General features: G+C 41.0%; 3 protein-coding genes across 7 annotated transcripts in view; all 3 read right to left on the bottom strand.

The window, feature by feature from the left end:
- Window positions 1–16663, bottom strand: part of ANXA2 (annexin A2) — a 23918-nt gene extending 7255 nt beyond the window's left edge. Inside the window, exons 1-5 of the mRNA XM_034066040.1 lie at window positions 16536–16663; window positions 11719–11778; window positions 8882–8981; window positions 4190–4284; window positions 1360–1473 (exon numbers count right to left, since the gene is read on the bottom strand). Of these exons, the coding sequence (XP_033921931.1) occupies window positions 1360–1473; window positions 4190–4284; window positions 8882–8981; window positions 11719–11766 (357 nt within the window). The 5' untranslated portion in view covers window positions 11767–11778; window positions 16536–16663. The remainder of the gene's footprint in view (window positions 1–1359; window positions 1474–4189; window positions 4285–8881; window positions 8982–11718; window positions 11779–16535) is intronic.
- Window positions 16664–28993: 12330 nt separating this feature from the next.
- On the bottom strand, window positions 28994–56683 carry ICE2 (interactor of little elongation complex ELL subunit 2). 4 transcript variants are annotated; one of them, XM_005145750.3, is made up of 15 exons: window positions 56591–56683; window positions 55538–55642; window positions 52714–52981; window positions 51441–51560; window positions 49145–49279; window positions 48352–48468; window positions 46711–46870; window positions 44116–44300; window positions 42712–43591; window positions 40537–40715; window positions 39010–39139; window positions 33621–33705; window positions 33479–33529; window positions 32197–32455; window positions 28994–31533 (listed from the first exon to the last, which is right to left on the bottom strand). In XM_005145750.3, exons 1-15 carry the CDS (start codon window positions 56617–56619, stop codon window positions 31342–31344), a joined length of 2895 nt encoding a protein of 964 aa, XP_005145807.2. In that variant the 5' UTR covers window positions 56620–56683; the 3' UTR covers window positions 28994–31341. The 4 variants fall into 4 exon arrangements, with proteins under 4 accessions (XP_005145807.2, XP_030901788.2, XP_030901790.2 ...); XM_031045928.2 differs by lacking the exon at window positions 49145–49279; XM_031045929.2 differs by lacking the exons at window positions 28994–31533; window positions 33621–33705 and having other exon boundaries at window positions 32317–32455.
- Window positions 56684–59810: 3127 nt separating this feature from the next.
- On the bottom strand, window positions 59811–131193 carry RORA (RAR related orphan receptor A). Of its 2 annotated transcripts, none has more exons than XM_031045931.2 (10): window positions 131046–131193; window positions 88076–88161; window positions 80059–80200; window positions 78039–78434; window positions 75097–75218; window positions 73805–73937; window positions 72945–73052; window positions 71562–71672; window positions 70150–70262; window positions 59811–68904 (listed from the first exon to the last, which is right to left on the bottom strand). In XM_031045931.2, the coding sequence occupies exons 1-10, from the start codon at window positions 131074–131076 to the stop codon at window positions 68740–68742; spliced, it is 1407 nt and encodes a 468-aa protein (XP_030901791.1). In that variant the 5' UTR covers window positions 131077–131193; the 3' UTR covers window positions 59811–68739. The 2 variants fall into 2 exon arrangements, with proteins under 2 accessions (XP_030901791.1, XP_030901792.1); XM_031045932.2 differs by having other exon boundaries at window positions 68606–68904; window positions 78228–78434.
- Between the last annotated feature and the right edge of the window lie 12986 nt (window positions 131194–144179).

Raw genomic sequence — 144179 nt, 5'->3', positions numbered from 1 at the left:
TGAATTAACATCTTTGGAAAACTTCCAATGCTGCTGTCCTTCACATGCGGAAAACTGAGACAATTATGTGAAAAACCATCCTCTTGGAAAGTATTTGGAATCTTTTTAAAGGTTTTCCAAATACTTAAGTATTTCTTGAGAATGTGTACCAGAAACATAATTAACTCCTTAGTGTCAACCTTCCTTTACCCAACTTTGATTCCCATATAACTTATGTTGCTCTATGTATCAAGTATCTATGATCATCCCAAATAGAACGCGTCAGATGTAAGACATTAAAACAACAAAAAAAAAATACCCAAATCCCCAAAATAAGGCAGCAAATGACAGATATCGTCTACTTAAACCACAAGAGGGCAGCATCTGATTACTCAAAGAAGGGATTTGGCCCAGAATTGAGTTACCAGCTCCATACTGGGCTAAATTTTTGGATTTGGGGATTTAAGTTTTGTTGGGGTGTTGTTTTTTGGTTTGCTGTCTTTTGGGGGGTGGATTTCATTCCTTGTTTGTTTTTTTTCCTTAGTCTGGAGAAATCAGTTCATTGGGTTTTTTGTGGTGGTCTGGATTTCAGGCATATTTTAATAGTTGGTTTTTAATTATTAAAAACCAAACCAAAACAAACCCCAAAACTGAACAAAAAATCTCACCCAGAACTGATCAAGAACATTCAGAATTTAAGTGATGACTGTCAATTCAAATTCCCAAACTTTAGTTTGCCAAGAAAGGCAAATGCCCTGGCATGAGCACCTCTCGAAGTTGTCTTTCAGTGGCTCGCAGAGTAGATATTTCTAAACTCAACACAATCTCTTTCACACTTACTTGTGGTTGTAGGAGACGGAACACAGCGAGTCACTGCTGCGCCATTTCTCTAAAATCTGCTTCTGTTGCCCCATCCTCCTCCTCCTGTTCTACACAGAGGCAGGTCTGGTACAGGATGTTCTTTCAAGATCAGTGATATGACCCAGTAACTAGAAACTAGTGTTTAAGCTTAAAAACGCTATCAGAGGATTTAATGGCTCTAGCTAACAGCTGCTCTCTTAATGACCTTTTTGTGCTCTGAACCTGTATTTACAGTTTTTAAGAGCAGTCAGCAAAGCAGCAACCAGCCAGAACAGTCAGTCAGTTATTCCTGACCTGATGAATTTTGTTTTTTTCCTTAGGGAGAGGATTTAATTAACAGTTAAAAAAATCACACGGCTTCAGAATTTGTCTCATTTTGGATGCCTTGCGGCTGGACACTTAAGCTATAGCTCTTATAAAAAACTTAAACAATGGATATGTTAGAAAACTGTGGTCTTGGCTATGCAGTCCCTATTCATTCTCGAATTAACACATACTTAAATTTCAAAGCTCATTTACCTTCATGGAAGCTTTCAATTCAGAGGCATCATACTGAGCTGGTGTTTTCAGCAAGCCCAAGATCACTGCTTCCAAATGACCTGACAGAGCAGACTTGAGTGCTGCAGAAAGTTCCTGTAAAAAAGGAGGGATGATGGAAGAAAAAAAATTAAAGCTCAGTTCTGATCTCCAGAGAATTGAGCCTACAGTGCTTGAAGTCTCCAAGCCTGCAACACTGTTTCTTACCCAACTGACAAGGAAAAAGAACATAAAGAGCTTTTCTTTTGTGAAAGCCTAAGAAAGAAATTAGGGCAAAGGAATTTTTTCTCATCCTTTGTAAAAAAGACAAAATCCACTGGTGGCTGACAAAGTGCTGGGAAGCATGGTGCAGACACAGCCGAACAGCTCTGCTCCAGTCCTGAAGCACTGACACTTTGTTGGAGCTAACAAGCACAGATGGATCCCAGTCTGATTCCCTGTGGTCAATGTTTCTCCATCACACTCCCATAGTTCTTCCCAGTAGCACTGTATCATTTGTGTTTTTCCAATTATCCCACCCCTTTACCAGCTGAGACATCGGAAAACTGACCGCACAGTTATTCCACTGTACAGGCCCAGTTCCCAAACAGCTGAAGAGAAAAAATTGTCCATAAGCACAGAAAAATTATCTCTGTCTTCAAAGAAACTACCAGAAGAACATAATCAAAGTCTCTGTTGTTAATTGACAATCAATCCTAGAGAATAAAACAGGCAGGTATGTTCACCTCACAGGACGCATGCAGATTTGTAGCAAATGAAGTCAGAGGCATGCCCTCTTTTATGGGTTTCAGATGCAACTTCAATAAAGCTAATTATCAGCTTCGTTGTGGTTTAGTTACAAAGTAGAAACCCCTGGGATCAAGTCTGGGGTTCACACCCATGAATGTATTCCCTAAACTGAATTTAAATCTACAGAAGGGAATTGCTACATTTCAATGTGTGAACTTGATGTGCAGCTGAAAAGGGGGTACAGAAATTGACCTCAGAGAAGTTGGCACCAGAGCAATAAGGAGCCAAGGCACTTAGTTCCCTTTCCAGTCACCTATTTTAATCCAGGACACTAATTAATATATGCTAATACTGTATGCACCTAGTGTATGGATTGACAAGGATAATAAATGGGGGTTTGGGGCATCCAGCTGTTTTAGTCAAAGAAACATCTTAGTACAATAACTCAGTTTTGCAGACATAATTTATCTGCATGAAAACAGGTTCTTCAGTCACCAGCTGAAACATCACACACCCTATGCTTCTAATAAATTTCAGGACAATGCCATAAATTCCAGTTAGCTGAGAGAAGTTTTTGCAGCACCAGTATTCACTGGTAGCTCCATTAACGCTGGTGATGGGGAACAACTGCATAGATCAAACACCCTTCCTCAAGACAGTTTCCATTATGCACAGCTCAGCTCAGCTCAAAGCCATGAACACAGAGCTAGATCTGTGACTTTTAAAGAACTGTAATGATCCACTAAGAAATCCTGTAAGACACAAACTGAGCAGCCTTGTACAATACAACACATCACCAAAGAAACCTGCACAACCTGCTGCCAAAGGAAACTATGAAGTTATACCTACATATCTTCTCATCTCACTTCCTCCTCTCCTGCTGTTTAGTTGTTTTTCACTAGGTGGTTTCTACTGCAAATTCCATTGTTTCTACATACTGTTTTATTCTTTGGCACTTGATAAACTCTATAAATTCAGTTTGCTCTTGGGCTGCAGCAAGTAAAAGGGTGAGAGAGAAACAGATGAAAAAAGCTGCAGATTTTGTTGACTGTGCATTTGTGTGGTCATGCAAAACCTTTAGCAAAGCTTTAAGTGATACATGACACTACCAGGGAACACTCCTGTGCACAACATACCCAGTGATGGCAGGCTGTGACCACCGGGTGCAGACGTGTGCACACATGCATGTGTCCAACCTGTGCGTGCTTCTGCATGTGCCTCTATCAGCAATGCATAAAAGTTAGTGAAATTCCCAAATTTAACTCTATATTTACATTTGTGTTCAGATGAGCACTCTGGGCTGCTATTGAAGGACTACCATTTGGGGTCTGGAAAACCTGAAAGAGATACATTCATCACAATCCTAACTCTACACGAATTTCCTCTTTTTCATGGGCACAAAACTTCAAGTTTCCCAACACTTCAGAAGTCAAGAGAACAGTTTTTGCCTTCCAGATAGCTAGACTCATTCAGAACTCTACATGTTTTACAGATTTCTCTCCATCTCTCTCAGTACCCGAGGTATTTCAGACAGAAGAGTACCTAGTGATGCTTCAACTCACTTTGTTCCACATCTGCAGTTTGTAGTACAGCTAACTGCAGTTTTTCCTTATTTAAGCTACTCTGTGAATAGAAACAGAGTAACTCCTTATGCTGAGTTGTCTTAACAGCAACAAAGCAATCAAAAAATTCAATCCCCTAAGTCATCCCCCTTTCATCTTTTCCTTCAAACTGAGGCTTTTCATGTCAATGGCTTTTTGCTGCTGTTTAACATATTTCACTAGGGAATCCTGTGGCTGGCTGTGTCACCCATCCTGACTTCTGGCGGTGGTATTTCAGTCAGACTTCAGTCCCAGTTGTGCACACTCAACAAATTTGGAAGTCCCACCAGTCCTAAACTGTGGCAGCATGGACAAAGTATATGATTCCTTATTATCCCTTAATTTCAGCAAAAAGAAATATACCAAATAATACTTATCTCCAGTTTGCACCTAGTTAATGGTGAAACATGCAAGCCCTGAAAAAAAACTAGCTGCCCTCAAGAAGAATATGGAACATTTGGTATTTCTTCATATTTTGTTACCTTTTTGGTTCTCCTCTGATAGGCAAAAGCAATATCCTGCCTCTGCTCATTGCTGCGGTTTGTCAGAATGTTGATGATGGTGACCTCATCCACACCTACAAAGACAGATGACAGAGTTAAAGAAGCTGTCTTGTTACTGTGCTCTTTATAGTAGTATGTTCTCGGAAACCCTCTTCAAGTTTTTTCACCATGCAATATTGTACTTGAAAGCCTCCTGCCCTTAGCTCATGCTGAGGCAGACCTAAATCACTGCTCTGCATTCACATTCTTCTGGCCTGCAGAAGTCAAAAGCACCATATGTCTTAGTTACAAATTTGGGGTTGAAAACAGGCTGACTGCACATTTTGGCCATAACCTACTCCTGCACATTTTAAAGTGTTCCCATTTCATAAAAGAAAATGAATTCTCCAGTTCAGAAACAGACACACACACTGGGCCTTTCAGCCACTGCAGAGCCACAGCATAAGCCAATGTCTTCAGCTTTTTAAGAAATTCTGAATTAAACCAGTCTTGGTATTCAAAAAAGGCAAATTACATTTTCAAGTTTTATCACAATTGTGAAAAGATAGAAGCCCACAAATTACTGTCCCAAAGTTTCTTATTCATATGCTTTGTGGATGGAAATATGAAGTTAACTCACTGCTCTGGCATTTAATGGAAAATGTGTACTTGCACTTCACACTTGGGAATCACCCTGCATGGACAGGATGCTGACTCACATCTGCTGAGTTGGGGTGGAGCAGGAGAGCAGCTCATACAGTTTTCTTTGCTTTCACTAAGATCTCTGGAAGTTTCAGGGTAGTGAAACAAAAGTTCATTTCTAAATTGATTCTAGCTGGGCAGATTTTATCAGTGCCTTTCTATCAACGGGCAAAGAGAAATTAGATGTTGTGGCTCTCTCTCTTTTTTTTTTTTTTCTTCTAAATACAGGAGAATTCTAAAAGAGTCAATCTACTGCCCTGGTAAGATCACAGTTCTGTGATTCAGTCAGCAAAAAAAGAGGAAATGAACATGGCCAAAGTGATCAGTTAGAGTTGCCACTTGTTTTGGTTTAAAGACACTGTACTTGAATCTCCATAGGCCAAAACAACAGCACCAGCATTGTTCTGAACAAAGCATCCAATATTGACAGTCACTTTGCTTTAAGGTGGGAGCAGAGCTAACATAATTTCATTTTGCAAGAGCTGGCATGCATTCATTCAGCTGATCTATTAGAAGTCTCTTCTCTTGAACTTCATCTTCAAAGACAGAATACCAAAAGCTATCTCTGTCCTAACCACATCTAGGTACTTGAGAGATCAATAATCTACATGTGTGTATAAAATGGAATTGTAGCTAACCTCAAATTATTAGTGGGAGATGTATGCAATTAGCCCTTGTGAGACCTCAATACCACTGTGCATCTGGTGCCAACACAGTTCTAGGACTATCTGACTGAGCTCATGATCTGCAGTGTCTTATTTTCCTTGGATAAACCCCAGATCCCAGTGGAGTCAAAGGGAAAAAATTAGATAAAATAAAAACGGTTTCAGCTGTGTTTTGCTCAGTGAGATTTCACCAAACCCAGCCCATGTCGCAATGAGGTATTTCTTTACTAATACTATTAATACCCTGAATATGTGGCTGATGCAGTTTGGTGGGTTTCAGGCACTACCCTCCCCTAGCATCATGCCAAAAGATTTCCTCTGAACTTCCACTTAATAACAGTAAAAACTCTTTTAAAAGGTACAGGCATGTTGGATACACTATATAAACAATGAAATCAATCTTTATACCTTGTCATTGTTTTACCAGTTTCCGGGTATAATGAATTTATTATAGATGTATTTCTAAGTACTTCCCTACAACAAACCTGTGTTTGAATTTTGCCAGTCATGGAATAAAATGGTATACCAGGAGATCTCAGTAAAAGGTTGCAGTTTAGGTTGCAAGTAATGAACTATTCATAACCTAGTCTGACAATAGAATTAACTTAACAAATTGTGACATACAAGGTCTCAATGCTAGGGAATAACTCTGAAACAGGAGAGACACTTCAGCAGTCTTCTTTCCTACAAAGAATTAAAAGAAAACCTAACAAATGCTCTGCTACTACTCTTCTAGTTAATTTCTTCTATTTAGGCTCCTATACTTGAGCTAATCTACACACAGGGCACAATGGAGCATTATACAGAAATAAAGCAGCCTCTTGTCCTATACAGCAAAAAGCCAACATTTACAAGGACACACTAAGGCACTAGATGAAGTCACCACAGAGCCACTAAATAGCATAAAAATGAGACAGGCATAGCAATGATATTTATTACAAAAGGAACAAACCAGAACTGCAACAAGTTATCTGTGTTAGGTAAACTCTAGTTTGAACTACTGTTAACTACAAACCCATTTTGTATCATCTAGAGCCACTTTTGCACATCTGTGTGAACAGCCTGTCTAGACTGTTGAATATATATATACATATATATATGTATATATACCCACTGCATTTAACTCAGCTCCACACAAAGCCCAGTGAAGGGCTGGGCAATGTATTTGTGCAGTACAGTTTCTGCAAACAGACCTAAGTCCCAGTAAATACATCACAGTATTTCCCACAGATCCCACAGTACATAAAAGATGCCTGACCTCTAAGGAATCAATCTGCAGAATGTGAATAAATATTAGACTATTTAGATTTTACATACAGCAGGTCAGACACTATACTCCAGATCTTTGCCCCGAAACAAATATGCAGCTGTTGTTTGGCCAGTAAAAAGTTTCACCCATTTCATATGCCATCACCAAAACAGATTCTGGACTCTACCTCAGGGAGTTTGCATTACTGAGAAACAACTGGAGAATTCATTAGATGGGAACTTTTCAAAACCCACATGTACTTTAGAGAGTTCACATTTTAATAGATTTTCTGTATTATCAGATCAAAATATCCTGTAATGAAGCATCTGAAGTCCAAGGAAACAGCACCTGGAAGAAGGATCCTAACACTCTGGTTCTTTTTTTCCCCTAGGAATACTTGCTTTGATTAAGTCTTTATGGTAAGGACTCAGTATTAAAACCATAAAGAGATTGTCCCTTCTAAAGCCACCTTCCCAAAAAAGCTCCCATAGAATAAGCTAATAAGAGAGAAGCTCAATCCCACAGACATGAAGGTCCATTAAAAGTTTTCCCTATTATTTGTTCAGAGAGTTGGGAATCATCTAACAAAATGTTTCCATGTCTCTTAAAACCAAACTCAGCAAACTCTTATCTTTGCTGGAAGAAAGGAAAAACCCAACATGACCTTGACTTTCCTGACTGGAAAAGCTTTTCTACTGCCTACGAGACTGCAACTTCCTTTTGCATTAATTAACTTGAGTGTTCAAATGTGTAAGTTTGTACATGCCCTGAAAGTCTGAAGGTCTATTTGACACATCTGGATTTGTCCTAGACTCAGAGCTGTAAAAGATTATTAAGCCTAGACAAAACTTTACATACACCCAAAGCATCTTCTGCCAAACATGATGACATTTACCTCTCTCTTGCAAGAGGATTTTTGACAATAAAAGCAAACCATATGATGATTCAAAATCAGAACTGAACCTACTGTGATGAGCAAAGGGTATCTACTGTTAAACTAAGAAATCTTGTGAAAGGAAGAGTTCAGGAGGGGCAATATTTTACATTTTATAGCAAGTCAAACATGTGCTTTGTTGGCACTGATGGAAGACTGCATTTCTTCCTCATGAGAAACCATTTGGCTGTTAAATTTCTCCCTCTCCTGACATGCAGGCAAAAGACTTGGCAGTTCCAGCTATACCCAGCCTTGCTTCTCTGGCCTGGAGGAAGTCTGGGAAGCGTGGCACACCCTTTATTTGTTCCAGAGCAGGACTAGGACAGAGGATCATTGCCCTGGGAATACCACTGAGGAATTACTTTGGAGTTGTCATTCATGCTCCATGTACCCCTAATTCTTTCAGTACTCCAGGTTTTAATGTGCAGCTGCATCTCTGCCCTGCTCCATTACAGTTCCCTGCCAGTCAGTGGAAATGACAGATCCTGGCACTGATATAAGGAGATAGAAGCCTGAGAGCCTAGTTCAGAGAAGCAGAGAGCTTTCACATTGCCCTGCCCCTGAAATACGGCAAAATCATTTCAGAAACTAGATACCGTTGTTTCTAGGACTTTCTCTGACCCAAATTAACAAAAGATATATAAGTATTTAGTTCAAAAACTGGGAGAAAAATGTTCAAACCACCCCTATACAGCTGTCTGGAGAGCTGAAAGGAAGAAAAAATGCCCAATCCAATAATCCAGTAGAGATCCATTATTCAGAGCTTGGTCCCAAATCTGCCACAGAAGCTGACACTTCATTCTCAGTGGTAGAAAAGTAGTAGAATTTGAAGCATCGATGAGTCAAGAGAAGAAAGTGGATGCTTTCATCAGTGATATCCTCAACAACTCTTGGCTATAAACTTCAAAAGTATGCTTAAAGCATGTGTTTACAGAGTTCAAAATCTAACTCGGTCAAGACTTCATCTGTGAGGTCTGAAAAATCCAACAGCTCCAAAAATAGGTACCCTCCAGTAAGGATATTGAAACGTTGCTCAGGAGACATAGCACCTTTTTCTTTTCTTTTCTAATTTAATTTTCCCCCTCCCCAAGCCAGCATTCTACCTTACAAGCAGAATCAAAGCCACAGCCCGCATTTCTCACCTTTAGTCTTGATGGCCGTTTCCAAGGCTGCAGCATCCCGGTCAGCATCAAAATTTGAGTAGGCCTTAACTGTGGCATAGGCACTTGGTGGGAGAGAATGCTGGAAGAAGAAGAACCACCTCAAAGTTAAATCATGTAACCCTCACTGCAGGTAATGAAATATGTGCTATTTAGACACATTTTTAAGTTCAAGAACTACCACTGGGTTACATCAAAATGGAATTCTCCCGGGATCCACTGAACTCTGTTCTGCTGATGTGTACTGTCCTGAAATACACTCACAGCCATGCTTACAACAAAGAAAATATACATATAGATATATTATTGCAGCAAGAACCTAACACATTCCAAGTTTATTCACTAAACCTCAAGCTTCTAAGATGTGGAGTTTTCTGACTAGATCTAAAGGAAATGGACTACAGAAAGCTAATTCAAAGACAGTTTAAGTCTGAAGTATTCCAGATTTTAAGCCAACACTTAACTTTGGATTATAGGGTAGAATTTAAAAATAGTAGAGGGAGACAGAAAATTAGCAATGAGTAAGTCAGAACTTACTGGAGACCTAAACTGTGGCAGGAAGGCATTAGTGACCGACACTGAAATTGCCAGAGCTGTTTCCTAAGTGCACTAAGTTAAGCTTTCCTGTTAGAGATCCCTGGAAACTTTTGTTTCAGTTCTTAACTCCAACACAAAGTCAGGTTCATAAAAGGACTAAGCTATCTTAATATCCCTGGAGGATCTTTTTACATGCAGATTGTTATAAAGAGGACAAATTTTAACTAAAAAATCGTGTTTTTTTAACTATGTTTGACTCTATGCTATTGAGGTCCCACTGTCCCAAACAGATTCCTCCAACAGCAACCACTGTCTTCTCTTGAGACAGTGTGTGTTATGCTGTGGAGACGATAAGTCGAAAAAGCACCAATAAACTGAATCATTCCTTCTTTTGCCTCTCACCATGGGCTCAATCTAGAAAAATGGTTCCAGTATCGCCCTCAGCTATACCACAAAACACAGCCTTCCCTGTTAGCAGATCAAAGCTCTAACAGCAACAGGAACTGGAGATGTGCAGTGTAGCCTAGGAGAAATCTGTGTGCCTGGAAGACTCCTAAACTAAAGCCCATTAGCAGACAAAATCATGTGGCACATTATCTAATTAACTAGCACTCTCGATTAGCTGAAGCAAGTCACCTGGTGAGCTAAGCAGAGTTGGGTACCTCTCCTCCCACCAATCCAAAGCTCCGTGTATTTTCTGAGCCAGCTGGACAGAGAGTTTTATAGTAAGATGATCCTGCACTCTTGATAAAACACACAGCATATTTGCAATTTGAGAGCCAGCTTTCCCTCTGTCCTGTGGCAGAGGAAATGTACACTACTGGTACCATGTTTTCAGAAAAGAGTTTTTCCAACTGATTTTCCAGTTTCTTCATCTTGAAACAAATCAATCACTACACCACTGATGCAGAACACAAGAATTCCTTATTGCACAAGAAAGGGCTTAGGTTCAGCTGCAACCGTTCTGTAAATGTGTGGTTAAAGTACTGTGTTTAACACCACTGAACCTGCTGAATCACTGCTTGGGGGAACTGAGCATATCCTTTATGCAGAATAGCTACTATGTGATTCTGGCTTCCAACTTAGGATCTACAGAACAAACCAGCCCCCTGATATTTCTTACATTGTATGGCAGGATTTCTGATGACAATGGAGCAGTATTCCAATTTGACTTGTGCAACTACTCACAGGCACAATGGAAGAAAAATTTCTGCCCTTGAGAACAGATACCTCAAATAATATTCCAGTAATTCTCCATTGAAACAAATGTGGCCAAGAAATCTGAAGGGCTGATTGCTTTTGCAGTACAAAATCAGCTTTGCTACTTACCTATAGTGCATTAGCCACTTGTTTGCAAGAGCTCTTGCACAAACATCAACTGGCATAATTTATTTCGCAACAAGTTCAAAAACAGGCAAAAAGTTGCTTGTACTGACCTCAGATCTGGAGTTCCTGGCTATAGAATCTAAGAGTATAGCAAGCTTATAAGCGACATGATGAAATAACATGTGAATAGGATTCACTTCCTCTTCAATGATAAATCACAGAATAACAAATTCATTATATGATATCCTGACACTACACTGGGAATCCCATCATCTAATGTTGCAACAGAAGAAATCAGAGTGTGGCTTTCTGATATTTCAATAAAACTATGAAGCAAGTTCTGATGTGGTGGAAAACGCACCATCAAAAGCAGGAGTCTTCACACTTTTCAAAACAAAAATTGAGACAAGTAGTTTGAGAAAGTAAGTTTTTTCAAGAGGCAGTTTGGTTTTGGTGACAACTGTAAGATGCCAAACATTTCCATTCTATTATGTAGTGTTCTCCATGTTTTTCATGGGGAGGTGAGACAGGATGGAAGAGGGATGAAAACTCAAAAGATGTCAGCAAACCCAAACGCATTCCCATCTCATAATCCTTAACTCACTTATTCCTTTGGAAGAAAGAGAGACCATCAATGTGAACTAGCCATTCAGTCTGTCCTGTGATTTCTCTCATATGGCCCAGCACATGAACAATGCTCATGCTGCTGGCCAGTTTGAAGACCTGTCATTTGCTAGTCACCTCAAATAATTGTCCTATGGCTTATGGCTGCTTTGTGGCTGAAAACTGATCACTGCTGACTAGGTTTTGGATTAAGGCCAGTTTAAGCAGAAGAGGTGTGTAGAATCTTGTAAACTGTACAGCTCAGTACATCTGTTGGTAGAGAGTCTTTCAAAGCAAACAAGATGTGCTAGTTAGGTAAAACAAACTTTTCTTGCTTAGATAATAATACTTACATCTCCTTCAAGGCTGAGCTTGCTTAAGATTTCATGGACAGTAGACATCTTGAAAGAATGCTGGAGAAAAAAGAAATAAAACAAATAGACTTGTAAATGTATTTACAACTCCATCAACGTGTGTTACACAGTCCTGAAAGGCTGCAGCACTGAAAGTGACACCGTCCAATGACCCTGCTAATCCCAAGCAAGAAAGCAGATTTAAGAGTTTCCAAGCCACACCACCAGTAATAATTCAAAAGTGACAGGTCATAATTCCATTGTAGAATAAAAAGCTACCTTTAAGCCTTAAAAATGCATTTCTTCTGCATTTTAAATACTTAAACTTAGGAAGTGGAGAATCTCTAACTTAGAAACAAAATCAACTAAGCTTAGAACTCACCACCAGGAAAACTGTGCAGAAACATTATATCCTGGTCAATCTGAAAGCCAAAATGCAGCCAAAAGTAGTAGCATTTAAATCAGGTGCTTGATTCCTCAAGTACTCACAGAATACATTGGAACTATTTATATTAATGCAGACACTGTATAAAGTCATAACGCTGTTTAATCCTGGACACAGGCGACAAATGCCTTTAATAGCATATGGTTTTGTAGTGGCTCCCCATTAGTTAAGGATAACAAGACAAGCTACAAACACCAGTTAGTAACAATGCTGTCAGATACTAGGTAACAAGGACTCTCTTAAAATGATAGCTTCAAAAGTAAGGAGCAAGATAATCAACATCACCCATCATCAATAAACCAGGTTGGACAGGGCTTTGAGCAACCTGGTCTAGTGGGAGGTGTCCCTACCTGTGGCAGGGGGTTGAAACTGGATCTTTAGGTCCTTTCCAAACCAAACCATTCTGTGATTCTATGATCATTGCTCCATTGCCAGAACCTGCATAACAACATCTTGCTAACATATAGAAAGAAAAGTAGGGAAAACCCCAATGCTGAGACAGACTATTTGCACTGCAGAAATGAACACTGATGTGATATGCTTATGTTAGTTACAAGGCACTGCCTTTTTTCAGCTCTGGTTTCTGGCCAGGGAAGTTTGGCAGAGCTGTGTTACTCTTTATTGGAAGGGTCTCTTAACAAAGTAGGATTTTTTTTCCAAATGTTATTAAGCCAGAGGCAATATTTAAGAGGCTGATATATTCCCAAAACTCTGCTCTCAAATTCCTGTACTGAAAGGGCAGACATTGCCACTTACATTCCCTTCTAGTCAGCCATGTTGGTACCTGGAGCAAGTATTTATTTTGCCTGTTTGAAGTTAACTCTTGTTTCTCAGGAACTCCACGATCAAGCTGTGGAGAGCATTATCCAAAAGTGAAGTGTTGAGTTGATGAGAGGTAGGAAAGGAAAGAGAAACACTTCAAGGCCACTGACATTGCACCGATTGGTAACTGAGCCTGGAACCAAAACTGCACTGGTTTCACTGCTGTCACCGGTTCCGCAAGCTCAGCTCCCGCACCCTGCAAGCCAACTCCCAGCAACTGCGCAGCCAGGCCTCTGCAGGACCTTGCAACTGGTTGTCAGATTCTTCTTTTATTCTCCATCAGTCTCTGTTCTGCTGGTGCTGGGGCTCTCCCAGGCAAGCAGTACAAGCCACTGAGGCACATTTCCCAAGCAAACCAAACTCCTCTCCACCCCATGATCAGTCTGAAACCAACAGCTCAGAGAACCAACACAAAATTTGAAACAGTTTCTTAATCATGGGGATCTGGTTAAAACTATAGAACAAGTGTTTATTTTTTGTTTTGGCTCACATAAATGTACTGTACCTGTAGACAGAAAGCAGAGAAATCCTTACTTTTAGCAGGTATAGCAAGTGTTATAAGATGTAGAAACACAATTAGATGGCTTTTGTAGTCTAACTGCTGTAATCACACCTTTCCTCACTTAGGATACAGAAAGAAAACCTTTCATCTTCTGAAGCAACCTGGGTATAAGTATCAAAAGTAACTTTACTTCAAGGGAAAATTAAGATCCCAGGGAATCAGAAGAATAAGACAGAATGAAAATCAGTCATGCATCAATTTATTTGAGATTAATCTTTTTTGGAGCAAAAATCCAACCCAGCCTTTTAAATTCTGGCTACAGAATTATAACAGGCTGATACCTGTTACTGGCACTATTAACCATGCTGGTTAGAGGAGGAGGATGATGTATTACTGAGTCATGAAACCTTTAATATTTACTCTTAGTGAAATGAAGTACCTAACAATTAAACCTTTGTACTCTGACAGCATTACAACCAGTACAAAGATGAGCAACTCAAGTCCTTTAGTCTTGCTTGTCAGAAAGAACTGTAAAACTCCAATGAAAACTGAAGCAAAGCAACTGCAGCATAATCTTTCACAAAACAACAATGGAACAGCTTTTTGCAACACTGCTGCTTCTAAATCAATTAAAAACAACATTGAATCAGGCTTGTTGGAACAAAAAACTTGGACAGAGTCCAGGAACAGAACTATCACACCCTCACTTGAGCTGGAACTGGGAGGTTCATACCATCAGCACACAACAACGCTCACAGCAACCAACCAGCCATCAGCAGCAAGCTGGCAAAAGTAAAAAATGGGAGGTTTTGCAAGAAGCTTTGCAGAGAAAGATCTTTCCTGGGAGAACAAATGCATCTCTTGTCACACCCTGCTTTGTAAGGCACTCATGCCTGAGAACAGACTCTCGCTGTTCTTTGAGGGACTGATTTTATCTGATGTAGTTTTGACAAGTTCTGGGAAGGTCTGAACATGTAAACAGAAAATACTTGCACTAACTTGTTCTTCCTTAAACTGGAAAGGAATCAATCTCTACCTTCCAGGTGTAAACTAACACTTCAATACCCTAAGGCAAATTTCTACAACCAGTTTTCCTCCTAAATCCACATGATGTAAACCTGAATCATAATGGTGCTCTAAAAGAAACAGCATCTGTTTTGAACTTGACTCCCACAGTAATTAATTACTGATTTGCAAACCTGTTATTACACTTGGCCTAGTCTATATTCAGTACCTTATTTCCATAACTGTTTGGTGACAGAAAAGCCTGTGTTTAAAACTAGTCCTGTATCTCGGTTCTCAGAGGCAGCTCCCACACATTAGAACAGAAAACACCCATGTGAGCCATCCAGAAAGTGTCAGGTATGCACAAGCAATCGCAGTGCTCAATAAGCAGTTAGCATTTTAAACAGCACTCATTATATGTTAATAGACAGAGATTGAGCAATGGGTGTTCCCAGACATCTGAGCCAAGGAAACAGCATCCCCGGAATGAGAGGATGGAAACTCTTTCACTCGGAGGCCGTCTATGTCAGGTCACCAATAACTAGGGCATGGTCCAACAGAGAAGAGGAGGGAAAGTAAGGAAGATGTGCAGTATCTGCTATATATGAAATAAGGACTCAGAATCATTCATTTATATGCAGTGCTAACCAACTGTGTGTACCATATCTCCCCAGATCACCTCGGACAAGGTTCAGCAGAACACTGAAAGCCACCACTTGGAGAAAACATCAATTCTAAAAGAAAGGATTTCAAACCCCTTTGTACCACAAACATACTTTAACCGTTCTCTTCCACAGACTCTAATAGCGTGGGATGTTCCATTCCAGGAAGATGCCATGCACATACAAAATGAAGGACTTTTATTTCTCCTTATTCAAGTTATTCTCACTTCTCAGACTTTACAGGAAAATCGCTTTATCAAGGCAAACCATTTGATACATTAGCTAATGGAAACTATACTCACAAGGGCTACTTATGACAAGTAGCTCCACCAACAGAAGGCAAGCACACCTATGGATGGATCACTCAAGAGCACAGAGGTTCCAAAGGATCCCTTCACTCTTGACCAGTATATTGGATTCTGCACATCTCTGAACGGATATGGCATTTGAACATGAACATAAGAACAACTAGCATCAATCAGAATTAAAGCTGACATCTGTAAGAACACAACCCACTTCTGCATGACTATCTGAAATCATTTTACTTTCTTCCAGCTAAAGTACACGGCCACATTGCTTTGCCCTGTCTCCCCTCCTCGCTCGAGGAGGGGGAAGTGGTGTCCAGGCTGACTCACAAGGCAGCGGCAAGATCTCAGCAATCCTGCTCACAGACGCGGCAGGGTGGGACAGCCGCGCCCAGCCAAGCCTGGCTCTGAGAGCGAGAAACCGCACAGGGCTCCCTGACACGCCGCGGGTGCGATCGAAGGCCAAACTCGGGGATCACTGTTACCCGGAACACTGTCTGAGCCAAGGGCTTCTCTTGTGTCTGTGCCAGCGGCTGCAACATTGCCAGCGGCCGCACCCGGGGAGGAGGGCAAGGGCCGTAGCCCTTGGCCGAGCCCGACGCACGGGGGCCGCAGCCGGACGAACCCTGCCTTCACCGCCCAGCGTGAAACCGCCGCGTTGCTTCGAGGCTCCGGGCTGTAAAGTGAACGTAGCTGCCATCGCTAACCCAGCTGAGCCTCCGTGAGAGGAAAAGAGTATGTGGGGAAGTTTGACCGAGTTTGGGAGCGGTTCCTCTTCCCCTGAGCGCTGCCGCCACACCCAGAGGTGCTGCGGGCGCAAGAAGCTTCCCGAGGGCAGCCTCGCCCACAGAGGCCCCCGTTCCGCCGTGCAGCCGAGCACAGAGCAGTAACTAACGGGCGCGCAGCGCCGGAGGATGAGAAGGAAGAGCGCGGGTCGCAGGGCAGCGGCCGCACCCAGCTACCGCCCCGCGCCCGCTCCGCTCCCGCCGCCCGCCCGCAGCTCCGGCCCAGCCTGGCGGGGCTGCTGCCTCCCCCCGCTCCGCTCCGCGCTGCGGGGCCGCCGAGCGCGGGCTCACCTGGCCGGGGCGAGCAGCGAGGCTCTAGCGACGGCTCCGGCGACGGCTGCGGCCCGCAGCGCTCCGGGCGGGGTTTTAAAGGGCGGGGCGGGTCCTGCCCGCCCCGGCGCCCCCCCGACGGCCTCGCGTCTCGGCGCTGACTCACCCGGCCGCGCCCGCCTCCCGCCGCAGGGACAAGAGAGGGACGGGGTGGGTAAGGGCCGGGCAGGAGCAGGGGAACACCGGTAGCAGCACCCTGGGACGCAGGGGTCGGATCTGCCGTCCCTCCCCAGTCCCTCTCTCCGCACAGCCGCCCGGACCCCACTGAGCTGGGCATTCGCTGCCACCCGTCAGAATGGCACCCTCTCGCCCCTGGGCTCTGGCACAGCGAGGAGGTCCCTACGGCTATGGCTAGGACCGCTTTGCACCGACAGTACTTAACAGTCAGGGCTCAGAGCACAGCATGTCTCTGAGCTGTAAGAAGTCATTCAGTCTTTTCTGAATGATCAGCAGAAAAGGACCTGGGGGTGCTGATTGATGGCTGGTGAACATAAGCCAGCTTGTGACCAGGTAGCCAAGAAGGCCAACAGCATCCTGGCCTGTATCAGCAATAGTGTGGCCAGCAGGACTGGGGCACTGACGAAGCTGCACCTCAAAACCTGTGTTCAGTTCTGGGCCCCTCAGTACAAGAGGGACATTGAGGTGCTGGAGCAGGATCAGAGAAGGGCAACAGAACCAGTGCAGGGCCTGGAGCACAGGTGTGATGGGGAATGGCTGAGGGACCTGGGGGGGTTTAGTCTGGAGAAGGCTCAAGGGGGGACCTTCTCGCTCCCTACAACTGCCTGACAGGAGGACAGAGTCAGGAGGGGGCTGTTCTCTGCTCCCAAGGTACAAGTGAGGGGACAAGAGGAAATGGCCTCAAGCTGTGACAGGGAAGGTTTAGACTGGATAATAGGAACAAATTCTTCCCCAAAACAGTGGTCAGGCATTAGAACAGGCTGCCCAGGGCAGTGGTGGAATCAGTCCCTGACATGGAATCAGTTCATGACATATGCCACAAGCAGTAACACTAGAAGACTGAGACACAAGCTCTGCAGCTCACCAAACGATGCTCAGATAACCCAAAGAGGCCACAGTACATCCAGAAGGGAAAAGGGGAAATAAAAACTTCTGCCCATCTGACTGCTGATGTCAGATGGTAACAAAAGCATGATATAGTTAGAAAGAAAAAAGTATTTGCAAAAGATCCGCAGTTGGCTCACTTCAGAATACTGCTCCAGCAGAGCAACACAGCCAATTCACTGCTGATAAAAAGCCAGCATTCCCCATTTCCAGTACATGCTGTCATTCCTGTAATTTCAGTGTGGCTTTTTCAGTCCCCTGCAGGTGAATACCTTAGGTAATCCTTTCAAAAGTATGTTATCACATAGTGGTTTTGATTCTGCAAAGAGATTTGCCTCTGCTATAAGGGTTTTTTTTAGGCACAGAGACATCTTCTGGCAGAAAAAGAGGGTAAGAAAGTTTCAGGCTTGGCCAGATGCATAAAAACAGTGGTAGCAAATGCAGGCAAGCAAGAGAGGGACACAAGAAGATGGTCCAAGGGACAAAATAATTGCTGGGATGAAACAAGATCAGAGATACAAAAGGAGAAAAATATTAAGAAATCCTACACTAGACTTCAAACATGGAGGCAACAGATGACCTGGTGAACTAGTCATTGCAGAAGGTAAAAACAATGTTAATTGCCCTTTCCTGAATACACAGAAGTAACATGAAGGGGACAGCCATTGGAAAAGGCACACTGTGCAACAGCGTTTGGTCAGAGAATATCAGTGCCAGTATTACTTTAGTTTTGGCAAGGCCACTGGGGTTATTTCTCTATATTAATGAGCCTGACTTTAAAATTAAGTCTTAGGTATCCCACTTCAAGCATTTTCTGGCAGTTAAACAGATAATTTCTCCCTGCTTTTCAAGTTCTTAGAAAAAAAAAATCACTTGTAACTTCAACTCGGAAAGGTGATTCACAGATTAAACCCACTTACAGTCCTAGAAGTAAAAGTCCTTCCATCCTGCAATAATCCTTAGGAGCTTTAAATAGGATAAGCAGCTGAGCAGAAGCCAGGCAGTCAATTTGCCTACTAATGGATGCACAATCCCTTGGGGAGAGATTTTTTATGATCTCTTGTCAAACATTCTTAATGCAAAAGCAGAGAAGCATAACCACAACACCCTCAGCTGAAAACAGTGCATTCACATGTGTAATGTATTGCCAACACACATTGCATTTTTGTACAAAATCTGCCGAGTCACACATTAATGAGTTTAGAGCTTAACTGAAGGTCTATTTACCTTTCACTCCTCTAATGCAGCCTGTTCCAATGACACTACTGTTCCCATAACCTTAGAAAACTGTTCTCCTTTTAGTAACTCAATACTTCTTAATATTTGAAGTAGCTCCTATGCCACCACTAATTTCTGCTAACCAGATCTTCATATGAACAGTTTGCAAAAGCTTTGGTATCAAGTGGACTATTATCATTATAGCCATGTTAATTGCAGCACAAAATTTTTCCAGCACTTCCAAAAGCTTCAGAAATGTTGTCTCTAATATCCAACTTCATCATCAATTATTCAATCTCAGAATCACACATTCACCTCAGTTTAAAACAGACAGCAGCCTCTCTGAACTTACACAAGCTTCAGGGACTGTTGAAGAGATTTCAAAAGAAAAAAGACTGACAATAGGAAGAAAAAGAACAACCATATTCAGAGTCTTGAAGGTATAAACATCATATTCAGACATATTATGAATTCCCTCAATTGCTCTCCACTTATGTAGGTCAACTGACATCAAAGGCACTTGTACCAGTTGGGGAATCCAAGTAGTATGAACAACAGAAAACACATTAACACTTTCTGCAGAACAACCAGCCACCCCCCACTACCCGATCCTGCCCATATAAACATGACATATTCTTCATACCTTTAAGAAAAATCTCTGCAAAGCCAGTGAATTGAAGAAGGCAGCAGTCAGACTGTGCAAATAGGAAATACTTCTGTTACCTGCCAAACATGGAAAGAAAATTAATTCAATGGAGAACAGCAGCCAAGTGCCTGGATAGCTTTTCATAATGAGACATAAGCTTGTTATGTTACAGGAGTTACTCCTGAAGATTTACCTAAAGACTGGAGGATTTGTTCAACCCCTATCATAAGGGGTTCTGACCACTTCCCCTCAGCACTAAATTAAAGTAACTACTGTTGGCATAAGACTGGACAGAAGGCTGAGACAAGGACTGCACTAATGACAAGCCCAGTGTTTCTCTGTGCCTGCATCACAGACGATTTACTGGAAGAAACATGCTGCAACTAGCCTGCAAATAAGGCAGTGCCAAGAAAGGGTTTCAATTAGTGTTCACATTGCTTAGTCCCTACCCCCTCTTAAAATATCTGCAAAGAAGGTCATATTTCAAATAACCATCAAGTACTTCAGCTGCAATTACCTATTTGTGCTCTCTGGCTTCCTGCATGCTGACCACAGAAAAATCGAAAGGGGTACACTTGTGTTGATTGGAGTTCCCCAGAGTCCTGAGCATGAAAAACAAGATGTAATGGTGCCAACTTCCCATTCTTCCCTTCTGACAGCTCACTGTGGTTCAACCTACACCCTATGGACATGCTATAGGTTCATTTTCTCTCACATCAGTGACATGGTTATTGCAAATTCTCCCATTGTTTTGGTACAGTTTAATATTCCTTGACACTAAGTTAGTTTCTTTCCCCTCCCTCTTTCAATTCAATATACCATTGTCTTCCACCTCACCAACACCTTTGATTTTTCTTGTCATTATCTTTGCCTTATGCTATACTACTGGAGGCTTGATGTGTTTAACTTGAATATTAGATTTGTTTCTCTCTGAGCCAAATTGTATACCTGCAATAACACTAATGCATACAGGGTCACTCCAGGCCTCAATAGATTTTTCCCTCACTTCTGTCTCTGATTGTTTGGCTCCGTTGTCCACACGTATCTTGCTCATGCTCTTTCAGGATGCTGTCTACAAAGAATCAAAGATGCATTAGCAGTGGAGTGATGAAGGCCACAATCTTGTCAATGTCTATTGCCTACTTAAACTTTATTCTTTATTCAGAATAAAAAAAAGTAATCAGGATAAAGGACTTTCTGGTGAGGCTCTAGGTGTGGCTGAACCTCTATGTTGTGTTGCCTTCTTCAATGGGCTATGTTGCAAGAGGATAGTACAAATTCCATTCCAATTAACATACGGATCAGGCAGACCTCTGGGTGTTATTATTTTTGCACTTCTATTATTTGGTCTAATTTGTGAGCTTCCATGATACAAATTTACGTAGATCTGTTATTAGCACTTAAGAGTAATCACAGGTGATGGAGCAAGTTAAGTATAACTTAAAAGTTATGCTAGTTGAGTTCTCAGGGGCTAACAACCTGGCCAGTTACTATGAAAAAAGGAGATGGAATTCTTAAAAGCACACCGAGACCACATTAGTAAAAGGGGGGTTGTGTGTTTAGGGGGAATGCAATGTTTTCATTGATATCCACAATGATTAAGTCTCCCAGAATTGTAATTCTTATGTATATTTTTGAATAACAGAATACCAGAATTAGAATAGAATGCCATCTTTAGTCTAACCAATATCAGACATCTTGTTATGTGATCCACTTAACAGCCTAAGCCCTCGGACCAATTCTGTCTGCACAATCTCATTCCTACACTACATGAGCATTCCTGAACAAATGTTATTCTCCACTCTGAAATTGTTTATTTGAAATAATCCTTTTTAAAGAGCTTGACTCAAGTGTGGAATGATGTTATGTTGTGTGTTAGCCAGATCTCCTAATATTTTGTTATGCTTATATTTTACAAACAAAGCATTATATCAGGTGGCATTTGCTAGTTCAGAGTGGGTTGAGAGAGGTAGTATGCTTAAGAATAGGGCATCCAAGTTAGAAACTGGACACCGGGACTGTATGCCTGGCAGAGTTATGGTTTGCTGTGTGACCTTAGATTGCTGCCTTCTCGCTGATTAGGTCCTGTCTTTTGACTATTAACTCTTTAGGGCAAAGACTATTGCATCTGCTAAAGAAAATGCTAAACAACATAAATTACTTCATCAACATACAGTAATAAATTAGACTTATCAAATAGTTTCCAGTTTATCTTCATCTGTTTCATACAAAGTCTATATTACATGAAAGCTGATATGACTTTGTTTAAATGATCTAGTTTAGCAGTTGTAACAAAAACATGACAGGTGCTACGTTCTAGTTACTTCCCTTGTAGACTCTCAAAGTGCTTTACACCTTAGAACCTGACAGTAAATACTTGTAATGGCTAGTAAAACATCCACCTCTGTCTCCCACCAGTTGGCTGCATCTTGCATATGACTTCCAAAAGTCTCCTTTTACATCTTGATACTGTTTTATCACTGGATTTGTCTTCAGTTACTTTACAACTCTGTATTATCTACAAACTGATTACCGTCTGTTGTTCAGCATCCTTTCTCTGCCACTTTCATGCATGTCTGACCATAATCTTAGTTTGAATGCTAATTTCTTTTCAAATACTTTTCTCATCACCAGTATAAATAACACTATCGTCCTTTTGCTTTTATCTGACAATCTCAGTGAGTCTTTCCACTCTGAGCCTAGGGCACAAGAAGCTTGCCCCCACAAAGAACCAGATGCCTGGGTGACTTAGGGTCCAAACCAAGACAAGAAGTAACAAGGGAAAATACTAGCCGAGAATGTAGTTATAGGACTTAAAAGATACTCCTTTAGCAGACGTTTATAACAAAGCAAGCTGTCTCAGGGCACATACGCAGACTAATTAAAGTCAGTACCAATTGCCAAAACCCATAAAATTTGAGTCACCATGGCAATATCTCATTGCACTGGCTGTCCACTTCAACAGAAAACAACAGGGCATTATCTATGCTCTGTCAAGATAATTCAGAAGGAAGCAAGACCCTTTGTAACTCTCATTTAGCTGACACAGGTAAAACAACACAGGCCTGCAACTTCAAAGGTGCAGTAGGCTTTTTTTCCCCTCAAAACTTAGTGCAGGCTATTCCATATTCTCTCCTACTGTTTGGCACGCTAACAGGAGTAAGCCAGAGAGGTACACATATTCAAGTGACACAGAGATTCAATGAGGAATATACACCATGAACAAAGGGTAAACAAGCAATTCAGATACATGTGTACCAAAGAATAGAAAAGCAACTCCTTTGGCATACATTCATCACGAGTATTAACAGTGTCTGGAGTTCCATTACATTTCTAAGCTAAAATGTGAGTCACTAGCATTTTGGTTTTTCAGTGTGCCTCGCAGAAGTTATCATCTGGTGTGTGAGTAGGAGAGGTCGCCTAGATACATCATAAACAGAAATGAAACACACTGCCAAATCCCTTGTGCTGGTATCGGTGGCATGAATAAACAGCGTCCTTACACTGAATGAAACAGTCACAGGATAGACAAACAAACACTCACTACGTGTGTGACTGCCTTTCCATGGATTTCCTCAGTGCCTGGGGACATCCTGATGCCCTGCTTGATAGCCAGCAGCCTTTTTTATCCCAAAATCATACAACCTGAGACAAAACAAGGACCACAAAGTATTGTCAGACATTAAAGAAGGTAACTAACTTTCTGTTCTCAGATTATAATGAATACCTTCAAGCACTGTTTAAGCTACTTCAGGTCAGAGTTGCAGTTCCATCTGAATCTAGGTACTGTGCTGGTTTTACTCCTATGTATAGGTTAAAAAAACACATCTCAAAGCCACTGTGAGAGGAGTCCATCTTTCCCAGCAATATCAGCACAGTACTGCTAGCTTAAACAGACTACCAGTAGATATTAAAGTATTAAAAGAGATTCTGAACCCATTTAGGTGACACAGAGCTTAAACAATCACAGCTGCCAGCTCCACAGTAATGTTCACCAGACTGCAACAACACTGGAAAACCCAGGAGGAAATACTACCAGTGCACATACCCTGACATCATCCAGAACAGACCAGCATGAATAATCTCTACAGAGTTTGGCCTGTCTTGCCAGAAGGCAAAAAAAAAGCTATAAAAGATGGAAGCTGCCAAAAGTCCTCAGGGAATTTTTCCGAGGAACAGTGTTAAAAGGTTTAATGCAAGACCAAGTCTCTCCAGCTTCATTGTTTCCCATTATTATGAGCTTTTTCCACTTTGGTGACTCACAACGCAAACAATCCCATGGTTTGGATTAATGTCCTGGCCTCTGCAAAAGTATAGGGAAGGCTGTCACACCTTAAATATGTCCCTGAGAATCTTGGGGAGCAATTCTGAAAGTTCCCAGGAACCTGATGAAGCACCATCTAAAGTTACTCTAAAAATCCTTAAGTAACAGGTTCCTACAGTAGATCTGCAGGCTAGTAATTGCACACTGCAAGAGGCATGTCCTTTTTATTTAGTATCATGACACCTCTGAGATAGCCCACAAAAATTAATTTAGAAAACACTTACAGATCACACTTCACTGTCAGGAATCAGTATATTAATACTCCCGCAATCTGGAAAGCAGCTGTAAAATTTCAATTAAGATCAATGATACTGTGAAATAGTGTGGATTTTGTTTTTTAAAACATGTCAACCCTGGTTTAGTAGAAAACAATATAAAGCACTTATGATTTTGAGCAAGTTCTTACATGATCTGATATTCATTAGCTAATTAGGCTCAGCTGAGGTACTAGCTGGAACAAATGATGCCTTGCACCACAAAGGAATGTCACAATTTCTTGATTAAAATGACTGTCAACACTGATGTCTTTTTTAGCTCTTTCTAGTGGCATCTTACAGCTTTAGATAAAATTTAAGGCAAATCAACCTGACTTCAAAAAAAGCTGTTGACTGAGTGAAAGAGAATAGCTGTTATGAAGAGACTTGTTTCTGCCAGGCAAGTGAAGGCTTGCTTTTCTAGGTCACATGCACAGGTTTGAATTCTAAAACCAGAAATCTCTTCCTTTAATGAATCACAAAAACATATTAACAGCCTATTGTTTTAGCATGAAGGAGTACATGCAATACTTAACATTTTCATTAATGTTTAGTTTCAAATAAGCCTTCAGGAGACACTTCTACTCAAGCTGCATAACTTTCACTGCTGTGTCCAACATGCTAGTAGCTAGTGCTCACACAGGGAAATGATATTTAACATTGCAGGAGATGAAACAGAAGAAAGCAGTGCACAACCACAGATAATTTTCAAGCAGGTCCTCAACACTAAGGTTTATTTTCCTAATGCTACAATCATCCAGGAAGTCGTTAAGACAATAGTGTGCAGCCAGTGTACAGCATGTACAGAACATCTGAGCTCAAAACAGTAGAGCAAAGGAGTGGAAGCCTAGCTGACTGATCAGGAAGAACAGACATGGAGACGCTGATGGGTCTTATCTTTCCTGTGGAGACAGAGGCTAAAGCCTTCAGGAGGGTTTTGCCAGGATAGAAAGCTGGATCCCCAAATTTAAGCACACACACAGACACACAGAATAGTGTGAAAACACAGGCATTTAAAAGCCAAAGAAATGTGTTAAGTATTTTCTCAGTTTGTCTCTTTGGGCTAGTAGAAAACCTGTATATGGAAGATAATGCATTCTTTTGGTAAATATGATGTTGTATGAAATATAGTCCCTGAAGAAGGCAGGAAACAAATGTCTTGATTCATACAAATTTACTGCTTGCTATTAGGAAAAAAACACAAACAAAAAAAAGGCTGTTGTGACAGGTCTGTGATAGGTCAGCTGACCCACAAATCTCTTCTTTCTCAAGAGACAGTGTCACTACAATATTCTTTCCGGGTTTCTTAACCTAAATGCGCTGCTTTTGGGTTAAAAACATCAGTCTAATCAATCTTACTGCGCATTCTGCTTAGGTTACCCACAAAGAAGCCAAAGAATTTCAGCTGTGATGTGAGCACTTGTTAATTTGGAAATTATCACAAAACCCTGTTCAAAGTAGCATGTGCAGCTATGCAGTTACTATACCTTGGTTTATTTTATTACTCTTGCTTTAACAAAGACTATCCAGAGTTGCACGAGATTATTGTCCTGGTGAATCAGGGAACATTGCTGTACAACTGCAGTACTGGATGGTTAACTTCATGGTTCTGAAATAAATGGATTTTGACTGCTGAGGTAGCTTTTCACATGGCTACATGACCTGCTCAGCAGAGGGAATAAGCAGCAATGGGGTTTTGACAGCCACTTCTTACCCCCTTCTTAAGGTCAAATTTAACCAGACTATCAAAATACTTGCTGAAGTGCCTGTCTGCAAGGCAGGACTGCCCACATGAGACAGACTGACAAGTGACTTACATAAGTTAGAATATTTTGCATTCTTCTGGTCTTTGTTTTGAATTGCTTGCGGAAAGATTTGGTAGGTGGAGCTTTTGAATGTAGTGAACCATCAATTGCAACACACCTGGCATGGGATGGCATTCATAGTGTTCACTCAACTATGGGATAAACACATTTTAAAGTCTGCAATGAGCATCACGAACAGACTAAAATTATTTTCAAGGCTGCACCACAAGACCAAATCTGATTTTCAGTGATTAAATGAAGTTCTGCACAAATATTGTCACTTTATTCATAGAGATGCTTTTAAATAGTTTCTGAAAAATACACCAGAAGCATTGATACTAGAGGGAATTTGGCTATACTGATTATTAACATGGATGTATTACAAATTTATTTACTCTTCTCTCTTCTGGTATACTTTTTTTCTGGTATACTTCTCTAAAAGTATACCAGGAGGTAGAAGTGACATGAAAAGAGCTGGTGAATCTCAGCAAGACCAGCTTATGCTGCATCGTTCCTTTAAAACCACAGCATGAATGCACTACAGCAGCAGCTGTGGTAGGAGCAGACCATAGCGGAAGCAAGACCAACAGAACAGAAAGGCTGCATTTTGTTATGAAAGATGGAGCTTAGTTATGGAACTTCTTGGAGAAGCATCTGAGAAGATTATACATCCAGTCATGCTCAGACGGGGGGGGGGAATACTGAAATACTCCATCTACTAGTAGAAGTTAATGCAGCTTACATTAAGGTCAGCACGAAATGTTTTTAAAGACCACTTCTGAACTGAGTCTTATGTTTTTTAGAGACAAGCTGCTATTTAAAATACAGGTCAAGCAAAGCAGATGCAGAAAAAGTACCTCTTCAATGCCTGCTACTGAACTTCACTGCATGAGGTTAGACAGTCCCTTGCTGTTGTCAGATCCCCACTGCCAGCACGGAATGGGTGTCTGGTCACTTGGTCCCAGTTCCTCCAGCCACTAAACTACACTAGGAGACAGAGCACAAAACTATAGTAAATCTATTCTTAACATTTTACATAGACAGTGTCTACTGTACCCCTAAAAAGGTTTGCAGTCAGAGAAGGTGAAGAGGTTCAGCCAGTCACATATGGGAACATATACAGTTCATGATTCATCAGTGCAAATAGTTTGAAAACACTTCTTACAGCAGAAATAAAGAAAAGTTAGATTTCACAACCAGTAACTCATTGTTCATGCTAACATAAAGAACTGATAAAGTTTTACGGTTTTGCATGTGTGTCAACCAGTAACCTCAAATGCCAGGTAAGAAGGCCCCCTCTAGGCCTCCAAAACTAAATTCAAACAGCCTGAACATGATACAAAGCTATCAATTTAATCTCTTAACAAATACTAGTGAATGGGGAGAAACAGATGCAATATCAATGATCTTACACAGCATGGAAAGCCAATATATTCTCAGAAAGTTTCTTCCATTTTCAGTGAAGTGGTTAGTGGCTGAAAGCTGAACTAGCAGTTGAGTTTGTCATAAGCAGAGCTTCTCAGGGGTTGATACTGTGTCCAGAACTACTCAGTATTCTTAAAAATCATCTGGATAACACAATGGAATCAACTTTCACCAAGTTTGCAGATGAGTCAAATGGGGACAAGTTGTAGTTAAGAGTGGACAGATGAGCCACAGTGCAGACTCAAGACAGGCTGCATGAGTGGGCCAACAAGAATGGCATGGGACTTAGCAAAGTCCTACACCCAGAAGATAACCCTAAGCAGTAGCACAGGCTGCTCCATTAGTACAGGACTGCAAACATCCGCACTGTAAAGCTGAGAGAACTGAGTACAGAGATCCTTGTGGAATCAGTTTGACCAATTCTCTGGCACGCAGTTTCCTGTTCTGAAAGACAAGACAGCACATACTTCCCTCTATACAACAAGGTAAACCTACATAAAGCAAAAAAACCTAAGGAGGCAAAAGAATAACCAGAAGCTTCTGCAAGTTACATCTAACCATGTGCTCCAAATGAAGATTTAAAAGATATTCTTACAAGATTGACCGAAAGTAGTAATTACATTTAAAATCAAGCCATATAAATTGCAACATGAACACACACAATCCTTTCCAAACACAGAGCTGAAGACTGAAATTACAGGATCATAGATTCATAGAACAGTTAGGGTTGGAAGGACCTTAAGATCATCCAGTTCCAGCCCCCCTGCCATGGGCAGGGACACCTCACACTAAACCATATCACCCAAGTTGGACTTTAACACTGCCAGGGATGGAGCATTCACAACCTCCCTGGGCAACCCATTCCAGTGCCTCACTACTCTTACAGTAAAGAACTTCCTCCTTACATCCAGTCTAAACTTCCCCTGTTTAAGTTTTAACCCATTACCCCTTGTCCTATCACTACAATCCCTAATGAAGAGTCCCTCCCCAGCACCCTTGTAGTCCCCCTTCAGACACTGGAAGGCTGCTATAAGGTCTCCATGCAGCCTTCTCTTCTCCAGGCTGAACAGCCCCAGCCTTCTCAGCCTATTTTCATACAGGAGGTGCTCCAGTCCCCTGATAATCCTCATGGCCCTCGTGGATGTGAGATCTGTGGATTTTCCTCTCCGAACTTAGTGGCTTGAGGCCATGAAGAAGATCAGCACTAGTCAGCTGTAGAGCAACAGTTACCTGGAGAGTAAGATCCAGGCCCAGCCACTCTCCTTCAGCTGCAGTTTCCTGCTTCTCATAGCTTTACAGTCTGTATTACATTTAGGAATTTATACTTTGGTGGCATCACAACAGTTAGGCTCCTCTGTATTCCTTCTTTTTCCTCCACAGGTAGCTGTAACTTGAGGAGCAGTCTATAAAGAACCAGCAAGCCAGCACCTCCTCACCAGCACATTCTCTGATTTTACTGGTTTTTTTTTTTTACAAATTATTTTGATTGAACCATCTGTTTAAAATTTCAGATATTACTACCTGAAATAAACACGCTCTCCCTTTTGTCTTGTCTTCCTGTCACTGCTTTACATAGGTTTTACATGAAAAACCAAACAGATTTTTAGATGCAAATATCAATAGAGTACACCTTCGTACACCACCCATGGTACAAGAACAAAACCAGAGTCTTTCAAACAAGTAAATCATCATCTCAGAGCAATTTACTTCAGTCCAACTTAGCCCAAAAGAGAACAATAAAATAAAACATAACAGTGAATTAAAAAGCCATCTCATGTGTTGTATATAAACTCCAGATTCCCCATCTAAGCAGATAAAAAACTACAACTAGTAAACTAGCATTAACAGTACACTAAGTGTAGTATAATAGTGTATTATTAAGAAAAAGACGCAAGTCTTTTAGGCATACAGATATATAGGCAACTAAACCCTACATTTCTAACATACAAAACTGCAACAAGAAACTAAATTCCATACAAGTCTGGCAAAAGTTTTATACAGAGAAACTGAAAATCCCTTGAATTCCCACACAGACTTGGGTACCTGGCAGAAATGACTCACAGCTGAAGTATTCCTATTAAGAGAGGTCACTAAGTGCTTTGAGGATTTTGAATCAGAAGGACTTGTCATTTGCAAACAGCTTTATGCCAGTTCAGCACATCATTAGCGTACCACTGCATTGAAAAGAAGCAGTGGCCAAAACAAGAATAAACTGAATAATACTATAAATATATTTAACAGTGAGTGTGCTGAGGGTTAGGGTGAGGGAAATGCATTGTATTTCATAAAGAACAGTTTAATATACATTCATTGTTTAAGTCTCCTTTTAAAAAACCCTAATCAAACAAAACCAAACCCCAGCCGTCTTCGGGATTATACAACAGGTATACCTCAGTAAACAATCTGAAACTCTTATTTTTACTTTCATGACATTAAAATGTGTCATGTCAAGCCCCAGTGAGCAGAAGAATACTCAATCAGGTCTGTGTACTTGGTAACTTCCTTGCCCAAACAAAAGACTTGGAAGATCATCTTTAAGGCCTTTGTTTTTTATTTTAGCAGTTAATCCATACCAACAGCTCTCCAGAACATCATCCAAACAAAAACTGGCTCAGACATTTTTAAATAGTTGGTTTTGTTGTTTAAAAGAGAAAAAAAAATGAAAGAGTTTAGTGAACTCATGGCTTTCTTTTGCCATATGCAATACTTTTAAGGGAGGACAATATAGGCAGAAATCCAGAAAACAAATACAAACTACAAGTGATGACAGTAAATATCATTTTCAAGCCTCAGTTTCAAAGATTGTTTCTGTTGAAATTCTGTTTGATGAAGCTCTGCAAATACGTACCAGAAAACAGTTGTAACGCAAAGAAACCTTCCTCACAAGCAATCATCACACAATACAACATGTTTATATGCCAACATTCAAAACGGCTTGAATTTTTCCACACAACTCATATTCAGCAGGAAAATGCATGTCATCATATTGCTTGGCCTTTTCATAGGCAGTAAGTATTCCCTTTTCCCATCTTTACTCTGTCAGTTTGGCTCTAAATTTGGAGCAAATTGCTGATGCACAGCATAGTCTGGTTGGGGTTCTGCAACACTAACCAAGACCTTGATTCTATCACTTGTTCCTCCAAGCAAACCTTAATACCTTAGGTAAGAACTACTGCACAGAATCACAGAATAGTCAGGGCTGGAAATGATCTTAAACCTAACCCTAAGTATTCTTGTGAGGGACACCATGTGCAATCACCTATCCCATGGGGAGGGACATGATGTGCAATCTAATAATGAGATTTAGGCTAAGACCATGCAGTAATACAGTAAATAACTGCAATATTCATTTTTGAGGACACACCAGAATCCAAACAATTTTTGGAAATTACTTTGGGAAGCATAAAAATACTTCTTTTTAACTGTCTAGCTGTAATCCCAAGTTTCCTAGTGCAAATTTATGGCATATACTAATCAAATAAATATAGATTTTGTTAACTAAACCTCATCTGTTACACCATGCTAAAAAGAAGATGCATTTTTGAAAGTAATTTAAAAATGGCAGACACTGTGTTAACAGGATTAAGTAACTAAATCCAAGTTGTTCCCTTTATAAATATTACACAAAGTAAAACATAACGTTAAAATGTATCTATAGTGATTCTGGAAGAATTAAGAAAGCTGGAAAGTTGTTTTGTTGTTACGTGGTATCAGATACTGCTATCAACCACTGCTTCATTCTTCAAGCCACAGTTTTACTACAAAAATCAGGAGACCAACAGAAGATACTTTTGTTCCCTAACCTAAAGCTGCAGACACTTCCTCCTTTTTCCTTTGACTGGATTTGACATTTTCACTAGAAATGTGTCCACTGAGGTAAGAAAGGGTTAAAGGTTTACAGAATGTCTCAGCTATGGAGCCACTTCCCCTGCCCATTTGTTCTGGCTCCTTTGAAGCTGCAAGAAAGCCCCAGATTTTTTGTTTTGTCCTGTCCTATTGCAGGCCATTTTTATCACAGCATGGCTCACTATTCCTACTTCGGTTGCATTTTGTTGTTCTTCACTTTCCACTTTTTCTTCATCATTCTTTGTTTGCAGTAATTTCTTCTCAGCTTCTTTGCAGCCACACCTTCATTTCTAGCAGGGTTAGCAGGATTGTCTTTTGTTTCCATAGCTACTGGCTTTCCCTCATAGGGTGTGTCAGACTGTCCTTTTGCCCCAGTCATCTAGACACAAATGAAGAAAAAGAAATAAATGAAAAACCCCTAAACAAACTAGAATTAATAATCTTGAATCTGTATTAAGCACAAGCATGTGCTTAATATACCTTCAGAGAAAAATACCTTCAGAGAACTGCCTTTTCCTTCCCGTCATTCCAGCCAGGCTCAGAGGCCACACTTTCTCTTCCTGCCACCTTTCTTGCCTATGTGCCTGAATTTCCTCTGGCAGAAACTGAAGTTTATGAGGTAATGAGGAACTCTATTTTACCTCATATGAAGTCAGGATGTGGCTAAAACATGTAAACTGTGCCTAAAAAGCATTTCATTGTCCACTAAGCTAGACATAGCTAGCACGTGGCTTTTACATAAATGTGGAAATCTATGTTGAAGAAAAAGAACGCTTGAAAAACTTCGTACTTCTGAAGTGTTGTACTACCTGTTCATAATGCTAGAGCTGACAGTGGTATCTCTGGGAAATTTCCAAAGCATCACTTCAGCAGCAGAAATTACAAGGCAGGCCGTATTCCTAAAAAATTTCCACAAAATTTCTACCAGAAGTTTCTTAAGATGCAGACAATTCACTCTTCTTCCCATCATAAATTCTGTTTTATTAAAAACCAACAGCAACAAAAACTACTTATCTGCTTTTCCACCAAGAGAATTACTGACCTTCTGTTTCCACATGGCTTCCTGGGGTGCAGGTGGAAAGGTGCACGGAACTCTTCCATGACTGATGTGATAGGGTAAAGGGAGGCTGGGATCCAGTGGCACCCATGGGACTGAAAGAGTGGCAGGTACAGTAGGCAGATCACAATGAGCCTTATGTAAGTTATATGATGCTCTTGTTGTCTTGTCAAGTGAACTCTTGTAAATTGCAACTGATGAATCTCCTGCAGCATGAGTCAGTAAATAAGAGCCCTCCTGCAAACTAGAAAGATAAAGTTCAAAATGAAAAATACTATTTGAATGTTTTTGTTTTGTTGAATTTAATCAGGATAGCTACTAAGTTCTCCATGCAAAAGAAACATCTTCAGATATTTACTTATCAGTCCCTGTTTTCTAAAAAGGTCATGGACAAAAAAGCATGAATTAAACTGTATCAATAAATACATAGTGATTCATGTGTTTATAATGTGTTCATAATGTACTAATTTATCACCAATGTACAGATTGCTATGATATTCAGCAAAATAGTTAAGCATACACTATAAACTACTCATATTTGGCAAACTAACCCTTTAACCAGCACCTTACAAAGCATAATGCATATGTGGACACAGACACAAAGCACAGGTGTGCTTTAAATGCACACAGGATTAAACAGCCTTTCTGGAAGATAGATGTCAACTAACCACCTGTATCAAAAATCTTAGCCTCTATCACAAAGCTATGCAAATTCTGAAGTATGGGAAAACTCCTCTGTAGTTCAGATTAAGAGGCTTCATACAAAGTGCAAGAAGCCTACAGTCAGAAAGCCCTGAAGTAGCTAAATACAGAAAGGAGCAAGGGAAAGGTTGCAACATTCTAGGACACATGCTGTTGTAAGTCAAGCTGAGCAGAAGGGAACACAAACAGTATTATTTCTGCAGATTAAGCAACAAGACTAACAAAACCTAGAAGTCCAAATTTCAAATGCTAGTCCACATACATAGTATTAAAGCTCACTCCTGTGAACTGTTCCATCAGCTCAGATGTGTCCAGTCTCTTTTCTTAAGTGGTTCAAAAAAACCAAGTTCTTATTCTTTTTCATAATTTATACAAAACATGTATTCATAAGCACACTTTTTTACACAGCACTGCATTATGCCATGCTAGACCTAAAAGATTCTGTAAAACATTTAATGTATCTGAAGAAATAAAACTCAAAGAGTAGACAAGCATCCTACAAAAGAACTAGGACATGCTAGCTGATGTAGCACACAAACACAATGAGCAAGAATGGAGCACTTACTCAGACACTTTCTTCAAAATATGATGAAGTATATTCAATGAATTTGCAGGCCTGTAAAACAGAAAACAATGACAAAAGTAGCAACATGTGAGACTTGTGAGAGTTTCAGATTCATTGGAAAATACCTACTAAAAATACTCACTTTATCAATTCAACTTTTTCCCTTAAAGTTTCTGGAGAAATCTTTTCTAGCATAATAAGCTTTGATGTAAAAGCATCAATACGGCCTGAAAAATATTAATTGCATTAATACACTGAAAATAGAAGAGCAAAAATACAAAGCCATCATTTGCAACCTATTGACTTTAAAAGGAATAAAAACCTTTTGTTCTTTTACAGCACACAACAGTGGAAAGTTTTTATGAGTGTTGCACAATATCAGAAAGTAAAATATCCATCCACTTGCAGTACAGATGTCTGTATCTGGGCTTTCTCAGTAAGGGAGATGGCCATGATTCCAGCACACCTTACATCTTGGGGGATGTCTGGGATATTACAAGTTCATTTTGCATTGACATCAGTTCATTTGTATCTTCTCAAGCTCTTTTGATCCTTATCGCTATGGTTTCTCACTAGACAGATCACGAAAACTCACCTTTTACAACAAATTGACTTCTGAGTTTAATATACTTCTTTTTCTATTCTGATGCGTTACATGAACAATTGTGTTATTTCATTTTCTGGGGACTCTCTACCTTCATCTCTTGGTTTTTTTTTTTCCCCCTCCTCACTTGAAAAATGACAATTTACAATTCAGGCCTTGGTCCTGGCTAATTGTCACAAACCACTTGTCTGTGACATAGCCAGAAGCTGCAATTCAAAGCTCTCCTGTTCACAATTTTAAAATAAAGGCTCACAAGAAAGTTTAGCCCATGTTTTCACTTGATAAGTAATAAAGATCATTAGCATAGCTTATGCACTAATGTGGTGGCTGTGCCCTAGCTTCAGGTTCTACCTCATGATGAGAATTTTCCCAGAGATCTGTTCTATTCCAGCTCCCACAGGGAGGATGAGGAAAAGGCAGCACAATAAAATGCAAGCTGCTCAGTGGAATTTACTACTTTATTACAAATCTGCTCTTGTAAGAAGTGTAAATGCTTCAACTGTACAGTTCATTTCACATTCCAAGCTACACATTACTATCAACTTATGTGATGTGTAAGTAGACCAAGCAAGAACTCTAATTTTAATAAATCTGAAATTCAGTAGGACAACTAATTTCTTTAATTACTGTACATTTGTTACTTTTCTTGATATGAGTATTTGGTGCAACAGTAAGCAGCTAGATTTAATATCCTTCATAGCTCACCACAGGAAAAGAAACTTGAAGTCATTATTAAAATAATAGTTAAAAAAATCTGTTCTCTCTATTCCTTATCAGCCTCTCCTAAACCAGAAACCTTTTAATTTCTAAACTCATTGATAGCATAGCTGGGGAAACTAACTACTCATACCTAATTTATATTACTGTATTTTATAGTGGACAAGTGACTGATTGAAAACACATGACATTCAGTCAGTTACCCATAACAGTAAGTACTTCTTTCCAACCTTTAAATAATCTTTATTTAAAGGCCAGTATTATCCTAATCAAGTGAAGGTAAACTAGTCTTTCTGCAGGAAGTTTTGCTTAGGCATTTAAAGCAAATAAGTAAATAATCATCGGGGTAAAATGTTTCTATTAATCAGCAAAGTTTATCACAACTTTATTTACTGCTTAGACCAAGTACCAGTATCATACTTGGGAAACATGTCACAGAGATTACTCCTTTTGCAGAGGAAGGATTTCCTATCTGAGTAGCAAGGGGATTGACATCAGCAGCTGAGCAAGGTGTGAGGGGGGTATCACTCAAGTTTGTCTGATGATAACATCTTTGCCTTTGTGCAAACCACCACCACCTTCTATGAGAATGTACTAAATAAAAAATTCAGTTTAAGATGACTCCTTGCACTTCCTGCAGGAGCCATTGTTACACTCCCATTTTCTTTCTCATCTCCTAAGCTAGCAGCACTGCTGAGTCACTGAGCTGAGCTATGAGATTCCTCCCTCAGCCACAGTGATCCAACACTGAAGAGCAATGTTGGACAACTATGGGGCACAGACTAAGGTCCACAGAACTTCACACCCATACTTATTTGGCAATATAAGATTGTTGAGATAGTGAATGAAGTTTTTTCAAGATCCAAGAACTCCTAAGCAATTTAACACTGAGGTCTGCTACATGCGCACAACTTCCCATCTTAGAGGCTTCACTTAAGGTCTATATAGTCTCAGAACTGTATGAACACAAATGGCAAGTTTTAAGTACTGTGTTAGCAATATTTTCAAACAGTTGATCCGTACTTTCACACTCATACTGTAGTCTATATTTAAAAAGAGCAGCAAGTCTATGGCTCTACTGATTTTAAAAATCCTTTATTACAGGATGTAATATTTCACTTAATTCAAATTATAACACAATCCGACAAGTGAATTTTTCCTGTTTGCTTACACCAAACATATGATAGCAGTAGTCTTATTTCAGTTATCAGGCTAATGAAAAAGAAGTTGTCCACAATACAGGGATATTCTCAGCTTTAAAGAATGGTACCTGAAGTTTAAGGACAAAGAACCATCTAACTAAATCAGGACACTTGCAATACTGTATTTTTCACAGCTCCCAGAAGTACAACTGAAAAGCTGAATTTCACAACTACTTTGCATTATTTCTCAACCAGAGCAGGAAAAATCACTAACTGGAATGACAACAGTTTCCTATTAATAGCCATGGTGGATGGTATTTCATAAAATGAATCAATTAGTTCCACATATCTTTTTACCTACCTCTATTAGAAACTACATGGCAGTGCCAAAAATCTGCAGTCCCCAGTTTGCCTACCTGCATCAGTCACATATTGTGTCAGTATCAGAAGTTGGTGACATGCTGAGAGTCCAACTCTATTTGTAGCAGACTTTTTTAGCAGTGGTGGGAGGGAGCTTGCCCCACGCATACTGCACAGTACTGATTTACTGTGCAGAACAGTGCCGACCCACAGCCACCCTGTGCTTCCTCAGAGCACACAGAAGAACCCTTGTGGATACCAGGGTTTGCTTCTCGAAGAAGCACATCCAAGAGCTGAAAAATATCACTGGAATGACCAGTGTTTCTCATTTCCACAGAAAGAGAGTGCATGTTGGAGGCCAGGCCAGTGAAGCCTGTCAGCCAAAGGCTCCACATCCCTTTCACAGCCAGCAGGTATCTACTGAGGAAACTGTACCAGAAGGAAATGGCTGTTTATGCTAGAACAACTCCAGCAGCATGCTGCCTGCCTCCTCCACTCCCCAGAGCCTCTATAAAAAGGGGTGTTTGCTGGATGAGCTGTCTGCAAACTTCTGCGCACAAGCCATATGTTAAGTATCCTGTAACTATTGGGAGATTAGATAAGACTTTGCATTCCTTCAGTTGTGTACTTTGTAAGCAGATTAGTGCTCTCTCAAGTTTCACTATTTCCTCACACTGCTTGTGACTCATTTCTCTGCAATTCAGTACACTGTTGAGCTTGCTATTAAAAATACAAATGCTTCAGTACTGTCCATTGAGATATAATTAGAAATACAGAACTGTGTACATTAGTATCAATTTATGATGATTTTTTTTTTTTAGGGAAGGCAAAACCACAGCAAATGCTGCTTTCAAAATTTAAAATTAGGAACAATTTCCACCAAATATGGACAGCAGATAAAGATTAATGCATGTGGGAAAACTATCACCTCAAATACATTAGATTTCACACAAACCTTAAAATACTATGATAGGAGGCAAAAAAAAAATTAGGAAAGAGAGAACTCAGCATTTCTAAAATAGTATTCTGATGTGGGCCTCTAACAGCAAAAGTGTAATTGAGTGCCCAAGTGGAAAGGTTAGGCAGCCACAGGCACAACTGCTGCCATAACAACCATAAAAAACAGTCCCCACTCAGAACACAGCCACTCCCTGTACAACCAGGGCTGCCCTCAGCCTGTAGCAAAGGCCAAATATACTCTGAAATGCCTTTTGACTAACCACTTTGTTGCAGATTTTCTCATACAAGATAACTGGTATCAGAGAGCTCTCCATATATTAAAAGGGTTGTTAATATAATCTGGCAACATTCTTTAAATGCCTCATTTTAATTTCTTTACAGAACGTATGTATCCTAACAGACATAAAAAAACTTTCCTGACATTTAAAATGTCATTGTACAAACACATATACAGCACTTTCCTCAGGACATTTTGTTAGTGAAACCTCCCTTTTAACACTGCATTCCTGGCACGCAGCATGGTTTATGTGACTTTGGATAAACGGCCTTCACAAGTAAGATTTCTTTCTGATAACACTTCCATGATTTTATCCCTGCTTTATTGTCTTATTATTTTCTGTGCTCAGAATTACAACTGTCATCTCTTCTTCATGAAATCTGTAGTTTCCTGCTTATTTCTCGCTGAACATATGTTAATTCGCATTCCTAAATTCTATTACATTGCCTCCTGTTTTCATCTGACACATAATACAGGACAGGACTATCAAGACTATCCCTTTGACAGGGATGTTTCAAGGCATATCATGTATTAAGAAACTGAATTACATGGATCAGTTAGAAATAGACAATAGAAAACCTGAAAAATGTGTTTAAGTAAGATCATTCAGTGTTCAGAACTCCTGAGGAATATTGTAGCTATGGAAAGATGTTTTCAATAAATTTATTCTTTTTCTTCTTCCTGTTTGGAATTTCATTTATGCAGAGCCAGAAAATTATCTCCAGTACCTTAGATATAAGACACATGTATGCTGTTTTTAAAGCATGCAGTATCTCTTATTTCTGAATGATGGAACTTGGTTCAGCCCTACCTTGCTTGTTTTTCCTCATTCTTTTGTGTCTTACATGTCTGCATGTTATCAGTGTACAAATACTATTACCTGTTTTCAAAGACAAACAAGTAACATTTGACTTTTTCCTGTATTGCAACCTCAAAGGCCAAGGAATCAGTACCCTCTGAGCTACATACCTGATCCTCTGTCTGCTATTTTGGTATGTAATAACAAATGTATTTAAAGTGATTTCACAAAATGTTAAGATATACTCATCGCTCACGTCATTAAGAAATATTTTTACCAGACCTGTGATAATGTTGCGTATGAAAAAAATCCAGTACCAAAAACTCCTCCTCCACAAGTCCAAAGAAACTTCAAGTCATGAAGATTACTAACTTTAGAGAACTAAATCTACACTTTAGAGATACATTTGTCTTTGAAAGGCAAATAGATGGAGTTCCTGAAAACAAAGATTACTGAATACTCCTCATCTAAATCCAAAGTTGAAATAGCCTAATTCACCACCCAACAGAAATTTTAGACAAAGCGCTTCTAAGATAAAAGTGAAAACCAAAATTGTGAAGTTAAAATAATAAGGACATACAGAATATAACTTTAATAATTTTTCCCTTCTGTTATTCTGTGAATATTCACTCATACACATTTCTTAAGCAAAAATCAACACATGGAACTTACCAACATAAAATAAGCATTCAGAATGCAACATTCTTTCTGTCCACAACTGACATACTTCACTTTCTGTAAGAGCTTCAACACCGTAATAGGCTTGATATTCTAGTTTTGGCAACAAGAATATTGGTTTATGCTATAAAAGTGAAGATACAAGAAAAATGATCACTCACTGTCCAAAAACCATCCACAATTGAATTACATTTTCCAGCCAACAATCAGCATAGTCTTCCATTACAGCTGAAGCAACAAAGCCATCCCACAGATTTCGTGTGATGTCTCCCGCTCTATGAACCACACAGTACAAACTTCAGACTACAGAGCATCTCTGTAGAGGAAGGGAAATGCCTGGGCAAGCTTTTACACACAATCTAATTTCACCATTAATTTTTCGAGAATTTGAAGTTCACACTTGTGTGCTCCACTGCCCTCTGCAGGAATTCATAGGATCTACATTCATATATTTCCATTTGCTTATTATTCCTGAAATCCTGCCATTTATTCCCCTTGTCAGAACCTCGTTTGAAATTATAACCTAATACTTGGCCTTTCATTTGAGCTCAGAGACCAACCTTTGCATGTTAACACAAACAGAGAAATGTAAGCCTCTTCTCACTGACAAATCACAGTATAAATTCCAGCAGGGGTTTTAAAAAAGAACCAACAATCAATTTCTGATTAACAAACTAAGCAGCTACTCACAGGCATTTATATCAGTGGATCAATAGCAAAGACATGGTTTTCCTTCCAAATCAGTTTCTGAGACAGAATCATAGAAGTGATCCAAGTTACAAAGATCTATTTCCATTTCAACAGAACATAAACACATCACAAAATGCCTGCCTACCACAATTCTGGTATTCTGGGGATGGAAATACCGCATCAGATTTGTTGAATAATTCAGAGTACTCTTGACAAAATAATAAATTACTGAGGATTCCAGAATGAGCTCTCCTTCTCCTGATGTTACAAGTAATATATGGATGATGCCTGCATTTAAAGCATTTTATTCCGTAACAAAAACAATTTGCTAAGATGTACACCATGGTCTTTTCAAGCAGAATAAATAGGATCTCTTTTTATCTTTAAATGTGCCCCCTCTGTTGTTTATTCTATTTCCTATTTCTCTGCTTAACTGCCTCCTGCTTGAGAATCTTTATGATCATGAACATTTTCAAAGCCTCTGGTTAGAACCCTAATTACTGCATTAACTTTCAAGAATAGTTCAAACCGACATTAGTTTACATGAGTATAATTAGCCATACATACTACTGTAATGCAGCTGTGGTAGAAAATGCAGAATCAAACTTGCTTCTCTTCTAATCAAGTAAGTTTAAAGAAATCATAAATTATTCTTCCCTCTCTTCCTATAGCAAATATTTACTGAAAGAAGACACACACTGTAGAGTTACAATTAAATGTACTAATTGTCAGTGAAAACACAAATGCCATGAAGGGCTGGGAATACCAAAGATGCCAGCTGAGCACAACTGTTCAGAACAAACCCAGCAAAGCTAACAGCAAAACCTGTACCTTTTGGCCTTTTTTCTTCTTACGATTTCGTGGCAATGACTTCACTTTTTGCACGCTGCACCGTACAAGTAACAATAGATCATTCAAACTGAACAGCTTATATACAAGGTTGCCATCCTGAGGTGCTTTATACTCTGAAGGGTCTTCCTCAAGCATCTGAAGTTCATTTGGCAGCTTTCCTACAGAAAAGAAATAAAACAGAGAATTACAAACTTGTACATTCTTTACCATGAAGCCGACAGCTTTTCTGGTTGGCATTTCTTTGGTCGGTTGGGTTTTTTTGTGTGGGTTTCTGTTTGTTTGTGGTTTGTGGTTTTTTTTAAATGGAATCTGTTTTGTTTCCTAAGATTTTGGGGTGAAAACAGTCTCAATAAGCCTAAGAAATAATTTTTGTATTAAAACCCCCATAATTTGGAAAATGTCTGCTATGACTTTTAAGGAGTCTGTTTTTAAATATTCCACTATATTTTATCCTAATAATTTGATTTCTTACTCAAACTGAGCTGTGAGACTCCATTCTGGTTTTTAAGTCACAGCCACATAGCACAAAGGAAAGAAAAATTTTATTTACAATGATTGCCTCCTGAGAGCCACCATCCATTTATCAGTTACTGAAATAACACGAGCCTCAAGTTTGGATGGTAGCATAAGCCTCTGTTTCAAACCAAGTTTGCTTCAAATTCAAAAGAAACATTTATTAGATCTCCAAGTGCAGCTTTGAGGTAGGTTAACAAACATCCCTGCATCCCTTAAAGATATTTTAACATAATCATTTACGATAAATAAGAATAAACTCCAACTTGTTTAACATTATCCATTGAAAATTTATCCAGTTCTGATTTTTATCTGCAGGTATGTGTCAAAATTACAACTACAGATAGGTATGGCTGTGGCGCTATGAATAAATACACATAACATTAAATTCAGTAGACATTCTTTCAAAGATGCACATAAACTCTGCATGAGATATTACCACCCAAGTGACCAGAATTTTCTGTGAGTAAAATATTGAACTCAGTTTCAGCTTTCTGCAAAAAAAGACATGCAGAGAGGTTTATCAGCTTGCTGTAGAAACTTTCAATTTGTAGAATTAAGCTTTCTATTCCTTCGCAGTCAAGCAGCCTCTCAGCAATATTGTCTTCACTGCCTCTATAAAAATAAAAAACACCAAAACCCCAAAAACCTTATTATCTAACATCTGAATTCCATATTCTGGCTCTTTAAGAGGAGAGAAAGGATGAGTTACCATACTGCTCAACCCTTCAAACTGAGGGAGGACATACGGATTTTTAGTAACTACTAAAATTCGGTTAAATCAGTAAGAATATTGGAAGTGGTCACACAACTTCAACTGCAACAGAGTTAATTACGCTATTTCCATTACAGATCAAGTAATTAATTAAGATTAATTCCTATATGATGAAATGAACAGCTAGTCAGAAAATACCAGCAAAATATGTTTTTTTTTTCCCATCAAAAAGCATTGCTTCACTGGAATTAAGTATTTGAGAAAGAGTTTATCTCCTGATGCAACCTGTCTGGTTTCAATTTACCTAACACAATAAAGTGCTCCTAATTTCAGTTGTACAGAGCTCAGAAGCAGCTCAGGTATGTGAGAAACACCCTCACAGTTCATGGAACCTAGGATCTTCAAGACTTTTAGTTCTCGGTTGAAGTCTGGGTGTAGCACGGGCTCAGTTTCCACCTAAATGCCTGACAGTTTGGTGAGGTGGTTTGAAGTGAGTCCTCATCAGTCTCCTGGAACAGACAACAACGAGCTAAGAAACAGCAACTGAATTAAGAGTCTAAGAAACTGAAACACACAAATTTCAAGCTTTCTCTCAAGTTTTAATTGCATAATTTGAATAAACTGTTCTTCTACAAAAAATGTACAATAATTCCACTGCTGATTGACAACAAACTATCTTTTCAGACCAGACTACTCAAATATTTGAATTTCTGATGAAAAATCATTTTACCATCAAATGATTTTGTTTCCTTACATAAAAACTTATGTAAACCAACTTAAAACCAGCCAAACAATTATGTCACACCTCTAAATAAATGTAACAGAGGTACTAGCAGGATGTTCTTCAGACGATGGAATTAAATGTTTTGCTGTTAAATTTTACTGAGAATTTGAAATTTTATTCCTTACATAATGAGCACACTTACTCTTTGGCAGTTCCTGAAAAAGCCAAGTCCAGGTACTTCTAGATGAGCTGTTGGGGTCTGCGGCAGGGGCTGGCACAGTTTCTGTGCTGGAGGTCACCAGTGGTTTTGGAGATTGAGGCACATGGGCTGACACAGCATTAGAGTTATCACAGCTCACCACTGGCTGTTCATGAGGTTTTCGGGAAGGTGATTTGAGAAGTTCAGTTTGCATTTTCAAGATCTGTCCAACAGGATCAAATTCTTTGGAGAACTTTCTTGTACCCCTCCTCGAGGCACTTTTTCCCTGATCTATGATATCTGAGCAATCAGTGATGTTTGCTAATGAGATCTGGGTGGGGGAGAGTGATTTGGCAGCCTCTGCTGAGGTATGAGAAACAGTGTCTGGTATAGTTGATTTACAACAGTCAGTGCTTCCACATTCTGTATCAATTATCAAACACTCTTCATCTGTGTCACTACTGCACAAAGAAGTGCAAGTCTCATTTTTTTGTGCAGTATCAGACTCTTTCTTGTAACTAACAGCATTAGTTAGAGTATTCAGTTTTGTTTCACAGTCCAATACTTCTTTGGTCATAACATGCTGTGCTTTGTTCAGTCCTAGCTCCTCTAAATTAAAGCTTCTATGAGATGAATTTTCTTCAAGGCCCAAGCATAGAATGCCATCTAATGATGGAAGCTGTGTGCTGGCACATGCTGAAACACCTTGCTCAGGAACTTTAGCAGTGTTACTAACTGTAGGAAAACTGCTTTCCATTTTAGAAGTTTTTGAGAGCTTGACTGTTGCTCCAAAAGTTTCCAGTTCTGTAACATCAACATCGAAGTCCATCCCTGTGTCATCTGGAAGAGGAATCTTCCTGTACTGGTAAGTATCTGAAGACATCTTAACATAGGGAGGGATAAATAATAATAATAATAATACAATGTTAAACAAAAATATAATAAAATATTAAACAAACAAAACAAGAAATACAATGTATTACAAATGAGACACTGTCACATTGAAAACATGAAAAATATTCTACTATCCATATTTTGATTATTGGGAGAGAGAAGAGAAGCAGTAATTGGGGGGAAAAAAAATCCTAAATTCAATGTGGAATACCTGAAGTCCTAGGAGCTGAAAGGCCTTTCAAAAGACAAATAAAGTACATAGAACTTTTCCCATTTAAATAAACTGATCAAAACACATTTTAATGAAGTCAACATTAAAGCTGAGATGCTGATGTAACAGAAGCATTTAAAGGAACTAGACAGACATTTTAAAACAGGATCTGTAACTCAGTGGTAGAAAAACTACCAAGAGGAAACCTAAAATTTCCTTCATTATCACAGAACAAGTAACTTAAGAATTGTAACACAGGCTTTTGGTTTTGTTTGTTTTCAACAAGAGGTGAAGGTACATACATCCCACTGAAACAGACTGTCTTCAGCTGGTTTGTCCATCGATACCTCAGAAATCGAAACGTAAGACTTTTTAGTTGCTAGGAAGTCCATAGGAATTTCATGGAAGATTTGGTTCCTCTCTCTTACTGCCATTTCTTTTCTCAGCAGAGGTGAATCAACATAAGCCACTTTAGCTGGTTTGCTACCTTTTCAAGAACAGAAAGAGATTAAGTAAATACTAAATGAAAGGAAAAAAGACTGGTGTAAAGTTTAAATAAACAAGATAACCTTTCTGTTATGGTCAAATCCATCTTCATAGTGGAGGAAATTAAAAACTACCCTCTTGCTCAGTATCAATAGAAAATAAAATTATATCAACGGATAGTGTGAATTATTAGGATCCTGCAGCAGCAATAAACAGCAGATTAACAGTCAATCATATTTTAAATGCAGTTCTAAATAGAGAATTTGTAAAATGATAATTCGGGATGCATCATTCCTTATACTGCATTGTATCATCAGATGTATTCTGTTTTCCTAAAAGATTTTTCTCTTCTTTTGATGAACCTCAATTTTATTTATTTATTTAGGTCACACTGCCCAAAAGTGATTGCTATATTTTATAGTTGTTCTAAGCAGTAGCTATGTCCAGCCTGTGCTGCCCCACTTTTGTTCAGTCCTTAACACATTTACATTTGTGTCGTGGTTTAAACTAAATCTGCACAGTTCCCCCTTTGTTTCCCCTCCCCCCCTCACCTTCCCACTCCCGGAGGGATGGGAAGGAGAGCCAGAGGAATACAACTCTCACGGATCGAGGTAAAATCAGTCCAGCAATCAAGGTATAACAGAAGTAACTACCGGTACCAATAAAAAATCAATGTTAGAGGAGGCAAACAGGGAGAGAGAATACGATACCACCCGCCGCCACGAGGCCAGCCCCCGGAAAAGAGAGAGAGCTTCCCCCCTGCTCTCCTGGCCAGCATCCAGTTGCCTCCCCGAGCCCAGCCCGGCGTGTTAACCCCTTCCCTCCCGGCCAGCTTCCAGTCCCCTCCCCGAGCAGGACGTGCTGTGGTATGGAATACCTCCCCGACCAGCCCAGACCAGGCGCCCTATCTCTCCCTCCTCCCTGGCAGAGCATGAGCTACTGCTGAACCCATGACAATTTGAATCATCCACAGACAGATCCACAAATAATGACACCCTGTCCAGTATTATACAGAAAGCAAAGGCATATGTGAACATTGTATCATTGTTTTAGAAAAAGAATAATCTGTGGATGCAAAATGCAAGAGGTGGGTTACAGGGAAAGTGGAAGAGGAAGAAGAGAAACCCTTCAAGAAATGCTATGCATTATTAACATATTCTGAATGCTCTTTATGTGTTAACTTTGGATCTAAAAGTTTAAAAACTATAAAGTTGATAGAACATATCTTTACAGATAATTTCATGTAGAAAAGTGCAAAATTTGTAAGATCTGTAGATACCTGACAGTGTATTTATTACCAGTCCTGCTATACAAATTCATGTGAAAGGCACACAACATGGACATTCCAAGACAACAGGCATTACAAATACTCATCATGAAAAAAAACCTAGCGTATGTAATAAAAAGAAAAACAAACAACAAGGGGTAACAAGAGGAAATCTATATTCAGATTCCTGATGGAGTATTTGACAACTAATGTATAGCATTCAGACGAATTAATCAGCTTATTCAAAACATTTCCTGCTGCAATTGGGAGAAGCAATCTCCATGGACATTCATTATTTATTCATTACTCTAGAACGCAACTAGGTCCATTCAATTACAGAAAATGTCTGCTCTTTGTTTTTCCATAAAACCTCACAATTTCTCTTTTTTAGCTTACTGAAATCAGTTCACTTGATAACAGCTTCAAGCAGTTGTGTTCTTTCCAAGGAGCAGAGCTCAAGGTTTTGAAAAGCAAAAGGATATTTAACTGATTTTTTTCCTGCCTAAATGGAAAATAGCTGTATGTCCAAATTCAGTGTTAATGTTAGAGATGAGATCTCTAGAGGCTGTTGCTATTCTCAGTAACAGGGTGTAGAAAACTATGAAATTACCTTGCTATCAGGCCTCCTCAGCAAAGCGCAAGCTATATCAACAGGGTTTTTAATTTTTTAATGATAACTTTGATTAAACATTTTTCTTTACAACACAGAGGTCTCTGACTTCTTACCAGAAAAGAACTGAAAACCATGCACTTTAGGTTGTTGTTCTTAAAGATGTGTTAACTAAATCATTCGAACTGTATTACTTTAATTCCTTAAATCAAAAATATGGAAGCACTTGAAAGAAACTATTTTCTTACAGCTGCATTTTAGAGTGCTTCTGCTTCAGAAAAGGTAAAACATCTGAGATTATAATTACAATTCTCATTTTCATTAACCTCAGCTTCTTTCTTTTCAAAATCAAACTATTTATTATTGCATGAACTAAAGCAGCCTACCTTCTACCTTCCCACACCTCCCCAGCCCAGCTGGTTTTACTGGATTTTCTAGTTTCCTGCTCTTGAGTCTGCCTGGAAAGGACTAAAAGAATATATAAAGACCTTAAAGAACAAAACCGTAATTTTTTTTAGCAAAACCATACTATACCTGCAACAGGGATCCTTTTAACGCAAACTGGAATTTCCCACTGTTCCTTGTAGTTCAGTCCATGATTATTCAGTAAAGTAAATAACGATTGATTACTTAAAACAACTTGAGGACAGTATTTCAAAGCAAGTTTTTCTGCATTTGAATCTGAACTAATATCCTAAACAGGAAAAAATAAGATTTTTAAGTTTTTAATAAAACCACAAAAATTTAAAAAATTAAGAAAATGCCCAAGCCCAAACAAACATGGAGTAAACACCCAATACCCTCCTCCCCCAAACACCAACACAGTGCCAGGCTTCAGAACCAAATGAAAAGGCAACTAATTCCTCTGAAGGCTTTTGGCTCAATCTTACACATCCACCTTGCAGCAGGACAAAATATGTCCTCTTAACCTGTATTTTTCAGTTCATTCCTATTCCTTTGAATTACTAGGTTTATGATCATAAAACATGGGAGCGCATTGCAGAAGAAAAACAAAAAACAGCTTCAACAACACACGTAATACATATCTTCTCACAAGTAATAGCACAATGAAGACATCTACCATTATAGCTAAAACTACACAGTAGTTTCATTACAGATATATAAGGTATCTTAGAACAAATATAAACCCACATAGATTACAAATTCAGAGATGAAATTATAAAGTTGTTAAACATTATGTGTACAAGTTTCTGGGAAGTGAGGAGGCAGGGAATATTCACAAGGTGGGAGGAGAATGCCAAGAAGAGAACAGAAGACCAGGAGCACTGAGAACCATAAGAGAGAAACAAGAAAAATCTAGCCATGTTTTTTTTTCTGCCACCTGAGAAATCATCAGATATATTCTCCGTTTATAGCTAAAACATCTCTTCAGCCACATATCATTCTGGTGTGTCACCTCTGCTACTTTCTTTAGCAAAAAAGTGTCTTTGCAACCACAGTGGCTCTGTTGAAAGTTTGGGTTTTGATACGTGGACAAACTCCATAAATTAGTGGATAGCAAATTATCATGAATAAACAGTCACATAAAACCAGGTTCTACAGAATGAAAACCTCATTGATTTCTCTGTGGAACAAAACACAAGGTGGACTGGAACATAAAAACTGTTCAACTCAGAATTAAGTTTATACTGTTTAGCAAAAGAAATTCCCAAGGTAGCCTAACCTAATCACCTTTTCAGAAAACTTGACAGTCTAAAATAGTTCTTACCCTCAGTACTTCTTTCTTATGTTCGAAACCTTCACACCTCCATGCATTCATATGTCTATACACACAGAAGCCAGCTTAGAAGTTGCAAGGCAAAGTTTAAGAGGAACAATACTGTAACAAAGTTATCTCTAGGTGTCACAGATAGTATGTTCCTATTTAAGGACCTCTGTAATGTTTAACTGAGGGAACAGAAGAATCCTTTCAAGAAAATCCAAAAGACTACAACCCAACTTTTGAAGAGTGCACTGTGATTGCTATAAATGAAAACCTAAACAAATACTGATACAGTATATGTTTTTATGCTACAAGACATGCCAGATCAGGGGAAAAAAACCCCAAACCCTAACAAAAAAACCTGAAGAAACTTGATGCTGCTATATAAAAAGGACCACACTGCTCTTCTCTACAAAATATGCCTTAAAAATGTCAATAAAAAGGTTACTTACATTGTGCATAATAGAAGCCTTTTTTTCTGGAGTTATAATACCTGTAACAGTTTCATAATCTGTGGGCAGTTGAACAGGCATGGTAGGGAAATCTGTTTTACCACGTCTTGCTGTTCCCTTGAAGAAATCAAGCAGTATCAGAAAGCAGCTTTAACTGAAATCATGCTGACCCCACACTGCACTTCTTAAAATGAAAACTAAGAATTTATGCAGATGCATTATAAAGTTAATGTTATATTAAAAAAGCCCCACTATTAACATATTTTTATTGGAAGCATACTGTGAAGGGTGTTAACAGCCTTAATACCAAAACAGGGGCCAAAAGATGGGGAAAGACTTTATTAACAGGACTTGTCAAGATAAAATAAGGGGTGATGGATTCAAACTAAAAAAATTGTGAGCTGGATGTGAGGAGAAAAATTCTTTACAATGAGGGTCGCAAAACACTGGCACAGGTTGCCCAGAGAGGTGGTGGCTGCACCATCCCCAAAGACATTCAAGGCCAAGCTGGATATGGTTCTGAGCAACCTGATCTAGTTGAAGATGGCCCAGCTCACTGAAGGAGAGTTGGACTAGATGACCCTTGAAGGTACCTTCCAACCCAAACTATTCTATGATTCTACGAAATTCATTTCAGTAACATTTTCATTAACAATTTCAGTTATAAAATATAACCCTTAACTCAAGCATCAAATACTTCTAAAATAACCTGAATACTTGAGTAATACAATCCAGATGTAATTCTACTTATTTGAAAAGAACACCAAACCAATACTTCTACCCATGATATTACCATTGCAAGAAGATTTTTTTCCAGCCTAAATGTCAATTGAGTATGAAACTTTCCTCCCATGATGCTTATGATCTCCTGGAGCATGTAACACTCCGGATGCGCTTGCACATGTCCAATACAAGCACGCAGTAATTCCTAACATAAAAAAAAAAGTTTATGCAATCGTATTTTACATAAGAATTCCATTTAAAAGTTTTTTTTTCTGCAATTGCAACTTGCATTTACATATACTTTCTGTAGAAAATACAGATATATTTATCAGATTGCTTGTAACAGACTTGTTCAACAGACAGTATTTAGAAACTTAAATACCAGTACAACTCAATAATAATTTTACAATCACTGGTATCAAAACGGAAACATATTCTAAGTTCTCCTCAACCCTTCATATGCAAGGCTAACAATGTATGGACACAGTCTCACACCCATCATTAAAAAACCAAGAAAATGTTTAGCACTGTACTAAACCAGGTAATTGTTTTCTTTTCAGTTTGTCTTGGCTTTTAGAGGGACGAGGTATTTTTATGCTACTACCTAGATTACATCAGGTCTAGGTGAAAGTCATAAAGGTAAACACATATATGTGTTGAAACTTGACTTCATGCCAACTTTAGACATTAAGTAATGTCTAAAGATAATCTTTTCTGCTACCTTAATTACGTATTGTCGTGGTTTAAAACCAAGTCCATGCAGTTCACTCACTCCCCCCCCCCTTGCTCCCCCAACTCCCTGAGAGTTAGGAAGGAGAATCCAAAGAATGTACCCCCCCACAGGTTGAGATAAGCACAGTTTAATAGCTAAGGCACAACACAAATCACTACTGCCATTACTACTACAAATAATAATAAAGCAAACAAGTGAAGAGAATACAACACCTCACCAGCCACCGACCCATAACTCACTCCACCCTGCCCGACCGAGCACCGACCGATACCTCCTCCATCCCCCCAGAGCTCCAGCCCTTCCGGGTCTCTCCCGGTTACATCCTGGGTATGACGTGCTATGGTATGGAATACCTCTTTGGCTAGCCTGGGTCAGGTGTCCTGCCTCTCCTTCCTCCCGGCCTCCCCTCCTCCCTGGCAGAGCATGAGCTCAGAAAAGGCCTTGGACAAACCAAACATTTGAGCAGTAACTCAAAACATACTTGCTATCAGCAACTGTTCTCAGCCTGAAAGTCAAAACACAGCACTGCACCAGCTACCAAGAAGGAGAAAAATGACTGCTACCGCTCAAACCAGGACACGTATTTAAAACATTTAGGTTTTATTTAGTAATTCAAATGAGTTTTTTCTGCAAGTATTGTTTAAGGCTAAATACGCGCCTCTTTCATTTTGAACTCAGGAGATCAACTTCAACTTTGGAGACACATTTTGTGACCAGATGACAAAATCACTTTGAAAAATGGACACAAGATATAAAATTACAAAGCCAATCCCAATTTTTAGGAAAAGCAAGATTTTTGTGGTTCACACATAAGGACTGTATGTTAACACCAAATTTATCTTGGGCATGAAAAAGCACGTAACAAAAAGTGTTATGGTGATATAGAAATGTTCCTTCTGAATTTAACTAAATGCTTTACTCTCTAGTTAACTTTTTTTTATATACTGTAAAAGAAAGTGATGTGGCACTTACTACTAAAGACTGAATTTTAACAAAAGTATTTAAGTTGGCCATTTCGACTACGAGGAAATGAAGCAAGAGCAAGTGAACCCACTGATAAGAAAGTTTAATGAACATGTACCCTGGAATTCTTTTCCCAAAAAGTGCAATTAAGCCAAGAATGATATATGAAATTGCATTCATGTTTGATTATAGAATCATCAAAGCAGGTATTTATAACACAGCATGAGCCTGTAGAAATAGATTATAATTAAAGCCTGAGTAACCTCTGATTAAAGTGACTTTGTAACATGCTACTGCACTTCAGGAAAGCTTAACATTCTGTCCAGTAGTGTACATTTAGGAGCAACTTGTTTATGTAAATGCACACTTCAGATGCAGTTTCTCCCTTTCCAAACATAAAGATGCCATTTACTTACTTGATGACTAAATCTTTGTCAGTATTGTATTCAGAGACCTCACTTATATCGTATCTTACTGGTGCAAGAAACTGTGGACCAAGTCATGTTGCGCAGCATCAAGGAAATGGTGACTTCTCATGTCTCATCCCAACATGGAATCAGCAGAAGTTCAGGAAACATCAGATCTCATGAGCAGTGGCTATGTATCTTAATCACAATTCCAAAATGATTATGTAAGAAGAGAAGGAATTAAACACAGTATTTGTAGTTACCTCAGTATAACGCTGTGCATCTTCAGAGATGGCATCATAGTCTTGGACGCAGCTTTTTGCAGCATTTTGGGCAAATTTCATAAATTCTGCAATTTCTCTGTTTACTACTTCTTTCATTTGCTGGGGGGAGAAGGAAAAAATCTATTTTTTAAGACAGAAGGGAATGCCGTAGGCAGGTATGCAACCAGCAAAACTTCCAGGGAGTTAGTACAGGTGATGGTATGAGGGAGGGCACAGATTCTACTTGCTCCTCAATTTGGCAAGTCTTTGCATATGTTGAGAGTTTCACTTAAGTAACAAAATAAAATTGTAAGTCCCATTTCCTTATAAAAAAAATTAAAAATAACCCCAAACCAACAAAACAGGACCCCAGCGCACAGCAGGCTTCCTTTGGTCATACATTGGTGGTTTATAAAAAGAAAGGTTACAAAACATTGTTGGGGAAAGTTTACATGATATAGCCACAAAGAAATTTGAGCATCGACTTCATAAGCATTTACATTTTAAGTAACACCACAGTAGGTGCTGATTTGCCCAAGAACGACATTCCCATTGTTACAGCATAAAATAAAGGAATTAACAAGGAAGCATGGGAAACCAAATGCATTGGCTTAAAAACATTTGGTAATTAATTACATTATACAGGACTGAACTAAAATGATACTTCCTACCAACATGAGACACAGCCTTTCACTACTTAAACACTGCTGAAATTAAACAGCAAATGTGACCTTGTGCCTTTCTGCTCCCAGAAGCACTGATGTGGCAAACATAGAAGGTCAATGCACAGGTCTCCTCACATGCTAATGAAGAAAGTTCCTATTACAGGGTACCATTAAAGATCACATCAAAATGTATCCATCTCCTAACATTATACAAAGGTGCTACATGCCATTATGAAATGCTAAACTCACAGTAAAGTCAACTCCTAACTTTCTTCTCATAAAAAAGTGGAGTTTTTAGAGGGTGGGTGACTGATCAGCTATCAAAGATCTACACTCACCATCAGTTGCTTAGACTACTACTAAAAAATACGTAGAAAAAACAACCTCCCTTCAATGAACTAATCAAAACCTCTTTCAATTTATATTAAAAATGTTAACCTGAATACTTTCAACCTTTACTATTATTATTACTACTATTATTATTCATAATACTACATTAAAAGGTAATTGGGACAACTTAAAAACATTTCTGCTATATTTTCTTTAACTGTTTGTAACAAAAGAAAAATGGATGACTCCCTCTGTGATGTTCGTATTTACACACTTACCAGATACATGAATAATTCTCTCTGACTTGCTGCATTAACTTGAAAACGGTTTGGGTTTTTTGAGTACTTAGTCATCAGATATAGATATGTTTTCTGCTCCTTCTGAGTCAAACAAGAAGTAAATGGATAGGGAAGTCTAGGTTCTGGAAAAGGATGATCATCAGTTCCAGTTTTAGCCTTCATCTCAAGTGGATCTGCAGCCTGCACGCTACAATTTCGTTTGTCTTCTGAAGAGTTTGCCAATGCCTCTTCATTTTTCTTTGCCTCTCTGAAAGTGAAGTAGTAAATAAAAGACTGCACAATTTTCATAGCTGCTATGTGAAAATATTTGCTAATAACACATTCATTACAATTAATAAAGGCAGTCATGCAAGCCTAAACTGCAAATCCAGCAAAACACACTGTGAGATAGTGTACTATTCCAGTTCCTAGTCTGTGTCATAGGAATTTTCTTATTCTGAAAATCCACCTGGACAACCAGACCAACCCTTACTACCAACAGCAGGTTTGAAAGATGGAAAAACAAAAAAAGTAATGCTTTTTATAAAATGGTGTATGTATTGGTCTGTATACTCACTACTGAGGTGACAAGCTAAATATGAAACTTTCACTCTTTGTTCTAGAAACAGCCATTATTAATGAAAACATAGTCTCCACATTTCACCATTCACTGATGGCTGGTGTTCAGAAACAGTTCAGAAAGGTCTTGCATATGTATCAAAGTTACAGTAAAGGAGAACAACTTAAATAGAAAAAGCCTTTCTTCCACTGTAAAATAAGTAAATTAAAAATGCTTAACTGTAACACTGAAATTCTGGATTTCAATGAAGAAATTCCTAAAAACAGAGTACACCATTCAAGAGTTTAATTTTCTACTGTAAACAATGCTGAAATCAACAGCCAAAATATTAATACTGGGCTAAGGCAAGGAGTGTAGCTGTCCTAACAGCAAAGAAGTAACATAATTTATTTGGTTATTAATAAAATATCAGTATATGAAGGCCATCTTAGCGCTTCTCTATTTAAAATGACTGTTCTTAAGAGAGAAAATTTTTGAGGTTAACAAAATGAACATTAACTGCTGATCTTGGAAAAAGCCTATTTTTAAGATATGATTTCAGCAATGGAAAACACCTCTAGTGCCATTCAAACCCAGCGGTATCACATCTTCAGTTCTTAATAACACTTCACAGCTGTCTCTCTGAATGCGAGAATGTGTCCATCCTCATGGCACAAACTGGCAAATTTAATTAAGCTGCAGCAGGGACAAGATGCTGACTCAGATATACCAATGTAGGAACATCAAGAAATTCTAGCAGCTTAAATTGGCTATATTCAGCACTGAATGAAATGGCAGCACATCAAGATCATTTCAGTATGCAATGCTGTCACAGTCTTCATCAGGGTGCAAACCAAAATAATCTGACAGAGCTTTTCTGTCCATATTTACAGCATAATACTTCATTTGAGCCACCAGCTTGAATTTTCCCCCTCCATTTTAGAAGCAACCTGCCTTCACAGCTTCTATGGCGATAAATATTTCCTGAAGTGTGCCTTTCTCTCAAAAAACCCAATATAAAAATGCATAAATTTCCTCCAGCTTTTACTTTCACATTTTGCCCCATTAGGTTCCATTTCTCTTTCCCTAGAATATAGCCACACAACCCTGCTCCATTAGTTTCTTAATTTTTCTGTTTGCAGCCTCTCTTCTGGCTATAAACCCACTTTTACCACACAAAACTAAATACAATCCTGCTCTTGAGTTCAGCCATATCTACTGCAGAAACGGTTTTCCTACATCTAAAGGAAGAGGTCCCACAGCAACACCCAGCAGGTGAGAGGGTGGGCTGTGGTCATCTCTGACAATTCAAGGAAAGTTGCTCCAAGAGAGATGAACCAGAAAAACCTTCTCTACTAAGGATGTGGGATATAGTCTCATGTGTTGTACGCAGGTATTCCCCTAAATGGACATTTCTAAGCGTCAGTTCATATATAAAAATTCCCCTTCAGAACAAATTTTCAACATACTGAGCTCCCCACTTAGAACACAGTAGCTACCTTGGTCTCCATCCACACTCTTTATGGTGGTTCATCCACCATGAGACACTTGCTACCTGTACCTCTCTACCAGATTAATGACTTCTTGAAGAGCCAATAGGCTGAACAGTCCTCCAGCTTCTGATATCCAGCAGCCTGAGCCATGCTTTTCTCTATGTGAAACAAATGCTGACTCCGAATCCAGAAAAATGAAATAATACATAAAAACTGCCTATGCCTACTGTGCTCATGAAATTTCATTTCCATTCTTCAACTAACACTCTACACAGTCTCTTCATTACTCAAGGAATTAACTGCATCTCCACTGTACCTAAGACAGTGTTGCATGTTTAGATTGCTGGCTAATTCCAAAAGATACAAGTAAAAAGTATTTCAATGTACACTATTATCAGCCTACTACTAAGTGAGAAAACACAGACAGCAAAACATTAATTTCTGAAAAGAATTAGGGCTGGTTCATGCGTTACAGGATCCTTACCCTGACCAGTTAAAAGTGAGTGTCAAACTTCACCCCTCCTTGGTCTGTAAGCAGCAACAAGCACCACCCCCCAGAAATAACCCAAACCCCATTCCAAGACCCCCCACATACCACCCGATCCCACAAAAGACCCAAGGTCCCAACCCAGATTCTTTCTGATTTCTGAGGTTTCACAACAGGTACACATTAATGGCTGGACCAAGGTGTCAGTAACACATTCTGGCATGCCAGATAACATGCAGCTTTCCCCCCTCACACAGCACAAAGTGATAATATACCAGAATATACCTGTTTGATAAGCGCCATAATTCAGCAAGGCTCGGAGCCAATGAACATTTTTCATAAATTTCATGTGAGAAAAACACTTCACTGCCATTTTTTGGTGAAATATCCCTGGTAATGAAACAAAAACCAAGAACACTGCAATACACAAAACAATTACAGACCCCACGTGTTCCTGAGAAACAAAAATAAGAATTAGTTATTAAAAAAGTAAAAGAAAAAATCTATCTACCGTCTTTCCACGCTCCCTCCGTATGGAAGTTATGTAATTCCTTACCAAAAAAACATGTATTCTTCACAGTTCAAAAGTAACAATTTCATTATAAATACTAGATATAAATTCTAGGTTTGGTGAGAGAAATTCCGATGGAGATACAATGATTTCAGGTGCTCATTAATCAAAACCAAACTTTGGGCTGAACTTCTGGAATTTTGAGAAAAATACAACAGTATTGCTTTTAAATTTTCAGAAAGGCGATAAATTTTGTCTTCTAAACGGACCTAATTATTTTGTTTTAAATACAGCCCTTCCAGTGTACAGGGTTTACCCAATGCCAGTCTCCCCACACTATTCTGAAAGGTGTAAGGAAATATTTATGTCTTCCTTATGAATAAACTAACTCAAAACCAACTCAATACTCTAGGCTTAAAAAGCCAAACTAATATACGAAAAGCCTGTGCAGGGCTTTTCGTGTTAAAACCACAACAACATCGCAACCCCAAACCCATACTGTGGATACGCGTTACTTAACTACCGCTCATTTCAGACCGTATATAACCATACAAGCCAACTCCTCCTCACAGAAAGAACGTGCACTTCTCCCTACTTCCCCTCAGCGCAAGACACACAGGCCGCCTTCCCGCAATCCAGCCCTCCCTCAGCGACGGGGCGGAGCCAGCCAGGTGCGGGAGCGCAGGCCCGCCCCGCTGCCGCCGGGCGCATGCGGCTTCCCGTGCGGAGCTCTCCCGGAGGGCAGCGCGGGGCGAGGGGCACCTTTCCGGGCCCCGCTCTTTATCGGCGTCCCGTGGGGTTAGGGCCGGAGGGGCAAACGTACTCACCAGGTCAGCAGCTGCGTCTTGGCCGCCATCGTGGCGGAGTATTCGCCGGGTCCTAGGCCCTCTAGCCGCGCGAGTCTGCCTCACAGCATTGGCCAATCAGCGCAGAGAGCTCGCGGGATCAGGTGTCCTAAGCTAGCCAATGGCAACGCGGGATCGCGCCGCTGCTGTTGAGAGGCTGCGGCGGCCATCTTGTGGTAGGCGGTACCCTTCCTGGGCGGTCCGTGCCGGTCTTGGCCCAGTCCCGCCTCTTGCCGCCGGGAGATGAGGTGTGCGTGGGGCCTGTCCGCGCTGTGGTCACTGCTCCGACTTCACCTTCTTCGCTAACGTGTTCCCTGACTAGGTGTTTGGTGCCTCCAGAGGCAGTTCCTACGTTGGGTGTGCCGGCTGGCGTGTCCCTCAGGGGCGTTGGGCCGTCCGTGAAAGGGCTGAGGTGCCCCGTGGAGGTTGCTGCCTTTATCAGCTTCCCTCCTCTCCTGAGCGTCGCGTCTGGCTGGCTTACTGTTACCATTAAGGTAACAGCAGGTAGAGCCCCCACCACATAACTGATGATCGGGCTTCCCAGTGTGGTGAAATGTGGATTTCAAATACTCTCTGTAGGCCTGGGTGATGGAAACTCATTTATGGGTGTTACAAAAAAAGGTGATCCCCTGCACATGTCTGTAGTTGGAACATTAAGAGGGAAGCGAGTATTACCGCATGAAGTGATCAAGTGTTCACAGCACCTAATCCCGCAACAAACTCTGGGCATTATATACAAATACATAAAAGATACTGAGATGGTTCAGAATGTTATCTAAACCCACCAGGAAAGGTTGGTTGCAGATCAATTATAAGGGCATTGTTTGATTTAAATCCTGGACTTTTTTGGTTTGTGTGTCTCTTGGGAAGTGGAAAGATTTCTCCTTACTGGATCCACTCGTCCTGGAGGTATCCTTGTATAGAGTAATCTGATTTCAACACTGCTGCCACATAGGGTAGCAATTATGTAACCTAAAGATTAGAAGACTGGTTGTGAATGTGTCAGGTGAAGTCCTACATCAGTCTGCATATGTCTCTTAATGGTGCTACTTCCTAGACGTGATCCTTTTAGTTTCATGATGAGGGTAATCGAGCACTGGCACAGGTTGCTCAGGGAAGTTGCGGAGTTGCCATCATTGGAGAATAACTCAAAAGCTGTCTGAATGTGCTGAGCAAGTGGCTGCAGGTGGCCCTGCTTGTGGCCTCTGGAGGTCACTGCCAACCTAATCATTCTGGGAAATAGTCAGGGGTCAAAACTGTCACCTCCTAGCCTGCAGTTTAGTTTTCCTTAGGGGCGGCCATGGGAGTCCTCAGTTTTTCTCCTGCATTTTACATTGAACATGAATAGTTGTTGCCTAACCTGTATCTTGGTGATTAGAATCTCACCTTCGAGTAGAAAGATAGGGCAAGAATGACATCCTGAGAATGAGAAAAATAAACTTGAATTTTCAGTGTCTCAGAGACTGCTCTAGTCATGGAGCTGCTTTAGAACTAAGTTCTGTAGCTACAAGTTCTGTACTACTTGATGCTACAGTTCTAAGAATACAAACATTTCCACTATCATTTGGGTTTTTTGTATATGTGATCTGTAGGTGAAGGCTGCTCCCAGATACGGGGCTTCAAAGATGTATGTCAATAGGTATTTCTGGATCATGGACAGGCATATAAATACTGAGCTGTTCAAGCTCTGTCAAGACGGAAACATTTCTGGGTAGGTGCAAAAGTAGAATCGTGCATGCCTGAAGAATTAAGTATGCTGCTGACATTTGGGTGCTCCCAGCGTTAGCACAGCGGAGGGGAGTTGCCACTTTGAATTGTGATGCCTAAATCGTATTAAAACCTCCATTTTGATACCCAGATCCTCATTTAGAACTAACCCAGAGCGCTATTTCCAGAGTCACTGGGAAGATCGTAAACCAGGTTTCTTCTGTCTTGCACTCTGCACTGAACTGTGATTTCTAACAGGAAGACACATTCAAGGAGAGGGAAGCTAGATTGATCCACACTTGCTGCGAGGAATTTTAAAGTGCTTGTTGTCCAAAATGGGGGCTTACAAGGTGCTTGGGAATTGTCTTGTTTCCCTGCTGCCAAAGATTAAGTGATGTATGTCCTAAAGAGCTCTATGTGCTTGGTAGCATAGCCTAATTCTGTAACTGTTCATTCCTTAAGTAATAAACCTAATAAACCACAATTTGGAAAAACAAACCAGGTGCTACTGACAAAAAATGAAAAGAGATTTTTTTTCCATTAGAAGCTGAAGTTTTATTACAGGATAACAGTACATAAAGCACATCTAAAATCGATGTGTTCAATGCACTTAATAAAGGTAATGTAATATTAAAGGTACAGTTTCTAAGTACAATATAACAACATTCATATTAGAATGAAAATTGGAGTATTTAAAAGACAACATTAAATCTCTTATTTTTACAGTCATATTTACAAAATGAATCAAAATACTTTTTTCGGGACTGAGTAAAATAACTTGAATATAAGCAGGTTATTGTAGGAGTGAGTTGGACAGGTCCATGAAAGTGAGAAGTGACTGGGTAAAGATCATTAGCAAAGGTTTAGTACAATACCACTTTAGTATTCCTCTTGATGGCTTCGATTTTATGTGGCTAGAAAAGGAATTTTTACATACTGTACACATAACAGACAGCATATATTTACATGTACAGTATAATTGCATTTCAGCCTACGTGTATTTACAGAAATTTGAGCATATCACTCAATGAGGTTTTTGAAGTCTATGTGCTTAATCTTCAAACTGATGTGTATTTGTAATCAGCATTTATTCTGGTCTCGTTACATTGAACATTTAGTAAACAGGGAGAATATATATTTTAACCAAACGGGTTTTGCATAAATATATCGAACTATTAAAATTAAAACAGTAGGGAGAACGTGTTCCTGGCATTACGTGGAGGTTGGTACATACAAATTTAAGAGCGAGTCCTTTTCCTCTTGGAAAATATCAAAAGGTGACTTAAATCAACAACAAGGGAAAATAAAATTGTCATGGCTTATATTTAAATAAGATTGTAGCTTCAGGAGGTTTTTATAATTGTCCTGATAGTGTTTGCAGTTAAACATTCCACTTATGAAAATATACCCATGGTGCGGTAAAGTTTGTATTTATTTTTAGGACAACAGTATGTTTGCTGTTTAAAAAAAATTATTTATATATATATATTCCTTGGATTGAGGGTATAAAAGCAGTGCATGGAAGCCAAGAACCATGGCTTTAAAATTCACTACCTTCTATTATCAAAAAGTGCAGTAAACAGAAACATTGTATTTAATAAATTGCTCAAAAATCTTTGCTAAAGATCTTATAAATTCAGTAATATTACAGAAAAAAATCTAATAAATATTTAAAAGGTTAATTACCTCCATAGTTAGATATTTGATATCCATGAGTTTTTAAGAATTAACATGAAAACAATATCTTAGAATGAAAGGAACAGGGGACAGGAGTACTTTTAAGGGTACATGACTACGTAAATTAAGGTATACATAAAAAATAAAAACAAAACCCCCAGACCTGACAAAACATTGCAAATTCCACTTCTTAATTAGCTTTAGGTGCTAATGGCTGTCCTGGGATGTGTATGCATGGTTTAGAAAGTATATCCAAGGACTGAATTTAGCCATCCATCTATGATGGAAGATGTACAGAACATTCCTATTTACAGTAACTGGAGTTAAGTGTGTCAGCACGGCCTAGTAACATCCGCATTTGAGTGTGTACAGATCCTATTTAAAGTGAAGAGGGAGGAAGGCACCCAGCAGAATAACATCTATAAATACCAGATGCAATGACAGGATAGAATTCTCCCCGAAAGCCAAATAACTACCTCCCTTTCAGACAGACAACATATTGAAGTTACTTTATACTGGCAGATTAGATGTTTTTCTTTTTTTCTGATACAATACAGGCAGACTGTTTTAGTAATCAAAAGGATAACAAGCTGGACAGAACATTTTTAATAACAATAATTAATAATGTTAATAATGTAGAAAAAAATTCTACATTTGATATCAAGTATCTGTACCAGTGAAGTAATTTTCTCCTTATTAAATATACTATAGAATAATTTATATAATGACACTATGCATTTAAAGAGAAAACCATGTCCCAAATCTTGTACTCTGATACAGGTACTTGTTGGGCATATGTTGGTGTATATATATATATACACAAATATATATATTTATATATAGTTATACTCAGTGAAATTAACAAGACCCAAAGGTGGTATTGTCTAGGAATAAAAGGGGTTTGTTTGCTTTTGTTCACAAAAGTAACTTATCTAGCACCACACATCAGAAAAACACAAAAATAGCACACTCTAGTTCTAAACAGCTATGTCTAAAATAGATTATATAGTAAAACAGATATTATACAGCATAATGTGGTATTTGATAAACAGATAAATATTTGCACTGTGTAGGCTGTTTATAGTATAACTTTATCTATACAGAATGAAAGCAAAAAGTTAACTGTATAGAGGTGAGCAGAACAACATTAAATATTATGACTTCAAAGCAGGGACGAAGTTAGAGTTGAAAGAATAGAGCAAGATAAAATGTTTACAGGCCATTACAAGTCCTTAAATTAGTAGTAAAATAAGGAATCAATTGCTCAAGTTTAAGAAAGCAGTAAACAAGAGATTGCATTTACATGCAGATGTCTAAAACTTGTATTTTTTTTTAAATCTATGCACAAAAAGTCATTTGTTTTTATTGCTTGACATTCAGTTATGGCTAGAGTATTTTTAACCTTTTTTTTTTTTGTACTTTGGAAACAAGACTATTGTTAAAGGTGCCATAAAAATGGACAACATTGAAAACAGTTTGCAAAGAAACCACCTAACACTGCAGTTCTTTATACATTTTAAAAAGCCTTGTCTGGGGTTTGTCATACGTTAAATATATTTATTCTGGGAAAATACATTGTAGCTTGAAGCCTCCCACTGGCCCAAACATCCAATACAAAAACAGGTCTCCAGAAAAGGAGCAGGCAGACAATACAGGTACATATAAAGAAGCAGCCAGTTAATGTCCTAATAGTTCAAATATTCACCACTGTTATGTAGCTTGTTTCTAAATCAATGTAGAAATGAGGAACATTTTGGATTTAGAAAGGTGTACAGTACGTATGCCTTTTTGTGAAATAAAATTCACTGTATTGCTTATGAATTCTCTGCATTAGATATAGATAGCATTACAGATTGCAAGTTCCTGTAAAGTTTGTGCATCTACATTAAGACTTTGTGGGGTAATTTAGGGTAGTGTTTCTCAAACCGAAAGTCACAACCATTTGAAAGTTGCCAAAGTGCTTAGATTATTATCAAAACACTGTGTCAGGCAAGTGTAGCTCGGCTCTAGGTGAAGTGCAGCAGCTCCGTTCTCCAGCGCAGAGCCTGTGGTGGTGCTGGCTGCAGACAAGTGGAATTCATCTTACTGGCTGGATGCAGCTCAGCCCCCCCCCAGCCTGAAGGAGCTGGCTGTTGCCTGCAAGCACCAAGCATTTGCAGTAACCGTGATGGTAAGTACTAGCAGCCATTCAGTTCCTCCAGCTAGGAAATGCCACCAGTAATTACAGCTAGTTTGCACTCCCTGCCCAAAAAAAGTTAATTCCAACACGGGGCCCCATGAAGAAATAGAGCCCAGAGGGACTGTGCTTTCAGAAACCTTGAGAAACACTGACTTACAGGAAAACAAGTATACAAAGGACACATGAACACCAAAAACATGCAGATGTTAACAGAAAGGTGTGATGCCACATGTCAAGTTGAAGAACTTGAGGGTGAAATTCAGCTTGAACAAGTAATAAGATTATGAGGGAAGACATACAAGTGAATATTGTGGCAGAAGAAATTAATCTACGTGTATTGATCTGAAGCCTTTATCATGTTTTGTGTCTTTTTTGGATAGCCTACTTATTGCTACAAAGTTATTGCTATATTCTACCAGTGATAAAGGCAAGGAAAAAAAGAGTTAACCAGCAACATTACATATGCAAAAGGTAGAATACAGCTTCTATTTTGATGTTACAATTCTATTTAGTACCTGAATAAAGTTCCAAAGATAGACCATGTATTATCCTAAATCTGACATATTTTTCCCCTCAAGTCCAGTGACTCAGCTTTATTTAGCGAGCTATTATCACAGTACTAGGATTAAAGCACATACTGCAATGATTTTAAAATAAATATTCATTTAAGTTTTAAAACTTCTCTTTTTGCTGTGGTATTTGGTATCCATATGCATTTGCCCTCATTTCCACCAAATGATTTACTGACAGGAATACTGAAGTATAAAGAAAATAGGAGGCTAATATTCAAATATATTCATGGGTGAAACTTTTAAAGTAATAAATATTAGTATTAATAATGAAAAAAAAATAATTGAATACTTATCTTTCGTCAGCTAAGGAAAGGTGTTCTGTGCAATCTGAATCAGCTAGCACAGGTAGAATGTCATATACTGAATAGTCAAGAGAAAATTGCTTATTATTTTTGGATATTGGATAGTAAATGCTGTTTCTGACATTTATATAAATAATTACATTTACACTGGCAAGTTTAGGAATGTAGAGAAAAAAAATCGACTATGTTGTTTGCACAGCTTATACTGGGCAACCAGTTTTGTTCATCAAGTATAGATTGGGGAATGTCTGTGCCAATCCCAAAAAACTGATCACCCCACTACATAGTTAAAACCTCTCATAGATTGTACATACTAACAGTCTGTTTAATTGATACACAGGTATGTAAAGAAGAGGTTCGACTGTGAATCAGCAGTAGGAATTTTCTGCTGAAGCTGCCAGAACACCCGCTGATCCAAGAGGTCATGTTTGCTAAGCAGTTGTCTGCCTCGGAAGGCCAAGCCAAGCTAAACTTGACTGTCAGCTTGTAAAGCTGTAAGAAAAAATTCCCTATCTATTAAGCAACCTAAAGTAAACAACTGGAAGCCGTATATCCAGTGAAAAAAACCCTCAATAACTTAAGAAACTGGAGGACTGATGCTTTTTGCAAGCAGAGAGGCTTGATGAAAAATTCACTCTCTTCCCAATCTAACAAAAGTCTGGAAATCTGCTTTTGCTTATTCACTTTTCTACTTGCATTTTCAAAACATATGAAGCCATAAACCAAGGCTAACTGGGACAGGCTTCCCAAATCCTACAATTTGGCACTTGGAGACTTCCTAGACATTGCTGGTTTTTATGCCATTTTCATCACTTGGCATTGCTGTATTTGATGCACTAGGTGTGAAAATGTCTTCAGCCTCAGTGTTTCTTTACAGTCAGTTTTTTTTGCTTTACCATGAATCATATGTAACACTGACAGACAGTGTCTGCAGTGCTGTTCTTTTATTCCTGCAGATCTAGGTTCCCTTTTATGTGACTTCATTGCTAAAACCTCATCATCCCCTTTGCATTCTTACTGCACTATCATAAAATGATTTGTTTTCTTTGACAATAATTTAAATACTGAAACCTCATTTTCTACTCCAAAACACTGAAATTCATCTGGGAAAACAGTCCTATCATTATAAAAATGTCTTGAGGGTACTGAAATTAATTTCAGTCATGCATATAAGGGTCAGCATTAATTTGTTTTCTAAAATATAACTACAAAACCTTTGCGCTGTTTGGAGTACTTTTGTTTTGAACAAAACAGACCTAGGACCAGCTCTGCTGCAAAACTGAGTAAGGGAATGAGGCACGCATAGAGCAGTTAGTTAAAAAGAAAAGAAAAATATCCAGTTCTCTTGTGCCTGGGGGGAGGGAGAAGGGAAAAAATACCAGTATTTTTTAACACGTAATTTGTTCCACCAGTAGTACTGGCCACCCTGTTGAAGAGCTTTAGAAGATCCCTGAGCACATTAGTTTCTGACTTTTAACCCCAGCTCCAAAATGATAGGGCTTTCTGTTGTTGATAGCGAGATGGATTGTCATTCACAGTTAAGTCAATCATAAGGTGCTTAGCTATTTACCCTTTGTCACCAATCAGCACAAAGAACTGTCAGAAAATAGCTTTTATTTCTCTTTTTTTTTAAATAATAAAAGGGCACAAATTTTAAACAACGTTTTGTGACAGTGGTTTAGGATTATTATCTGGCTGCCCCTCAACAACAGACAAGTGATTCAGTCGACATTCCTTAGGAAAAAAAAAGGAAAAAAAAAAAAAAGAAAAATCCTGTACAAATATGTATTTTTCCCTGAGGGATCAAGGTTACACCCGCAAGTGCTCTATGTACATATTGCACTGTAGAGGAATGAAGAACATGTGCAAAAAAAGCAACAATGATTGAAGCTTACTAATCAAACCGTTTAATCGTGACTGCTATGTCAGCTTGCATTTTGGAATGTCGGAACACAGCTATTCCTTTAGGCTAGAATGTAAAAACAACGAGAAAACAAAAAAAGAAAGAAAAACACACCTCTACTATGGCACATTCAATGAAATAAAAAGTTTTTCAAAGACAAATAGACAAATTCCATCAAGAAAATAATACAAAGTTCGTTCGTTTGTGGTTTTTTTTTGTTTTTTAGAAAAATTACATTACTTTCTTTCATTGTTTCACATTACAAAATTTTTTCTTGTTTACACAAATCACATTTTATTGCAGGAATATTTCAAGTGCCATCAAACATTTATAGAAGGGTTAAAAAAATAGAAGTCTCTCTAAAGTGGTCCAGACAAGGCTTTGTATAGAATAAATCTTTTTTCCACCTTCTATTTTTGACTTAAGTATTTTTAATACATTTTCTTTATTCCATTGACACATAACAGCCTAGAAGCAGGCACTCACCCGTACCACACATCCATCCACGTGCGCACACAGAGGTACTCACACACACACACACACACAGGTGCACATACACACACAGATATCTTGGTATCCACACTAAGACAGGTAAGCTTTAATAAAGAACAACCAAACTTAAAACCAGCCTCCCTTTTCACCTAATCCCACTGTTTCTAAAACGTTAAACGATGCTGGAGATGTTGGAATACATAAGGGTGGTTCAAAGGACAGCATAGTGCAGTCCTAGAAAGCCAGAAAACAGCTCTGTGGATAGATGTAGCACCCAATGAAAATCTCTTTTTCACTTTTAGGAACAGATCATTCAAAAAATAATAGATGACTCCTTTATCTTCAGCTGTCCTCATGTTTTTGTTTGTAGTGAGCTGTGCAGACTATGGAAACACTCATGTGAATATCCACTGGCCCCAACTATGACGGTTGGCAGCAGCAGGAAAGCAGAGTTACCTGGGGGGTGTATGCACAGCCTGATTTAACGCCTTGCCAGTACACAGGAGCTCCCACGGACAAAAGTGACAGCACAACAAGTCATAAGCTGCTTTCAGATGCAAAAGGCTTTCAGCTAAGGCCCTATCGAGCCTTTCTTATGGTCATGGTGTTTATTAGTAAGTGCTCAAGAAAATCTGTGTTGTCAATGACTTACAGGTGTAAATATGCTGAACTAGATACCAAACAAAACCACTGGCACCTAGCTGCCTGGCAAAGTAGGAAAAGGTAAGAAAAGGATGCGACTGAAAATTAATCCCCAGATATTTTGCCTGATAGTCTACTTATTGTGAGAAGTAGGAGTTGTATCTTGCTCTCTACAATATAGGTCTTACTTCATTATTAGTTGACACTGCAATTAAGTTTAGTTGATCTTTACAGGACTAGCACCTAAGGCTGGTCACATTCAGAAAATATTTGTTAGTTAAAAGGGTATCTTTAAAAACAGGAACACATGTTAGAATTCAAGTACTGTATCATGACAGTTACTCCAGTAAAGTAAACAATGCTTCTAGGACCAGGGTTTCGGAGGGACTGGGGGGGTGGCTGTGCTGGCTGTGAGCTACCGCTGTGGCATCCCAGTGCTCCTGGAGGTGCAGGTATTCCCCTCCCACACTACAGAGGCATACTGCTTTGAAGGGGAAATATGGGCTGCTCATCTCCCCTCCTTCCAAACTGCAGAGGTGAGCATTAGCTGTAAGGTTCCCTGATGTGGCAGACTGTGACATTTTTAATAGGCATGATGGCTAAATGCCTCAATTGGATCTCATAGGAAGCATGTTCAAATCATAGAGTAAACCTCTGTTCTGTTTATAGTAACCCACTGACCTAATCCTCCTTTCAAAAATGGGCTTCAGAGTGGTTCTTGTTCACTTCTGTTACTTAGCAAGTATACTAAAGGTAAGAAATCAAACCCATTGGGCACATTCTGTCTTGTTCCTTACTGGTTTTTTAAAGTTCCTGTTTTGTTTTTTTTCTTACATACTTCATCAAGAACTTAATTTGCATCGACTTCTAAGGCATCCAGTTACATATCTATCTCATCCAAACCAACAACACACCTCTGGCTCAGCCAGTCCCAGTGTATTTTGTGATGTCAGTTACTGTGAATCTGCCTTCAGAACTAGGTTTACTTGCCACATCTGCTTGGAGGGAGTATTCTTCCTAAAGGGAAGGATAATTGGCAATAATAAGAACTGATAAAGACTGCAAGATTCAGCTTATTAGTTGGTTATAAAATATGGGAACCAAAATTCCAGAATTCCAGAATGCAGATCTATAACATCAACAATTTCTTGGCATTACACAGAGTACAACCAAACCGTGTGCCTTCACTTTGTTAGTCTGTCCTCATCTGATAAACTTTAAAGTGCATATTTTAAATAAGGAGACCAATGGACTTCTCTGGTCAGCTGCCTGAAACTGCACTGCTGAGAGCTAGAAGAACAGGGGTCAGTGTCTCACCTCACTGAAGTCAAAGACTATGAATTTTGACTTCTGCGGATTTTGATAAGCTGGAGTGTGGAGTTTGAATGCATTGTTTACAATATGGAGTACAAGGTATGTAAAATTATATATAAAAATTACTTTTCTACATACATGTCATAACTTTTACTGTAGATACAGACTTGAGTAACTACCTTCAAACCTGGATTGATATCGGGCAGAAATACACTTCAAATAGCCTGATTTCCAAGGGTGTACATTACTGGTTTGTAGCTGTTCTGTAATTACTTTCACTTTGAGCACGGAAGCTCAGCACCTTTGAAAATGAGGCGTTTGACTTGTGCACCTAACTTGGAATTTAGGTGTCATTTTAAACATTCAGGTTTGAAAGATCTGAAAATAAAAGTACCTTGAATTTAGCAGCTGAAAAGCTGATTTTAATTCAGAAAATTGTCATTATTTTGAACTATTAAAAGAAACATTTCTATAACCGTTTCAGGATATGACCAGCCTCTCTTTAAGAGTAACATGGAAAACAGCAGCATAAATACCTCCCAACGTATACGTACTAGTACCTGCCAAACCTTTTTCAGTTAAACTTGAATTTCTGGTGCACATGCAACACAACAAGGAACACGCTAGCATTTAATTTAAAGAAAAAGGTGCAAAATGAAAGTGCCTTATCAATTCAACAAGAAAAGCTATACCAGTAACTACATTTTATATTAATTAAAACAATATATAAACAATATCTCTTTTGCTATATATAGTCTTCATGCCCATTTACCCTGTAATATATTATAATGCTATTGTTGCTATTGCTATGGACCCTTTTCATGCCGTTCTGTCTACTGGCAAACAGTGGTAGGTGAAAAAAATCGTCCTTCATGAAACAATAAGCAAGTTGTGCAAACTGATGCTAAAATCTCTGCAATGCACACAAGTCGCTGATTACTAGGTGGACTCTCTGTTTTGACCAACTAATTGATTGTTCTGTCAAAAGTCTGGGCAGTGAACTACAGGAGAAAACAACCTTCTGACATGAGTACCCTCAGTCTATGTAAACAGAGGTCAAGAATTGAGAAGCTGAGACAGAAAAAGGGTCCATATTTGTAGGCATAATGGAAATCATATGCATGAGAAAAACAAGTTCAACTTTGTTTCATTGTTTCCCATCCTTCGCCTGACCCCGACCGCCAAGAGATGTGCAGTGTGTTGGCTCCCTAGGTCTGTGCAGGGCCACATAAAGTGTCTTGGTTTTCTTTCTTTCCTTTTTTTTTTTTAATTTTTAATTTTTTTCCTTTCTTTTGTCTTACTGTTTGTACTTCAGACATTCTAGAAGTGCTTAGGTGATACGTTTACCCATCAATTTGCATCGCTGGCTCAAATTCTGAAGTGAACAACTCCTTGTAAAGTGGAGGAAAATGAAGTCGTACAATGTCTGGGTATATTGCTTTAAATGCCATAAGCTTTTCTGTATGTCGTCCACACAGTGCTCTTAAAGTAGACACTTTGCATATTAACTGTAAAAAATGAACAAAAGTCATAGGGTCACATATATGGAACCAAGCCTCACAGTCTTGCTCTTAGATTAAAGCTCTTCCAAACACTTTGAGTTCACCTCAGTTGTTTACTTCAAGAATGACACATCTGATATACAGTCATCGATGTTTGTTTGTTAGGTTGCATTAATACAAAAGGGGGGGGGGGAAGGTTGGGGAGAAAAGGCACTAAACAGCTACTGAAGTAATAGTCTAACAATAGCTATGAAGTAACCTTTTCTTTGTGCTCCTAGGAAAAGGAATCATTTGGTTTCCTCACCTGCCTATCGAACACTGCACTGATAAATAAGTATTTCATGGCTGGATCTTCATTCACACAGCTTAGCCATTCCCTTGGGAGAAGGCAGTTCTGACTGCTTTTAAACCCACTGTGAACATTGTGGAGGGAATGCAGATTAGGCCTTTTTAACGTATACCAAATCAGGTGAAAAGGGACAGACCAGGAAAATCTGTACTTCAACACTATCACTAGGGTACTCCCTGAATGTACTGAATACATCCTTGTGTCAAAGCATGTGGAAGAAACTCTTCCAGCAAAGGTATCCAGCTTCTATTGTAATTTATCTGTGGTGTGAAATTGAGCTTAAGCTTTCTGGCTGTGTATTGCTCCTCCATAAGAAAGTGCTTATCTTTCGGCAGTTCTTCCTGTTTACGTTTTTTAACATCACACCGCTTTTCCATTTTTGAAAAGTGACCTACAGATACTTTAGATGAGCACAGTAGTCTGTAGGATCTTTTTTCCCCGGGCACCAGTGTTTGGAAGAACTATTGAGAAAAAAGGCTGTGTGGAGAACTTCTCATGGAAGACAGAACAACAAGGTTAGTTTGGGTATTGCATGTTATCACAACTTCATTGTCATGCAGGCAGGGACTTCACAAGGCTTAAGGCATGGATATTGTAGAACTGAAATAGAACTCTGTGGCAGATATGTTGTGTGGGAGGAGGAGGGTAAAAACCTTCATCACTTCTCATGCAGTTCTACATTAAAATACTTGGTTTCAGACTGTTATCAACCTTGTACATTATCATTTCATCTCTTCTAGTTTTTAGTAAATAGTTCCAGCTGAGCACCCTGATTTTAAACAAAGTATTTTGGATTCATAAATAACAATTTAACTGCATAAAACTTTACACCATGCTCAGGACACCCATTCTTAAGTAAGCTTCCTTCTGCAGTCCCATAGTGTGGCACTGTATGTTTTTACCTTTGTTAGGATTCCATCTTCTCGGTGGTTCTTCTGTAGGACGTGCTGAAGCGCTAGCTGGATCTTCTGTTGGAGTTTTTCAATCTTTACTTTCTCCTGAAGCCACGAGCGATCTAAATATAAACGGAGTTAACACCTCGAGTACTGCACACGTCAGTCACAGCACACCAGAAGTACCAAGTCTGTTACAGATTCATCTTTTTTGTTTGCAACCTTCCTTCCACTTCTATACTCTTGCATAGAAAACGAGTTTCAAAACCAATAGGCTTTGGATGTATTTACTATGTGCATTTCAAATTACTTTTATGAAGTCCTTAATTAGAAGAACACAGTGTGTCAGAGTAAGATTTAGTAATCATTTGCTAACAAGGTCTGTAAAATGCAGGGTATTACAAAATTAAGCTAACAACTTTTTCATGGGAAATGAATAGATCACATAATGAACAAGAGTTGAAGTGGATCTTCTTGCTAAGATTTACAGGGACATACACAAAAATCAGAAGCAAATATTCAGCTATTAAGGCTATCAAAAAAGCTCCTGAACTTCCTCGCTGAAAAGCATTGTTTGCTGTCCATGCTCTGTGGCAAAATTGGGCATTTCTGTGGCTGACACACGAAGACATGGGGCTAACATGGTTCCACTCTGGCTAACAGCACCAGAGTGTATTTGTGACATTCTCAATAAACCCGCTGTCAATAACAGCCTCTTCCATCACCACTCCTGACCCACTCTGCTGCAGTCTGAAGACAGCCTTTATTTCCTTTGGTGTTAATGCCAGGCACAAACAAACTTTGTGCACTGGTATCTTATTTCACCTGACCTCATAAGCCCTCCCAGAACCTGGAGTACTGTGCCTATCTACTTGAGCTTATGAGGTTATTTCAGGATGGCAGACGCAGGCTGCCTGGTGCAGTGACTTGCAACATTGTCATTCTTGGTGTACCCAGGTTCATGGTGGTACAAAGCTACCTCGGGATCTTTGTACCACTGTGAAGTGGCAACCCTGCTTTAGAGAGCTGGGGTGGCACTGCAAGCATTCTGTCATGTGCTTGGCAGAATTCTGTAGCAGCTGCAGGCTCTCACAATTGAAAGCTGACCATATAAACTCAGTGGCTACCTCCTGCCTCTCACCCTGGCTGACCCAGCGGCCACGTTTAAGCTTTCACAAAGAAGCTGAGTCCCCAGTGAGGTGAAAATTTGGAAAACAAAGGCTTAGATTAGGGTTTCCAATTGAACAAACCTGTGCCTGAATTCACAGTTTTAACGCATCTATTACAGATTTTGGTCAAGGAGGAGCAACTCAAAAACATGGTGTTTCACACTGCCCCATAGTCTTAACAGCATTAAAAAGCATTAACAGCATAAAAACAACCTCTAGCAAATAAACCTAAAGCACAGCTTTGTCTCTTACCTGCCGACATTAAAACGAACGCAGAGAACAAGGCTATCTCATCTTCTGTCAGGTGCATAGAACATAAACTTTTTCCAAATTCAAACACAAAGCTAATGAAGTCTTCGCAACCTGCCAAAAAGAAGGCACAGCTCATGCCACATTGTTCAGAACTGCTTGAGAGCTACAGACTGTTGATTTATTCTGATAGAGGTGAAAAACAGAGGTAAAATACTTCCTAGGGGAATGGTCTTCTTGTTAAGGACCATGAAGCAGTGGTAGTGAGGTCTCTCTCCCTCATGCCTGAGTTTATTATGCCATTTCTCCAAATCCCCAGCTCCCACACCTGGCACCTGGGATTATGAAGGCTTGGCATGTTGCATCTTTTCCACATTTGGTTCTTCTGGGGTAATTGTTGATACAACCGAAGCCATTTTAAAGCTCAGAATTGTTTTAGCTTTGTTTCTATTCCTAAATGAAACTTCCTTACGTCACTGTGGACTGGAGGTCCAAAATATGTACTTGAAAGTAAGACTGCTGAGCACACAGAAGGCAAGGGGAGAGGCATGCAAGGTACATGCAAGAGCAAAGGGAGAAGCCAAAGTCTGAAAGCTTTTCATGCAGAAAAGGAATTGTGTGTCCTGTCACCCATTCTCTCGTTCACACAGGCGTAAGTCAGGTTACTGCTGCTGTTACACATGCTGTTAGCAGCACAGAAAGTGAAGCCCTGCTTTGAAGGGGATTGCAACCTGATGGAAGGAGGGCTCTCCTCTGCCCATTGCAGCCCCAACCCAGCCTAAATGTCTGGATGTAGTTCCTAACAAATGAAAGTTATTTCACTGGAAACCACATGTGATACTGCATCCTCTGAATTGCCTGACTCTGACCTTGTAGCGTAAAGTGTTTGAGAAAGGCAGAGATTACTGCAGTAATTATGCAGCAGCCTCTACTGCCATATTTTCACTGCCCTCCAAAATGGCTTACATCCCAAATCTACACCCAGTGAACTGCAGCCTTTTAAAACTAGCAAAAACATACAGAAATTCCAAATTATGAACTGTAGTTTAATAATAAAAAATATATTTACAGTATTTTACCTGCAAATAACTGGATTTTGCACATTACAGAACACTGCTAATATCTCCAAAGCATTAACATCAGTATATCCAAAATTAGCTTAAAATCTGCTGCCTTTTCCAACACTATCTATAAAATGTTTCTCTATCTATGAAATCTGGACTTCTGCTGTCAACAAGTGCATCCAAACTGCTCTACCCTGATCTAAGTGTTGAATTACAGCTCCAACAGCCCTTTACTGCTGTTGCAACAAAAAGCAGCTCTCCCCTTGCCTTATTATGTTTATGCTGTTGTTTTTTACAGATACAACACTTGACAGTTCCTTACCTAAGGACTTGAAAACCTCTGGGCTAGCATACTTGCCATCAAAGTAGACTGTGTTGTTCTGGGAGTCAAAGGCACGGCACATTCTGATGAACACAACCTCTAAAGACCCTAAAACAGAAACAACGTATGTTTGACTAGTGAGGTCAAGACCCGCTGCAAAAAGCAAGTGAGGTTTCAAAACGTTTCTATGCCCTGTACTCATTCAGTATCAGTCAAGTAGGGCGGCAGGTGTCTGGGCAGGGCATAGTTTGATTTGCTTGTAGAATTACAAGAATTCCCATAAACACCTTTGGAAGTTTTTGTTAAAGCCACTTAGTTAACACTAATACAGAACTGCTATTTGAATAATGAAGTCTCTGAAGTCAAAGCAGCTCACTCACATTTATGCTGATGAAGCTCTGACAACTTTGTCCAGTATTTGTAAACTGCATTACTTCTACAAAGTCCCGCCCAGGACAGGCTAGATTTTTACCTTGAAACACTGTTACTCACTCTTAGTAAACCAAAATAAAACACTTTATTCCAACTTTTCCATCTTAACAACCTCGTTGCTCCCTTTGCTCATAATGAAACTGTCACATGTAGACTTGAACTCATTCTACCCAGAGTAACTAAGAAGGTGGATTACTTCACACAAGGACACAGACAATTTGCAAGGTTCTTCCCTTGTATTATTTTAAATGATCATTGTACAACATATGTATATATCATAGATTCACAGAGTGGTTTGTGCTGGAAGGACTTTAAAGATCCCCTAGAGTTCCAACCCAGGGACGGTATTAATTTAAAATTCCTGTATACAGGTAACGCTTTCCTCAATCAAAACTAATAGTAGCAGACCTTCAAACTGACCCACCTACCTGCTTTTAAAAGCACAATTTGATCGTTTTGACACAGTTCCATAAAGCCATCAATGCGTTTGGCAAATTCCACTACATACTGTATAGCTTCTGTTATTTTGACTGCGCATAACTGCCACATTACCTCCCTTTGCTGTTTGAGAGAAAAGAAAAATTGAACAATTACTAATCCAACTTTGGAAAGCCCATCTGCATCAAGTAAAACCAAGCAAGTTCTCTCCAGCACTTCTGGCTACAGTCTGCTTGTTGGACAATGGGAATTAACCTCCCAGCCAAAGCCTCCTGTGTATGAGAGACAATGCAAACATATGAGACTTCTTCAGGGATGTCAGAAGAGATCCAGGTTGGAGTATTTCTATTTCATAAGCTTAAAATGTCAAAATAGAACAATTCCTGTCATTTCAGTGGGAATTCTATTTGCTGCATGAAAAGAGAATGCCAATTTACACCAGCAGTGCATAATCACATCCTTCCTGTCAACTTTCTGTAGTTTGAACTACACGAGAATGTGCACTGTCTGATTAGCTCATGTTCCTAAGGATATGTAATGATACCCATATCTGAAAATCATCTTGTTAACAACATAAAGATAGCATGAAAGTAGTGATTTTTTTCATGTGCTGGTAATAATTCAGAATGAAATTACGAGTGGAAAAAAAATATATTCTTAAAGGTTAAATATGTTTTGGTGGAAATGACAAACAGGTTCAAGGAACAGTGTGCTTTAATAGGACAGCTTTCCAGAAGTACCCACTTGGCAGGAGTTTGTGATGGAAGGCACGTTTGAAATCCAAAGGTGGATTAAATCTTATAGTGTGTCCCCCCTGCCCTGGCACAGGACTGCTGCCCCAGAGACAGTGATGGAGTGGGTCAGGATCACAGCCAGGCTTTGGAAACTGGAAACCTGCCTGAAGTCTGTGTCAGAAGCCCTGTAAAACGACACAACTTGGTGGCTTCAGCTTCTGTTGTTGCTGTTGATCCAGGAGATTATCAATGAAAATAAATATTACTATAATGTGGTATTTAGGATTGAAAATCTGCCTCTGGTTTCTAACCCTTGTTTGTCACAGGCAGATTTTAGGAGCACAGCTCTTCTTGTACCTGTCCTGATCACAAAGGACAGGATACCCCAGCCATCTTGCTGCTTTGGACGCTAGCACATTACTTTGTTTGAAAACACAAATACATTCCTGACAGTAAAGAGAAAGCAGTGAAAAAGTGAATTTTGCAGTGTGTTACGGAAATACCATGCTTTAAAAGCCCCCATGCCATAGTCTGGCATGCTCCTGTACCTTGTTCTGGTAGTTCTCGATCTCTTCCTGCAGGAAGGTCTGCCATGTTATCTGCTGCAGCTCCTCTCTCAAGTACTGGCACGTTTCCATGTGCGACTTGGAAATGTTCTGTGCAAGGTGTTCTAGAGGGAAGAGCACACAGGGACACACGTGAACAGCGCCCAGCTGCACCCCAGGGCCGGGGCCGCGCTCGCAGACCCCCGTTGCAGGAGGGCAGGGGGCGAGATGCTGCTGGCAGGGCTTCAGGTACGGTAGCAGGGGCTGTGTGCTGCTCCTGCCGCGCCGCCCGCTAGGGGGCGCTCCGCGGCCGCGCACCGAGCAGGGGTCGGGTTTGGGTTGAATTCGGGTGGTTTTGTGAATGAATGAAGCCCGCTGCCGGGCAAGGCGGCAGGTCCCGAGCGCTTCGCACACGCGGAACAACCCGGGAGCACCTGGGATGGAGCCACCCGGCAGAGAGCCCAGCGAGCACCCCGTGGGGACACCCTCACCGAGCACCACGCACAGGGCACAGCGCAGCGCTGCCAGCCAAGCACTATAGCTGGAAAAGCCGTCTGTGCTTCATGCAAGGGCAGCTGTCTAATAAAGACATACTGAAAGTGAGCACCCGTGTGCTGGTGTCAAGCAGGACACTGCCACGTGGAAGGAGGGCAAAGTTTCCTTTTTGCTCTCACGTCATTAAAAACACAGCTGGAAAATGCACCATTACAGAAGATTGCTAACACCGCACTGAAGACTCAAGGGTTCTTTTCTCTAGCTTTAGAGTAGTCCCTCCATTAACTACACATAGCTTAAAATTTCCATACAACATTTTAACTCCAAATAAACCATTTTCTGCTGCTACAACTGGTTAAAAGACCCATGAGGTAGATTTATATTCATTAATAAAACTTGATTCCCTAAACCTGTAGGAACCCTGCTAAAGGTGTGTGTAGCATTTAGATTATCTGAATTCCACCTTCACCTTGTCTTTCTCTTGCCTACCCTGACTTCAAACCCATCTGTTCTGGTTTAGAGCCCTGGTGACTTGTCTCCCACAGTGGTGCTGCTGATGCTTTTGCAGCTTACACCACTGAAAAGGAAGGCTTGAAACAAACAAGAATGGTCATAATGCTGAGGGGCTGGAGCTTGGTCTGCTGTGAAACTTACTTGGTTTGGTAACAACCAAACCCAGCTCTACAAGTGGAACTGCTGGACAAATCAGCCTGCTTAGTGCCCACCTACTGCATCAGTAGTTTGATGTAAGAAACAACCTGAAAAGTCTTTAACATAGAGCTGAGCTAGAATCAGATTATATGTGCTACCTGAGCATCAGCAAGGCAGAGAATCAGGTGGTTTATACTCTGATTGCCATCACAGCTTTCACATATTTCAGAGCAAGTTTCTTTTCTTACCAGTGCGTACTTAAAACATTTGCTCTCACCAGCAGCACCTGACAGCTTTATCCCTGTGCCCTTGTGGGATACAGAGGTGAAATATTACCATGTTACCCACAAGCCTCAGTTCTGTGTTTCAGCACACACCTAATAAACACTTTCATTGAGCAGCCCCACCTTTCTAAATTGAAGCCTTAGTCTGGAAGACAAACATTCTCCAAATACTGTTCAGCAGTGTCAATGCTGGGCACCTAAATCACACTTTGTAGGGTCTAAATGTAAGCACTGCGTAAGCAACATGACACATTCATTTCCAGCCAGCATTCCAAACTCAGCACCTGGTCTGGGAAAGAAAAGCCCTTTCTTTTTTCTGTGGTTTAATGTAGATCTTTCACTGGCTCCCACAAGAACATTAACAGCCTTCTGACTGAGGCAAAGCTGGTAGCCTTTATCTTCATGTTTTCTTCCCATTTTTACTTATCTGTAACTGGAGTTATTTGAACTCAAGCCAGACACACTATTTTGTCTGTCACAACAAATCACACTGCAGACAACAGAAGGACATTAAGAGGAAAGGACATTAGAAGGTGAGGACATTAAAAGGTAATAAACCTTCTTGTCCCTTCCTCTCTGCAAAACTTCTCAAACGAACATAAACTAAAACAAGCAAAACTTTGTATCATCCATTTGGCTCTAATTTAAAAAAAAACCTTGCAAAAAGATACATTTAACACAGAACATCTCATTTTCAAACTATTTTTAGGTTTTTATAATGGAATAATTAGCAAAAAGACTGCTTAAGCAAGCAAAATCAGTTCTAAGCACCTGGCTGCTTAGCTAAGTAACAGAATCTTAAAGTCACTTCTCTGCTGGCCTGTTCCAGGTTGTTTATAGCCAGATTCACAGAGCATGTTCTGACTCAAGCCTCAGATGTTGACAAATCGTGGTTGTGGAATTCAGCCCTAGCGTATCACTCTGTGAAGAACTGACAGTAAATTGTACTCAGTAATGTGGTTGGTGTAAGTGGAATCACCAAAACTTGCTACTTTCTAAGATGTTCTTCAGCATCTGGGGCCAGATTCTTTTTGAACAGTGGCAGGAGAACTGCCTTCAGTTACCCTGGTGCTTTGGGTTCATGTTTCCCAGGTACAGGTGGAGAGAAGAAGAAAATCAGCTTCCTGACTTCTCATTAGAAAATAAGAGTATGAGGTAATGGAAGAGAGGATAAAATGTTCAAAACCAATCTGCAGCAAAAGGAACGCTCTGTTGGCTTAGCACTAACCATGGGCTCACTGATCAGCATTCAAAGGGTTCTGTTACAAGGACTGACACCAAAACCAGCACTTCTAGAGCTGACCAGCCACAAGCTCCCAGGATCTTTAGTCCAGTTCCATAAGGTGTTCACCATGTCCCTGGGGTGAGGGTACCGTGCCCATCACAGGAGGATGCCCACACATGCCCACAGCTCTACCAAAGCAGCATTCTCACTACTGCCTGGCTACATGTGTCACTTCAATCCAAAGGGTTACTATTAAGACAGTTACAACAGAAGCTTTTCTCTCTCATTACCTAATTCTGCCATGGACACAGTTGGAGAGGTCTCCCCATTTGTAAAAGAACAATACGGGAAGAAGCCCGATGCTGGTGTGTAGTCACATATTGGTTCTGGTTTGATTCCATTAATATCAAGACCCGACTGATCTGGAGAAGGCTGTATGTCTAAGTAGAAGCTGCTAACTGCAGAGTCTGCTTTGCTACCTTCAGGGGTATGCCCATCAATGTAATTACTGAGGTCATCATGTAGCTCTGTTAACCCATTGGTGGTGATATTGTATGTTGGTGTTAGTGGTTCTGCCTCTCCTGGTTGCTGCTGGTGATCTCGCTGCTGCTGCTGCATTCGATGCTTCTGCACCTCCGCATACAGGCTGTCCCTCTGCTTCTTTGACATTCGACCAAACTTGACAGCTGAAACACAGACACACATGTTACATTGCTACAAACCCACTACTGCACTTTCATTGTCTTGGGGCTTTTAATAGTACATGGAAGGATGCAGTAAAAAAGGCAAATCAGCTGAACAGGCAGACCTAAGAACAACTTCTGCAGTTACAGGTAATGTAGCTGCAGGATCTACTCATTAAAAGACCATCATAATGTGCTACTTAAACGGTCCATTAGAAGTCACTGGTTTAGAGTAACTCATTAACTTCCCACTTCTATACCAAAAGGATTTCTCTTACACACCCGCCAAAGTTGACAGATGCATCTCCTCAGCAGTCAAACCCTACCTAGAAAAGCAGAAGCAAGACAAAATATGCAGGCTTGAGATGTACTGTCCAACTCCTGTTAGCTGCATACTCCTACAACATGAGCCTAGAGTTAAGTCTAAACACATGGGGTTTCTCTCAGAGAGTACCAAAAGCAAACTTTATTGATACTAGGACTAAAGCATGTAGGAAGGACCACAGAACCTGCTTTCAGTGCAGCTTACTGTGACAAGCAAAAATGTTTACCCAGCGACTTACTGTTAAAACTACACATATATATGTGTATATGCATCTCTCCACAAAATTGTTACTATTTTGAGAAGCTCTCACAAAAAGTGTAAGCCAGAAGCAACTGGTTTACCACATCCAAGGAATTCCTAAGAACATAGTATGTGATTTCTAGGGCCTGTATCAGCTACAGCTGATATAGAAACCTCTTTTAGGAAGGTGAGAGCCACCTTGTGCTTTTCTACAGGGAAGCAAACCTGTCGGAGGGATCAGCTGTTACATGATCAACCACTTCAGGTTCTTACTTTCATGCCCAATAAAAAACTTCAGACAATGTAATTCAAGAAGTTACTCTCCTTAATCAGGCCTCTTGTGGTAGAGTAACACATATGTGTTGGTAGAACATGCAGTGTTGCTGTCACGAGCAGGGGAAAAGACTGAGTCAGATCTTCAAACTGGGTAGGAAATGGCAGCTTTGGTACATCTCTGGGGGAGGCATGCAAGCATCAGCCGCAAATCAAGTTCTATCTGAGTTCTATAAGCTTCCATTTTACAGAGGTGGGTTTTCCCCGTTACACCGGGTCTAATTTTGAGCTTATTATTCTCAGCAGCGGAACTCATTTTCTTCAGAACTTCTGAAAAAACATGATGCTTTTTCAATTTGTGTTTTTCCCTTTAATTCATTACACACACACTGAAACTTCTGTCTTGTGAAGCACTTCTGATCTGTGCTGATACAGCAACAAGAGCATTACCTGCTGCTATGGTGTGGTACTTAAGACTGAAGTGGACACAGAGAGAAAGTGTTAGCTTCAGACTAAAACCTGCATCTTCCAGAAGTGACCAGAGGCAAAGCTCTGAACTGAAAACTATACCAGATGAGCAGGAAAGAGAAACCCCAAAGTTTCATACGTGCCCCAATTCATAGCTATTTAATGCGAATATATAACAATAAATAAACCCCCCTCTGGACGATCTCAACTATCAGCCCTATGCACAATGAACCTTAAATCCTAGGCTCTTTTAGTAGAACACACTAAAATGCTAAATGCTGTTTGGTTTCTGCAGCTCAGGTGCATGTCAGCAGAGCTCACCATCCCGAGACATCCCCACAGCAAGGCATTTCTGTAGCCGACAGTGCTGGCAGCGGTTTCGACTGGTCCGGTCGATCAGACAGTTCTTCTGCCGGGGACAGGAGTAGGTGGCATTGCTCTGCTGACTCCTCCTGAAAAAGCCCTGTAACAATCACAAAACACAAGTCAAGAAGCTGCCAAGTGATGGAGCAAAGAAAAACTCGGGAATCCAGCACACCAACAGACAGGGAAGTTCAAGTGCACTACAATCTCCTGAGGAAAGTATGGAAGGTTTGGTTGTTTTTTGCTCTCTCTTCTAGAAGCAAACAAATCTCAGTAACCATCAGGAAACATTTCCTTAACAAGTGTTGTGACACACAGAGGAATTACACCTTTTTCACCAGTTTTACAGACCCCACATCACATGTGATACACTGATCCTTTCCAAATGAGATAAAACTAACCAGAGACCCTGATGTCCTGTCTTCCCTGGGTCTGCACAGATCTCCAAACAGGGACGATACAGGAGCCCTCTTCTTTGGAGATGTCAGTGGAAGGCCCCCGTGTTCAGCCTCCCCCAGGGATGTCTGTTTAGCACAGCATGTGATGCCGAGTGGGGCCTTCAACAAAGAACGAGGTTTAGAGATGTTTTTTTCTTAATTAGTTTGATGCTGGTGGGTTTGAGGTTTTGTTCAGCTCAGTACAGGGTGAGATCTGCCAGGAGAGAGGAAGCTGAAACACATCTTACATGTTATCTCTTCTCTAAGTCAAGTGCAATGGGCAGACCCCCCCCCCCCCCCCAGCAAAGTGAGCACTGCAAGGTTGGCAGTAGCCACAGCTTGGGTCTCTCCATCAGGACCGTGCCTGTTGGTAAGCAGGATGCCAGCTGTTTGCTTTGAAGTGCATGACATATTTAGCCACAAACTGCCCAAACAGCAGCTGGTGCATGCATAATACCTGCTTCACAAGGATGCTGTAGAAACGGAGTCATTCTAGCCCAGAGTTTTAGTTTTATGTTGTCACATAATGGATTCATTAACAGCGCTGCACAGAAAACACTTCCTCAGAAATGCTGGGCACCTTGTAATTACAGCTGGACTTTTCCCAGTTCTTCCTTCATGCAAAGGCCCCATCCTGAAGCCCCTCAGCACACATACGTTCTGTCCAAAGAACCAGTGAACTAAAACAACAGGAAGAGACTTCTCAGCAAACTTCCCTCAGGCAGAACTATGGCTGTGCACAGAGCTAAAGACCCCTGCTCCATTGTATGAGGAGGAACCAGTCTTCATCCATTATGCTCCTTTTAGTAAAGCTTTAATGGGGAAACATGGAATACATAAAAAATGAGGAAACTGAAGATGCCTGTTTTTTATCCTGTTTTCCTCTGCATCATTTCTCACCCATCTATTTTGGTCTCTTGTTTCTATAGGATTGAATTTTCAACTGTTCTTTAATGTCTGCCAATACTGAGACTGAAAGTATTGCACTTACTGAGCTCTGATGGAGTGAAAATATGAAACACCATGGAAATTTCTACCATTCCAGCATCATGACTGATCCCCCAGGAGGGACCAACCCTTAGGTAGCAGACAGCTGAATTTCCAGCTCTGGTAGCACCCTTAGTGGAGACTGTCACTCCAGTGCAAGCACACATGCAAGTGCAGTGGGATTCGTCAGCAGAACAGTGGTGGGTACCGACCTGACCCGTGATGTCCTGACCAAGGTTCTGCATCTCCACACCCTCAGCCCCCGATAATTTCAGTTCCCCAGACACTGAAGGACTTGCTCACATATGAACTGTATAAAACCTGCCACCACTGAGGTCCTGAAAGTCAACTTAATCAACATGTAAAATGAACCTGGCTCAATCACCTCAAAGATCTATACATTTTCCTTTAGCTGAGACATACACTGAGTCTGCATTTCCAGTTTGGCATATCTCCCTTCATTAAGAATGGTCTTGTCAAGCTGAGGATTATTTTTAGTAGTATAATGGGGGAAATACCAGACTTTTTGCTTTTCCATGTTTTCCCTAGAGACACAGCTGCTCAATACATTTTAGTGTACAATATATCTGCTAAGTTACAGCTTGAAGCTAAATTTTCAATAGAGCAGGATTGCCTGAAACTGGGGTCTTTAAAAGCACTTGCACTTTACAAGCAGGAGATGTAGTACAGTGCTTTTAAAACCAAACCCTACACTGTTATCCGGGCATGCTGAAAACATCAGCAGAAGCTAAAGCAAAAATCCCCCATTGCCTCAAACTCCAGAAACAAAACTGAGCTTGTCTAGAGCTCAGACATACCCATATCTGATTCGGGACTGAACTGCCAATTGAGTTAAACTGAGGGTGTTTTACTCTCAAAGTCCTATATTATTGTCATTTGCCTGTGAGTTTTCTAAGCTTGGGCTCTTCTATCATTGTAAGATGTGGGGAAGCCCCTATTACAAGAGCCTTCTGTAAATACATAGAGTTTCTTCCTCAGCTGGGTTTTCCCCCTTCATTAGGAGAAGGAGAGACGCCACATTCTGTTCTTCTATTCCCTGGCTTTTGCCAGAGGCACAGAGCTAGCTATAATTTTTCCACCAGGAAGGAGGAGGTGGATGCATGCCTGGTACACGTGTCTACATCCAAGCATTATGCAAACCAGCCCAGGCCACATGCTTTCCATGGCATGCATGTTGAAAACCATTACTTTACACGCAGGTGGTTGCCTAATGGGCCACGGGCAGAGCAGACCCCTCTGGATCCAGCACAGGAACAGAACTGCTGCTCTACTCCAGAAGCCTCCGTGGGACACGATTCTGAGTGATGGCTCTGGCAGCAAGTGCAGAGCCCTGCCTCCTCCTGACGGCAGCACAAAGATCCAGCTGATTCTGATGAGGCCTCATTGAGCTTTGCATGTCTCCCTTTTTATGTAGATGTATTAGGCTGGTGCCAGAAGAAGAGCAGAGCAGATTACAAGCCATAGCTTCATCTCTGAGTTTCAGCCTCCTATTTATACACAACACAATATACGGGTTTTCAGATGCTGCCAAGAAATCAAGTTTTGGAAAAAAGGGCACAAGAACTTTTCATCTGCAAGTCAGTTCGAATAACAACTTGTTAAAAAAGAACTTTGAAATGTAAATAGCAGCTTCTGCAGTCTTTGAGCAGTTGCAGTAACCTCAGTGCTCAATACTGGAGAGGTCTGTGTGCTCCGCAGCAGGGTAAAGCCCGCTGTGCTTCCCAAAGTCCCAGCCAGCAAAGCCCCGGCTCCCTCTCCACTGCAATACAGGCTGAAATGCTGATCTCATGTTTGGTCTTTTGACAAATTTTCCTTTAATGAATTGATTCCTACAGTTCATTACCATACCCACTTCCACTTCTGTATACACATATGTCTTAATTAGCTGCTCATTGGCTGGTTAATTACAAGAAAACAGCTGACAGCTGCCTCGCTGCATCCTAATGGCAGACGTTTTGGAATGACTGTATGCAAGCCTATGACAACAAAGGCTTTTTCATAATCCCATGATTTATGGCTAATACTTAAAGACTTCCACGTATCATTAAGTTTTGCAATATTCTGAGCAATTAATAATTAGTTGGGGGGGATCATTCTTTTACTGTTTTCTAAAGCAAACCATCAAGAAACACCAGAAAAATACATGGTCCTATGAAAGACAGATCAACTTTTTAACCCTTTTAAAACAATGAGCACATAGTTTAGTTGTAAAGGGAGGAGAATGTTATGAAAACACTATTTAAAAACTTTGGTAATGAAGTATTAGACAACAAAGTTATAGAGCCACTGAAAACAGAGACAAAATGTTCCATTTTACAGATGTATTAAAGACAGGAGTGAGGTTGTGTTCATTGGGTTACACAGGGCTCCTGATCACCCATGCTGTAACAGGGCTCATCTCTAATGTGTTTTGCTTGGAACTGGCTAGGAAAACAAAAATAGAAGAACTTCAAAGCCTGAATTCAGGTAGATGTTTGCAACACTACAGTAATGGCAGGTTGGCCAGCGAAGAAAGTGAACAATGGGAAAAAATGGCCAGAAGTAATCCAAGGTGGGAAGTGACAATACAGCAGGTACTCTTCTGAAGTAACAAACACAGGCATTCCTGGTAGTTAGAATGAACAAGACCATTTTTGGTCTTAAAAGAGACAAGAGGGAAAAGCTGGTACCTATAAACCTTTGCCCAGCAGTGCCCTGCAGGGATGGCTTTGAGACCAAGCATTGCAGGCAAAGAAAGAGGGGGGCACACTAAGGCACCTGTAGGTCAGCTGGACATGAACTGACAGCACTAGCAGCACAAGTAACTGCACCTGCACACTAAAAGCCATAGTTCATTAACAAAATGTTGTTTTCAAACTACATGCTTTGCTATGTCCTTTTAAAATGTTCAGGTGTTTTCTGACAATGCTGAACTGGATTCAGCTTTCAGCTATGAGAACAACGGCTGTGTACAAAGCAGTCTCCTTTCTTAGGACCACCCCTAGTAGAGAGCAAGATTGTTACTGGGTTCCCACAATTAATGGTTGAAGAAATGCTTCATACAGATACGAGTCTTTTTAGTAATGCTACTGCAACAGTACTATTTCCAAATTTAGAGAATAAACTTCTATTTCTGACTTGTGACACAGTCTTTGTGTCATTCTTCACCCGTACTTCGGGGTGATTAATCTGATCTTGCCTTTTCTCCCACTGTAAGTTGCATACAAGATACCAACAATGGTTGAAGAGAAAAAAAACACGCTCTTTTAAAATCTAGTCTATATAAATAAGCCACTGGAGCCCTCCCAGACAGAGTATAAAACAGTGCCTGGCTACAACCTGGTCTTCACTGGATCGAGGGAAGAGGAGGGGGTGTCCCATTTTATTAAAGGCAGATTGAAATGCAGCTCAATAGCTGGATGGGAGTATTCAATGATGTCTGTGCAAAGCACAGACAGTAACTTCATAAAACCAACCAGTAACATTGGAGTGGGTTAGGAAATGAAAACTTCTCACAAAACAGTAACTGGCTTCATTACAGATCTTCAATTCTAGCTATGTGAAACAATTTAACAATGAAAATGGGTCAGAAGACTTACAACCATATGAAATGCAGGAGTCACAAGCCTGTAGAAGAGCAGCAGGATCAGCAATTTGACAAGAACTTGTGATTTCATACACGATACAGATTAGGATTGCAAAGTAGGTGTCTGCAACTAAAACAACACTTTAGGTTTTAAATAAATAACCTTTCCTGTGGTCATTGGTATTTGTACAGTAACACCTAAGTTAATGTTACTAAGTAACATTAAAGTTCACAGCAAACCAGAGTGAAAATAGTTAGACCTGAAAACACCCCACTTTGTACTGCTGGTGCTGCCCGTACATCACTCTTGACAGGCCTGGTTTGAGAGGGCAGCAGCACATCTGTTCACTTTTGAGGGCTAATGCCTGGATCGTGTCATCTGACACACACAGATGGGTCTGTAGCACCGGTGCAAAAATCTCACTGACTTCTCTGGGATGGTCTGTTGGTGCAGAACATCAGCTCCAGGAACTGGAGCACTGGGAACTAGGTCTTCACAGCAAAGTGCTTTTTATAAAGGAAGATTTAGTGTAACATGAAGAGCAATGTAAGCATGCTCAAACCTGCAGAGATCATAGCCACAGAAAGCTGGGAAAAACCCCATACCAATACACACCTGGCTCCCTCGGCAGAAGACAAGCTATGCCAACTTTTTCACCAGCCAAAATATTTCTGTCGGGTGAGACTTTGTTGACATTACTGTGGAAAAGTGTAGTACAAACAAAATCCATCAGCTACAGTAGGGCATTCTAAATGCTGTCTCTGTCATGATAATTCAAACTCCTGCTGTGACTCGTGCCTACTAGCACTGTCCTAGCTGTCACCACTTGCAGGTCATCTGGGCTCTGGCATTAAAGAGTGAACTTCAGAGTAATTTCCCTCCTGAAAGGGAAATACTTTGGTTAACTAAGTAGATATTCACTGGCTTTCAAATCCTGCCTGAAAGTTTATGGCTAGAAAACATCACTCTGCTACTCCAAGAGAAGGAGAAAATGCCCAGCTTCATTCACAGGGCTGCTGTCTGTCTTACCCATGCACACTCTGCTTCCAAGGTTCAAGTGGCTCCATTGTGCTCAGCATTCCTTTCCACCTGCCTCTCCTCCCACCCCTGCCCACCAGCTATCTGTCCCTGGGGAATCCTCAGCATCAGGCCAAGGGCTGCACAGAGCTCCCAGAGAATTCAGCTTATAAAGAATGCCAAGGAAAATAACCTGTTTTGAAACATAAGGAGCTGCACATGCATTTCTTGCTGGCAGGCTCACACCTGATGTTCTGACTGCTGGACATACACAAAGGACTCTTCTCCTAATAACTCACATTTGCATTTTTTCCTAGGAAAGCACAGTCCCTGATGGAGGAGTACTCGATGGACATGTCTGTCTATTACCTTCAGTGCTACCTACTAATAGAACTGCATGGTGTGCTCCACTGCCTCCTCTTGCATTTTGGAGGGGCTTTTTTCACACATATGGGACTTAGAGAAGACAAGGCAAAGGAACTGCATGAAGATGAAGCAACAAACAGTTCAGCTGGCAACTTTCCTTTCCTTTGGCAGCCTGTTCCTGTTCTGCAACAAGCCATGTTGAGAAAGGCCGGTTCCTTGCCTAGGCGAGCGGTAGCACTGTGCTGACCTCAGTCTGTTGACAGGGAGGGTTCGTCATTGATCTCGAGGCTCAGGTATACCAGGATACACTGGCCCCAGCTTGCTTAAGGATTAAAGAGGCCTCAGATGTTGAACACAACTCAATAATCTTTGACAAGATGGTCATACAGCAGAATTATCACTGCCAATGTCTGCCACTTCACAGCTGAAATCTGATAGAAGCTGCTTGACCACATGAAGCTGTCAAAAGTAACCACTTCATTGTGAACCCATTTTTGTGCAATTCTGACATTTCCCACAGTAACAGCAGTTACAAAGAGCAGAAAGTGCTGCCCCATTATCATTCAAACACGCTTAGATTTTTAGTTTCTTCTCTTCCTTCTTACCAACACTTCCACTAGACTGAGACAATGTGTGAATGGAAATACAAAAATCTTCCTTGGAAAAACACAAAAGAAATCTCTATAATGCGAAAGCAAGGAAGCTGCTGTTTGAGGATGGGTAGTAGTACTGAGCAAACTAGGAGAGCAGACTGAAAACTGCCACAAATTCTTCACCCCTATAATGCAGATTTGCAGTAGGAAAAACTATCAGCATGGAATTGCAACGTGTGCACATGAGGAAAGCAGAAGCCAGAGCACAGCTGTGCACACTGTGGCACTCCAAGCTTGCACTGTAATTGTGCACCACTGACAGAAAGGAGTGATTAGCTTCAGCTCTGGCCTAGAGTTAGTGTTGTCCAAATGAATTCTTGCTTGTGAGAAACAAACTAAACAACACATAAATGCTTTTAATGTAGCCCTTGTTCACTGGAGTTACTGAAGGTACAAATGAGGAAAAAAAATTAAAGCCTAAACTTCACACAGCAATGGTTGCATGGCAAGGAACAGGCACCAAACAGTTCCGTGAAATATCCCCCATACCAACCAGAATGGATGTGCAACTGTAGCAGAGGACAAAAGAAAACTGAGAAGTCAGAGAGGTCTCAGGTATGGCGGCACAGGTTCTCGGCCATTCACTAAGCAGAAAATAGAGAGGGAGATTCAGAAGCCCCAAACTCTCAAATGAATCCACAAAACAGATTCTTTGTGGTGTGCTTGAAGCTTCCTGTACCTCTTCTGCTTACCCACAGAGACAGTTCACAGCACACATACTACAAGTGCAAGGTCTTTGAGGCTTGTCCCAGAATCTGGGGTGGGGTTTGCTCATGTCAACACAATGTCAAACCCAAACTGATTCCATGTTCTTTGAACTGGAATGCACCGACCCAACTGCAGTGCAGTGCTTGCTCTTTAAAAAAAGGAAAACAATTACTATCAAAGGCTAAATGCTGCTTTAAGACTTAATATTTTAGAAGCTTACCTTGCAGCCTTCACATGTAATGACACCATAATGGATTCCTGATGATTTGTCTCCACAGATCTTGCATGGAATAATTTCAATTTGAGCTGCAACAGAAGCACGCAACCAGTTAATTGCATTTTCTTTTAAACACCTTATAAAAGCATTCCCTGATCAGCATTTGTAGAGTGAAAACTAATAACCTGCTAAACATTATACTGCATTAACTATTTATTGCTGAACTGCAAGGGTCCCCTAGAGCTTTGAGCTAAATTATGGCTGCTCGTTATATAATGGCTTTTGGGTTATTAAAATGGGTCAATTGAGAAGGTGTTTAAGAACCCACAGGAAGGCTGGAATCAGCATTTCAAAGCCGAAAAGAACAGGAGAGTTCAGAGTTTGGCCGAAGAGCTGAGACAACATCAGAAAGGTTCTTCCAATCTTATTAATGTGAGGTTGTAAAAGGTAATTTTAGAGTTTGCTCTACCTGCCAGTGAGCACAACACCTTCACCAGAGGGGTGCCCATCATGCCATCCACTGCTCACCAGTGGCCAGGCCTAGAGAGAAGGGACAAGGCAAAGAGGACGTGCGCTTTACTTGAGAAATCCAGAAGTGACCTATCTGCCCTGGGAGTGAATTGCCAGTATGTGTTTATGTGTTAGCCACCACCAAACAGGTAAGGAAGGGAAGTACAGCAGTGTTCTGGCCAGCTTAGGAAACAAAGGGAGTTGGTGCAGGCTGGACACTGGCAAAGAGATACAGGATATGAACCCCCAGTCTTTAAATGGAACTTCAGACATATAAACCACACGTACTGAGTTCAGTTCAGTGTGTGGCGAACTCCAAATCACAGCACCCTCCCATCTGAATACATGGATTTAAGAAGGTGCTTAGGAGGCTCAGGAATTCCCCTTTAACTTTTGGATCATATAGCTGCATTCATTTCCCAGAAAGCTTTTCTGGATAGGACCAGGCTGAGGCAGCGCTTTGCAGTATCAAAGACCAGCAGTCCACATTGTACATGTGCTTGCACATGCTCACACAAACACAGACTGTACCCATCAGGTCAATAACTAAAAAGATCCAAGAAAATCCAGTCTTTGCCACAAGAGTATTAGGATCAGGCTATGTCAGATTTCCTGAACCAGCTTATTCTGAACTGGAGCACAAACACAACTCTTGCTGTGGCTCTAACAACCATGAGAAGTGCTGTTAATCTTCTGTGAGGAGCTGAAATCCATTCACAAGACACAAGATTGTTTCGGACAGCTTTTATTGCTCCAGTTTACGGTGGTGACAGCACACATAATGACATCTCATTCTGTCTTACAATGCATTAGCTTAACTTGGGCTGTACTCTGAACACTGCGTTCAAACAGTCATGTCCACTATTACAGGACAACATGTGCATCTGCTTCCATCATCAGGATCTTTGCAATCTTGACCTTTAATCCCCCACCCTCCCTCCGGCAACAAGAGGATGGGCTGAAATCAAAAGGTGTTTAGGACACTTAAAAAAAGGAAATACATCTTTCTTGCAGTCTTCCAAAAATTTTTAATTTCACTTTGCTTCCAGCTAACCCATTAAACACAATGGAGCAGGCAGCGAACTAATACAAGGAGAAAATAAAGTGTATGCTCTTTTATTAATGTGTTACATTAATCATTACTAGAGCATCAGGTGTTTATGACCAAAACATTGAGAAGAGCCCCGCTTCACATCAGCAAGCTGGACAACAGGCAAATTCACAACAACTCAAAATCTGTGCAATATTCAGTTTAGATCCAGAGAGCAATCCTTGGGCTAATTCTGGGATAGATCTACTGATTCCTGGTTGTGCCTTTTCAAAGTGAGATTATTTTTCTGCTCTGCTAACAGTGAACCTGCAGCTTTCTCCAGCTCCTTTGACAGAGTGGTCATGAATATCTCATAAGCTAAATGGCAGTGCTATATTTTACAGTCACTTTTATATACATAATTAGTGCCTTATTTTGACTAGGTATGATACAATTGGACCTTGTTTATCTACAATCTCTAGCACATGAGTTAAATCACCCACGAAGCCTGTCCATGCAATCCCTATTTCTTAAGCAACAGGACATTTGCAGAGTGTTTCTGAAGGAATGTAATATGCCTACAAAGTGATGGCCTAAAGCTAGGTTACTAATAGTCTTAAAGGTGCCATAATTAGTCCCAAATGCATTTTCCAGGATGCAACACTGCTGGAAGAGAATTTTCACAGATTCACAGGCTCCAGATGTGCAGCATTTGCCAACCACTGCATGTGTGAGGAGTGGCACCCAATCAGGTATTGCTTCAGCACTCCAGATTTCCCCCAGTTCAGAAGCGTACTTCTAAACTTCCAAGAGTACTTCAATCTGCAAGGTACTCACTTTCAATTAAGCATGTAGCATTTAAAACCTCAACTTAGCATCTCACTGGGATACAGGACAGTGGTATGAAACTGGGAAGCACAATTTGCTGGGGACTGCCACAACCAATTACAAATGAACACACGGGAAGGGATTGGATCGATTTCTGCTCCACGTGATGTGCTCTGCACATCACTTACTGCAGTGGAACCGCTGGCGTGAGCTTGTACACTTTCCACAGAGCATGAAAGGGTTTAGATACTTTAAACTTACTAAATGCAAACTGCCATTGCCAAGATGAGGCATTTTTCTTATGAGGGTGAAAATATTTTCCCCACTTTTAACTCTGACATGCAAATATGTACTTGCTAAAACCTTGTTCTTATGCAAACAAGCCAGGTGGGAAATATTTTTACATGTCAAGAATATGTTCCAACTTGGTTTCTCACATTCCCAGAGTTACTTACAGCTTCCTACTGCACTCACATTAATTGTACCTGTTCTGTGCTTACATATATTTATATGGCATATTTTCCAAGATTATATAAAATACTCTAATTCATGCTTTAGACTAGAATTAGCCTAAATTACAGTTTAGAATTTCTGTCTCCTGGGGTGGTGCTCAGGCTGATTCTGGTTCATGCATGAGCAAATTATTTCTTAAATATGAATTGCAGAAGAAAAATAAACTCTTGTGGCTGCTTAGAAACCACTACAGATACCCAGGTGACAGATGTAGTTTGTGTTCTCAGATTAAAGGCCTAAGAATCTTTCACACCCTGAAATAACAGTGCTCCAGAATATTACCAAGGATGTCCTGTGCCAAAGGCAGCAAGGAATAAGAATGAAAGACCAAACCACCAAGAGCAGCAAATGTGAACTCAAGCACAGACACGCACGAAAAGTATCAGATAAGTTGCTACAGAAATGGCTCCTGAGAGGGAGAAGGGACCAGAAAGGGCCAGACGTGGTAATCATAGAATAGTTTGGGTTGGTAGGGACCTACAAAAGTTCTTAAGAACTCATGTCAAGACTATCTCTATAGGAAAGGGCACCTGACATCCACTGAGGTCTCTCAGTATGCGTGACTTTTAACCGGTAGCTATTGCTACCACTGCAACATCAGGTAATCTTCCTGCTGTAACATCAGATGCTGTAACATCACTTGATCCTCATTTTACAGCAGCAAAATTGAGTGTGGACTCTTAGACTTGCTCAAAATCAGACAGAACAGGAACTTGAGCCCAAGTTTTATAGGGAAAAAAAGCCTGTGTTTTTTGCTCTGAACCCTTCTTCTTTATCCACTGTGTCTTCACCTGGCAATTGTCTGAAGTAGCTCTGGTGCTCTTAAATTATGTAACTGCCTCCACGTAATTGCTCATGAATGTGAACGTGCTGAACGCCAGCTTTTGTTTGCATCTAGAACAGAAGAACATGCAAGAATATACCTTATTCCCTCTTACTGCAAGCTGTACTTCTTTCCCCAAATCTGGAACACCTTCCCTGGGCTTGACTGCCTTTTGCAAGCTCTCTCCCCAGACAGACCCCTCTAGACAGCCTCTCCCTCTCTATTAATTTCTGCATCCCAAAATGCTGTGTGGTTCCTTGTGTGGTCTGAGCAGTAGAGGAAGTAATAAATCTAACTCTGTATTTGTAAGGAAATGCTCTGTACAAGCTCTTCATAACCTTTAGCTCCTTCCTAACTCTTCACAAAGATTCACAATGGGACAAGAGCCTGTAGAGCCATGTCGAGCATGGGGCACCTTTCTCTCCAGTTCTGCCGTTTAGGGAGAGTCACACTGAGCCTCGACCCAGGACAGAGTATGAACAGTCCATCCTGAAGAAAAACTATTTTCCAAAGACAGAAGTTTTCCTCTCCCCATTACTGTGTCTGAATGTTTTCATTCAAATGAATTTATTCTCTTGGGATAGAAAAAGGATTTTCCTCCTGCCTTCACACTGATGTCAAACTTGTGCATTCACATCCATCATGTTATCTTTTCCAACGTGCAATGGGTATGAAACCTGATTTGGTATCCTGGGAAGGGTTCTTTCATGGAAGCAAAAAGTGGTCCCCATCCCTGCCTTTTATGGGATATTCTCCAAGCTGACCTGAGCTATCTTGGAGGTTGGGTAATTAGCTGAAGTTGTCTTGTCTGCTCCTAGAGTGAAGAGAAAGAGAGAGAAGAAAGGGAGGGAGAAGAGAAAGGGAGGAGAAAAAAGGGAGAAGGAGCATGATTCACTGTCTGACCAACGAGATGAACCCTGGAGTGGAGAGGCCTCCTCTTCACTCCCCAGAGAAGGAATTTAATGATACCTTAATTGCAAGCCTAACTTTTAGAAGGTGAAAGTCAGGTGAACACTACTGCCTCTGACTATGTCCGAGTTCAAAAATCATCATTTTCTAGAAAGGTAAGGCTGTGTAGAAATGCTCTCTTCCCCTCCCATGGTACATAGGTTCCTAACTACCTGTGCATGCTGGAAACATTGAGGTAAGAGCATTTCTATGGAGTTCCCCATTACAGCTCACACCATCTCTCAAAGCAGCAATATCAAGAAACTCCAGGTATACATGTTCCTGTTTCACTCAGTAAAGATCAAATTAAGCACATACTGGTTAGTCTGCCAGACTGGTTTCTATTCCTTAAAACTTCTCTGGGCACTGAGCATCTGTTTCCAATCCACTGCCTTTCTGGGGAAAGCACCCTAACCAAAATTGCCAGCTGAATGGAGAGCTTTCCTTGAGGCTCAGTGTGGGGTACGTACACCGGCCAGGATCCTCTGGGTCCCACAGTACTGGCTCAAGAAGTTACCCATCTCTACTTGCCTTTCCCTGCTTCCCAGGGTACATACACTTCTGCAGTTAATTCAAAAGGACTCTGAAATAAACATGATACACATACAAATTGGGCTAACCTGCTTCTAAAGGGATACAGTTTGTGCCAGACATCGCTGCTAGTGCTGTTTGTAAGTATATTGATTAAATTAGGAGGCATACATATTCACTGACATATTCATACATATTCATTGACTCAAACAAGGGTACTGCATGTAATGTGGTATTTAAAGCAACATGATATCTGATCACAAACTGAATTAACAAGGACTGATTTTACTATATAATATTCTAATCTTCCTGCATTTTCAGCTTCATTACCTAAATAATTTGCTATGTCATGTACCCTAAGTAATTTGTGCTGGCTGCAAATTACCTCCAAACACCTGCAGCTTGCAAATGCTGCAATTCCACTAAACTGAAAACTAGTGGCGCACAGCTTCAGCCCATTCCATCAATGTAGCACCTTGAGTGACCATCTGTCCACTCATACGGATTAGAACACTTAAACCCTGTGTACTTCTAAGGATGACAGCTGGCTGGTAATGTCTGAAGGATTTCTGGAGAGCACAGGAAGTGTTTTGATAAGAGCTGATGGAATTTACTTGCTCCCTCCCTTGTGTGAAAGGTTTATTCTATAGACAGTCCCACTGGAGAACCCAATGATACTGCTGTGACAAGTACCTCCCAAGGAGAACTAGCCAAGCATGGTATCCTAGGAATTTGCATCTCACAATTGTATTTTCTGGGGTCCAGTAAGGTTGAAATTCCAGTGGAAGCCTTTGCAGCATGTTGGGTGTTCCTTGCATCCTCCTCTCCTTTACAGCTTCTCCTCCCATAGCCCCTCAGAGGAGCATTAGTTGGGTATTCTTCTGAGTATGTTTTTCCATGCTCATGAAACATGTGGGAATATATCTTTGGGACTGCTGATGCTCTTGACCTTGGCTCAATGGTTCTGGGAATAAGGAGGGTTGGGGTAATGGGCAGAAAACCAGACAAACACAAACAACCTCTCCAAGCCTTGTTTCCTTAGGAAATCACACTAGTAATAAAATAAAATAAATACTGAGGTTGTGCTGCTATAAACACTTTGAAGTCTGTGGGTGTGATGGGTGGAGTAGAAACGAACATGGCCACCAAAGTATTAATTAAAAGTGAAGTATGAGCAACACCTCAAACACACAAGACAGAAATGCTGCAATCCAAGACTAGATATTTGGGCCTGAGCACAACTGGATCCCTCTTATGAGGTCGCCTGATACTGTGCAGCAGTCCACAATGCTAAAAACAACTGGCTTCAAAGAGTATTAAAGGAAATGCAGGCTGAACAGTACAGAACAACCTGAGCACTTTCAGGGTCTGCCAGACTGATTTTAGAAATTACTCTGACTTCTTTTAACCTCTGTTACTGATCGGGACACATTGAGGGGAACAGTTCAGCAAGAGCTCGTGTTCTTATGCCAGGATCACCAATTTATGTTTGTCTTCCTTTAAACAAAGACATTTTTCTTCCACAAATCTTAAAGAACTAAAGCTTTGCTATTATACAAAGCGTTAAATTCAACAAAGACACTTTAATACCTCATGAAAGAAGGCTGTGTGGAAAACAGTTTGGATTCTATAACAGGCAAAACTATGTGAAGTTCTTGTAGTGAGGTCTCTCTATATTTTTAATGTAACATTCAAACAAAAAATTGCTGAAAAACCTTAATAGACCATCATAATATTCTTAATTTTTATTAACAAAAAAATAAACCAGAAATGCCAACATAAATGATCTCAGGCTTCTAAGAGCACAAACAAGCTAAAAACTGGTTTAGGGTTTTCAGAGGAACTCAGATTATGTTGGCTCCCTTTGTTATGCGTGCAACACTAAGCGATTTTTATTTCCCTTCAGTCTTATATTTCTTCCCTGTCTTGGCATTATACATCCAGACATACTGCCATTCTTTTTTTGACCCAGCAATGCAATTTGGCATCTCAACATTCATATCACCAACCAACTTCATACTTTTGAGCAAAGAAGACCAGCAGTCTAGTTAGCAGCTGAAACGAGATGATCTGATTTCCCCTGCTGAAGAAATGACAGGTAGAGACAGCTTTAGCATGGGACTCTGGTCACATTCTGAAACCATACCACAGACCAAACGATAACATCAAACCACTGACGGACAAGCCTAGGCTCAAACAAATCAAGACTGCTGCATCCAGATGTGTTTACTTGTCCAGGAGCACAGAAAAGTAGTTCTGTGGAGAATCACCCTCATTACTTCCCAGGGCATACAACTAACACGTTCCCAGGTTGTGAAGTCTAGGGAGCTGTGTCCAGCTTTGTTACTACATTCATGAACTTAAATCAAACTGTGAAGGGGGCTGAAAGATGCACGAAGAGATGTACACTGCAGCAAGACAGAGGATAATGATTCTCTTTAGAGGAGAAGACAAAACAAATTAAAAAACAAAGCACCAACTATAAATACAAATTCTCTTTTTATAGCAGAGAAGATTCACTCACTAGAAGCAACACAGGCACAGTAACAAGCCATAGTAACCAAACTTAGTGGCAAAGAACAAGAACAGGGAAACAAAGGGAAGTGTTGCTATGCAATGTCCTATACATTTCAAACCCAAAGCATTTGAAAACTAGCACAACTATTTCAATATGGCCAGAAGAGTCTTCCAAGTCCTATACAACACCATTTTCTCCCATAAAATTTTGACTTTTCACTTTCTTTCTTGGTGGCTCAGGTGCTTATGAATTAATATTTAATCAGTTCATTCCCCTCTTCTTCTCTGGCTGAGAACTAACAGTAGTTATACTGGATAGATGAACACATTTTGAAGTATGATGAATTTGAAGACTGGGCTAAATGTACCTCTTTATAAATAGAACAATCACCAAAACCAGTTTTTTCACAAGAAAACACCCTGACACTGCAACCATGTGGCTCTTCTTTATGAATTATAATACAGTTTTAATTAAAGTCCCAACTTGCATGTAAAGAAATAGATACTACAGTCCTCATTCTAGTGCTGATTTGTTGTGTGAATGAGGACACTAGTTGGTGTCTCATTTTATCTATCCACGTAATCAGGATAATCGGTCTTTATCTCTACTCCATCCACAGCTATCTTAGGTGACTGGGATTTAACTGCCAAATCTTGTTGGGTCTTGGTCTTATGATCCAAGAAACCAGTGAGCAGACTTCCTGGCAAACAACTCTCCAGCATTTTGAATTGCTTATAGTTGCTGGAGTTTTGTTAGTTCCCTGTTTTAACTTTAAAGCCAAAGCTTACAGGTTTAATTACACAGCTACAGAACGTTGAACTTGACAAAACCACACCAAATACGAGTTCTAGAAGCAACATAGGTGTGAGCTATCACCACAGGAACTGCCAACACTGACGACTTCTGCTCTCATCTGCTACTGCATTTATTCAGTAAGCAGTAAGCTAGCTCTGCTGTCAATCCACACTGTGTTTTTACAGGATTCTACAGTTCACTCAGGTTTTGACATCCCTAATTACTTCCTACAGATAACCACCAACCTTGGAAAAAGAAGTAAGCTGGTAGGTCAAAACGCATGTGTACCTCGAAGCAGGGTACACACTCAATCACACTGAGCTTTCCTATAGTCTTTGCAACTTATTTTTCTGTTACACTAGGAAAAGAAAATTTACACCAACCCTTCCTTCCTGGTGTCTGTATGTTGGTCTTTCATTTTGTAGTATTAACAGGGAGGAAAACAGAAAGTTCAATCTGCAGGAGGACATAATTCAGAGTATATTTATTTGCTGGAGCTAGCTGGACAACACTACTGGCATACTTGCCCCTCCCACCAGAAACAAACCTGTACTGCAGAGCTTAAATATATTTACCCTGCTGTCCAATTCCCCAGTTCTCCAGAAGACGCTAATAAAGACTGGATTTTAATGAAAAAAAAATCTTTTAATATTGTAGCATTTCATAGTGAATATCTAAATTACCTCTGACATTTGCTGCACAGATTAATGCACAGAGCCCCGTTTTAAACAAAACTCCCTACTCTCAAGTGCTGGACCTCACCTGAAGACTGGAATTTGTGAACTCCAGCACTGCCCTCCACCTTCTTTTCCCTCATTAAATGTCCTGGCTTAGGGGAACATCTCAACATTTTGGTTTCTTGCTTGCAGTAGGAAAACAAAGAACTTGACCAACCACTTGTCAATTTTAAGCACCACTTCAGCAAGTCAGCTACAAGTATCACTCCCAACAACCTTCACTTGGATTATTTTTCATATGCTGCAAACAGTCTTAAATGAGCAACACTTTGAAGGCAATCATTTTAGTCCCTATTGCAAAGCGTATAGTTACTGCATTATGGGAGTAACTTAGTTGCTAGCTAAATTACATTAAGGTTCATTAAGGAAAGATCTTTTACTAGCTTTTTAGAACAGCAGTAAAAGGGTAGGCTTAGAAGTCTTAGACTTCCTTTTATACAACATGAAACCTCTGTCATTTGATACTCTTAAGGAGCTACGTACATTTGTGCTACCCATTTGCAAAATTACATCTCGGTTCCATGGCCTTATTAGGCACAAATCAAATGACACGTACAGTTACCAGATGAAAAAACCCACACCTGGGAAAAGCTAATCACTTGTAAGAGTGTCACAGTTATTAGCAATTTCAACTAAATTCATTAGCAAGGTGACAAGCTTCTGAATAGTTAAAGGACATTAGGTCAGTGTGACTACAGCATCTGCTAAACATGGGTAACAATGCAATTTCACTGATGCTACTCATGCTTGTAGCTTTCAGATCAAGCATTAGTAATTCCTGATACTCCTTTAGAAGGCTGTCTGCGACTAGCAACCCATAAGCACATGTTCTCTGTCACAATGCACACACTTTCCTTTATACTTCAATATTCAGCCAAGTCAAGTTCCACTTTAGCAGCTCCCCAGAGATGGCAATAGGCAGTTCAGAAGAAAGAACATGGAATGAACTCAGAAGACGGGAAATTCTGTAAGGCAAAAGTGTTCTCTTAAACAAGGCGAGTGTCACAATTCAGCTTGGTCCATTCAGCTTGGGCAGCCAGGCTGCACAGATTTTTGAAGCATTTGGCCTCTACAGAAATTGCAGAATGTACTGAGAAATGGGACTTTGTACAGTTAAGCTAAAGCGAGGCACACACGGCTGGTGCAGGAACACTTCCTTCCCAGAGAGCTGCACTTGGATGAAAACACACTCAAACTCAGAATTTACTTCCAGAGAAAGAATGGCAGGGAAAAAAAAATTCACCCAGTGGAGAAGCTGCACTGCTCTGCAGTGACCACATCTGCCTTTTTAAGATATTTCCTTTTTCTTTTTGGCTATACATGAATTTGATGTCATTAAAAAGGCTTCCTTTGATGCTGTATGCCAAGTGGAATCATTAGTTTCTCACAAAGGTGTGCTCTAAATGTCTACTTTAAATTTTCATTTTCAGATGATTCATCTATGAGATGAACAATAACAACCAAACCAACTCCAGAACTCTGAACAGTAAAGAGCCTTTCAGCTGCACTCGCTCATTTATTACCTCTCTCCATCACCTCCTTTCTGGATTCACATGGCGGCCAATACTGGGCATTAATTCTTCAACTCCTTCAGTGATATACAGCTATCAGAAGCAAAGCACAGTCACATTCCCTCACACCTCACAGAGAGGTTCTTCTCAAGTTATCCTGCACCTTTCTAGCTTCATGGGGTCACATTTTTACCCAAGGATGCTTTCCACTGCCACTGCTTCTAGTGTATGCATGTTATTTTGTCACAGCTGCTGTTCATAAATCCTCTTCTGAGGATTAATGAAACTGAGCGATACTCCAGAAGAAGCTGCACTCTCAACCACGGTATCTTCAGCTACTCTCCTAGGCTCAAAGAGGGGAGCACAAAATAATCATACCTACATTTCCTCCATTTGAGAGAAAACATCACTGAAGTCCCGAAACAAGCAATGATTTACAGCTGATATGTTTCCTCATAGATTTTAATCTTAGTGGTACTTCATTGACTTGCATGAAGTCACATGATCATCCTTCACCTCTGGAAGCAGGCTGGGACCACCAAGTTGGCAAGGGACTGTGGAGAGGCTGCAGAGAGCAGCCAGCTCTGCCTGTATGCACTCTGGCACTGCAGCATCTTCCTCCTCCTCCCTCAGGTCTTCTCTTGTAGAGGGGCACAGGAGGAAAATAATACAACCTGCCCCCCAAAACTGCACCAGAACGTGCAACATGCTATTAGAGGAGACGGAGGCTCTGGCTTACACCACTATCAGTCTATCAGTCTCAAAACCACTTCTAAGAGAGACAAAGGTTTTTTTTTTCCCCCAACATGTTCTTCAAATCATGTATTACAGTGTTTTCCCCTACCAGTGACGCTCATGCTATCTCCCTGGACCCAGCCCTGCTTCCCTGCTTCTTTATACCCCTATAATGTCTGTCTGAAAACCATCTTCATTTCCTGACAAGAATCATGAAAGAAAAAAAATGGAGTTGCCCACAAAAATGTTTTAGAAAATTACAAGCTTGTGATAAGAAAAGGTCTAGCAAAAGCTCTTCCCTTTGCCACAATCAGATTAAGTGCTGCGACCTCCATTAAAACCCTTTCTTTTGCCTACTCATTTCACAGCATTTAATTTCCTGCTTCTCAGCGATTAAACCAACTGAAAGGTAGTAGATAAAGTGAGTTTGCTTGCTGTTTCAAACAGATACTTTAATGCTTTATGCTTAAAAAGCTTTCTGAGCATCTTCAGATGCTGATTAACAAACACTGCACATAAAACCCTGTCTGAGGTCAGACTCTAGCAGCAGATATGTGACTGAAACTTAGTACAACAGCTCTATCACAACACTGTAAGCACAGGATACCTCCATTGCATACATTAAGGAAGCTTAAAGTTAAGCTTCACATATTTAAACACTAACAAAGTCTACTTAATGGTAGTCTTCAAAATGACAGTGGCCTCCTAATCTGCTGGAGATAAAGGAGTGCCAAGATTAATGATTACATAAGTGCATCGCAGAGCCCAGAAACAATAATCAGCTCTTCTGTTGTTATTTGTGTACAAAGGCTATTAGAGTCATCTGACATTCGAAAATCCAATTTGAAGTTGCTAAACCCCTTTCACATACTTATTTGAGGTTGGAAAACTGAGAGGTTCGACAAGGGAAAGGAAGGGTTTGATTTCCTAATTCTTTTCCCCTTACTGATTTTGCTCTAAGCTAAATCTCTCCTTAAGAAATGCAAAAAAAATAAGCTTTTAAACAATGCCTGGAATAACCCATATTACTGCTGAAGGAGTAATTCCAATAAAACCCTGACATGCTTAGATAGCAAAACCTGAAATAACAACTACAAGCAAATCAAGGAACTACTCTGTCGGGGAAGACCGCACTGGGTTCAAGGTGTCACGGATCTTAGCCACACAGCTCTGACAAGACTGGCCATCTCCAGCAGATCATCAGGGTGAGAACCCAGAGGTGTTGGGCACCCAACACCCCTGTCAGTCCAGTAATGGACCCTGGGGGAATTCACTCTCTGCATTCATAGAGGCACAGTGGGGTTTGCAAGAGACTAGACAGCTCTTTGCAGAGTAAGGCAACTGACAGGTCTGACTGCAGCCTCTCTAAATACCATACAGTCAATTATTTCTCCACAACAGTCCTTGAAAACTGAAAGCAACCCCCCTCCATTTCTATCAGACATCTGAAAAGCAAGGATATTAACAAAAGGAACAAACTGATCTTTCCCTCGTTCCTGCATTACTCCTTTGCCTCCACACATGAACAGCAAATGGGACAGGAAAAGACGTGGCTCTGTCCCTGCTCTCTCCAGCTCATCAAGGAGTCCCGTTCCACCCTCCGTGGTGACTGCACAGCAGCAGTAGCAGCAGATTCAAGGCAAGCTTCCTCTTTCCCTGTCGTGACAGCCTGCAGCCTCAGATTCTTGCACAAGCACAACAGACCCATTATGGACTATGTGCACAAGCTTTTCCTTTACGGTTGCAAAATGATTTTCTAGTGTTCCCTAAGGTAAAGTCAATTAAGTGATAACTGCATCTGTGCAGAGAGTGTTCAAAATGCTAATACCCCCACCCAGATAAGTCTTCAACTCTGCCCGCTTATTTATCTCCAGCTCTTATAAATTATTGCCATGCATGCTCCAGTGCCTTCACCCATTATCTTTGCAATCCTGCTTCTTCCTAACAAAGAAGCAGCTGTACCACTCTGACCACACCAGGGAGTGAAACCATGCAAGAAGTACCGGCTGATCTTCGGCAGTGTACCCAGTGGCACATATTGCTGATCTCAAAGCTTCTTCAGGTTTTCATCTAACCTAGAGATGCAAGAAAACCTGCTGTGCCATCAGAGGCTCACATACCCCAGAAGTAACAGCAGTGTGCACCATTAACTAGATAACACAGTTTGCTACCTGTAAAAGAAAAGCCATCACGTTTGGGGTTGTGCCATTTGGCCATCAGACTCTAGAATGTTAATGCTGGCCACCTTTGCACTGGAGATAACAGTCTTAGAGCCAGCTCCTGGCTCTAAGATGGCTTCTTACTTCCATGTGAGTCATCCCATTTCTCTGTATGTATCCCATACTCATGTATGTCTCTGGCCACACATGTTCAAGGTGTTCCCATGTTTCTAAGTGAAAAACAAACAAAAAGCCCCAACAAAGAGCACCCTGAAGCTGAAAAATGCAGCACTGAACAGAAAAGGAACTTCATGTGCTGACTTACCACCACCACATATATGAATGCCTTAATACTTCATTAGTTTTGTTTAAAAAATAAAATTACAAAAATCACAAAAGGGTCGCCCCAGAAAAACCCAAATAGAGAATATTGATCTTTTTCTAACAGGTTTGACAGTACAGTAAGGAGAAGACAATCCTATACCCCATAGACCTGCGCAGAATACAAGCTTTGGGTAAAGTACAAGTATGAACAGGATATTACAGAATTAAATGATTGAGTCAACTATTGCTAAATGCATTTGACAGATTTAAAGGGAAAACCCAACTTGCTTCGTATGGTTAACAGTAGGTTCTAAAGGCCAGATCACCCCAAAAGGTAGAAGCTGTCAAGACATGAATGCACTGGATTTGTGTTTCCTCAAATAAAAGAGGGTTGATAAAAGGCAGATGAAAATAACAGAAACAGCACCTGTATTATTGTCATCATTTTATCCAGACAATCCAAACCACTTAATTACGAGCTAAGCTTCATCGCTTTGGCAGGACAAGAAAACAACCTCGTAACCGGAGCTGAATGAAGCCATACTGTAACTCCCTGAGAATGACGAACGTAATCTCCCAACCCTTTCAAGTCTGTCTGCACCAATCCCTCTTGCTGATGTTTCTTTCTACTCTGGTGTTCTGTGTGCATCAGAAAACAGGCAAGGAGGAACACCAGGCAGCTGCAGATCTGGAGGTTTAACACTGTAGAATTCAGAAAGGCTCACACACAGTTAAGTACACTGTCCTTGATGAAGGCCCAAAAGCTGTAACCAGAACTCCCCCACATTCCTGCTCTGGGAAGAATGCTTGCAGCACAACTCTGATTATCCAAAGTTCCCAGGGGACAAACAGAAGCAGGGGTAAGTGGGGGAGCAGCCAGAGGTCTGCTGAGAATAACAGGAGTGAAAGGAGAGGCAACAAACTCCACAAAGAGGAACTGTTGGCTCAGCTCAGCCCTAAACTTTCACTATTCCTGAATGGAGCATTCATTAAGCAAAATAAGCTTCACTAAGCAAGCATTCCAAACGAGTGTAAAAACCATCTGACAACGTGAAGAATTATTGTTTGCTTTGGTACTTGACTCTCCCGAGACAGACGGTTGTTGCTCTTACTGAGGCCATGCATTAACTAGTGGCACAGCGCTAACAACATTCCTGGTAGCCTCTCAATGGTTAACAGGCAGCCAGATCCTTTCCTGAAGTAGCATTTGGAAAACATAGCTAGGAAAAGTTTCACACTGAATAAAACCCAATACAGATAGATCTACCAAAAGCCTTGACACCAGGGCAGGACACCCATGTAAAAGAAATGTCTGGGGAGTTGAGGGTGCTTTACACAGAAAGTACAAAATTTTATATATATTATAGCAGCAGAAGTTAATGCCAATTAAGTCAGAGTCACTTTGGATTTAGCACAGAACCTGGCCCAGGGCACTGGCACACAGAACAGAAATAAATACTAATCATGCTTGCTCACACTGAGAGGATTAGATAACTACAGACATAGGAAATTAAAACCACAACAAGATGACCCCATGCTCATGATTTCCCTGTTGTACCAGATCAGTCAATATGAATAATCGACACTATAAATTGAAATCCTCAGATAAAAATAATGGTTTTACCGCTTTATTTCTCTTCACTTGCACATAAATGGAGTTGACTATCTCTGACCATGCCACGGTTTTATATTCTAAACACACTATCTCCTTTAACAATGCCTGGAATAGAAACAAGCTGCTGAGCCAGATCCTCAAGGGGTGAATATCAACATTGCTACACTGACTTCAGTGGCAGCACATTGATCTCCACCAGCTAAAGCTCTGGGCCCTAGTGGGCAATTAGGTTTCTATTATATGCTAATTTAAATAATGTACCACAGAACATTTGCTGTACAATAAAGCCAGTCTGCATTCTTCTGTGGAGAAGGACAAGCATTTGCTGAGGCACGATGAGAGTTACGGATTCTGGTTTCAAAGAGCAGGATGAAGTTTCGGTATAAACTACTCCTCATAATAACATTTTTAATCCTGCAATTACTCATACTATACTACTTTAGGAAGCCTGTAATTATTTGGTAAGGTCTTACCAATGTCTAGTCTAGATCATAATTGCTAACACTGCCTCCTTCAAAGGAGTTAGTGACCATGTTAAAATCTGTTTTTTGTTAGGTTTCTACTACATAGAATGGCTCTGCTATAATGTTACAATCTGTATTCAGTGGAGAAGGAAAACCAAACTGATTTATGTCCCAAGCTTGAGCCTTTGAGCAAAGCCCAGCAAAAAAAATCAACAAATACATCAATCCCACACACGTTTCTTTTGAGGTTACAGAGATGGCTGGGTTGGAACTGGGATGGTGGCTGCAGCTCACACAGGCTGTGTGTTCTCCCAACAAAAGCCTGTGGGCCTGAGGACCACTGTGACACCTGCTCTCTGCCCCAGCGGGGTCAGAACATGAAAAAGCATAAAAGTAGGGGCACCAGGTTCAGCTACAAAGACAACAGAAGAGATTCTCGGGATCACAGGCAGCTCAGGTGAACAGATACCACCCGGTGTAAAACAATGTGAACAGCAGTTGTTAAAAACAATGTTTTGGTCTCTTCTGTAGCATTTTCCTAGTTTCAGTATCTTTTTAAATGCCATGGGCACCCTTCTCCCAGACTTAGTCACAAACAACCAAGTTGTTTGCATGACAGGGTCCCTTCTTAAAGTTTTCTGGATTTCTGACGTAGTCAGGTTGAGGGCACTATTACACAGTTACAGCCCCTCCTGTGCTGCAGTCCTTCAAGTAAGACAGGAGGATTCAATAAGTGCTCTGTTTTGAAACCTGAAGCCCACCTCAGCATAGGAGCTGGAAGCTCTCCAAATGCCCCTTCCAAAAGAGGGATCATCAAAACAGGGGCTTCTTTCCATTTGTATAATTCTCACATGCAAGTCACAGCAGGAAGCTCCTGGAGATAACTGAAGACTAACACACATGCAGTTCCAACCTGTTTTCTATGGAACCACTCAAAGGAGAAAGGTCAACATGGTGCAAGGTGAGATGTGCCATTAAGCTGCAACACTTCTGTAATTCCCTTTATAAATGTACTTATCCTGGTAATAGTGCTCTTCTCTGGTTGCATTTGTAACTCCTCAGTAGTTGAATTTCAAACAGAAAAAGCTCATAGAATCAACTATTTCTAATGACAGCAGCCACACAAGAAAAACTCGCCATGCAGGGGAAGGTGTAAAATGTCACCACAGCAAGAACTCACCCAAAGTTTCCCCCACGCTCTGGACTTCTCAGCTGCCCCAGCACTGGGCTTTGGGTGGGCTCTTAACGACATGGGGAAAACTCAAAGCATGCACTCTGCACTAGAAAGAAGGAAGAAACTAGAAGTGATCTGGGATAAGGTTTTGATGAACTCGACCCCACAAGGTCCACAAGAATTTCAGATAGCAGCGACCCCCAGTCACTGAAGGGAGCTGGCCTCCCCTCTCTTCCCCTCCACAGCTGCCCTGACAGAGCCAAAGGAGGGAAGGACTCAGGCTGAAGCTGTTCTGTGAGGGATTAACTTTAACCTGCATCAGTTTCCCGAGTTAATTCCCCATGTGACTGTGGTGATGCTGCTTGTGCTCCTGCGAGGGAGGGTGCATTTCTTTGGCAATGCTAGCTTAGGGGAGGTTAAAATACTCACAGAACTGAACTGTTAGCCTGCTAAATCAGTAAGAAGAGATGATCTGGGGTAGCAGGCAGAAGGACAGGGAACATAGGGTTGGTTTTCCAAGAAACAGAATAGTTTATGAATAAGTAATTGGTTTCTATGTCTAGTATTGCTGTGAAACTTAAGCAAGTCACTTAGTTGATGTGTCAATTCCTCAGCTGTGAAATGAGGACAGCGCTTCCTTACATCACCAGAGTGTTGTAAGTTGAAAATTAATGGCTGAGGCAGTTGGACACTCTGGTGCTGAAGACCAAGTCAGTGCCTAGCTACAGGAGCTGAGTGATTAGTGACAGGGAGGGGCTAAGGAATCAACGTATTAGTTTTGGTGGACTATTTCCTTAGAGGAAAGAGTGCTACTTACTTGATTGCAAGGAATTGAAAGAGCTCTCTGTAGCTCCCTCGTGGGTGGACACCTGAACAATTAAATAGCTATGACCTAATTTTAGTCAGAAACCTTATGTCACAAGGAATTTACAGGGAGGCGTCCTCTGCATGTGCAAAAATAATTGCACTATGGAAGGATAGTTGACCAATGAGTTAATATAGCTGTACAAAATTTAGGGACAGACAGCATCCCATTCTCCTTCCCCATATTCCCAATTCCAAAAAGACTGTAATAGACACAACTGCGTAATACACATCATCATAGGATTAGGATTAAAAGCAACTCTGTGAACACACTGCTTCCAGCATCAGAATGATGGGATCAGTTGAAGGAAGTTCACAGAAACAGAGACAGAAGAGTGGCAGGTAACATTATGATCAGATCTCACCTTCTGTGTGATAGACACAGTGGAGTGTCACCCAGTGGGATTTGTATGATGCCCATACCCACCAGTGACAGTAGAAGACACTTCTTTTTGAAGTGCCATTATTACACACAGAGACATCATGTGATAGGAAACACATCCCAGTTCCCAAAGAAGTTTGTTTTTGTCACAGTCAGAACCCATCCTTTCCTTCTGGCTGAATTTTCTTGCCTTGTTTCAGAGGAATATGGGAAACATTTCTTCCTCTCAGGCTAACAGGAGGTTTGCTCCTGCGGGACTGGGAAGATCTGATCCAAGTCCCTGTGCCATCACAGGGATTGTGTGAGTGAGCTGGGGCAGGTCAGAGAACTACCACAGAGTTATGCATGCATCCAACTGCTGTGAGATATGTACATCTAACAAGAAGTTAAATGATTAAATAGCTGTATGGAGCTAGGCACGTGCCTTTCTGTAATTCAGTTTATACCTGTAGAACATCAGGATTGGAGGCTTCCTACCTGTGAGGATCCATTAAATACTGTATTGTGCTTGGATACATCAATAGAAATAGAAGGCATGCAAATACTTAAATAGGTAACTAGTGTTTCAAGTCTTATTGAGCTTATTATGTCTCAAGAGCTTATTATGTCCTTGCTAGATTAAAGAGCACATATTCAAAAAACAAACACAAACGTAAAGAAAATAAGACTCTTCCAAAGAAAACTTTAAAGTTGAAACATCAACCTCAGGTTTTTAGCTCCTACTTACATTGTGTGACATTGGGCTGACATTCTAAAAATCCCTGGGAAGGGATAACAGTGAAATTCCCTTTTCTGGGTCCTCTGAGCCAGGGAATCAGCCCTAAGTAATCATTCTGAGGCTGTATCACTGGGTTTAATAAAAATGACAAAAAAAGTGCCAGTGGAAAGTGAAAATCCTGCACTACCTGGACTGGTACCGAGGGCCACAGCAGGCTGAAATCTCTGGCAGCTTGCAATTAAAATTGCCAGGAATGCAGAAGCATTATTGGCCTTCCAAAGCAGATCCTTCCAGTTCTATGGACAGAGTGAAGCACCCTGTAAATTGCACCCAAGACTCAAGTCCTCAGTGTTGCATCTGCTTTTGTTCAACTTCTTATTTTCTAAAGTCTTGTGGTTAAGCAATGAAATGTGAATCTGTTGATTCCTGGCTATGACACAGGCTTCTTGTGTGGCCCAAGCCAAGTCTCTGAAGCTATACTTCAGTCCCCTACTTGTAAAACAGGTAAAACATATCCCTCAGTGATGCTTTATGCATAAATTAACTTGTGGAGGCTGGTTTTTCAAATAGTTCACTAATTAACATTATAGACATCCCTATAGATAAAGAGATTGTCGGAGGGCTCTGTCTGGCAGCCCTGGCCCAGGGAAAGAAGAACACATTCCAGAAGCCATGATAGGATCTGCAGACAATTCAAAAAAGCCAAGTTCCCTCAATTCCACAAAGTTATTTCTTTTAAGGATGTGTATTTCTTTGTATGGATTTCATACAATGCCGAGCATCTATGTTTAGTTTTATTTGCAATGAAATGCCACTAGCAATTTTCAGCACAACTCATATGTATTATCTTAACAAGATTTTACTGGAGAAATTCTGAAACATTTAAGTCGGGAGCAAGGAGTTTAACAGTGGACACCCCATTTGACACAAATATACAAGCTTGCTGAAGAATGCAAAGACAGCTCTCCCAAAGCCATGTCAATTAACATGTATTTTCAGATGTAAGCTCAACAGGGGAGATAATGTATTTCCCTGTGTTTATACAGTGCCTAGTATCTAGTTTGTGCTCAGAATGTGCAATAAAGTCCACAAGTAACTTAATTTTCTACTTTTCATAAACCAGTACAGTATCTAAGCACAATACTTAAGTACCAAAGTAAATAACACAGTTTTCATATTAGAATGACTGGAAATAGAAGAGAACGGAACACTACTAATCCTTGTTCTGCCTACACTGACAAAAGAGGCTAAACCAGGAAGACTAAACCACGAATCTCAGCTTTTTCATTTTCTTCTTTAGAAGATACAGGATAGAACTTAACAGGTCTGCAGGCTTCACTATCAAGTGATTTACTTAACCTTAAAGTTATCAAGCCCTTAAACTCATCTAGTTTTTCCCACACACATCAATTCAAATAGCCAATACTGAAAGATACAAACTAAGTCTGCAATTATGGTTTTCAGGAGTCAATGAAAAGTGACTGTATGAAGTAGGAGCTGAAACAGGCTTTCAAAGAGCAGCTGAACTTGTGACAGAAGTTTCTCCGTGGCTCACATACTGAGTATATCTAGTTTTCTTTGAAACAAAGCAGCTTCCTGATTACAGGAGCTAAATAATCATTTCTGCCTTTTATTTTAAGACCATAATCCACCACTGGAAAATAGATTTGCCACTGCTGCTGTGCACCAGTGAATTCACTTGCTTCATTTTCAGTGTAACAACAATACCAGCTCACTAGAAGGCAAATGCCTGAGCAGAAAGAGCAGCAGATGACAATCCTCAGAACACAGGTAACAAACTGTAACTTCTGAGGCTCTCAGCCCAAGCTCGAAGGAACTTCACCTTTGTTTGTCTTGCGCTGGCTCACGGGTGATGTAATTAAGCCATCAAAAGCTCTGTTGCAACATTAATGACATTCAAAATCAGCATGCACAAAAATTGTTATTAAGTTTATTTACAAAAATAAATCACTGTGATTTCATGACCAAATACTCAACACCACTGCTCTTCTAAGACCTGTATTCAACTCCACATTGTGTGCAGTGCTATATAGGGAAGGAGGGCCCGTTTGCTCCTTCATGCACCTGTCGCAAAGCAGACAACACAGAGCTACAAAGGTGACCAGGGCTTCCCCTCACACAGTCCCATGGGTGGGACTGTGCCATCACTATGCTTTGGTGCAGTCCAGTCTGCTTACAACGTACTCCCATCGAGTGTAGTTTACCATCTTTACCCAGGAAAGAACAGCAGTTATTCCTTAGGAAATAAAACCACCGCAATACAACAACTTCCAAGTATTTGGAATCACTTTTTTATGTGACTATATGCTCCTTACTGTAAGAAACTACACATGCCACTGCTGAATTAGACTATCCATTTATAGAATATTCACCAGTAGGGCACTATAGTATTTTGCTAGTGATGGTGCAGCTCATTCCTCCCAGTAAGGCAGCAATAATAACCTTGGAAACCATACAGCTATTCTGCACTTGCCTCAGCGAGCTTTGTGATGGGGACCTTTTTGACCAGTATACCCTACCCTGCAAATGGAGGCAGCGGAAAAGAGCCAAATACCTATTCCAGGCAGAAACTACAGTAATAATCCAGAATAACAGGGCAGACAGACCTCTTCTATGTGTGAATGCCTGGGAGAGAGGAGTTGGAAAACAAGCACTACCAGCCTCAGCTGCAATTTTCATCTTTGCCCTTAAAATCTAAAGTCTTCCCAAAACTGAAGAGAGCAGTTTAATGGAGCCTATGCAAACTAAGGATTACTAGCCCCTTATCTGATGTCAGTGATCCTCTAAAATTAGGTGTTACCCAGGAAGAGCAGTGGGAAGGTGCAGGGCTTGCCACTCCTAGGTGGTACCCGTCTTAAATACATTCCCACGGTTTTTCACTTTGCCAGAGAAGTAAACGAGGTGAGGGCAGCAGTGATTCCCTGGGGAAGCTGTGACCCATCAGTTGCAGCTCCTACCATCTTGTGCAGGATCCTGCCCTTCCCCAGCCTCCCCCAAGCCCTAAGGCTGCCATGGTGTCCCCTGCAGCAGGAGGATGCCCAGCTCAGGGGGGGGAAGGCTGGCAGCAGCTCTCCCAAGAGGTAGGAAAAAGCAAGGCATAAGCAGTGACTCACAGCTCTGTATGATTTACTGCTGGGCACTGTTCCCAAATGTGTTAATAAAGTTGCAGCCAAACAAATGCACATCCCTTAGGTCTCGTCTTTGTTCCAGCATGGCCAAGACAATTGAGTATTATTTTCAAGTAAAACAAGGATGGGATTCCAGACTATATTCTTACCACAATTAATATCTATGTTTCACCGTTCTACTTCACAGCATTGCCAACCCTTGAGTATTTCACTGCAAAAAGTACAAAACAAGAAAGAAGCAAGCACGCATATGGGCACAGAAGACTTCTAACAAGTAAGTTTGAGCTGTCCTATTTGGGTTTTAGTTTATCTTCAGTAATTTCAGGTGTAAAAGACAACAGATGGAAGCACTCTTTAATCATCACATTCAACTGAAGCAAGATGCAGGTAAAATCAGTTAACTCCATGTCAGTCAGCAAACAGCTTCAACAGTTCATGGCAAAGCTCTTCTTGGAGGTCTCCTGGAAACTGAGAAACAGAGGGAAGGGAAGAGAGGGCAAAGAACTGTCTGAATTGAGACATTTATTGGATTAGCAAGGAAGCTCTGGAGAAGTAGGGATCAAGCATAAAAAAACCCAACTGCGACAGGTTTCAGAAGCAGCCCTCTTAGGTTTCACATTCCGGCTAGTGACAAAGAGACATATTTCCATCTAGTGTGAGCTCTGTGCAAGCAGATGCTCCTTTTAGCTTTAATTAGCATTTAAAAAGAAGCTATATTCACACTTTGACTTCCGATACAGCTTTGAATCATGAGAGACATGATAGCTAAATATGAAGTGTCTGGTGGCACACACATTTCACAGGTCAGGTCTATGAGGGAGAGAAGCAATAGAGCCATTAGAAGTCCAAGGAAGCCCAAGGGAATGCTGCAGTTTGCAGGATATACTTCCCTGATATTACCCACAGGAAGTTTCTGAAGTGCATCTGGAGATTCCTTGGTTTCAGAAACTAGATAAGCTATGGGTTAGATGCATGGAATTCCAATAGATTTCCAAGCTATACCCAGAAATGAAAACAACAGGGATGTTATTAAATGACAGCTAAGAATCAGCTATATCCATCCATTTCCAAAAACTAGAGCTAGACAAAGGGAGAAGGGAGGACAGAGGGCAGAAACACCCCATAAAATGCATAATTTTAGAAGAGAAGGCATTTTCCAATGAGAATTATGCTTTTCATGTATGAGTAGGAAATACACATCACCATGAGGCAAGCATTGGTGAAGAAACCACGAATTCATGAGAACTGGCAAGTGTTTCCCCAGACTGTTCAAGACATTCATAACTGATTGATTTATCCAGTAGATTTATTAAACGCAGCAATTTTATAGCCCACTAGCCACCCATGAGAGCTCCACCACCTCAACTTCCATTCACTCTTCCCAGAAGAGTACAGTAGTGAATACAAAGGCACACCTTACTACACACAGACCAGTTCACCCATGCTTCTAGAACACGGACCTCAAAAATCATCATCTCTGCCTCATCCTCTTTTACTTTCTAATTTTGTGGATGTTTTATAATGTACATAATACATATAAATGCAGATCAAATAATTGACCCTGTTCCAAGGATCTTTGAAATACAGAACTGTATGTTCTTCTGTGCTTTCCTTTCTCTTTACTATTTAGTTCCAAAACTTGATGACCAGCTCACTTCACTGTAATTCTGGCTTTGTATACCCCATGTGATGTAGTTATGACTCCTGTGTTTTAGAAAACACTTTGTTTAACAATAATTCCATGCAGCTTCTTTTGCTTCATGCAATTTTACTAGGCAATCTATAAGCAAGGCAGAGTTTTCATTAACACCCTCCTGAAAACCAGCCTGTGGATGATTTGGTATTAATCACACCGGTAACCAGAACAGTTTGCGTGTGTTTGGGGAGCTCATGATACAACAATAAATGTATTAGATACTACAGCAGATTGGCATGGTAATTCTGCATCTCTCCTCCAGCACCATGTATCTGAGAGCAGCAGTTTCTCTCCAAGTAAAACAATGAATAAGAACAAAGAAAGCTTCCTGAGCATGTCAGTGAGCATCAGCTGGTGTCCCTGGCACAGGCTGCCAAATGGGAGTGATAAAGTCAGAAATGCTTCATGGGGCAGTGGGGAAAGCATGGCTTTAGAGACCACGGGTGAATGTTAGTAGATGGAAGGACAATTAAAGCCTATCTGGAGAGATGGCTTCTTCCAGTTGTCACAGCTCTCTGGTGTGCTTGGAACTATTCCAGGAGGCCACTAAGGAACAGAGATCTCTTGAAGAACTGAGCAAGTAGTGTTAGAAAGGTAAAGCATAGAGGTGTCCTAGCAGGCTCTACCTTTCATGATATGAAACAGCTGGCTATAAAGGGCCTAAAACGTATAGTTGTGTTGTTACCCCTCACTACACTGATAAAGAGATTAAACAAAGCCCTGACAGTTTGCTTTCAAAAGAGGGTAAAAGAAGAACACAAGAAAGTGAATTAGAGATGAAGAACGTTAACATGAAGGAGAAGAAATGAAAGTAATGAAATGAAAGAAATGAGAAACTAGACAGCAAAGGAAAGAGGATCAGGCAATTATACTGCACTACAGCAAGATGACAGTTCTGCATGCAGCCTACTGTGATCCCAGGGTGATGCGAATTCCAAGCAGGAAAATTCTTATATCCACCTAAATGGGACAGCCAGAATGGAACGATAAAGATGGAAATGGCAGAAATACCACACTCCAATCTAAAAATATATACACTACTTCCTTCCCAATCTGCCTGTGGGAAACCACAATCAGCAATGCTCAGGTTTATTATTTCATCTCTCAAACTCATGGGAAAAGAAAACTAAATAGGAATCCTACTAATAAAGGGTAATGAGCAAACTGCAAAAACAGCATTAAAATCCACTGTGTTTTGGTTGCATCTAGATTTGGTCTGATCATAAGCTTCAAAAGATATATATATATATAAGAAGTCAAAGCTGTAACATCTCTTTCCTGCTTTAAGTTGCTTGAATGCAGCAAACCAATTATTCCATCAGAAGAAATTTACCTTGAAAATTTACAATCTGACAAGAATTAATGGATTTACAAGTTGGGGTTTTTCTGCACAAACTAGCAGGCTCACTGCACAGCCAGATCTTACTGCAAAGCCAAAGACCTTAACATGATAAAAGCAAAAAGCATTAAGCGTATCAATGCCTGTTCAAAATGAACTGTCTCCGCAGTATAGCAATGCATTATCTAGCTTCTGTTCACACTTCTTTGATTAAAAAACCAACCACCAACCCAACAAACCACTCGCTCTTCATAGCTTAAGAGGAGCAAAAGCCTTTTCACAAAACCATTCTGTTGTCACTTTTATATAGGGTTAGTTGATGCCTTCCCCCTCCTTTTTTCAATGAGTTAAATATAATTAATAACTTCAAAATGGAATTAGTTCAACAGCATTTGGCTGAAAGCATTTATTTGTAAGAATCCAGTTATAAATCATAACTCAAAGGCATATTGTAAAGAAATTTACTTCACTGAAAATTCAAATTGCAGTCTTCTATATAAAAGTGGTATTAAAGCTTAGACATCAGTACAGTCAACATAAATTCTTATTGTAACAGGCATGGATAAACATGAATTTTGGCTCAGCAAGTTCACTTTGGCTGTCAATACTCTGAAACAGATACAAGCCTTAGTAAGCCTTTCATTCAAAAGGCCATCATTGTACCAACTGAAATAGAACGGCTCGAGTATCAAAGAGGAGTTCTCCCCCACTTTCATGGCATTACTTCTATAAGACACCAATTGATCTACAGCCCTTGGAAGAAAACAGCTCGCTTCCCTCTCCTGGATAAAAGTCAGTGCAGTTTTTTCATCCATCACAGCCTTCCAGCATCAAAATACACCTCCTGCATCAACTTAAAACAAGAAAAACCCTGCACACCACAAAGCCATTACATGACATGTCAATATACTTTGTCTGACAGATTCACTATATAAAAAAGAACAACCTGGTTTTATTTGGGAAACAAAAAAAAAATTGTTTAAAGCAGTCAGTAAGAAAGAAATCAGGAAAAAGAAGAGAGAACTTCCACAGATTTACCTATAGCTGATGTTATTCTGAGGTGTTCTTGAGCTACATGAAGAACACATGGACAGCTTCCTGAACCCAGCAAGTCAAACATTACCTTCATAGAATCATGGAGTCATAGGAAGGTTTGGGTTGAAAGGACCTTAAAGCCGGTTCCAACCCCCCACAATAGGCAGGGACACCTTCCACTAGAGCAGGTTGCTCAAAACCCCATCCAACCTGGACTTGAACACTGACAGGGATGGAGCACTCACAACTTCCTTGGGCACCCTGTGCCAGTGCCTCAGCACCTTCACAGTAAGGAATTTCTTCCTAAACAGCCAAGTGCAAAGCTCTCTCCCTGGCAAAGACAAGAGCAGCTCTGCAGCCAGCACAGTGGCCAGGAGTTGCCGTTTCTAACAGCAGCTATGGAAGAAGGTGCAGGAGCTGGGCCTTGCACAGGGACAATAAGGTAAAGGTGAGGCTTGCCCAGCAGCAGAGCAGGCCCCAGCTCAGGCAGTTATCACAGGTCTGAATTTTGACAGATTTAAGGCTTTTGGCAGCTTACTATCAGCTCGTTTGGAAAAGACCTGTGCACCCAGGCAGCCAACAGCATCCTGGCCTGTATCAGCACCAGTCTGGCCAGCAGGGGCAGGGCAGTGATTGTGGCCCTGTATTGGGCACTAGTGAGGCTGCACCTTGAATCCTGTGTTCAGTTCTGGACCCCTCACTACATGACAGACCTTGAGGTGCTGGAGCAGGTCCAGAGAAGGGCAATGGAGCTGGTGCAGGGCCTGGAGCACAGGTGTGATGGGGAATGGCTGAGGGACCTGGGAGGGTTTAGTCTGGAGAAGAGAAGGCTCAGGGGAGACCTTACTGCTCCCTAAAACTGCCTGACAGGAGGATGGAACCAGGAGGGGACTGTTCTCTGCTCCCAAGGAACAAGGAACAGGACAAGAGAAAACGGCCTCACCTGTGACAGGGGTGGTTTGGTTAGGGTTAGGGTATTAGGATATTAGGAAAGAAGTCTTCCCCAAAGGGTGGTCAGGCATTGGAAAAGGCTGCCCAGGGTAGTGGTGGAATCACCATCCCTGGAAGTGTTCACAAATCATGTATGTGAGGCCCGCAGTGCCATGGGTTAGTGATGGACTTAGCAGCGCTGGGCAATGGTTGGACTCAATGATCTTAAAGATCTTTTCATGAAGAAAGGTTGGTTCTATAAGTTTATGACATGAAAGGCGTAACTGTGACTGTTACAGGCTGTTCAGGAGTCTAAAGAGCCATTGGTGATACGTCCTGTGCCCACTGCTCTGTGGCGGATTCCAGCCCACTTCTTTCCACTCCCGCCACAAAGCCTGTTTCTGATGGCTTTTGCAGGGTGAAGTTTCACCAGTACATTCATGGTGCATGGCTGCCTGGAACAGCTCATTTCAGATGGCAGCAGGACAGAGCATCATACCTTCTAAATTGGAGGTTATTTTTCTCAACTAGGGCTATTTATGCAATGTCCTGAGATTCAACAAAATGCCAGACTAACTGCTGGTTACCTAAGAACTAATGACATTCACAACATCTAGCAGTGTCTGATAAATTGTGTAACCAAATTAATTTACCCTCTCTGACATTAAACCCAGTTATTGTTAACAAACAATGCCTTAAAATATTTAGGTGGGTTCTTTAATTCAACTAAACAATGTACTTGGAGCTACTGCAATGGCAATAGCCGGAGGTAAACACAGACATGCTTAATTTCATTCCTTCAGTGCTACAGGAATTTTCTCTTTAAGAATAGAGGGCTTTGGTTTCTTTTTGTGTTTTATTACTATATGCTATTTTGCCCTGAATAACAACATAGTATTTAGACTCAACTTCTGTTTATTGCATGGGAATGCTTTTTATTCTTCCAGGCCATGCTAAATCATCTTGGATTAGGTTGTTCAAAGACCTGATCTTACCATTAGAAGAATATCATTCTGAGGAGTAGCAATAAGCACAGCTACAGTGAGACCCCCAAATTCCTTACTGGCACATTTTAAAGGAGGGATAGTTCTTCCACAATACTCTCAGGAAGGCACTGAGGAGAACCAGCTCAGCCTGCCTGCACTCAGTGACAGTAACCACTCACACATGCAAGGCACATCACGCAGCCATCTCAGTTCATGTGAAGAGGAATACCAACAGGATCTGGAGGCCTGCAGCAGCTCTGCCATGGAGCCAGGCTGAGAGAGCTGGGCTGGTTCAGTCTGGAAAAGAGAAGGCTCCTTAAAGGGAGACCTTAGAGCAGCTCCAGTGCCTAAAGTGGGACTAAAAATAACCTGGAGAGTGGCTTTGGACAAGACCCCCTAGGAACAGGCCAAGGGGAATGGCTTTAACCTGCCAGAGGGGAGATTGAGATGAGCTTTTAGGCAGAAGCTCTTCCCTGTGAGGGTGCTGAGGCGCTGGCACAGGGTGCCCAGAGAAGCTGTGGCTGTCCCATCCCTGGCAGTGTTCAAGGCCAGGTTGGACACAGGGGCTTGGAGCAAGCTGCTCTAGTGGAAGGGGGTTGGGAATGGATAAGCTTTTAGTTCTCTTCCAAGCCAAACCATTCTGTGATCTGCCACACCAACCTCATGGCCACTTGTTATGATCCAAGCTAAAGGATGACTTCTTCCTTTACATAAGTCTTTGGGATGACAATTGAGTTTTGAGAAGAATTGTAAAAGTGTAACAGAGAGTAGAGATTTCCCCCACTACTCTAACGTAATTTATGAGCATTCAAACTGCCTGGGACATGACAATGGTTTCAAAAGGAAAAAATTAGAAGGTACTTAAACCTAAATGAATTTCAAAACTGCTTTCTACTGACATTGTTTACAATGGGCTTAATTATTTACAGGAAGAAACCATCCTATTGTAGAGCTGCCTGAATTTTTGAACAACCAGTAAAGGGAATAAAAACAAAAATCTTGTTTGTAAAGCACCGGATTAGCAGCAAGCAATCTGGGTTTTGTCTCCCTGCATAAATCTCTTAGATAGCTAGATCAAAGTAGTCCTTTGTGAAACAGACACTTCGCTGAGATTTTTGGAGACGCAGAACATTTTCCAAAGTGAAACAGTTTTGGTATCCAGCTTAATACAACTTTGACAGCATTTTCTGAAAACTGGAATTAATTACAGTTAAATTTAATTCTTCTCCCACATTACATTGGGTGATTACATTTGAAGTCATGCTATGTAATTTCAATTATTAAGGTGCTTTTACGCTAGAAGTAGATAAGAGTCCTCAAAAACTGTAAAACTTCCACCAATGAAAATGTGCTTGCCTAACAAAAACTTACCCCAATTGGGAAATAACGCCTTAGCCAATGTGCAGCAGTGCTCCTCCTGGGAGACGGGGAGCTGTATGCCAGCTTTAGACATTCTCCTACAACTTTAGGGTCCAAGGAGACCAACTGTACCTCTAAGGATGTTGCCCATTCAGAACCCTCATTCACATATTGAGAGATCCCACCCACTGCTAACACAAAATCTGAACTGAGCACAGTTGCCACATCGCTAATAACACAGCCACAACCCAAGAGAAGAAGTCAAGCTATACAACCCCTCATTACTTTTTGTTGGCAACTTCCCAAGACATTTTTCAGTTAATTTCAGTGATGGGGAGAGGGGAAGTATTGAAGGATTTCATTTTGGGATCTTCATTGTAAGCACTGCTGGCAGCTCTCCCTCTGCACGCGTGTACACACACTCTCTGAAATAACAAGCTATTAACATGACAGTTCAGGTATTTTAAAGGTGGGAAAACCAGTCTCTAAAGAGTTCATTGTTGTTTGGGCTTTTTTAATTCAAAAGTAAACTCTTTCAAATGTTCTTTCCATTTAGCATATAAATTGAATCCATTTGGTTAGTCTTTCTAAAATGTAAAGCTCTTGTCTCTTCCAAACACACCCCATGCCAGCTAGCAGGCCAAGACTTGACATACCTGAGTGAGGAAGCCTCCACCTTCTTTCAACAGCACAGTACAAACACATCTGCTGTCAATTCCTCATAGCAAGGTAAACACACAACCACTGCATTTACCTGAGAGCAACGGTCACTATTTATCACTAATTATTATAATTTCCTGAGAAAAGGCTTGATTTCAGTGTGTTGAGCATCCTCAGCTCTCCCCAATGGCCTTGTGTGCACAACTGAGCAGTGCTGTTAGGACTCAGGCATGTTGCAATGTCTAGGCAAAGCCACTTAGCTCATAAAGCTCTTCAAGTGCAGCTCATTTCTCCCCATCAAGAAGGTAAGGCAACAGATACAGAAATGGGCCTACTTAAAAATAGCTGTGTTATATTTTTCTCCAAACAGAAAAATTTGAACCTATTTTCTTTGTAACAAACACCTTCCTCAAATCACCAAGAATTAACTTTTCCGAAACTCCAGGAGCTCCTTCTTCCTCTTTGGCCACTGCGACCTACCTCAGTACATGTACTGTGCCTTGACAGAATTCTTTCTACAGGTAATGGTATAGCAATGGACAGCAGCAGCAAATTTGATACGAGTTTTAAACATAAACATATTTCCAGAAGAATAATTAATTCCCATACCATCACACCCACCTCTCTACATACACAACTACTGCATCTCCTTGCAGGAACTTTACAGAAGGCCCTGACTTTTCCACAGAGATAATTACAGACTATGTGCTAACAATTATTTTTAGGTCTCAAGGCAAGACAAACATGGCACAAATCAGTGATCCATTTCACATCTCAAGCAACAACTTCAAATGTATTTAAAGCACAGTATTAGCAAAAGGAGCATTTTAACAACACTTAACCTGATACGGTTTTAAAAATACAAGACTATATTCTAGGGAACTATCAGAAGATCATCTTGAAGGTGGCAGGTAATATTGCGACCAGTAATATCAAAAGTGTTTACATCTGTTTCACTAGCAGAAGAAGGTGCTAAGCACAAGCCTGAGCCTTCAGAATTCCACTTGCCCTGGCCTTCAGGAGCGCTTTGTGTCCTTCTTCCAGGCAAATGCTGGTCTCTCCTGAGGTGCCCAATTTGTTATTTCAAGACTTGATGTCATTATGTAATTCCCAGCAGTGCTTCTTAGCCTTTCACATCCTGACTCTGTTTACTGATGCACTGCTTCCGTAAGTGTAGTAGCACATCAATTAATTATACAGTAGTATGCCTAAGCAGGTTTCCCTTGGGTTTTTGCAGAAACCCTTTGTATTTCCTAATTATTCCATGAGATTGCAACTATTTTTATTACTGCAATAAAAGAAACAAGAGTCTGCTGGCAAGACTGTCTCCATACAGGGTGAAACTGGTACTAAAACCATTGAGCCAAGCACACTTGAACTTTGGAGAATTCAGATTTACTCTGGATTAACATTTTTATGTATCATGTAAGCCACCAGAACATACAGACAAAAAACATACAAATGAAGAAGAAAGATTGGAACTGAAGAACTGAGGTGACCTACTTTACATTTCATACTAAAGTAGATACATTCAGATAAATATCAGTCTCCACTGCCTCCAACACAATGGTACCACCAGTTGGCCAACAGCATCCCAACAACTTTCTGTGATCAGTTTCTCCTGCCCTGACCTGTTGTGAAAGAGGACACAGGCTCTAGCTACCCAAGACCACCTTTCTTTAGTTCTAAGACAGACATCCACAAACTCTCTCAATTTAAGGAAGAATTCATGATTAAAAAGCAAACAAAAATAAACCAATCAATCAACCAACCCCCTACAAGCCGGAATAAACTACTTTAAGTCTGAATCAGCAAAAACACATCCAGCTTCCACACTATGCTCAGAAAAAGCAGTAAAAAAAACCCAAATCAGTTTGGTATGCCACACCTGGTCAGATTTTTAACTCAATAGTGTCTTCTATTAGGAGGGGTCATAATCAAAAATACAAATAGCTGTTAAAAGTGTTATCCTCAGGGACTCATAGAAGAGTTATGTTGGAAAGCACCTCTGGAGATTCTGTGGTGTAGCCCCTGCTCAAAGCAGGGTCAACTACAGCTCAGGGTTGCATCCACTTGAGGTTTGAGTATCTCCAAGACCTGAGACTCCTCAACCTCTTTGGGCAACACGATACAGTGTTTGACCACAGGCATAATAATAACTAAAAAAAGTTAAACCCAATGTAGACATTTAGCTCTCATTTATACATTTTATATATCTTTTGCCCATCCTCAACAGTGTCACACACGAACTTCTGTCACCCGTGTCTATACACTTGAGCCACAGCGCTCCCAGCAGAGCAGCACTGTGAACATTGCCTCAGCTCAGACACTCTTACCCAATAACACTGGCAAGCCTGGATTTGGAGACACTGCTTTAAATCTTACTCTTACCTATTCCCCAAATCAGAAATGAAGATGTGCCAGAGATAATTTCCACGTTATGAAAGCAGCTCTCTCTAGCATTCCACAGGGACATGTCTGAAAAGCTGAACTGTATCTCTATACAGTTTCTTTTGCCCTGTATTTCTTCTTTGATGTACAAATGTGCTACAGACTAAGTGGTGATCTCTTTGATGTTGAACTTTTATACTTTATTGCAACTAGCACACTTACAAGAGGAGCTGCCAGTCATTTTCCCTTCTAAACATTCACATTTCATGAGGCACTTGCTTTATGAGTCAGATTTCTTAGTAACTTGTTTTCAGAATTTCCACAAGAATGGTGCTACTCTTCTGGAATAACTTGATTAAAACCCAAGACCCAATCAGGTTTTTCAAGCATTACAAATTAATACCAGCGTTAGCTAATGTATCTGAATGTATTTAACACAGGATAATTACCTACTCAAGTAGGCATTTCCTAAGTTTCTTCTAAACAGCTCAGGCCGGTGCCTGGACTCTGGCAGTGACAAGGAGTAGTTGCATTGGGAACAATAGAAAGCCAAGGCAAGCAGATGTTGGTACATCTCTGGCTCCTGTGCCAGCCTGCAGCAGCTCACAGTTCAGGGGCTTCCAGAGCCAGAGGCAGCCTCTGCAGAACAGCTTTTCATAATGCAGAGTGTACACATGACATTTTAGACTGACAATACCGAGGTAGATTAAATTACAAAGTTAGTTACTTTTGTGACAAAACACTAATCAATGTTGGCAGGAATAACGCTATAAAGTGCATATTTACCACCGGGGCATGCTTGAGCTGCCAGTGTGAGACACACAAAGGAGTTTTCATTCTGAAGCACTCTTACAAGGGCTTTTAAATCAACCCTAACAGCACAAATTCTTCAGAGTGAGATTTTTGCCACTCAAAAGGTCTCTGCTTTACAGTGACCTTTATGTTTGGCTGGTTATCCCTTCTCTAAGTATAAACACAGGGGTTGAGAGGGAAAACATCAGAAGAAAATTAGAGTACTTTGGAACAGCAACAGGAAGGAGGGAATGTTTCCCCATCCTGAGCTTTAGGTTTCCACAACACAATCAGTACTGCTACTGATGCCCCTCTCTAAGCCAGCTAACTTAAAGCTGCATAGTCAGTGTAGCAGCCAGAGAAATGAACTACTTTGTACATTTTATTGTTAAAGTTTAAGATTTTAAATTGAGGAAACCACATTATAGCTTATTTGTTTGTAGCAAAAGAGAAAAAGAACCCAAAATTGAACAAATTTGCTGCAGATATTGTTTCCCCTTTTTCAAAAGTATCTAGCAGCTCAGTGACAAAAAGCATGTTAAGAGGAAGACATCCTCAAAGGAGGGAGCACTCCAGGCATGCCGGGTGCTGCAACTCACCCTCCTGGCTTGGACCTGCAGTTATTCCCAGAGATACCAGTAGATTTAGAAGAGATTTGGTTAATTAAGAAGAAATCCTTCCCTATGAGGCCCTGGCACAGGTTGCCCAAGAAGCTGTGGCTGCCCCATCCCTGGCAGTGTTCAATACCAGGCTGTACAGAGCCTTGGGTGACATGGTCTAGTGTGTGGTGTCCCTGCGCACGGCAGGGGGTTTGGAACTGGATGATCTTAACGTCCTTTCCAATCCAAACCATTCTGTGATTCTATGATTTGCTGATAATTAGAGACTGCAGTAGAAATACCATAAACATCCCATCCTGAGGATCTTTTCAGACCCAGACAAAATTTAGCTCTCAGCATGCACCCAAATTCTGTTATGCAGTAAAATAACCCACCAAGAAAAAGGCAAGGGTGAAATATTGCTTGTGTGACTGAGAGTTTTCACACAGAGTTTCCACCAAAGGATCCTGTACAGGAGGCAGGAGAGAGGATTTTGATCCTCCTTGATCAGGAAAATCAATCCCTTGACTGCTCCAGCCCAGATCTTTTCCATGCTCCTGGCTGCCAGGATGCTGCCAACTGCTGCTGGTTTTCCTGCTATCATCAGGGAGCATCTGAGGAGGGAGGAATGCTCATAGGCCATTTAGAAGGCGCCTATGTATATGAGGTTTCTCAAATGAAGCATCTCTGGCTCTTTAATTAACCTGTCTGGTTTTCTTCATTATCTGTTGATACAAGAATCCATCCAGCAGTTACAAACATCTTTATGTACTCACATTTTAAGCAAATACTTCTTTTAATTCAAGAACGCACCCACGGTACAAGAAAAACTCTACCCGAAGTTGCACACAATGCACCTCTGTCAATCTAACAATTGCAGGGAGCGTCCTTTTGAGAGAAACCAAAACTAAGTGTAAGCTCAGCTACTTCAACAATCACCAACAACCTGCCCCTCTTACGTGGTGTGACCCTGCAGCAACAGGGGCAAACACACCTCCAGCACTCCAGAGTGCTCCAGCCTGCCAAACAGTAGCTTCACTCACATTTGTATTCACCAAAACTGGTTAGTAACTTAACATCAGCTTGCAGACATTTCTACAGTGAACTGGAAGGAGCTAGTACAAGGAGGGGACAAGCCAGTGGCAATCTACAAGAAGCGGTTTTCTGCAGTGCAAAAGATGTATTTATTAATTCCCACATTGAACTTGAAGGAATCACTATAGGTTTACTAGAAAATGTGTATTTTCCCACAGCAAATACTCTGCCAAATTGAACACAAAGATTAACTCATTAATTTAGCTGAATGGAAAAACGCACCCATAATGAGTAACATTACAGTTGATGCAGGAAGAGAGCAGCTACTGCTGCTCCTGTCAAGTAGTAGAACAATTTATACCATCCAACTCTAAGTCAGAACTGAAGCATGCAAATGTCTGTGTACAGAAAGGGAACTCCAAATGTTCTGATCACCAGGGATAGCTTTTCATTAGCTTTCTACACTCTACCTAGACGAAGAGCTTCAGGCAAAGAGCACCTAGGGCTTAGAGAGAATTTAACCTTCTCTTGGGGTGAGAAGATGATAAATGACACTTTCAGTCATATCCTATTAGGCACGGGACCAGGCAGAGGAGGCTGGACAAGAGTCAGGTAAACACAGGCTCACATCAGTTTCAGGCATGCTCAATGCGTGGTATGGGATCAACTCCCAGGAGCCTTGGCAATCTCATGAAAGGTGCCACATGCAATGAGAACTTGATTTCCTATTGGATCATGTAAACTGCACTAGGTCTTACACAGCAAATGACACTTGAAGGGAGAAAATTGCTGAGCCAATCCCAACTTCCCTGGGGTCTGGAGAAAGAGGTGGAAATTCAGTATCACAAACACATGCCCAAGCACAGCTGTGTCCCCTTTCAAAATGCAGTGGAGACTGAAAACCTGAGGCCCTGCACACAACCCTATCCCCACTGCTCCAATTCTGAAACCCTGGCAGGCAGGAACACGGCCCATGTTACTGTCAGCCAGACAAAACTCCAGCTTGAGGTCACTTAAGTTTTAAAGAACACTCTGGCCAACCCTCTGTCACAGAGCATCTGTCTGCGTAAAGATTTAATGTCACTTTTCCACCTCCTCATTTGGGAATGATCAACTTCTTCTGAAGTGCATAAATAGAGAGTCATGCAGTTGGCTTTATGAAGCTCCTTGTCCCAGGTTGCAATGGCAATAAATAGCCCAGTATTTCAAAGAACACAAACATTACTCAATAATTACGTGGCTGATACCCTATAAGTATGCTGACTATTCTATTTGCATTGTTCATAAGTGAAGAGGTTAGACTTATTTACATCCAAGTAGCTTTAATTAAGCTTTGAGATAAATGCTCTTAAAATGAAAGCTGAGATGATTATACCTCTCTCAACACTGATTTTAGCCCAGATGGCTGTGTACCTGGCATGACAAAAGGCCCAAAGGCTGGAACCACACAAACACAGAAGAGCCACAAGCTATGGGTCCTGCATCACTCCCAACCACACAAAAAAGAAAACAAAAATGCAGTGAAATTGTGACCTTGCTGAAGCCAAATGTTTAAGTGTAGTGGAGCCAAGCTGCATGTACAGAGCAGCAGCAGCAGCAGTGCAGGCTCACACTAAGGGGAACTGCACCCAGCCACATTCACTAACAGCAGTGAATCAATGGGCTATGTTTGATGGTGAGGCACACCGCCACAGTGCCATGGAAGCCCCACACTTCTTTGGGAGGACTCTTGCACTTGTGAGAGTTTTAAATGCCAGAGACGCACACCATACTGTATTCGAGGAGTGCAAGGAGAAATAGCACCTCAGAGACTGTAACTGCTTGGCTGGGAACAGCTCCAGCTTTGTGTTTCTAAGCTGTACACAGGCACACAGCAGGAGGTGGTAGGGTGCAAGACAGAAGCCCAAACCATCACATGACTCGGCTCAGGTTTTCATGGATACCTGTTCACTCCTGTCAGTATGAATGCTTCACCTGCCCCTGACACCAACGAGGAAAAGGGAAGCAATGCTAGTCTAGTTACATCCTCCCACAAGCATGGAAGCTGTGTGGACACCAGTGGAGCCGGGGCACGGTGAGGGGCTCTCCCCAGCACACTGCCTTCTCAGACTCCATCAGCATGCTCCCCACCGCAGCCAGCCCCGCACTGAATTGAGAAGCAGCACAGCATCCCTGAGTCACTCCCTGCTCCTCTCAACAAGAGGTGCAGGTACCCGGGAAGCAGCCAGTGTCTGCCCCCTGCTCGCAGCCTGGGTTCTGCAGCACTTCCGAGAGCCTCGAGCGAGAAAAGGGGGGGGGGGGGAAAAAGGCCACCAAAACCAGGCACAAACCCCTGTGTAAATTCAAGCCTTTGCTAACCACAGGCACTGCTCCCTCCCAAACAGCATGAAACATAACAAGAAAGTCCATCTGCCAGGCCCCTTAACAAGGCTTTCTGCTTCAACTTTTTAGTCTGTGGGTATTTGAGGCTCTTTTTTCATCCAGCAAGCAGAGGTCTGCACTGTACAGTCACCTTTATCTCACGACATACCTATTCTGGGAGGACAGAACCCTCCCACCCCTGTTAATCCTTATTGCAAAGAAGAGAAAAGAATAATCTTCAAGAGGGAACAAGAAGGATAGGATACATTCTGCCCCATTAGTTGTTTGCATATCCTTTAGATATCAGTCCACAAGGAAAAGACAGATCATAAAAGGAGAGAATTACCGCTTGCTTGATCTCTGGAGTTATCAGCTTTAATTGCAAACTACAGCTTACAGATAAATACAACAAAGATGCATATTCATTTTTTCCCTCTCACTGCAAATGAAACAAACCCTAAGAGAAATCATTCTACAAACCTAGAACACCTTACCTCATTGGAATGCAAATAAACCAAAAACCAACACGCAGCATCTCAACTTCCTCCAATGCTAGATAGAGAACTGCAAAGTCAGGCCAAGTTGCATGCATCAACTCAGGAGAGACAAAAAGACTTGCCAGTTTTGATTTAGTATGTATAGTTTAGAAACAAATACAGCAATTTAGGATTGTTGTGTAGCACAGATGAAATACTAACAATGCCAGTAATTAGTATATGATAGTGATCATTTCTATACTGCACTTCAGGCAGGAGAAGCAGGAAAGATGATTTAAAACCCCTTAAGGTTAAAATGAAGTGCTACATCATCCCAGGAAAAAAAAAAACACAACCCAACAACCAAACAAGCAAGGCTCTCTATAATAGGGAATGAGTAAAGAAAACAGCTCTTTCTTATACACGCTGGGGAATACTTGATATAAAGAGTACTCAGTTCTTGACAGAGGGCTCTAGACACTACTTTCTAAACTAATCAATGCCAAAGCAAACACTCACCTCTCCACTGCAGAGCCAAGCTGCAAAGCTGCAGGCCATGACCTTGCATCACACTGAACCAGCTACATCTCCTCCTGCCCCCCCCCCCCATCATCTCACTGAATAAAACCTGAAGACATTTCCTATTTCTGCAAAACCCTCACCCCAGACACCAGTGAAGCCTAACTACCCTTCTCTATGGCCTTTTTCCTTCAAGGAGGTTTTACCTGTCAAGGGTACAGAAGTCCTTGCACAGTGTCCACAGACCACTTCCACCAAAACCACCAGTTTTGCCCCAATTATTTAGAATTATCTTAGAAAAATTACTGTAATAAGTATATTGTAATAGTAATAATAATGTAAAAAGACTGTAATAATAATGAGCATATTGCCAAACCAGCTGGAACAGGCTCACCCTTTTAGCTAAGCAAGAGCTGCACCTAAATGTAAAGGGCTTGATCTAGTGAGATGTTCAGCACCCACAGTTTTCGCTGACTTAGAGGACATAAAAATTTTCCATACTTGAAAGGAGTGTCCCCAACTGAGACTTGTACAGAGCATGCAACCACCTTTGATTATCACCGGGTGAGACATAAAGACAGGTTTCCTCTTCTTTTACTTGCAAATCTTGAGTCTTTCAAAGGGACTGAAAAGTGCATTTCAGAAATAAACCTCAAACCAATCTTATCCTCTGAATGTGATGCAACAAATGTCTCAGGGACAAGAAAGTCATTCAGATCAGTCTTATGAAATTAAAGCAGCGAGAAAACAGTCTTTCAGCTAGCAATTCCAAAGGCCAGATGCTGTTAATATTTAGTCAACACAAATTCTGTACCAGGGTTTTTGCTAAATTTGATGTAGCTTTCAACAGTGCCAACACTGAAGGCAAATTTAAACCCATTTCACTTTGTAAAGTAACTTCTTTTTTAAACCTATGGCGAGATATTTTTCCATAGCCAGTTGTTTACCGGTGAAAAACAAAGTAACTACCAAGGTGCTGGCAGGCTGGTGCCAAGCTGCATGACACAAACCATGGCAAAAGGTCAGGCTTGATGGGCTCCGAGCAGGCACCCGCAGGAAACGGCACTGCAGAAATCCTGGCCGGCTCTGCACAGCCTGGGTCCAGTGAGCCAGAGCAGGGAGGTGGCTGCAAAGCAAGCGCTGCAGCTCACAGCGGGGGAAACCCTGCTCTGCTGCGGGATCTAACAACCAGGTGCACTAATAAGGAAACCAAGAGAGTCTGTTCCCTTAAATAGGTACTTTTAAACGGTTGACTTTTCATTCAGAGACTGCATCAGTTGGAAAACAGGCTGTGCTTCCCACAGTCCAAGCACAGAGCCCCAAAGCAAAACAACCTGCCTTACAAACAAGTAACAACTGATTCTGCTTGTCTGGTCAACCCTCCAAAAAAGTAGCAGCGTTGCTGATGTCCACACTGCAAAAGTCAGGATTGGTATCTTAAATTCTAATTTAAGAGTAAATACACCCAGGCAGAAAAAGCTTAGAAAATTTACACCTACTTCCCCACCAATCTCCATCTAGAAATATCCATATAAAGGACAGTAAAACTATTGCTAGGTTGATTTTCATACTTTCTAAACTCATCACTAGACTGACTGCTTCTGTCCAGGTCTTATGACAGTACAGAACAAGCACTGCAGCTCTCACCAATGCTGAGCTCACGCATCCCTGCCCCTCTGCAACACAGGCACCATAAAATCATAAAATAACATACTTTTGAAGGTAGCTCCCTCCACCTTGGGCTCACTTCCAGTAATGTACTGGCATGACAATCAAATCTATGTTTCTACTCTGGCGCAGAGTATTTGATCACCAATTCAGAGCACTTACTACTATTCTCCTTAAGGCAACCCTGAAGATTCTGCCAGTGGAGACTCTCACAGGAATAAGCTTTGTACTAGCGAATATGCTAACAAAATGATCGGATTTCTTTGTAAACTTTTACTGGTAAGGACACGAATTTGCACTCTGCCTTCAAATCTATCAGCTGGTTAACTAGCCTGCATGTGCTACAGACCCACAACAGTTAATAAAGTTAAAGCACCCAAACATTCAGTCATTATAACTTCGATGCTTCACCACTGCCTATTTTCTTAGAAATAGATACAACACCTCCCCTTCCTCTCTGCCTGAAACCAGAAAGCTGCATTTCTTCTCACGCAGCCTGTCTTAAGGGCACATCCAGCCTCTTCATTGAGCCAGTCTGCTTTCTAGCTCTAAGTACACCAATGCAGCTACCCGTGTGCTGACAGCTGGCCAACATTTTTACTCACTCAAGCCTCTCTATAATCTGGAAATCTAAGGACTTACCAAAATGAAAGCAAGCCCCCAGAACAGTATGATGCATGGAAAAAAAAAAACCTGCAAATTTATTTCACTTTGTACCAATTTGGGCCCCCTGAACAGCAACAGAAAAGGAATCAATACTCTTCTTTTTCACTTAAAAAAAACCCTTAAGTAATCCAATACAGAAATCTGTAACATCCTGTGTTTTCCTGCAGATCATAATTTTCTTCATTTTAACTTCAGAAGTGTAAAAGATCAGAAGAGCCAAAAGATGCCACCACAGCTCTGAGAACAAATAAAATATTTCGTTCATCATTTTATGCTGCTCCCTTGTCCCTTTGAGCTCATAGAAAGCTGCATTCCCCATGCTACTTGTCTACTTCTCTCAAACTACAACCCTGGACTATGGATTTATTATCTGATGGCAGGCAGAGGACACTTTAAAACAAACAACACCACACTTCCTCCAGCTGAACCCTGTCCAGCAAATTAGAGAAAGGATAAGAGACCAAGAAAGTTGTTCAATGCACTAGAAAACTAAGTAGGATGAAACAGGAATGCAATGTACTGCACCTGTACTCAGTAAAACAGATGGACCCAAGCATTTTTATAACAGAGCCCTTAGGAATTAGACTTTAAAACCCAAAAGCTGGGCTCTGCCAAGATATTACATTAGTGTGGAAATGGGTTTGAAAGTCCCAAAAGAGTAAAAAAAGAAAAGCTATTATTTTCACGTTGAACTGATGAAATCCGAAGTGCCCTGCCTTACCCTTCCCCTGAGCATACAAGGCACCCACCCCTCGCCACAGTTTCAATTTGTAGACTTTCCTCCCTTTATTTGTTGTTTATTTGCTTTCATGGCTCTAACAGGCCTATGAGGGATATCCTGAGAAATTCTTACTGGAACACGTGGAATCCTGACTGGTAAAATATCCATGTCGCTCGCACCTCACAAACCACATTTCTTTTGTTACAGATGCTAGTATCTGAATCAACCCGATTACATTTTCTTGCCAAATACGTTCAGCATGGCTAATAATTAATGAACACAGCACTTTGCTTTTTGTCCACAGAGGCTTTTCTCCCAGAAAAAGAAACCTCGCCACTGAAAATTCCCGTGTCTGCTACAGGGGCACATTACCTGCTGCTCCCGCAAAGTGGGGAGGCAGAGGGCACCAGGCTCTGCCTGAAGCACAAATCAATCTTCTCTTTCAAAGTATTTTTCTTCCTTTTCATTTAAAAAAAGAAATAAATTTTACCAACAAAACCCCAAACATATTTTAAAGGGTACAGATTTAGTATTTTAGAGGGGATCATTAAATCCAGGCATCCACAGTAATACTCTTTAGATCACTGTGAAAGATTGCTGTATTTAAATAAAATGGTTATGGCCTTTCGATCTTTTAAGAGCTCTAACTTAAAAACCGCACAGTGCAAAGTTCTATTGCGGATCTGGTTTTATTGAGCAGCCGGGCAGACGAAAAACACACCTCTTTACTCTGGATTTCTCACCTAAATCTTGGTTTGTCTCTCCCCGGTCTGACCCTGCCCCTCGACAAGGGCTCGGCAAGCTGAGAAAACCCCAGCTTTAAGAAAAGAACCAAAATCTCTGAGTAGCTCCGATTCCTTCTTTTACTCCAAAGTCTTTGCAAAACGAGCAGCTGTCTCTTAAGATGACATTTTAGCCCCACCGGTACCTACAGGATGCTGCACGTTCCTTTCCCCTTTACTGAAGACAGATTTCACAGCACGGATTTTCTACACGGGTGTACGGAGGGCTCAGACAGCTCCTCTCCACGTTAATAATCACCTCTCGCTCCGAAGAGCCGCAGCCGCAGATAAGCTATCTCTTACCCTCCAACAGTGTAAAGTGCAGCGGCTCCGCGGGCTGGTTACTGCTCCGCTCCCCGCCGCCGTCCCGGGCGGGCGCTGCCCGGCGCTCACGGCAAGGACCGAGTCCTCCTGCCGCTTCGAGAGCTCCCGCGGCACCCGCATCGACACCTCCAGGGGCAGCACAGACCCCCGGCCCGGGGCTCCCGCAGGCCCCGGGGCCGAGCGGTGCCACCGGCGCACGGAGCGGAGAGGCCACGGAGCGCGGCAACTCCAGCCGGCCCCGCAGCTCCCGGGCCGGGCTGCACTCCCCGCCTTCCCCTCGGCTCGGCTCCCGCGGGCAGCTCCTACCTTTCATCGCGGCGAGCACAAAACACATCATTTGTCAGGGGCGAAGCGGCGGGGAGCAGAGCGGAGCGTGGCGGGCAGGGAGGCGGGAGGGGAGGCGGTCCGGGCCCTCGGCGTGAAGCACCGCCACCGCCTCAGCAGCAGCCGCCGCCGGCCGCCAGCCCAGAGCCGCGCCGCGCCGCCATCCCCCGGCCCATATGAGGCTCCATGTGACCCGCTGACATCAGGCCGGCCCCGGCCCCCCGCCTTGTTTACACCGCCCGCTCCCTCCCTCCGCTCCCGCCCCTGCCGGCGCCGGGGGGCGGGCGGTCACGGGGCGAGTCCGGCCCAGCCCAGCGCGGCAGCACCAGCACCGCCCCTGCCTCAGGCGCGGGGCCCTGCGCTCCGCCGCCGCTCACAGCTCGGCCCGGCGCGGGGATACCCGGCCCCGCACCCGGCCGGGAGCACCGAGCGCGGTGGCTGCGGGTCGGCCGAACGAACTGAGGACGAACGGAAGGGGAAGGCTGGGCTGTGGGTCCGTAACGGCGCTTGTGAGACCGAGCATCGCTTCTGCCGGCAACACCAACAGCGCCCGTCCCCTATTGTCCCGGCCCCTCTGATGAAGTTCAGCCCCCTTTCCCCCAGGGATTTGTAAGTGTTGTTTTAAGTAAGAAATAACCGTGCTGAAGCTACCTCGTGGTATGATACGACTACACACTTGATAGTCGTGGACCTGATCGAGCAGAACAGCATTTACATTTTAAATGTGCCTGGTGCTGAGTTCATAATTCTCTCAGGATTCACTCGGACAGCATGAAACATTATACCACGGCTGGAGATATTTTCATGTGCTCTATAGCATCAGCTGTGACCATACTGTCAGCTTGCGAGATGGAGTTTTGCATCACTGAGACACACACGTCCACTCTACAGAGGAATAGTGCGAGAGTGAGCACAGGAAAACAACCTATGGAAAAAAAAACAGACACTGGTGAAAGCTGCATTAACTAACCCAAGATTTTTCCAATTCCTGCCTCCACCACTGGAAGAGAGTGTCACAAAACAGAAAGCTGCAGAGAAGCATTAATGCCTTCCAAGCTGTTTAATAGGGGTCTGAATATAACATCATAATTTGATTAGATATATAAACATTTAATGCAAGTAAGAGAAGAGAAACAAACAGAAGCCAGAGGAAGCATCTTAGTGTTTGAAACAAAGACCTATATTCAGAAAAAGCCTTTATGAGATGAGAACACTGAAACAATCTGTTATTAAATTGGCCCTTAATGGCTAATGAGTTCTTAATGCAGGATGATAACCATGCATGCTTCACAGCTATCCAGGTGTACTGACCATTTATCAATCCAGCCATTTAAGTCCCATTAAAGCAAAATATTGTATAAATCTTACTTATTTCAAAAATTTCCCAGCCCTAGTCTAGCGCAGTAGTGTAAATTTAGCATGACACATTCGACATGAAGCTGCTGACCTGGGGTTATCATCCTTACCTACATGAAGCCATTCCTACCAGTAACACTATATGTAGAGTGAAGTACTGCTCACAGTGGCAGCTCTTGTCTCAGAGGGGTTTGTGTTCACAGAGACTCATCCACAGGATGCGTTGTAAAGTTGCAACACGCTGAACAGAGACATTATAGGGCATTCTGGACTGAATCAACCCCCACTGACAGCACTGTTCAGAGCTCTCAGAACCTGCAAAATGCTGCTGTATACGCATAGGCTGGCTGCTGCTTCTGCGGCTGTGGGCTTTAGATAGACACAAAACTTGTAGCATGCACAACAGAACAGAATGATGTCTTAATATACTGTAACGAGGAGTTAGATTGTAAACATTTCACTCTGACACAGCAAGTAATGTCAGACCTATGGCTTGAAAACTGTCACAGTCCATTAGTGCTAGTTGTCTTGTCAGACATTTAACCTTAAGGTACACAACATTACATTATTACTGATCTGTATTTATTTCCAGCCCAAGTGAAATACAACTGGTAATCTGGAATGACATCTGATGTGCTAAGCGACTTCAATAATAAACAGGCAGCACAGATTTTGCATTCTAACAAATGCCTTACAACAGTTGCTTCATAAGATTATAGATTGGTCATCAGACACTTTAAGTGAGAAGAGCATACTTAAAATAGTCTATTATTTGGTGTCAATCTAAAGCCATCTGCTGACTGACTTTTGGATGTGTAAACACATCCATTCGCACTTCAGTTTTCTGTCATCATTTGACTTCATAATGAGAATTCAATTCAAAATCCATTTCCTTCTGATTTACCAAACTATTGCAACACAGAAAGTCTCACTTGAGTTCAGACACCACCATCTCAATGACAATACAAAGACCACGTACCATCCCAAGAACGCTTAGCTCAGTGTTACAGTTCACTCAACACACAATTGCTCTTACTGGTTTGTACAACAGGGTTTCATTTGACTTGTACGAAAGCTTCCCATTGCCAAAGCTTGTAGTCTATTGGTTTTGTTCATGAAGCATATGGTAAATACCTGCAAAATACTGCAAGATCGTGTATACTCTTCACAGGAGTGAGAAACTACACCTCAGTTACACCTGAATCTTTCTCAAATTTCTGCATCCAAACACCCCCTGAAGGTGTTAAATCTGTGTATTAATGGTTCAGACTAATTAGCTGCCTGGAAATTAGACCCTGACCACAGCATGCGTTTGTCCTTCATGCCACCTTTGCTTCAGAAAAGGCAGTGCCTGGTCCCCAGGGATGGCCAGGCCTGATACTCCATATCCAAGTCAGCAATGCTCCCTTTGCCCAGTGTGCTGCTTCCAGACAGAGCCAGTGCTCTGGCTGGGGCTGAAGGATGTGGGATGAGCTCCTGCTCTCTCACACCAGGTAATATCTATTGAGGCAGCTGCACTGAGGCCTGAGGCCTGCTGCAACTGAGGAAAGCCACAAGCAGAAAGGGGCTGGTACAGCCTGAAATCAAATTCTAACCACACTCAAACATCCAGGAGCGGTAAACATGAGATTGCTAGTTCAAAGATGCTAACACGGTGTATAACCTTATCAGGTATAGCTCCATGTTCTATCCTTGTAAAAGATGTTCAAATCATGAGCCTAACCACAAGCCTCCACTACAGTTAAGAGAACCAACTGTTTCTAGGAACTCATCAACATCTGCTAGGCAAAAAAAAAAACAACCAAACTGTAGAAAAGAAAAAGTGTTAAGACAAAGGGAACACACCTATGTTAGCACTAGTAATCGGGGTAACAGTGAGTACCCCAAGTACAGGACAGAAACTAACTCAGCCTCTTTTTAAACCTGCTGAGCAAAGGACTGAATTTAGCTTCCAAGATGAACCAACTCCTAACTACTTGCTCAAACACCTCCCCCAACAGAAGTAGTTTAAATGCAACTAATTAAAGATGCTTATGCTGTCCTAACTTGGAACACAAGTGGAGAACATTACTGCAGACTGCTGGGTTATGTTTTGTATGCTTGCCTGAGTGAAGCTGCATTGTTAGGTTCAATTCAGGGAGAATTTTGAGGCCTCCTTATCACCAAAATTTAAGACTTGAATGACAAATATAGGATGTATCCACCACCTTCCTTCCCTATATAGCAGAGGAAAAAACACTCAAAAAAGAAGAAAATGTGTCCTGTAATAACCCCCTGTCTGAAGGAGATATAACCACATTGGGTTGTTAGGAAGCTGAAGTTGTGGAACAATTATGATGTACAGCATTTACTCAGCATTCTACCACTGTCACATACACAACACTGCATGCAAATCCTCTTGCAGGGCCATGACTGCATGTTGCATTCTCCCATGGAGAGGAAAACTGCTTACTGGAACAGAAACATGATACAAAACATTCCAACACCTCATCCAGAGCCTCCGTGTTTTCAGATTTAGCACAGACGGCTTCTTCAATTTGTTAAAATGACCTAGAGCTAAGTTTTCCACATATGTTTGTGCTTAAAAAGAAGAGGGAGGGCTCAGACTGCCAGTATAAATTTACATAATTATACATATTTTTAATTGTTTTTATTTTAAATTTTCATATGCTTTTTGTGAAACAAGTTCTTCAAAATGGTCAGGAAATCTTGTATTGATCGAAGGAGACAGCAGTAACATTTAGAAAGGCTCAAGCATTTTTCAGTATAGAAAATTCATTTCCTATCAACATTTAAATAGCTCCTCCTTGGAGTTAAAGGTAGCCCAGAGAAGGTGACAGCAGCTACCTGGTAAAGGGGGAAAGCAGGCAATACTGGAAGTGAAGCCCTTCTCCAACTGCAACCCGATCACACATCCTAACATCAAGTGAAGTGCTCAGCTCCCAGCTCCTATTAAGGAGGCAGCTCTAGGTGTAGCAAGAGTTTAAAACACACAACAAGCTCCAAGCATCTGAAAGCTGTGTTTTTGCCTTTTTGGCTTCTTAGACAACAATGATCACACATGAAACCATGCAGTCATTCACAACAGCCTTGTTTACCAAATACAGCCAAAACAAAGCATAGGAAAACCGCAGCTCTAAAGAATATCTAAAATAGAGATCACAGTTCTGTCCACCCTACTGACAATCACTTTTTAAGGGGTTTCTAACTGGTATACACAACACCCACGAAACGATAATGGTTCTTTCTTAACTCATTTCCCCCTCTAGATTTAGTGGTATTTTAATCTTCATTTATTTCTAGCCCTCCAAGTAGCACACTGTTGAAGATGAATCTAACTGAGGTTGTCCTCATTAAATTGCCTCTTTTTCATCTATTTAAAACTGCTACTATGCTGACCCTGCAATCATTCCGTTTTGCTCCAGACAAAATGCCTTCCTAAATTCTTGCTGAGGAGGTCTGCTTTCGTGCAGCATGGGCCTGCAGCTATACGTCTTAATCAAACCATTTTATACTCTACCCCACAGATTCCAATTAAGTGTGTTGCTATCCACAATGATAGAACTGGTTGCTGTGCTTTGCCAAACATCTGCTACAGTTCTGCACCCAGTGATATTAAGTATGAGTTGACAAAAATGTTCTGAGGTTCATCTGGATGAAAGGTAAGTTCCAAAGTCATTACTGTCAGGTAGGCATGCTGTTGGCAGTAAAAGATTTTAAAGACCCAGTCAAGTGGATTGTCACCCGGTTTCCTCTCACCTTGAAATCGCTTGAAAGGATATTTGCTGCTTTTCAAAATGTAAGGCAACAGCAGAGCACTTTTGGAATTAAAGTGATTAGAAAGATGATATTATGGCCAATTAATCATCTGCCACCAACTGCAAGCAGATCCTTGAAAAGATTACAAGGTTATCAAGAAATAGATCAAACTGGACTTAGGAACATCTCCCTTTTCTGTACACCTAAAATGGGGTTACAAAGTTACCGGTATTGGTCACTTGCAGAAAAATTGCAATGCTCACAGGGATGCCCTGCTTTCAGGTATTCCCACTGAACAGAAAATAAGAGCTACTAGGAATGCCCTCAGCCTCCTTGCTTCCCCCCAGCAAACTGAGGACTGACCTGACCACTGTTTCACATCTCTGGCCAGTTATATACCAGGGATAAGTAATGGTTTTTCCCTGAGGCATATTGATCAAATGCCAGTGTCCTGTTTCTTTAATCCTTGGGTTTCTCTTTCTGCCCTCTCTTGAATCATTAGGGATGGCCAAGGCAGAAAGAAGGTGGTAGTGAGCAGTGCGTGAGATGAAGCCAGGCAGATTTCTTTCTCAGCATCTTCCTCACTAATGTGTCATTAATGGCCAGATGCAGCACCAGGAAGGAGCCCATTGTTTTTTTTGGTCTGAGGAATGGCGCAACAGTCAATATGATACAGGCACATCTCTATCCCAGTGTATCCTCTGCCATTCCATATGCCCTAGGCATTAATAGCACTTTATTTACCCTCTTTTATTTCCTCTCTGCTTATGGCACACACTCTATCTGTTGACAAAAAGAATGCTTAAGAATAACGAGAGAAATGCAATAGTCTGTAGTCTACAACCAGCCAAATACAACTGTCCCTGCTGCCTGTAACTCTGGAAACAATGTCTGAGTCACAGTTGCCAAAGAACAATTGAAGCAGTCGCATGTATGGAGCTAACGGCTAAGGATTAGGATGCTTCATGCATTGAATTTGCCTTGTACCGCCTTCCACAGTAAGCAAAATTAACCTGAGAAGAAGCTGTAAGTATGACAACATTTAAACTCTTTCATGTCATGCCTACTGTCAAAACTCCCTTTTATGCTACACAAGACCAGCAAGGACATTTTCCCTGTGTTCAAGAATGTGAGCTTTAGTGGGACAAATAAGCATTGCTGGGCATTCAGAAAACTAATATGGAAATTATTCTTCTTTCATGGAAAACAGAAGCATCTGTCCAGTCAAGCAAACCAAGCAATGATTCTGCATTATGAAATACTCTTTTTATAACTATTGACATTTCAGTCAGTAGTGCCACACGTCAATAGTGGTTTTATTGCTCACATTTAAAGTACAGCGTTCAGGACAGGATTCATCTAAATTGACATTGTCTGATTGGCAGCATATTTCCTGCTGCTGTGAATATACACTTTATTTATACAGCTTTACACTGGAGAGTATTTGTGCTATTATGAGAAAAAGATTAAGATCTGGCACATTTTCTATGCAAAATACAACCTTAGAACCACATGTGCCTTCTAAGACAATTCAAGTCCTGTTTAGGCCCCTCTCCAAACTTAGTCTTCAAGCCACAGCTTACATGGCTTCCAGGCCTGCCTGCCTCTCTCTTTTCCAGAGTAGTACTTCACAGGCAGGTGTGGAACACTGGGCACAGCGCGTTTTCTCCAGTTCTTCCTCAGATGAATAGTGAGCTCCAGAACAGAAATACTGTCTACCATGCCCTCTCATCACAGACTAGCAGAACACTCCCCATCTCTCCTATTTCTCACTTCTTGGCATGCTGACAGTAGCTGGCAAACTGTTTTTCACAGATCAACTGCTATTGTTCTAATGAAACTTAAGAGCCACTACAGCAGCCTTCACTCCAGATGCCCTCCCCCATGGCATCATTACATCCTTAAAATTATCAGAGAAAATTCATTACTTTTGTTACTGTTACTGAAAAATAAATTGCAGCTAATTATGGCTTCTAAGGCTTCACCCTTAAGGACAACAAACTTTCATGGTCTATTTTCTAAAGTCAGTACGGCCTCAACTATTGTACTCCCAACAAACAAATCCCTGTGTGCCTACTTAGAGTGATAAAGAAATTATGGTAACAGTTCCTGGGCATAAAATCCACACAGATAATTCTTTTGCATAATTCTGATTACTAGACATGATAAAGTGACACTGTTGAAGAATATGAGATTTTAGTAGAAGCAAAATAATGAGATGATTCACTCACAAAGGAAGGGAATTATTTGTGAGCACTGTTTTACTAATAATCTCCAAGTGCAGAGGAGAATACCTGCACAGTACTATCTTTTAGTTTAACAGAGGAGAGAGTGCTATTCTCAGCTGATGAATTTGATTACAAAGCAGAGCATATAGGGTACAGACCACCTATAGGGAATGATTTATTGCTTCATATAAAACCTGGGTTTATTACCTGCATTTGTATTAATTTAGCTCAAGACAGCATTTTTTCATACTATTTAGAAAGCAAAACAGGTAGAAGAGTTAGAAACCTTCTCATTTTCTATCTTGGTAATTTAATCTGAGCTACTACCACTTGCCTTGATAAGAGTATTTTTAAACTCATCATTTAAAACTCATTAGCATACACCCATCTCACAGAAAAGAATCCGCCAAGCATTTTTCACATAGGCACATCATTTCTGATTATTTCCATTCAATTTTAAAGGATCTTTGACAGGGCTACTGAAAGGCTTGTCAAAGAACAGGGAAACATTATGACATTCTTTCCCCATATCCCTTTCCAGAGCATGAAATATGAGGGACACTTCTAATAGAATCAAGGCTAATTTAAGACACCGTTAATCTTTACTGCAAGGCTGCTAGAGCTGGGGAGGTTACCTCTGGCACACGGCAGCTCTTCTTCAGCACACATCTGTAGTCAGGTTCTAACACGCACCTCAGTTATTAAAAGACAAAATTCTCGACTCCAAAGCAACTGTATTGCAAGCATGTGTTTTACAAACTGCAATGAGCAGAGACACTTGAATTTCAGTACAGGTTGTTGAGGGTTTTTTTTAGGCATCCAATAATTTAAAAAGGTATCTGCTGCTTTTAATCATTCTGTTCATTTTTAGCTGAAGGACAAAGAGCATTTTTATTTTTTTTACTGACTGGAAACTGCTTCCCAAAAATAGTATTTTTGCTATTTTGAGAGAGTCGCTTATCTGCTCTCTAGCAGGAGCAACCAAAATTGATCTGTATTTTCAGTTAAAGTACATCATCAGTGAGACCACATCTGGAGCACTGTGCCCAGTTCTAGACTCTTCAGCACAAGACAAGGAGCTACTGGACAGGGTCCAGCAGAGGGCCATGAGGATGAGCAGGGGTCTGGAACATTTGGAGGAGAGGTTGCAGGAGCTGAGCCTGTTTAGTCTGGAGAAGACTGAGAGAGGATCTTATTAATGCAGATCAATAACTCAAAGGTGGATGCCAGGAGGATGGTGCCAGACTCTTTTCAGTGGTGCCCAGTGACAGGATGAGGAGCAATAGGCATAAACTAAAACACGAAAAGTTTCACCTCAATGTGAGGAAGAAAGTCTTCACATTGAGGGTGGCAGAGCACTGGAATAAGCTGACCAGGAGGGTAGAAGATCAAGGTATGTAAAGTTTTTCTGTGTCATCACCAGAATTACAGCAGTGAGAAGAACCTCTGCAAATCACTGATCAAAGTGACAGACTGCCCACTGCTAAGGTAAGGCCGGATGAGGGATAGAAATGAACTCTTGTGCTGATGACTAAATGGCTGCAGTGTGCTGAATGAACAGATGATAATTTTTGAACAAATCTGAGATGAACAGAAGCTGGATCACTTCTAATAGAAGAACTGAAGAAAACTTCAAAAGGAGGTGAAGAACTCAAGTTCAGAGATATTGATGAGATCCGCACCAAAACGCGGAGAGAGAAAGCTTCTAAGCACTGCTAAAGATAGTTGATTCAATACAAAAGGAACAGAAATTGGTATCAAATAGGAAGAGAGCTACCAACGTGAAATTGCTAAGGTAGGGTAACCTACCTCAATGAGAAAAACAGAGAGGACTCATGCTATTTTCACCCGGAAAATCATAATCATTTCTTCTTCACAACCTTCTGTTTAATGATTTTGAAAAATCACACAGAAGAGAAGTATGATAAAAATCAAAGGCTATTTTGCTCAATTACTTAGGTGACATTTTCTTGTGGCATGTTTCTGAACAATATAAACCACTAGCAGCTCTTTGAGAGAATGAGAAAATACAGCATTCCCTGTGACAGCTTTTTGACTCCTGGTATCTATGACCCATCTGCTGTGTTTCCATCCAATATGAAGCAAAAAGGAGACAAGCAGCAAGCAGGAGCTGAGGCTGACAGAACCTCAAGAGCTCTGTACTTAGAATCAAGCATACTACAGGAATGCTCACCAAGGCACAGGCCAGAAGAGACATTTCCAAGAACTAGCAAGTCTCTGCAGTTGCCCTCAAAGCAAGGGATGTATCGGTGCCTGCAGCAATGATAGCCTGCTCACATTCTGCAGCATGCTCTAGATCCGATAGCAAGGCTACCCAAACCTTGCTGTTACAGCCAGCCTGTTCAGTAACAGTAACTGGTTTTGATGTTGGAAATGGGCATTTTTCCACAATATTGGAGGGAAAAACTGGGGTAATTCTGGGTCCTCAGTATCTCTGCATGCTTACACCGATGGGTCTTGAAGTCCTCTGGGACACGGAGAGAATTAAATGCCTGAACCAGCCTCTAGAAACTCCTAAAGATGTCTGAGGGGAAGGGTTACATGAAGGGAGGGGTAACTGCTCCGGGAGACTGAGAGCCCTGCTCCAAGCCACTCTGGTCAGAAAGCATTATCTCCTTCAAACAGCCTCCAGCAGGAGCCCCATGGACACTCCCAACCCACAGCAAGTTTTCAGGCATGCACTGACCTGTTACAGGAAAGATTCACCATTCCAAAGCCCTGGATATTTTACTTCTTTCTTTCTTTCTAATCTTGCCTTCTCTTTTGTTTCATCTGTATAGGTGTTAGCCTTGCCATACAGCACTCAAAGCTACACTAAAGCATTTATTCTATGTTAGACTTCTTTTCCATTTTAGGCTGGTACTCTGCAAAAGAACAATATGCACAGTTTCAAAAGGGGAAATTAGTGCATTATTTTTGCCTTCACGAAATCTAGCTCTTCCTCTTGAGTTGTCCAGTGATCCCAAAACTGAAAACATGCCAAGACACTGCAATATAAATGCTTCATTGGTTTTGTCAACCAAATAAGAAAACAAATGCTTTCAAGCAATCAATTTGTTTAAATTAAGCCTGCAAAACATTTAACAGTATTAAGGAGGATGAAATACACTGACTTTCTTGATGAAACTGAAAGGAAAAACTCATAATGCCTGTAAAAAAGATATAGATTCTTTGACACAAGAACTAAATCTCAGATCTGTCCCCAAAATCCATGCAGGATCAGCAGTCCACCTGTATGAAAGAGGCAGCAGCTGGGGTTCCCACTGGGATTCCATGGGAACAATAGGCAGGTCTGTCATTTTCCCAAATGATGAAGATGCTGTCTTTGTCAGGAGAAAATTGGGCTATGTTTCATACTGCTGTATCAAATCCTCAGGCCTGATATAACTTCACAGATGTGTATTACAAACCCTTTTGCATCAATGTCCATAGACCAAGGGCAAAAAATCACTGTTTGTAGAGGTCTGAGGTGAAAAGGTTCAGGCAGTTTGTTACAGGTATTTCTCCTTTAAAGATGTAAGTAACTTGTTTTCACTACTTGCAGTGCTGATTTAAGTTATTTCACATACAGCCATCTAGCTCCTTTCTCCTTTTCTCATGAAAACACATGGGCAACCTAAGGAAGCACCAGCTTGGCATTAGCTGGTCCTACCAATATCACAATAATGTTTCAGTTTGTAATTGTTATATGTACCAGGACACTGAGTACATGTCCTCCAAAACTGTGAGATGAGGTTTTGCCACATTTCATGTCCTTGTTTCTGCAGATGTGGCAGATTACTGATGCAATCCAGAATCCAGCAAAGACATAAAACCAAACTGAAAAGATGCTGGTAGCATAAACAGATAAATATCTGTATGCTTCTCACTCTGCTAAGTAAGGTGAAAAATCTCATTAGAGATAGGCCACAGAGATGCTGCAAGGGCTGGAGCAGCTCTGCTCTGGAGCCAGGCTGAGAGAGCTGGGCTGGTTCAGCCTGGAGAAGGCTCCAGGGAGACCTTAGAGCAGCTCCCAGTGCCTAAAGGGGGACAAGAAATAACTTGGAGAGAGGCTCTGGACAAGAGCAATGCAGAGAAAACAAAAGCTTCACATCACATTATTCCAGAAAGTTTGGAAAACGCTTTTTTTTTTAACAGTAATTATTTCCTTTCTCCTGGTTTCTGAACTCTGTGGCTAAATACAGACCCTCATCTGCTGTCTCGGTTAGCATATTTTGTTCAAATGGAAGTAAGATAAAATAGTTTGAGGACTAAGACTTGAGATCAGAAACTCAGCGATGGAGCTTACAATGTGTTTCATGAGGTGTCAGATGGTCTGTAATGGAACATAGACCCAAGGCTGTAAGAGTTATTCAATAGTGAGTTAATGAGAGCACTCTTTTAGAAAATGGCAGACTACAGAGCACTTTTTATCAAACCATAGCTTTTTTAAAAAGCATTTACTATGGAAACCAAGTTCTGTGAAAAGATCCGGAATACAAGGGAAACCACAGGTATGGCATCTGAGCCAGCTTTCTGACCAGGGAAACAAGGATTTTAAAGCCTGGAGGTAGGGGGTGATTGGATAGGAAGATAAAAATCCCTGTTTGACAAAGGCAATGTCTGGTACCCTATCTTGAAGAGTGCAGGTTTTAGTGACAAAGAGCAAGCTGTTACACTCCTCCTCTACATGCATTTTCCTGGCTTGAACATACTTCATTAAAGTGGATTTTTAAAAAGACTTAACCATTTAGAGTGGGTTTTCACTCATAGTAAGCAATTGCAAGCTCTACCAATCATTTGTCTTGCTGATGTCCCTATAAAGCAGTGCTTAAACATTATGGAGAAAAAAACTTCAGGGGCACCTAGGAATGTTTGGATCAGGCACTGGACACTGAAAGTAGAAAGTGCTGTGAAGTGGTGCAGACAGGGTGCAAGCTCAGGAAGTGATCACAAAACAAGAAGCCTTTCACCTCTGAGAACCCAAAACTTACAGATTCATCTCCCATGGAATCTTTCAAATCCTGGTGCATCAGAATAAGGATACATAGACTCGCACTAAGCAGTCCACTCCTGGGCTAACAAAACTCTTCAGATATCTGAAATGTGTTCCCATGCACACACCTGGAAGGTGCTAATTTCCTTTACTTTCTGTATTTGAAAAACAGCTTCATGCAAAAGGTTCAAGAGTTAGAAGGTTACAAAGGGGCATCACCCATAAGTAGAGCACTAAAATCACCCTATTAGGAAGAAGTGGGAGTAAAAAAAAAAAGGCCACTTAAGTAAAAGCAATCTATTGGGTTTGTTCACCAGAACTAGAAGACAGCAAAAGGCAACCTGTGCTGCTTTGCAACTTCTTGACAACCAGGTGAACTGAAAATATGCTGAGCTACACATTTCAATATTACATGCCCACACCCAAAGGATGCAGAGGGAGTGAACAGAACTACATGTTCCTTCTTCAAATTGTGCCTATTATCTAATACACCAGTAGAAACATTTCCCACAATAATGATATACATACGCCTCAAAAGCTGTTTATTTGGCAACCTTGCTGTATGCTTCATTAAAGCATTAACTGGCATATCAGCCTACTAGCTTATTGTAATGATTTTGGGAAGAAAACCCACAGCCATCTTTTGTCCACATTCCAGTCACAGCAAAAAAGCAGCAGGGACTGGCATTTTCTTGATGAATTTGTGCAGCTCTAGATCCACAGACTGTTTACATGGATGACACAGACTCAAGTGTTTGTCCTGCATTATAATACTGT

This window comes from Melopsittacus undulatus, chromosome 9, assembly GCF_012275295.1.
Source record: "Melopsittacus undulatus isolate bMelUnd1 chromosome 9, bMelUnd1.mat.Z, whole genome shotgun sequence".
Classification (NCBI taxonomy): Eukaryota; Metazoa; Chordata; class Aves; order Psittaciformes; family Psittaculidae; genus Melopsittacus; species Melopsittacus undulatus.
This window is presented reverse-complemented; position numbering and strand designations above follow the sequence as displayed.

What these genes read in the sequence shown, in the direction of transcription:
- ICE2 (XM_005145750.3), bottom strand. Translation starts at nt 56,619, where the DNA reads ATGGCGGCCAAGACGCAGCTGCTGACCTG. An exon ending in GAGAATTATTCATGTATCTG is followed by an intron (nt 51,561 to 52,713) that starts GTAAGTGTGTAA and finishes TTCTCCCCCCAG; the next exon opens with CAAATGAAAGAAGTAGTAAA. An exon ending in TTTTCAGGAACTGCCAAAGA is followed by an intron (nt 40,716 to 42,711) that starts GTAAGTGTGCTC and finishes TCTTTTCTGTAG; the next exon opens with GAAAGCTGCCAAATGAACTT.
- RORA (XM_031045931.2), bottom strand. Translation starts at nt 131,076, where the DNA reads ATGATGTGTTTTGTGCTCGCCGCGATGAAAG. An exon ending in TTACATGTGAAGGCTGCAAG is followed by an intron (nt 80,201 to 88,075) that starts GTAAGCTTCTAA and finishes TGATTGTTACAG; the next exon opens with GGCTTTTTCAGGAGGAGTCA. An exon ending in GTTCGTTTTAATGTCGGCAG is followed by an intron (nt 70,263 to 71,561) that starts GTAAGAGACAAA and finishes GTTTATATTTAG; the next exon opens with ATCGCTCGTGGCTTCAGGAG.